Source organism: Felis catus, chromosome X (genome assembly GCF_018350175.1).
Source record: "Felis catus isolate Fca126 chromosome X, F.catus_Fca126_mat1.0, whole genome shotgun sequence".
Lineage (NCBI taxonomy): Eukaryota > Metazoa > Chordata > Mammalia > Carnivora > Felidae > Felis > Felis catus.
In genome coordinates, this window is record NC_058386.1 from 40,639,697 (window position 1) to 40,761,592 (window position 121,896).

At 46.2% G+C, this 121,896-nt stretch overlaps 1 protein-coding gene, 2 long non-coding RNA genes, 1 other non-coding gene and 2 pseudogenes across 11 annotated transcripts; 5 read left to right on the top strand and 1 right to left on the bottom strand.

Moving 5' to 3' along the window:
• The first annotated feature begins 32,955 nt into the window (after positions 1-32,955).
• Positions 32,956-33,028, top strand: TRNAK-CUU. The gene has a single exon. It is a non-coding gene; the product is annotated as a tRNA-Lys (tRNA).
• Positions 33,029-46,780: 13,752 nt separating this feature from the next.
• On the top strand, positions 46,781-54,266 carry LOC111558673. Of its 2 annotated transcripts, XR_006592901.1 has the most exons (4): positions 46,781-47,297; positions 47,998-48,339; positions 53,509-53,564; positions 54,033-54,266. It is a non-coding gene; the product is annotated as an uncharacterized LOC111558673 (long non-coding RNA). The 2 variants fall into 2 exon arrangements; XR_006592900.1 differs by having other exon boundaries at positions 46,781-48,339.
• Positions 54,267-66,467: 12,201 nt separating this feature from the next.
• Positions 66,468-101,672, bottom strand: ZNF674 (zinc finger protein 674). Of its 7 annotated transcripts, XM_045050517.1 has the most exons (7): positions 101,533-101,672; positions 100,922-101,024; positions 99,131-99,175; positions 96,057-96,182; positions 94,629-94,755; positions 94,223-94,318; positions 66,468-68,144 (listed from the first exon to the last, which is right to left on the bottom strand). In XM_045050517.1, exons 3-7 carry the CDS (start codon positions 99,143-99,145, stop codon positions 66,652-66,654), a joined length of 1,857 nt encoding a protein of 618 aa, XP_044906452.1. In that variant the 5' UTR covers positions 99,146-99,175; positions 100,922-101,024; positions 101,533-101,672; the 3' UTR covers positions 66,468-66,651. The 7 variants fall into 7 exon arrangements, with proteins under 7 accessions (XP_044906452.1, XP_019678934.2, XP_023104647.2 ...); XM_045050519.1 differs by lacking the exons at positions 99,131-99,175; positions 100,922-101,024; positions 101,533-101,672 and adding exons at positions 81,825-81,888; positions 95,725-95,869 and having other exon boundaries at positions 68,008-68,144; positions 96,057-96,185; XM_019823375.3 differs by lacking the exons at positions 96,057-96,182; positions 101,533-101,672 and having other exon boundaries at positions 100,922-101,523.
• On the top strand, positions 96,368-97,108 carry LOC123383319 (annotated as a pseudogene).
• A 193-nt stretch (positions 101,673-101,865) lies between the features above and the next one.
• LOC109496306 lies at positions 101,866-105,186 on the top strand. Its single transcript, XR_002152321.2, has 2 exons — positions 101,866-101,970; positions 103,706-105,186. It is a non-coding gene; the product is annotated as an uncharacterized LOC109496306 (long non-coding RNA).
• Positions 105,187-116,689: 11,503 nt separating this feature from the next.
• Positions 116,690-117,206, top strand: LOC101098360 (annotated as a pseudogene).
• Positions 117,207-121,896: the final 4,690 nt, after the last annotated feature.

A 121,896-nucleotide genomic window follows, 5' to 3' on the forward strand; every position in this document is an offset into this window, starting at 1 on the left:
AATTTACAATTGAGTGTGTATGCAAGCACCCAATTTTTAATGAATCTTTCATCTTTTTTTTAGTGTGTATTTTTGACAGAGAGAGAGAGAGACAGAGACAGAGCATCAGCGGGGGAGGAGCAGAGAGAGAGGGAGACCGAGAATCCAAAGCAGGCTCCAGGCTCCGAGCTGTCCTCCCGGAGCCCAACTCGGGGCTCAAACCCACAAACCGTGAGATCACGACCTGAGCCGAAGTCGGCGCTTAACCATCTGAGCCACCCAGGTACCCCTGTACATTTTTTTAAGTTGATTTCTTTTGAGAGAGACACACAGAAAGCATGAGTAGGGGAGGAGCAGAGAGGGAGGGAGAGAAGGAGAATCCCAAGTAGGCTCCCGGGAGTCAGTGCGAAGAGTGCGGTGTGGGGCTCGAACCCACGAACCGTGAGATCGTGACCTGAGCCGAAATCCAGGGTCAGACGCTCGGCCAACTCCACCAGCCTCTCAGCCCTGGTATGGAGAGCCTTGAGAGTTCAGTTATAAAAATGGTGGTCACAAAAGGCCACAGCGAAAGGGGGATATATGAGGAAAGACTTAAAGGAGAAATGGTAAAGCCAAATGGATCTCTGGAGGAAGAGTGTCCCAAAGGCACTAGCCAGTGCAAATACGCTGAGACACAGGCAAAATTGAGCCAAGGTAGGAGTTACTGTAGATGGGCAAGGGACACTGGGCTTTTTGCTATTTTGAAAGGCAAATGGCAAAAAGGACACTGAAAATAAATGAATTGCCCAAGACATGCCATGGCATTTCTAGGAAATTGTCAATAATAGGAAGAGCAGACACAATTAAATTCGAGTCAAAAAAACGTTAATATAAGAGCGTATGTCCATTCTACTGGAAATCTGTTTTAAACATAGATTGTCCAGATAAAAGAATGGTCTACAGAGAAGCTGTGTCGGTCTTGAATCTGTAGGCACAGATCAAAACACAATAATTTTAAAGGACTGAACTACACAAAGTAAAAACCGACTATTATAGGAAAACAAGTGATAAAAGCACAGGTCCAAAGCTTTACTATGACTTTACTTTGACCTTCAAGCCCTTGGACTACCACTCCCTGACCACGGTACCTACACTTCCTTTGGCTTCCTTGGCTCTCTCACAAGCACACTCTCCCCTCAGCCTTTGCACACTCTTTCTTCTGCTGAGAACATCCTTCCTCCAGAGAACCACAGGCCTTGCCCGCCACTCCCCTTCCTTCAAGTCTCTGCTCAAGTGCAGGACCACTGAGAACAGGTTCAAGGTTCTGCACAGATGAGTTAAGCACTTACATGGATTTTTTTTCTCTTTTTTTTTGAAGCTTATTTATTTATTGTTGAGAGAGAAAGAACACATGTGCACACGTATACACACACATGTGTGCAAGTGGGGGAGGGGCAGAGAGAGAGAGAGAGAGAGAGAGAAGGAGAGAGAGAGAGGATCCTAAGCAGGCTCTGCACTTTCAGATGCAGGGCTCGAACCCACGAACCACGAGATCAGGACCTGAGCCGAAGCTGGACGCTTAACCCACTGAGCCACCCAGGCGCCCCATTGATACACTGGATTCCCCATCCCTCTGTCCATTCTGCTCAACTGTTACCTTATCAGAGGCAGCCGTTCTTAACACTCTAGAAGAACGCCCATCCCCCACTTCCATAATCCTTTTCATTCTCTATCTCTTTATCTGCTCTCTTTGCCTTCTTCCCACTTCTTCCCACCTGAAACGTCATGGATATTTTTATCTACTTATTTATTGTCCCTCCTCCAACCAGAATCTAAGTCCCATGAAAGCACAGTCTTGGTTTCATTCACGGCTATATCCTCCGCACCTAAAACAGGGCCTGGCACCGTGGCACGTCCTTGATAAATATTTGTTGAACGAGTGAGTGAATCCTTGTGGGTAATTTACATGCTCGCTCATATTTTGACAGATTGAGTGCCTTAAGGTACATTTCAATATGGAGGAGCTGAACGCAATTAACATGTTTGGCTTAACAAACCTAAGTAGAACACAGAATCCAACAAAGAGCGGCTGCTTACTCTTTTCAACTAGTGAGGAAACTCCTAAAACAGACCACATATTAGGACTCAAAGAAAATCTCATAAATTCAAAAGATCAATGTCATATAGGCTTATTCTTTCACAACATGAAATAAAATTAGACATTAACAACCAAAGAACCACCCAAAAGGAGCTATGCACTAAGAAACTATAGATAACTTTAAAAAACCACTAAATGACTCAAGTTAAAAAGGAAATAAGAACTGAAATTATGAAATACTTATGAACAAAGACCAAAGAAACCATCATGTCAAAACCAGTAGGATGCACATCCCCACCCACTCCCCCTTCCCCCCCACCCCACCCCCCCCCCGCCGGAGGAAAAAATCATACTTGTGAATTTGGTAAAATTAATTCCAGCCTCTCAATTCTTTTTTTAAAAAAATGTTTCTTAATTTTCAAGAGAGAGAGAAACAGAGAGCATGTGCACACATGAGTGAGAGAGAGAAAGAGAGAGAATCCCAAGCAGGCTCTGTGCTGTTGGCACAGAGCCCAATGCAGGGCTCGATCTCATGAACTGTGAGATCATGACCTGAGCCGAAATCAAGAGTCAGATGCTTGGCAGATGCCCCTGGAATCATTCTTTATATATTCTGGCTACTAATCTTTTTTCTGTTATGTATGCTTACAAATATCCTCTCCCATTCCAATCACGAATATTGACTGAAGATGAGGCACAACACCAGAGTTTTCTAATGAACATAGGAAAACTTCATGTTATTCAAAGGGCTACACTCTCCAAAATAAAGACACCACACAAAGGTGATTTAAGGGAAAGTTCTATCAAAACTTCAAGGATAATTACTCAGAGGTTCCACTCTAAATCTAGAAAAGAACTGGGACGCCTGGGTGGCTCAGTCGGTTAAGCGTCCAACTTCGGCTCAGGTCATGATCTCACGGTCGTGGGTTCGAGCCCCACGTCGGGCTCTGTGCTGACAGCTCGGAGCCTGGAGCCTGCCTTGGATTCTGTGTCTCCTTCTCTCTGCCCCTCCCCCAGGAACACTCTGTATGTCTCTCAAAAATAAAAACATTAAAAAATTTTTTCAGAAAAAAAGTTAATCTAATGCTTCACAGAAATAGATTAAATGAGAAAAAAAATATACCTTAGCATTAAAAGTCACCAAAAAGCATGTAATAAAATCCAACATTCATTCCTGCTAACCTCGTAGCAAACAAATAATAAAAAGAAACTTCCTGAACTTAAAAAAAAAAAATTATACAAGAAAGCAACAGCAAGCACCCCGCTTATTGGTGAAATAAATGTTACAAGGATTCTTGTTAATGTCAGAATGTTTTAAAAGATGATTATAAAGACTATTATCATTCTATTTTGTTCTAGAGAATATCGTCAATGCAAAAAAAAAAAAGTGATATGATTGTTTGCCCCAAGGCAGACTTAATAAGTTGAGTGTCTTAGACAAGATATACAAGATACGAGATGAATATCAAAAAATTAATAGCTTTTCTATGCCAGCTATAATCAGATAGAAACCGTAATGACAAAATATTCCATTTACAATGGAAACAAACCTGTTTGAAAACCTGAGGATAATTTTAACAAGAAACGGGTAAGACCTATATTAAACAAAGTATGAAACTTCATCAAAGAAAATCTGATTGAACGAGATGTTGAGACTCAATATTGTAAGTTATGTGTCTCCTCCAACATAATTATGAACTATTCACGAGAACTTTTATAATTGTATGTTTTTCGTCTCAAATGTAACCCTTCCTCGAAGAGGTCGTCTCTCACCACTATGAAAAATTATCTTTGTCCTCTTGTTTTGTAACATTCTATCCCCTCAATTTGTTCTATTCTTTTTTTTATAAGACAATAAAACGTATTTCTTGGTGTTCTCTTTTGCTTGGTGGCGAGCTTTATTACAAGTAATCTTCGTAAGAATACATTCTTTTTCTTATTCACCACTATATCCCCACTGCTAGTGAGCGCTCCATAAATATTTGTTGGATGAATGAATAAACAAACACATGAAGGACAGAGCCTCATTTTCATGTAATTGAGCTATCTTAACAAAGTGTTAAGTAAGGAAAAATCTTTGAGGATGACATAATCTGTGTTTGTAATTTGCACATCCCTAATGACAAGCCGTTGAAAATATTTAATATCTTTTTGTCGCCTTAAGTATTTAACTCTTTATTTTATTTTTTAAGTGTATTCATTTAATTTTGAGACAGAGACAGAGAGCAAGCAAGCAGGGGAGGGGCAGCGGGGGGAGGAAAGAGAGAATCCCAAGCAGGTTCCTCACTGTCAGCGTGGCGCCCGATGCGGGGCTTGAACCCGTGAACCGTGAGATCATAACCTGAGCTGGAACCAAGAGTTGGACACTTAACCGACCGAGTGACCCAGGCGCCCCAAGTATTTAACCTTTCACTCTCATCATAAACATAAACATCATGAACATAAACATAAACATAAACATAAACATCATAAACATCTTCATTGGCGGTGTCCAATTGAATACCATTGTACTCTACATGGATGAAGCCAATAATTATTTACTTTCGGGCTTTTCCAGGATGAAGAAATCCATAGCTCCGCTCATGCTGCCAAATCTCTATGGCAGTTTCCTTAATTCAGTGAGTGGAAAATGACTGATTCATAACTCCTTAATTTCTCAAATCCCAGACCGTCCCTTAATCCTATATTGCCTGATGGTCAACGTCGCTATTCCGAACATGCCACAGACATTCTTCATCATGGTGCTCAGGGCAAGAGGAAAGTAAAACTTCATGCTCTCCTTTGACTTTCCTCTTGCCCTTAGCCTTTCCCATGATGAAATAGGAAACCTTGGACTCTCTTACCTAATGGTCTACATAACACACACACACAAAAATTCTTCAAATCATGGTGGAAAAAAAAAGAGGTAGAAAAAAGCATATACCATGAACGTTAAGTGTAATAGAGCCTGTCTTATAGGCAAAGCACCCAATGAGACACGTGGGCTGGCCATCCCTTGTTCTCCCCCACCTCCTGGGCTTAAATACTCTACCGTGTGCCTCAGGAGGCCACTACCCCAGGATCCTTCATAATTCACCCGTCTTCTTGGCAGGCTTTAATTGTTTCGAGAGTATACATTTCCGTCTGATGCTGAGTCCCCAATTTCACCCACACTTGTCCACACGCTCCTTTGAAACACACCCTCCACCTCCTCTCCTTAGCTAAATCTTACCTACCCTTCTCCTTTTTTTTTTTTTAGAGAGGGAAAGCACGTGGGAGTGGGGGAGAGGGGCAGAGGGAGAGAGAGAGAATCCCAAGCAGGCTACGTGGGGCTCCATCCCAAGACCCCGGGGATCACGACCTGGGGCCAAATCAAGAGTTGGACGCTCAATGGACTGACACACCCAGGCACCCCTTACCTACCCTTCTAAGTACAAACCAAATCTCACCTCCCTGAACCTTTCCTTGACCTTAGCCCAGGCATCACTGTCTTCTCGGAATTCTTAAATCACTTCCCGGGGGCAATGCACCGCAAGCCAGTCACTGTGAGGAACACATACGCCGAAACGTTGTCCCTTTCCCTCACTTCATGCTCATCTTGCCCAAGGGTTTTCCTATCTATTGAGGCAAATGAATCAGAACACATATACCAAGGTAGAAGAAACATTGCCAGTAATTTATGAACTGCATGAGAATTTAGACAAGGGAGAAGTCCCTGAGCCCTGAAGTCTTTTGGAAAGGATTTGCCAAGAAGACCCTTGACCTAGGTCTAAGGGGAATGGGTAGGATTTAGAGTGGTGGAGAAGAGGGCATCAGAGTGGACAGGACAGAAGTAACTGAAGAATCAAGATAGAAAAGAACAAGGTATGTTCAAGGGGCAGGAGACAGGAAACACTCGGGACTGTATTCTGTAATGTGCCCAGGCCTGTGCCTGGTCAATGCTTGGCACTCAGAAAGTATCATTGATTGATTGCGTGAACTGCGAAAGATACTAATACGTTTGCCACATAATAATCTGCCACTCGGTTGATAAACAAACAGAAGACAGCTTTGTGTTGAGGAAGTGGAAAAGCGTTCATTTCCCCTAAATATGAAATCTGAGCTTCTTATCGGGAGCAGTATTAGAGAAGCTAAAGAGACCTCGTCTTTAAAAACGTAGTTGACCTCAATCAGCAACACTGCCCATGACTCCTCTCCATTTCTATTCGGCGATCCAAGTGCCAAGATTTCAGTCAAGTATCTCCAAAAATATGTGCAGTTGATCTTACTTAGCACGGTTCCCTTTTATGACACGTGTCGGCCTTTTCCATTTTGGGGAACGTTTCTTTTGAGACACTGCCTCACGATGTCATCTACAAAGACGGACTTGTGTACTCCATTAACCATTGGAAAGATTGTTTCTGTGAGGACGATCAGTGAGTAGAAGAGGAGCCTGTCCCGGTTCCCAGAGCCACCCTTCCACAGCGTTCTTGACTGAAGACTTTTGTCCTGCGGAAATCTGCGACATGGCAGGAAGAGTCAGCTCGCTGCTGGGAACTCAGGGGACCCGTTCCTTCATGCCTGGCTCTGAGCAGCAGACTGATCCCATACCGGCCTTTATCTCCCCCTCAGTGTTAGACACCCTGACTCAACTTTGAAAAACCGACCAGTCTACTCTCTTTCTTTCATTAGCCCAGTAATCCGTGTGTTACGTATGCATGAGACGAGATGGCCATTTACAGACTAGAAGAACTCAAATTTTTTTTTATTTTTTTTTAACATGTATTTATTTTTGAGAGACAGAGAGAGAGACAGAGCAGGAGCGGGGGAGGGGCAGAGAGAGAGGGAGACATGGGATCCGAAGCGGTCTCCGGGCCCGGAGCCCAACGCAGGGCTCGAACTCATGAACCGTGAGATGGTGACCTGAGCCAAAGTCGGACGCTTAACCGACAGAGCCACCCAGGCGCCCTGAACTCAATTTTAAAAACTTTTTGTGGGGCGCCTGGGTGGCGCAGTCGGTTAAGCCTCCGACTTCAGCCAGGTCACGATCTCGCGGTCCGTGAGTTCGAGCCCCGCGTCAGGCTCTGGGCTGATGGCTCAGAGCCTGGAGCCTGTTTCCGATTCTGTGTCTCCCTCTCTCTCTGCCCCTCCCCCGTTCATGCTCTGTCTCTCTCTGTCCCAAAAATAAATAAATGTTCCAAAAAATAAATAAATAAATAAATAAATAAATAAATAAATAAATAAAATAAAAACCTTTTGTGGGTCATTAATGAGCCCCTCACATAATAACAAAGAAATTAATCAGAAAGTTTGATATTAAATCAAAGAGATGAGAAAAGAATTCTCTCTCGCCGAGAAAGAGAATAGCTATTTTCCAACGGTTAAACAAAGGGGCTGGAGTGTTTTGTTGAGTTAAACACAGGTTTAATTAATTCACACAAAGGTACCTGGGAAGAAAAAGAGCTTTTGGTAGAGATGTCACCCTCAAAGAATACTCATAAGGGAGAGGAAAAAAATGCAAATAAAATCAAACTGGAAGAGAAAATTAATACATACAATTGCTACAATAGACCCACTAATGCTGGTCTTAAAATTCAGTTATGAGAACTCTATAAAAGCTGAACACGCCTTAATTAATACAAGTGACAATGAACAGAATCACTCTCTGTCCCTAATTGTGCCGAGAACGCCTAATGAAGGGCAAGTTCAAAATAGTGCAGAAATAAGAGATGGGCGGGGAGGAAAGTTTACAATCATCCTCAGACACACTGTGCTTTGAATTCAAAGTGGTCACGAGACACGAAAACCCTGCTAGGTCTTGCTCTGGACACAGCTCTTCTCATCTTTTACTCCAACCGGCCAACGCGCCCCAGAATGCCAGAAGTTACCAGTCCCCCGGTTACGTGACGGGGAAAATACACGGGCAGCGACGTTGCTTTGACGCTCAAGTGCTCATGTCAATGATGTCTTCAGTGGTGGAAGGATGATCGATGTTACTATTTTTTTTTATTTAGTTTACTTTCTAAAATGTTTTGAAGTTTACTCCTGTTGAGAGAGGGAGAGAGAGAGAGTGCACGCACACACGAGTGGAGGAGGAGGGCCAGAGGGAGAGGGAGGGAGAGAAGCCCAAGCAGGCTCTGCGCTGTCAGCATGGAGGCCGATGCAGGGCTCGATTTCACGAACCTTGTGATCATGGCATGAACCAAGATCAAGAGTCGGATGCTTAACTGACTGAGCTACCCAGGCGCCCCAAGATGACCAATTTTAATTGAAGACTGAATTCCAGCATTCGACAGGCTTTTTTTTTTCTTCTTTTGATTTTCTGGCTTGGACCAGAGTTCTCTGGCTTTTAACGGGAGGAGTTTCGGGACCACAGCCCTTCATCTGCCCTCCCACACTGCCAAAAGTACACATTCCTGCCCATAGCAAATCGTCCCGGCATCTTTGCTCACACATTCCCAAAGCCCATGGAAAGCAGGCCAAAAGCACCCAAGAAACTAGAAGGCAGTGCATCTGGGGGCGGCTGGGCGGCTCAGTCGGTTGAGTGGCCGACTTTGGCTCAGGTCATGATTTCGTGGTTTGCGAGTTCAAGCCCCGCGTCAGGCTCTGTGCGGACAGCTCAGGGCCTGGAGCCTGCTTCGGATTCTGTGTCTCCCTCTCTCTCTCTGCCCCTCCCCCCACTCGTACACACACACACACACACACTCTCTCTCTCTCTCTCTCTCTCTCTCTTTCTCAAAATAAATAAACATTTAAAAAATAAAAAAAAACTAACAAAACAGGTACCTTTTCTCATGTATTTTACCTCCACTTTGCTTGTGCTGGTGAACTCTTCACCACTTAGTTCAAGGGAATCCCCCCTCACGCAACACACAACTGAAAGTGCAAAGTCCTTCAGGTGGTCAGTCAGTTGTGATGGTTCATGTGAGAAGTCAACCTGAGTGGGCTAAGGGAGGCCCAGATGGTTGGCAAAGCGTGGCTTGTGAGTGTTTCTAGAAGAGGTTAACATTTGATCACCGCCCCCTCCCCCCAGCACGAGGACATCATCCATCTACCGAGGGGGCCACGTGAGCCAGTTTCTAGAATAAGTCTCTTTTAGGGGCGCCTGGGTGGCTCAGTCGGTTGTGTGGCCAACTTCAACTCAGGTCATGATCTCACAGATCGTGGGTTCAAGCCCCGCCTCAGGCTCACAGCTGTCAGCACAGAACCTGCTTTGGATCTTCTGTCCCCACCCTCTCTCTGTCCCTCCCCTGCTCTCTCTCTCTCTCTCTCTCTCTCTGTCTAATAAACATTTAAAAATAAATAAATCTCTTATATCTATCTATCCATTGGTTCTATTTCTCTGGAGAATCCTGAATAATAACCCAATGTTCTCGTGCAAAGTAGAAAGCATGGCTTTTGTATGTGACCTGGTGATATAAACACTCTTAGAAGGCTAACTCCAAACTTCCAAGGTAGAAAGTAAGAATGGAAAGAGATGACCATATTCAAACTGTTTAAATATCCATAGGGAAGACATGTATATTCACCACCAACTTCCATAAAGCATCAGGCATTAGATATCTCATCCTGACACTAACCTCAAATTCACCTTCTGGAAACTTGAGCTTAAAGTAAGAATGACTAGCTATACTTGGAAACGTGGGACCAGAACCCCACTGGGAAGTAAAAACTCAAACTTTTTTTAAAATTTTTTTTAATGTTTATTCTTTCTTGAGAGAGAGAGAGAGTGGGGGGGGGAGGGGCAAAGAGAGAGAGGGAGACACAGACTCCGGAGCGGGCTCCAGGCCCTGAGCTGTCAGGACAGAGCCCGACACGGGGCTCGAACTCAGAAACTGTGAGATCATGACCTGAGCCGAAGTCGGCCACTTAAACGACTGAGCCACCAGGCGCCCCAAAACCCAAACTAGGGGTATAGAGGCTGACACAAGGAGCAAGTGACAAAACTCTGCCTCCCCGGGTTGGGGACTGACTGTTCACTCTCAGGACTTCCAAAGCCTCTTTCCCGGGCCTTCAAAGGACATTGGCATGATTAACTCATGGAAACGTCATTAGAAAAATCACGGAGCCTTTCTCTAGTCTAGAGACAGCCAAGCTCTCAGTATGAAAAGCAAAACTTACAGTCAATCCGACACTAATTTGCCGTGTCTTAAAGACTGAGTGCCATGTTATTTGTATTTGCTAATATATCCCATTTCCAAAAAGTGTCATATAGCTGGGGACTCCTGGGTGGCTCAGTCGGTTAAGCATCTGACTGTTGATTTCAGCTCAGGTCATGAGCTCACAGTTCGAGGGATCAAGCCCCGAGTCCGGCTCTTCCCTGACAGCACAGAACCTGTTTGGGATTCTCTCTCTCCCTTGCTCTCTGCCCCTCCCCTGCTTACACGCACTCTCTCTCTCTCTCTCTCAAAATAAATAAACTTTTTTTTAAAAAAAAGTATCGTATAGCTGATATTTTTGCTTTAAATCAGAACAGAAAAATATAGGTTTCAAAACTCTTAAAGATATCATGACAGTGCTTAGAATTATTTCTTCACCCCGGGAAGTCTCAAAACCAGAGCTAAGAATAGCTGGTTTGAATCATTTAAACACTACGTTTAGTGGACTTATCCAGAGGAAGCTCACATCTTGGCCCTGTAAAGTTCTGGATCGTGCTTTGGCAGTGGGAAGCAGCGACGTAATCTATTTTATTTTTGTAAAGGTTTATTTATTTATTTTTTTGAGGGAGAGAGACAGAGAGTGAGTGGGGGAGGAACAGAGAGGAGGGGGGAGAGAGAGAGAGAGACAGAGACAGAGAGAATCCCAAGCAGGCTCCACACTGTCAGCGCAGAGCCTGATGTGGGGCTCGAACCCACGAAGCACAAGATCGTGACCCGAGCCAAGATCAAGAGTCGGACGCTTAACCGACTGAGCCACCCAGGCGACCCGGGAAGTAACCTACTATAACCCACACCTCAACTTCCCCTTCCCTGCTTCTAGTCTTTTGAATAGCAGTAACTTCTCTCTCTAGCCTAAATCCTCAGAAACATCTCTTTTTCCAGACAAGATGGTTTCCCGATACCGCATCCCCAGGCATCCTCCTCTGTAGCCGCAGAAGCCCGTGCAACTGTTCCTTAAAACACCCGGCATTTTCCACCCAGAGCATTTTTTGCTTCAAAACATTTACCACTTGTAAGTTCTGTGCAGACCGAAACCTCGCCTGCTGCAGGTCAAGAGTTGTTAAACGCACGAGTGAGTGAATGGTGTTCTCCCTGTGTGGAATGTTCTCTCCTCCCATCCTTACCTGTCTGTGGACTCTCAGCGCCTTCCATGCGTCGTTTAAATCATTCCTCCTCCACGATCGCTCCCTGGTGATCCTCACAGAGTCTGTCCCTTGACTATGGCTGCTTTTCTCTTGTTTGGCTCTTTTCTGTTCTAATACTTCCATTGGCTGCCTCAGATTGCAAGGGCTCCTGTCTCTGGTTCCCCCTGCTCGAAAAGATCCTGAAGGGTAGAAGGAAACGGTGTGCTCCAAGCACGGGGCCTGGCACAGAGTTAGAAGCTCAACAACAACAAAAAATCATGTATCAAACTGACGTTTATTAACAATAGCCAGGCCACACAAATACAGTGTTTTTATCTGTGGGAGATTTTTTACCTTCAGGGACAAAACGTGGATTCTATATATTTATACACTATATATAATTAACTCAAAGATCAGTAATGTCTTCTGAAAAGAGCCAGGGAGTAAATGTTTTAGGCTCTGTGGACCATAAGATCTCTGTCACTCTCACGGCAGAAGCAGCCATAGGTGATGTATAAATAAACAGGCCCGGGTGTATTCCAATAAAACTTTATTTATAAAAACAGGCAGTGGGCCATGAAAGAGATCAGCACATCACCCCCAAAACATGCCACTTTGGCATCAGAATTATTTTGAGTCGAAGGCACTGGAGTTTTAGCTTCTATGCTAAAAGCAGAGCCTCTCAGGGACACCTGGGTGGCTCTGTCCGTTGAGCGCCCGACTTCGGCTCAGGTCACGGTCATGGCTGGTAGGTTCAAGCCCCACGTTGGGCTCTGTGTTGACAGCTCAGAGCCTGGAGCCTGCTTTGGATTCTGTGTCTCCCTCTCTCTCTGCCCCTCCCCAACTCGTGCATGCACTCTCTCTCTCTCTCTCTCAAAAACAAATAAACATTAAAAAAAATTTTTTTTAAGAAAAAAATAAATAAATAGAAGCAGAGCCTCCCCAAAGAGCCCAACTATCATAAACCCTCTTCCCGGGAGCAAGTCTAATCTCCTCTTCTCTAGGAGAGGAGAAGGTAACACCACATCCAAATAGGCATTCCCATGCTACCACACCTCCCATCTCTGCTCCTCCCCAGGCCCCAGGGAGATGATATGTAAACTCCAAATTCTAACCTCCTGCTGAGTCACACGTTTCTGTGAGCTACTGAGTACCTATGCACATCTATACTCCTCTGCCTTTTGTCAATTTAATTCGCAGGCCTCCAAGAACAGAGCCTAAGAGGGTAGAGAAAAAGGTGTGTGTTCCCGCCCTCCAAAAGTTGGGTTTGGCCCAAGAGGCACAGTTTTCCCATCCTGCACTGAATCACAACAACAAATCAGCAGGCCCAATGACTTGTGTGTTTCTTCAACCTCTCCTCTCACTGAGGCAGACAAAACTCTGTTTCTAATTAGGATCAAAACACACTCATTCATACACATCAGTAAAGGGTTTCTCAGTGCTGACGTCTACGTTCTCGCTGGAGGGGTGCAAAAATAAATATGTGAAAAGTCACTTGTGAGAGTCCAACACATAAATATTTGGCATTTTGTGGTATCATTTCCTTCCTCTCTAAATTTCCCAATTTGTATCCCATTGATGTTTAAACTTTGCTTGCTAATTTTTTGGGGCGTTGAAAATAGATTCTGTTTTCACAGTGATGTGTCATCCTATACATAGTGAACATTTTCGCCTTCTAAAGAATTCCTTTTCAGTCGAAGGGGGAAAAGCACATAAAAACTCAAACTACTCGACTGGAAATCCATTATGGTCTCAACGATGTAACAAATGTTCATAGAATGGATAAATGAATAATTCTCAATTACAGAGACAAATTTTGTCTCAGTGGAGATCTCTGTGCTGTTTCTAGCACACCCTTCCAGGCGGTCAGACCCTCATTCTGTTCGTTGTCAATGAACCATTTTGCGTCTCTTTGTAAATTGCAGGTAACTGATAGATAATCCAAACTCCATCTTGTCTGACAGAGATTTAGTTGACTTCTCCCTCTGGAAAAAAAAACAATGTTGGTTCCTACCTGCAAATTGGAATGGATCCTGTGACTTTGCTCAAATTAACCATTCTTGCTAAATTGTCGATTCTTCCTGTCTTCTCCAGTATCTGGCTACAACATTTTTTTTTAATTGTTTTAATGTCTTTATTTATTTTGGGGAGAGAGAGACAGAGCGTGAACAGGGGAGGAGCAGAGAGAGAGGGAGACATGGAATCCGAAGCAAGGCTCCAGGCTCCGAGCTGTCAGCATAGAGCCGGATGCGGGGCTCGAGCTCACCAACCTTGAGATCATGACCTGAGCCGAGGCCGGATGCTTACCCGACTGAGCCACCCAGGCGCCCCATCTGGCTAAACATTCTAAACTAACATATCCAGTTTCTCTCCCTCCTGCCTGACTCAGAATCACCAAGAACTAAAACCTGACTGCACAGAGATTCTGACTGTTGACACTCGGGGCTCCCTTTGCAACTAGCCTTTCCCCCTGGGACCTAAAGAAACCTTGCAAGCTGAATCCCAAAGACTTGATGTAAACCTTGAAAGACCAGGACCACCATCTGGACCACTAACGAAGTCCAGTCAGGGGCGCCTGGGTGTCTCAGTGGGTTAAGCCTCCAACTTCAGGTCATGATTTCGTGGTTCGTGAGTTCGAACCCCGCGTCGGGCTCTGTGCGGACAGCTCGGAGCCTGGCGCCTGCTTCGGATTCTGTGTCTCCCTCTCTCTCTCTCTCTGCCCCTCCCCTGCTCACGCTCTGTCTCTCTATCTCAAAAATAAATAAACATCGGGGCGCCTGGGTGGCGCAGTCGGTTAAGCATCCGACTTCAGCCAGGTCACGATCTCGTGGTCCGTGAGTTCGAGCCCCGCGTCAGGCTCTGGGCTGATGGCTCAGAGCCTGGAGCCTGTTTCCGATTCTGTGTCTCCCTCTCTCTCTGCCCCTCCCCCATTCATGCTCTGTCTCTCTCTGTCCCAAAAATAAAAAATAAAAACGTTGAAAAAATAAATAAATAAACATTAAGAAAAAAAAGGTCAGTGAGCTGTGCTGCCTGACTGATGCTCACATAATTCTGGCCTCCAGAGAGGGTTCATGTGCCAGTACTGGGAAGGAAGTGCTATACATTTGTTACCCAAAATTTCTCTGACATCTTTACCGTTGATGACCCTCACAGTTGATAAATCACATCCAAGGCCCCAACAAAGAAATATGTCCAACACCTACAGTTCTCCTGACCCCTGGGCTAAAGATTCTCCTCCACCCATTTGGGAGGATTTAGGTTGGTTTTGGGTTTTGTTTTTTTGTTTTTTGTTTTTTTTTTTGTTGTTGTTGTTTGTTTGTTTTTTATATTAGCGTTTCTCATTTTCACTTCAGGCAATCCTCTTTTGAAATGCCCAATCTCCAGGATCCTAAACCAACTTACTTTGGCCAGCACATCTCAGCTAATGGTTTAACTGGTTTTTCGGGAACAGTGCCAACAAGAGTGCTGGAAAGACTATTTCTTAGACCCTGCTTCCTCCGCTCGGGTTTATGATCACCTCTGAGTTGTTAAACGACTCGGTATTTGTCAACAAAAGCGGGGACTAGCCTGAATAAAATCATCTCCTTGGCTGTCCGATGCACTTTGTCTCTTTTGGTACGTTCAAAATTTTGGCGATCAGCGTTTATTATCATAGAGGAGGAAAAACTTAACTTTTTTCCTCTACCCTCTTAGATTCTCCCACTGGGGCTCTGCAGATCGGTCCGACAAAAGGCAGGTTAACAAGAGAGAAAAACGGACTTATGAACGTGCGCATTGGACACAAGCACAGGAATGCTCAGTGAGGAGTATGATTAAGGATCAACTCGAAGAGGTGTTTCGAATTTGGACTTACACGGCATCTTAACAAAAGAACAAGACATCTGAGAGAAGTGATGAAACAAAGGAGGAGGTCTTTTGAGTTTTGGGAGACCTCTCTCTCTCTCTCTCTGCCCCTCCCCTGCTCTCGCTCCCTCTCTCTCTCAAAAAATAAAGTAAAAAAAAAATTTTTTTAATCATAGAACATAAGTAGCACAAAAGTTCTCTTGTTTGACTTCCTTTCGAAAAGTGTTTTGGTTTTCTATAATCATACTCACAATTTTCCAGAAAAAGGACAGATGGTTTGGGAACTCTGGATCGACCGCTCTGCGTACATGTTTTTGTGATCACTGTCATTGTGAACATCGGGATCTCTGTCTTTACGGATGATGGCATACGCCCAAAGATCTAATGCCTTGTTGTGCCGGACACGGAGTGTGCTGGCACGCACCGTTTCTTTGCACCTCCTTCTATGCCTCTCTCGCTTTTTGGGGGTTACAAGTCTGGGAACCACTTTTCCCAGACTTCCTTGTCAGCAGCAATCCGGATGCATTTCGGGTTCTCCCAAGGAAACGGATATGCACAAAATTTGGGAGATGAAGACAAGGTCTGCCAGCAGGTAGACCTCTCTATGTCAACGGGTAAGGTTTTTTTCATGAGACTCTAGGGTTTCTCTGCTAATCACCCTCTCCGATGCTACCGGCAGCCGTGACCATCGGTGGCGACCTCCCGCGGTTCCTTTCCTGGACACCTGAAGCAACTTCCCGAGTCTCTGAAGCTAGCGGTGGATCTGAGAGCCGGCAGTGGTGTTCCCTGAGCTCTGTTCTTCCAGCCCTTCCAACAGGCATAATAAGCACCTAAGTTTCTGTGTTATCACCCTTTTTGATGGAGATACCAAGAGCAATTTCTGTTCTGTTGTCCTAACCCTGACTAATGCAAGGGTTCCTGATGTTACACACCTTGTAAGCACCGAGGTAAACTTTTGGCCCAACTCTGTTTGGTTCCACAGACCACGTTCCTCGTGTACTGTCTCCTTTGTCTCCCCACAATACCTGCCCTGCAAATTTGCCATCTTGGCATGACCATCTTCCCGGAGGCAGGTTGGATGGAGCTCTGAGAGAGGAAGAGGAGAAAAGGCATGAAGAGAATGAGCCCCCTGAGGGGATAAACCTCATTCTCTAAGCCGATGGACACATCAGAGGAATGTCAAGAGAACATCACATCGGGTAGGTATTTATTCTATACATTAAAAAGTCCCATCAGGGCGCCTGGGTGGCTCGGTCAGTTAAGCGTCTGATTCCCGATTTCAGCTCAGGTCATGATCTCACGGTGCCTGAGTTCGAGCCCTGCAGCAGGCTCTGTGCTGACAGCGTGGAGCCTGCTTGGGCTTCTCTCTCTCCCTCTCCCTCTCTGCCCCTCCTCTGCTCATGCACTTTCTCTCCCTCTCGCAAAATAAACATTTTTTTAAAAAAATGAAAATTTGGGGCGCCTGGGTGGCGCAGTCGGTTAAGCGTCCGACTTCAGCCAGGTCGCGATCTCGAGGTCCGGGAGTTCGAGCCCCGCGTCAGGCTCTGGGCTGATGGCTCGGAGCCTGGAGCCTGTTTCCGATTCTGTGTCTCCCTCTCTCTCTGCCCCTCCCCCATTCATGCTCTGTCTCTCTCTGTCCCAAAAATAAATAAACGTTGAAAAAAAATTTTTTTTAAAAATGAAAATTAAAAGTTCCATCAAGAGGACACGACAATTGAGCCAGATTCTGGTCTAAGTGATGGGAGTCCTACCCAAACTCTCCCCCACCATCATGTAGGCCCTGCTGCATCTGGGGTGAAGGAGAGGGCTCCAGACCCATGTCTGCCCTTTGACACCAGCCCTCCACGTCTGACATCACCTCTTTTTCTCCCTCCTGGGTTTCCACCTCACCAACTCTAGGTGTCAATCATTAACCCCTGTTAATTGATCAGAGTTGAAAGTGTGACAGGCTCCCAGGAGTTGGATTCCAATAAGGGATACCCACATAAAGCCTTCTCCAGCCCAGTTCCTTCTCCTTTAATTGTTCGCCTTTATTTCTTTTTAAGAGACAGAGCATGAGTGAGAGAGGGAGGAAGACACAGAATCCAAAGAAGACGCCAGGCTCCGGGCTGTCAGCACAGAGCCCCACGTGGGACTCGAACTCAGGAACCACGAGATCATGGCCCCGGCTGAAGTCTGACGCTTAACCGACTGAGCCACCCAGGCGCCCCGCCCTCTTCCTTCTCTTGAGAAAATGAGTGAAGGAGGATTTAGCAGACCACTTTAGATGTATCTGGAAACTCTGACAGAACCCACATCCACAAAGCATGACACAGACACTATTCGTGTTAGATAGGAGTCTACCCTCTCCTTAGAAATGTTCAGAAAAAGTCTCTGTGCTACCGGGTTCTCGTATCAACCAGTTCAAACATAAAACAGGGGTGACTACTAGATTCGTACCAAACCCAAGCACAGAAGGATGGCTTAAATATAATCTGGAAGGTTGTTGGTCTCTCCACCATTGGAAATGTAGATTTCATTTGACTGCTATCAGACTAGAGACAGGAATATCCTGCATACATGTGAACACACACACACACACACACACAACCTCTTTTCTACCTCTAGTCTTTCTCAGTTGTGTTATCTAAAATTAAATACATATTGACTCTCCCCATACACACACATTAGGCTCCAAAACCTTTAGGTTAAATTCCCAGCCGTTATCAGCCATGAAGGATACAGTGCAAGACAACCCCTAGGGTGAGCCTCACCAAACCCTCTCCCCTGATGGGTAAAATACCGGAGAGTTCCAATCATTTCCACTTCAAAAAGGTTTTAAGAGTTGCGTACTGGTCTCTTCGAACAAAAGTCTTTTGAGCCTTTAACGGAGTGTTTTATTTCTTCCAAGATCAAAGTCACACAGTTCTGTGAATAAGTGCATTCAAGATTAAGGCATTCAAGTTCAGTCTAAAAATCTAACCTCTTGGCCCAAGTTGGGCTCTCCATTTATCAAATATGTTTTACCTTAAATTTAACTTTTAAAAACTCATGCCTGCCTGCAATTCTCCATGCCTCATCTCTCCTCTGTGTCCTTCCATTTAGCACATCCCACAACTAGACTGGGGATTTCCTTTGTTTGCAACCCAGAAATGTCATCTTTGTTAACAATCGCAAAGGCTTTCAATTTTCCCTGTTCTAGCACATAGATGAGATCATTCAACACCCCGTGAAGCTTTGATTTCTGATGCTTAATAGGCAAGTAGGAAATTAAGGCTCAGTGACATCAATGGTTTCATTCAAGGTGTAGCCAAGTAGGATAAGAACTCCGGTCCTTCCAAGATGCAAATTGTGGGACCCGCCCCAGATGCCCAGAATCAAAAACTCTAGAGAGGGGACCCAAGAAACTGGATTAAGTTGACCAGGTCCTCCAGGTGATTGTGATGCTCAGTTAAGTTTGGGAACCACTGACCTACAAGAACCTGCACCGTCAGCCAAATTGCCAACATTTCCGACCTCATCTAATTAGACTCTTTCCCTAGTTCAGTCCACTCCAACCACTCTGGACTTTTCTTTCTGCCTATTGAGTACTCCGGGCTGACGTCTAATCGAGGGATTTTTCATTTACTAGTCCCTCTGACTGGAACGCATTTCCTGAGGTCTTTTTATGGTCTGTGCCTTTTTACCTTTCAGGTCTCAACTAAGATGTCACCTTCTCAGAGGAGTCTCCCCCAACTACCTTATCTAAAGTCACCTTCCTCAATCCCCTATCTCATTACTTTCTTTTATTTTCTTCAAAACCGTTATCGCCAATGTAGGGAAGAAGAAAGCTTTTCCTATACCCTCTTAGGTTCAGTACCCGAAGCCTGTGAATTAAACTGACAGAAGACAGGTGGCTCAGTCGGTTAAGCATCTGGCTTCGGCTCAGGTCATGATCTCACAGTTCACGAGTTCGAGGCCTGTGTTGGGCTCTGTGCTGACAGCTCAGAGCCTGGAGCCTGCTTCGGATTCTGGGTCTCCCTCTCTCTGTGCCCCTCCCCTGCTCATGCTCTCTCTCTCTCTCAAAAATAAACATTAAAAAAATTTAAAAATAACTTTAAATGACAAAAGACAGATGAACAGGAGGAACAAATACACATTTAATTGATTGTTTTAAATGTTTAATTTTGAGAGAGAGAGAGTAGGGGAGGGGCAGAGAGAGAGGGAGACACAGAATCCGAAGCAGGCTCCAGGCTCTGAGCTGTCAGCACAGAGCCCGATGGGGGGCTCACATCCACAAACCGCGAGATCGTGACCTGAACTGAAGTCAGATGCTTAACCGACTGAGCCACCCAGGCGCCCCTTAATTGGTACTTTTCATTTTATGTGTGTGTGTGGCAGAGGTGGGGAAGCTATGTGGAAAAGAAGTGAAATCTCCAAAGTGGTGATTATGACGGGGTTTTGGGGTGATGGTGAGGTCCAGAGCCGACGGCCAAGAAAGAATTCTTGAAGACGTCTGTGGTGCAAAAAGGTGACTTAATATTTTATTAAAGATTTTATTAAATCACCTTTCTTAAAGGGTGGTTTATTAAATAAAGAAATGATTAACTTACTATTAAATAAATAAATTAGTTAATTTATTATCAAATAAATAATAAATGCGTTTATTATTTATTCTGCCCAGGACCCGTGGGCAGTTCCTGGAGAAACGTTTTACTCCGCCCGCCTCAAGTATCTGCCAACGGGCTGCAGGTTATAAGGAAGTTTAATTTTATCTGCCATTTCTTCCTGCCTTTGTTCCCCACATCACCATGGAGGGGAGGTGATGTTGGGGCTCCAGGAAACGGAGTCTGTAGGTTTTTGGAGATTAGGCTATTGATAAGATTGCCTTTTTCTTGTAATTTGCTGAGATATTTGTAAACGGATGGAGACTCTTCTCAGTTGGATCATGTGTTTTCTGTCCTTTCGTTGGTCCTTGGGCAGCCAGGAGTGCCTGAGGAATGTCACACATACCCCCACCTTGGTGGGCGCGGTAATGTCGGCTTGTACTTGGCCCTCAGCTTGCCTTAGGGTCCCTCATCAATTAGACCCAGGTGCTTATGCACCGTTTGAGCCAAGGAGTGATAAACTGTGAAATAAACAACGGGACAAAGGAAAAGGAATTTGGGTTCCTAGGGTTAAGAAATGGTGGGAAGGTAAATATATGGGAGAAACTAATGGTAGATAAGGGTTGTTTTGCACAGTTTGGTGCACAGACTCAAGTCAGTGACGTCTCCAGGGATAAGAGTCAACTGTGGCGATTAAGGGTCATTCTCTTCTTCCTGGTAGGTGAGGAGGAGAGACCATTACAAATGGAAATGTTTGCCCTGCTTTTAGGTAGAAAGGGAGAAGGCAGAGAGTTCCTTCTGTGTCTATTGTTTCTCAGTTGGTCCGCAGCTCAAAATAATCCTCGTGCCAAAGTGGCATATTTTGGGGGTGGCATATTCTGACCCTCTTCCCCACTCTGAATTATCTTATTACGTTTCGCTTCTTGGGGCGCCTCGGTGGCTCGGTCGGTTGAGCGTCCGGCTCTTGATTGCGGCTCAGGTCTCCATCTCACGGTTCGTGAGTTCGAGCCCCGCGTCGGTCTCTGTGCGGACGGTGTGGATCCTGCTTGGGACTCTGTTTCTCCCTCTCTCTCTGCCCCTCCTGCTCTCCCTCTCTCTCTCTCTCTCTCTCTCTCTCAAAATAAATAAAGAAAACAAACCAAAAAAAAGTTTCGCTTCTTAAAAGTCTCTCTCCTTTCCATGAGACCGTAAGCTCCCTGAAGGCAGGGACGTTCTCTGTCCTGCTGGCTCAGTTGTTATTCGCTGCATGAACTGACCCGGATCTGTTCTGTCCCTGCTCAGGCGTTCCCTCCCGTGTGTCTCACCCCAAGCAACGGACAGAAGAGTATTGCTACGAATTGATTGGATGGGTTTTTCTTTCTATCTCTAACTTAAAGACGCAAAAATGCGTGAAAGTCATTCGCAAAATAAGTGACACTGATAAAGCCACTTCTAAAGAAAACTGGATTATGTGCCTACTGAAGAGATCAAAATATGCCTCTTTGGCATATGAATTGCTTTGAGCTAAAGGCCAAAGAGAACCAGCAGACACAGGAAAAGCTCTTTATCTCCCCCTCACTGCCCAAAAATAGAGTACAAATTTTCCCTTTTGTAAAGGACATTTCCATGTGTAAAGACGTCTCCTACCAGGAAGACACCACTCATCACCTGAGACACTTTTATCTGTATTTGTCATACATTTCCTCCCTTACCTTCCCATAACTCACCTCCCCTGCCCAGAAACCCAAAATGCCTTTTCCTTGGTTTGCCTTCTTGAACCACACATTTTCCTTTGTGAACGCCCGTGGGCACTGACATAATAAAACCGTCTTTTCTCTTGTTAATCGGTTCCTTTATCAGCTTGATTCACAGGCCTCAGCCACTGAACCCAGGAGGGTAGAGAAGCCAATTTTTCCTCCCCTACACCACCATGTAATATTTTTTGCAAGAAATACTTTATTTTTTTTTAATTTTTTTAAGTTTGTTTTTGAGGGAGAGAGAGAGAGAGAGAGAGCAAGCAGGGGAGGGGCAGAGAGAGAGGGAGACACAGAATCGGAAGCAGGCTCCAGGCCCTGAGCGGTCAGCACAGAGCCCGATGCGGGGCCCGAACTCATGAACCGTGAGATCGTGACCTGAGCTGAAGGCGGACCCTCAACCGACTGAGCCACCCAGGCGCCCCTGCCAAGACATATTGTAGGTGTGGGGCGCCTGGGTGGCTCAGTCGGTTGAGGGTCTGACTCTTGATTTCTACTCACGTCATGATCCCAGGGTTGCGAGATTGAACCCCGTGTTGGATTCCGCGCTGAGCGTGGAGTCTGCTTGAGATTCTACGTCGTTCTCCCTCTGCTCCTCTCCCCCACTCACGCACACACGCGCTCTCTCTCTAAAATAAATCAAATAAAAAAAGAAATGTTTTAGGTTTAATTAATAAAACTCATTTGCCCCCTTTATCTGTATCAAATGGGAGATAGCATTCTGTCTCAGCCCACACTAGAAGTTACCTTAAGGGGCGCCTGAGTGGCTCAGTCGATCAAGCGACCGACTTCGGCTCAGGTCATGATCTCGAGGTTTTCGAGTTCGAGCCCCGCGTCGGGCTCTGTGCTGACAGCTCAGAGCCTGGAGCCCGCTTCGGATTCTGTGTCTCCCTCTCTCTCTGCCCCTCTCCTGCTCACGCTCTGTGTCTCTGTGTCTCAATAATAAATAAATGTTTAAAAAATTATTTAAAAAATTTTTTTTAAAAAGAAGTTACCTTGGGTGCCTGGGTGGCTCAGTCGGTTGAGCGGCCGACTTCGGCTCAGGTCATGATCTCGAGGTTTTCGAGTTCGAGCCCCGCGTCGGGCTCTGTGCTGACAGCTCAGAGCCTGGAGCCCGCTTCGGATTCTGTGTCTCCCTCTCTCTCTGCCCCTCTCCTGCTCACGCTCTGTGTCTCTGTGTCTCAATAATAAATAAATGTTTAAAAAATTATTTAAAAAATTTTTTTTAAAAAGAAGTTACCTTGGGTGCCTGGGTGGCTCAGTCGGTTGAGCGGCCGACTTCGGCTCAGGTCATGATCTCGCGGTCCGTGAGTTCGAGCCCCGCATTGGGCTCTGTGCTGACAGCTCAGAGCCTGGAGCCTGTTTCAGATTCTGTGTCTCCCTCTCTCTGGCCCTCCGCCGTTCATGCTCTGTCTCTCTCTGTCTCAAAAACAAAATAAAACGTTAAAAAATAAAAATAAATAAGAAAAAGAAGTTACCTTAAATAAAACACACGCACACACACACACATTTTAAAATCAACACACATAGTACACATCCAGCAACTTCTGTCTCATCCAACCCTCTTCTAAAATCTGTCTCCTCCCCGGTTTCATCGGTGCTTTGTTGTGCTAACTCTCGTCTCGTTCACATATCTTGTTTTAGATACCTGGCCAGATCTCCTTTTTCTCAATGGGAAGTTATTGATTTTCACTGGTCACGTATTTCATGGTACAGTGGAGATAATCACTGCTTTTGCTTCAAAAGTGCTGTAGAAAGGAAAGCTATTATTATATTATTTTTCAAGGACATCTGCCTGGGAGAAGAGGCCGAGGCTTCTGTTTCCTCTACCGGTTCCCTACCCTGTAAGCCATTCCCCATCATCTGGACGCCCCGTGCCCAACACGCATTGATTTTACATACAATCCAGCAAGATCGATTACTCCTATAAAGACCCAACCTTAAGTCAACAAAGCTAGGAAGCATGGGATCCGAATCAGAACTCACCTTTAGGGAGAATCGGAAGGAAATGAACATTAAAAAACTAACTCCAGCTCAACCCAGGAGCCACAAAGGGGTGCAGGACGAGACGACCCAGAATGCGCCGCGTTGGCATAAAGTTCAGTTCAAGTTAAAGGTAATCAAAACCCAGCAGATGCAGGAAAAGCTCTCTCCCCGCCCCCTGACTGCCTAAATTTGCAAGGGAAAAGGGAGCCCACCCAGGAAGAGCGCTGTTAATAGAGACCTCCTCTTTACCTAAGAACTTGATCTGCCTCACAGGGCAACTTTTGTTTTTCCAAACGTCTCCTCCCAAGTTCCTACTAAGGGCCTTCCTCCCCTTTGGATCCCCAGACCCTACCCCTCTGCTTCGCTTATATAAGCTTCACGTTTTCTCATTGTCTTTGGAACGTCCATGTCTCTGTGGATTCCCAATAGGAACGCCTATTAAATCTCATCTTCTCTTATTTGTCTTAGGTCAATTTGATTCTAAGTCTGGCTAGAAGGACCGTAGAGCAAAAAAGAAGCTCTTCCTCCCTAACAGCCGCCTATCATTCATTAGCCTTATTCATTTGAGCACACTTCATGTCAACACCTACAAGTAAAGTAGGCCACAATCATGTCTCACTACATCAGAAATACTCTTTTGAAGGCGCCTGGGTGGCTCAGTCAGTTAAGCATCCGACTTGGGCTCAGGTCATGATCTTGTGGTACATGGGTTTGAGTCCCACATCCGGTTCTGTGCTGACCGCTCAGAGCCTGGAGCCTGCTTCGAATTCGGTCTCTCTCTCTCTCTCTCTCTCTGCCCCTCTCCCACTTGTGCAGACGCACGCACGCACCCTCTCTCGAAAATAAATAAAAATTTACAAAAGCTGCTGCTTTAAAAGAAAAACCGAGGGGCACCTGGGTGGCTCAGTCGGTTAAGCGGCCGACTTTCAGCTCAGGTCACGATCTCGCGGTCTGTGAGTTCGAGCCCCGCGTCGGGCTCTGGGCTGATGGCTCAGAACCTGGAGCCTGCTTCGCATTCTGTGTCTCCCTCTCTCTCTGCCCCTCCCCTGTTCATGTTCTGTCTCTCTCTCTGTCTCAAAAATAAATAAACGTTAAAAAAAATTTAAAAAAAAGAAAAACCAAGAACAAGAAATACTCTTTTGCGATACATTCGCGCCAGCGCTGTGCTACCCCTTTGCACCGATTGGAAATCTCTAGAAAGATTGCAATTTTTTTTTTTTTTTTTTTTTTTTTTGGCACTGGGCTTCTGTTGTGTGAGCTGCTTGCTTCTACGTAGCAAATAGGAGTCTGGAGTTGTATCCAAGGGCCCACATCCTCCAGAGCACCTGCCCAACCTGCAAAAAGAGAAAAACTATATTCCAAGAGAACAACCTGGAATCTGAAAGAACATGATGCGGCAATTCACGCGGTTCCTTTTTCCACGGCCGGGATTTGCGTCGGTGCTCACAAGGCCCACAGTGTGGCCTGCTTACTTGTAATGGCACACCACGTAAGAATCGGCACGGACCCCGTGACCACGATTATAATTCACAAGACAGTTGTGAAGTCGTAATCATATGAGTAACACCTGGTAATAACGTCACTCCTGCCCCCTTAGGAGTCTCCGGTGTCTCATAGATACTTCTCTGTGGTCAGCCCCTGCTCGGCAAACCAGCCCTGGGCCTTCTTCGCCTTACTTTAGCGGGGCCTCCGAAGTGTACGAGGTTTCTCATTAGGGGAGACATGACCACAAACGTAGCAGGTTAAAACAACACAAATTTAGTACCTCACAGTTCCGCGTGCCAGAAGTCAGGCATAGCATGGCTGGTTCTCCGACCTACGTTCTTTCCCCAGCTGCCCCCTTCGTCTTCAAGTCGGCAAGGGTGCACTGAATCCTTGTGCTTAAGTCTCAGCCTTCCTCTTCGGTCACCAGCCAGAGGACACCCTGCTTTTAAAGGGATCATCTGGGGGCACCTGGGTGGCCCAGTCAGTTAAGGGTCCGGTTTCAGCTCAGGTCAGGATTTCACGGTCAGTGAGTTCGAGCCCTGCGTCGGGCTCTGTGCTGACAGCTCAGAGTCTGCTTCGGATTCTGTGTCTCCCTCTCTCTCTGCCCCTTCCCCCTCGTGCTCAGTCTCTCTCTGTCTCTCAAAAAAAAATTTTTTTTTAATTTTTTTGAAGGATCATCTGATTAGGTCAGGCCCACTCGGGATAATCTCCATTTTGCTACATAACATAACATCAGCACAGTCTTCATGTTATATTCAAAGATTTCAAATACCCTTAAGAGTGAGAAGATTATCCAAGGGTGAGGCTCATTGGAAGCCATCTAAGAATTCTGCCTACTTTAACCCAAAGGGATAAAGTTGACAGAAACAGTGGATGCGACTGGGGCACAGATGACAAAATTGCTACAAATTTAACGATCGGCTCTTCGGGGTGGGTTCCCACCAGCTTCAGCACATCATTGCTTCAAACGGATCATTTCTTTTTTTTTCGTTTTAATTTTTTAAATGTTTATTTATTTTTGAGAGAGTGCGCGCATGAGCAGGGAAGGCACAACAAGAGAGGGAGATAGAGAATCCGAAGCAGGTTCCCGGCTGTCCACACTGAGCCCGCCGCGGGGCTCAAACTCACGAACCCTGAGATCGTGACCTGAGCCAAAGTCGGATGCTTGACCAACTAACTGAACCACCCGTGCACCCCTAAACATTTTTTTTTCTCCTGGCCCTCTTCTGTCGTGGACTGAATAGTGATCCCCCCCCCCACAAGACACGTCTACTCAGAATCTCAGAATGTGACGTTATTTGGAAATAGGGTCTCCGCAGATGTGATTAATGGAGGATCTCAAGAGGAAATCATGCCAGATTTAACGTGGGCCTTCAGTCCGATCATTGGTGTCCTTCTAAGAAGAGAAGACGCAGAGACAAACGCACAGAAAAGAAAGCCCGGTGAAGACAGGGGCAGAGATTGGGATACTGCTGCCACGTTCCAAAAGCTGGAAGAAGCAAGGAAGGATGCCCCCTAGAGCCTTCAGAGAGAGTCTGACCTGGCTGCACCTCGACTTCTGACTGGTAGCTGCCAGAACTGTAAGAGAATAACCTCCCGAAGCCACCCAGTTTGTGGTATTTTGTTATATGAGCCCTAACGAACTAATACAGCCCCCACATTTGATCTCGCATAATCCCTCTCTATCCTTCAAGGGTCAACTTCAATATCAATTCCACAGAGAAGCTGGTCCTAACTAAATCAGATCCCTCCACTTAAACATCTTCATTGTGCTTTTTCTTCAGAGCCTGTTTTATAATTTATAATGAGATGATAGGTGATAGATAGATAGATAGATAATAGTAGATAGATAGATAGATAGATAGATAGATAGACAGACAGATTGTGGTAGGGTCCCCTCCCTAAGGAGAAAAAAGAAACCTCAAGGCAACCTGGCTATACGCATACATGACAACATCCCTCATGACCTGGTAACATGAGACTGCTTAATCAGACGGCATGTTTGTGTGTTACCAGATATGGGAGACAAAGAAGTAAAAAATACATAAGAAACTACACCACGTGGCGTTCGGGGCTCAGTTCTTCGGGTACGAACCCAACTGAGTGGCGCCAGCAGGAATAAAGTTGCCTCCTGGAAAGAAAAGGCTCCGTGTCACGACTCCCTGTGTGAGAATCCTGACACAAGATCGATAGATAATAGGTAGATGGATAGATGATAGATAGATAATAAATAGATGATGATAGATAGATGATAGATGAGAGATAGACGATAGATAGATGATAGATAGATAATAAATGGATGATAGACAGATAGATAGATAGATAGATAGATAGATGAGAGATAGACAATAGATAGATGATAGATAATAGATGATAGATAGGTAGATGATAGATGAGAGATAGACGATAGATGATAGATAGACAATAAATAGATGATTGATAGATAGATAGATGATAGATGAGAGATAGACGATAGATAGATGATAGATAATAAATGGATGATAGACAGATAGATAGATAGATAGATGAGAGATAGATGAGAGATAGACGATACATAGATGATAGATAGATAACAAATAGACAGATAGATGATAGATAGATAGATAGATGATAGATTTTTTTACCTGTCTATATACCTCACTTGACATAAGCTCCTTGAGGGGGAAGACATGATCGATCTTGTTCACTGCTTTATTCCCAGTATGTAGCAGAATGCATGTACTTAGCAGATGCTCTCTCTTTCTTTTCACTCCGTCTTGATGTGTCCCACGTCACTGTCCGCTCCTTCTCGGTCTCTTCTGCTGCGTCCTCTTCGTGTCTCCAATCACTAAGTGTTAGACGATCCCACAGCTTGGTCCTCAAGTCTCTTCCTTAGCCACATCTACTTCCCAGGTGATTTCATCTCGTCTCGTGGCTTTAACTACCATCTACGTGCTGCCAAAGCTCAATTTTTTTTTTTTTTAAATCTCCTTGCACAAAAGACTTGTTATCCAAATACCAGCCCGAAGTCACTACTTCTGTGTCTGTGACAGTGTTTTATTCCTCGATCTGCATGCGGGTTTCAGGGGACGTCACTTTGTGAAAATTCAATGAGTATTTTTCTGCTAGGATATGATATTTCCAGGGGCGCCTGGGTGGCTCAGTCGGCCAAGAGTCCGACTCTTGGTTTCGGCTCAGGTCACGATCTCACGGTTCATGAGTTCAAGCCCCATGGCGGGCTCTGCACTGACAGCACGGAGCCTGCTGGGGATTCTCTCTGCCCCTCCCCCAACTCACGCTGTCTCTCTCTAAATTAATTAATTAATTAATTAATTTTTAAAAAGAACATATTTCAATTAAAAGTTATTTTTAAAGTAAAAAAATAGGGCGCCTGGGTGGCTCAGTCGGCTAAGCCGCCAACTTCGGCTCAGGTCATGATCTCGCGGTCCGTGAGTTCGAGCCCCGCCAGGCTCTGTGCTGACAGCTCAGAGCCTGGAGCCTGTTTCAGATTCTGTGTCTCCCTCTCTCTGACCTTCCCCCGTTCATGCTCTGTCTCTCTCTGTCTCAAAAATAAATAAACGTTGAAAAAAAAATCTAAAAAAAAAAAGTAAAAAAATAATTAACAATCCCCCAAACAAACAAAAACCCTCCTGATCTTGCCCCCTTCACCTCCTCCGTGCTCTCCCGTCTTGGTATTTGGCAATCCCATTTTTCCAGCTGTTCGGGGCAGAAACGTTGGAGTCATCCTTGGTTTCTGGCACTCGACGTCCAACCCGCCAATTTGCCATTCTGCGATACCTTCAAAATACATCCAGACTATGACCTCTTCTCACTACTTACTTCCCAGTACGAGCTGCCATTTTCTCCGCTTCCCCCCCCCCCACCCCCTGCCTGCCAACAGTCTCTTCCCAACACTGTACCCATCACTCCTCAGTCAACACCTTCCAGTGACTTCGCATTCCAGAGTCAAATTCCAAGTTCTTCTCGTAGTCCGGTCTTACCTCCTTCTGCTTTTCCCCATCATCATTTTCCTCGTTATTCCTCAAACACGCCAAGCATGATTCCACCTTAGGGGCTTTCTAAAACTTGTTTGTTTGTTTGTTTGTTTTAACATTTATTTATTGTTGAGAGACAGAGTGCGGGTGGGTTAGGGGCAGAGAGAGAGGGAGACACAGAATCCGAAGCAGGCTCCAGGCTCCCAGTTGTCAACACAGAGCCCGACGCGGGGCTCGAACTCACAAACTGTGAGATCATGACCTGAGCCAAAGTCAGACACTTAACCGACAGAGCCACCCAGGAGCCCCCCGGTTTCTTTCTTTTTTTTTTTTTTAATGTGTGTTTATTTTTGAGAAAGAGAGACAGAGACAGAGTACGAGCAGGGAAGGGGCAGAGAGAGAGGGAGACACAGAATCCGAAGCAGGCTCCAGGCTCCGAGCTGTCAGCACAGAGCCCGACACGGGGCTGGAACTAGCGAATGGCGAGATCGTGACCCGAGCCGAAGTCGAATGCTTGGGCGACTGAGCCACCCAGGCGCCCCTCGAGTAATTTATAATTTTTAATAAAATCTACTTAAGAGCAAAGAGTTCACCAACTTAACTGTCGTAAGATAGAAGACCGAATGACTCCAAAGTAGAATCCGTTTGATGGATGTATCACCTCTGAAGTTAACAGTGGCCAAAGGAAGTAAAAACCAAGGAAACTTGCTCTGAAGACACTGGGCTTCATTTGATCTATACTATTTCCAAAGTCAACTCCTGCTCCCATGTTTTATCTGCAGGAGGTAATGCATTTGGAATCAAGTCAAGCAGGCATCACAGAAGCTTAAATGTTTTGAAGTGCTGGTACAGAACATCGTACACTTTCCCAAGGTAATCCGAGCTTCAAGAGGAAGTTCTTTCAATTAGTACAGCTTCTCATTTTAACGTGCCTGTGGCTTACACCGTGGGTCATTGTTTCCCCTTCTAACTTCGTCCCACCATGAACCACGGAATGTTACCATCCATCATTCAAGTTTGAAACTCACCAGTTCACAAACCGGGGACGTCGGCTGTGCATCCGAGAAGCCCCATACGATCCACATACATGAAACGGTACCTACCTACACTCGGTGAAACCCCAGTAAAATTATGGGCGTTCTACTTTTCTTCTAGTCCATTCTCGTGGCAGGAAAGGAACGGGGAAAAAAAACCACACTTCTCCGTCTTACGCCCCTACAAATTCCTTACTAAGTGGTGCTGAATCGTGGATTGGGGTGTTACTCAAGTCGACACTGACGGCTGCTTTTTCCGTCTGCTTACAGGAAAGCACATGCAGGTACCCTGAAACCTGACCTCAGACGCTGGCCTCTACGTGACCTTGTGAACCTTGCCTGGGACAGTTTGGTTATACACATTCATGAATCATATGGCTATCACTTTCCCCTGTCATAGCTGGTTAACCTCACGGAATTACCACGGGAACCCTCGTGCCCCATCAAGCGCTAACAAGATCCGATGTAGGTACGGTGTCCCCGGCTGAATTGAGTTCCCCGGGAAGTCCTTTTCTGTTCTCCCCCAGCCTCTGTCTCCCCACAGTGAGAGAAGGACGTTGTGTGCCCCCCATAGGCCCCAAGAATTGTTACATCTGTGACAAATTGCAAACCCAGGACTCTTGCCTCCTAGCTTTCCTGATGTTTATCTTTGAACTGAGATCTTTTTAAAATAAGGATGCTGCGCTTTTTAATAAAAAAAATATTTCTTTTTGACAGAGAGAGAGAGTCCTTGTGCACACGTTGGGGAGGGGCAGAGAGAGAGAGAGAGAGAGAGAGAGACGGAGAGACAGAGGATCCGAAGTGCGCTCTGGGCTAACAGCCCAGAGCCCAACGCGGGCCTGGAACTCACGAACCGTGAGATCACGACCTGAGCCGGAGTGGGAGCTTCAACCGACTGAGCCACCCAGGCGCCCCCATAGGTGGAACTGGGATCTTTGGAACCTACAGTTTTCCTCATTTTTCTAGTAGCTCAGGCATTCCAAATATTTTACCCAAGGTGTCCTGCAAGGGTACCTTCAACATCGAGAAAAGGACTCTCCTGGATGCCAGTGAACCCAGGCTCATGCCAGTGGCTTCAACATACTGAGGGCTCATTTTGGAAATTCCAGTGGTGCTTCTGGAGGGCTCCTCAGTGCAAGAGAAAATCTACGGTTCACTGACAAATTGCCTGGGTCTGGAAATACTCAGCACGCTTGCAGCCTTTCGGTGTTTGCGTTAAGAATATGCTCAGAAAAATGCAGCATTCAGCCCTCAAACGGAGCGATGGAGGCTCTAAATAGCTCCCCTGACAGTCTGGCTCAGAAAAGAATGCCTTTCACAGACATATCCAGGGATCCCGTCTTAAAAGAGTTCTTGCAAGCTCAGAAGACCTGTGCACATAAAATATTAGAAAACAAAGCATGGGAAAATTTCCCGTAGAAGGCACTCCTGAGAAATGCAATTTGAGGTTCTTTAAAAAAAAAATCCACTGCTACCACTGCCAGCCAGAGATTTGGTGGAGAGGAGAAGGTCAGGCTTGCGGGGAACTTCGATTCACTTCAAGAACACAACACGAACATCAATATTAGTCGCACAGGTATTTGCTTAAGCTCACTGCCATCCGTTGGTGTCACCTGCACGGGGCATTAAATGTCCACAAGAGATATGCAACGGCAGCTTTCTCAGCAAGCTGGAACAAAGAGACGTAGCTACCGTCCTCACGCTCAAGACGACTCCGAAAGACCCAATACAAAATTAAAAACAAACCAGAGGTCAAGTCAGAAGGAGAGCCCTTGATCTACAAGGCACGTGCCCAACAACTGCCGGTCGCTGGAGAGGGACTGTGAACTTCTCTGTTCACGGAGGAGACAGCACACAAAACGATCTCGCCTTGCCCATGACGCAGACCTTGAGAACCATACGTGTCAGGTTTACGAACTCCAAAGCTCGGCCTGTGAGAATTCATTCAAAAGGAGAAAACAACCTATTCCCCGCCTGATCATAAATTGCAGGAAATGCCAGGCACTTGGAATATTATGGCCCATATGCCACGGATTCATTAAAACCCAGACCTGTTTAAGCTACAGGAAGCACAGATTGGTGGAATGAGCACCAGAATGTGTCCTGGCTGATTTAGGTCTTTTTCTGTTTTCTAGCTCTCTGTTAAGAAGGTTAAAGGAGAGAGAGGAGAGAGAGAGAGAGAGAGAGAGAGAGAGAGAGAGAGAGAGAGAGAGAAGGGCAGGAAGGAAAGAAATTCTCCATTGCTCATGCTTATCACTCAGAGATGCTGTGAAAATCAACGGAGAGCATCCTTGGAACACGGAGGGGCTTCTGGAAGCCCGACGCGGGGGCATCTCCCAGAGCTGCGTGCCAGGAGCTTGGCCCCTATCACCACTGACTCCACAGTGGCTGGGACGTTGAGAGCCTCACAGTGCAAATTTCCTCCTTCAGGAAGTCCCGCATGTAAATGACGATTCATTTGTATTCTCTGATGTTCCTTGTGTGGGAGGTAGGAGCTGACTGCCTCTTTCTAAAATAATTTCCTAAGCGGGACCTTTTTCTTAATATCAAGGCATTTTAACTGGGGAGGAGAAGGGAAGGAAATGAAACATCTCATTCAGCGGGGAGTGGATTGATTGACTTACTCATTCCGCAAACATGTATGGAGCCACTCCAACGTGCCAGAAATTCCGGTGGACCCTGCAAAGGCAACGCCAAATAAGGCAGGGCTCTGGCCTCAGGGAGCTGATGGTCTTCATAACGGAGGGAAATGAATGGGCCGGTGATCTAGCACAGCACTGTGCTGAGGGTAAGACTGAGCGACAAAAGAGTCCGTTGCGGCCGCATCGGTAGGGCGTGCCTTGAGCTAGCCAGGAAAGACTCAGGAGAATTAGATTGAGAAGAAGAAAAGGGCATCCCAGGCTGCAGCACCCACAAAAACAGGGGTGAACCAGCTTTCCTACAATGTAGAGAAATATGAAATGGGCTATGTGTGTAAGGAGCACCTAAGAAAACGTAGGCATCCAACGAACGGGTTTAAACAAACGGGGTGGAGGGGCGCCTGGCTGGCTCAGTCGGAAGAGCATGTGACTCTTGATCTCAGGGTCGTGGGTTCGAGCCCCACGTTGGGTGCAGAGATTACGTAAATAAACAAAAATTTTTTTAAATTAAAAAAAAAAAAAAGGCAAATGGGGTAGAGCCCGTGAAAGCTCAAAAGTGTTAACCTTAAAAAGAAAACAGCCAGTTATTTTAACAGAAAAAAAAAAAACTGGGATTATTCCAGAAGAGCAGAGAATTACAGTATGGGCTATGCAAGCTATGGGAAAACCACGGGTGAGTCCAACAAATGGAGGAGAGGAGCCCTATTTTATGGAGAAGGAGGAAGTTGGGAGAGGTGGTTTTGAATGCAAGCCTGTTTGAGAAAAGCAGGGGTTCAGCGTGATGATGGTTTCTCCTTGGTTGAGTTGCAGGGGTAGTCCATTTCTTTTTTTTTTTTAATGTTTATTTATTTTTGAGAGTGAGCGAGTGAAAGAGAGAGAGACACAGAGACAGAGAACGAATGAGGGAGGGGCAGAAAGAGAAGGACAGAGGATCCGAAGCGGGTTCCATGCAGACAACAGACAGCCAGACTTTGAGGCCCGAACCCGCGAACCGCGAGATCATGACCAGAGCCAAAGTCGGACGATTAACTGACTGAGCCACCCAGGCGCCCCTGGGTGGGGGGTGGGGGGTCAATTTCCTCTTGGGGGGGTCTGTAATTGATCATTCTTTCCTCTTGAAGAGTCTTCTGTTAGGAGTCTGTAATTGATGATTTGTTCCTGTAATTGACATTTCTGGTAGGCGCCTTCTACCACTCCCCACTTCCAGCCTCCGGAGTCCACGTTAATGAGGTTTCCTTGTATTAATTTTCACACAGTAAATAAGAAGTAACCATGTCAGAGATGCTTTCTCAGAATCACTGATTTTTTTTTTTAAGGTTCCTTGAGAAGCGGCGACCTGAATCGCATCTGATTCGTGACTGCCGACCTATAGAAAATGTGCAGATCTGCTCGACCGTGTGAATACCTTTAGCTGAGGTGATGCAGGTCCCTTGGGATGCGGTGGTCTGAAATCTTAGAGATTGTGCTTTGGCGAGCTGGAGCAGTTGCCTTCTAAAAACACTAATGACAACCAAAACTTACTGAGCTCTCATGAGATGGCGGGCACTATGATTGCCCCGAGGCTATCCAATGACTAAGAAACAGTTCCTTGCCCTCAGTGACCTCTGAAAACCTAGCCATTAGGAAAAAAAAAAAAAAAAAAAAAAAGCAAGCTCTTACCCAACCTCTAATTAAAACGTGAGGTCTCCGTTGTTAGTATTTTAAGGATAGTCCTTTCTCTCAGTTCGGCAGTCTGGAAAAGACATCTAAATTAAAGAGAGTAATGTGTACGTAGAACACTCCATTTATCACAGTTCCGGGAGAAAAAGCTAGAAAAGCCGAGCGTCTGCTGCCCCAGTGTGGCCACACTGCACCCTTTGCTTTCAGCAACCACATGAATGTACATTTCCCACATCAACACTGGACCTGTGAAATTAAGAATTTTGGAGAATAAGGCTACAATATTGGGTAAGCGGGGGGTGGGGGGGGTAAAGAGGTTCTCTTTTACCATGGCCCTAGGAAAGTCCTACGGTGAAAACTGAAAAAGAACAAAAGCAAAAAAACCACAACTGAATCTCTCCAAGATAGCTCAAGAGATCCCAGTAGTAAATTCTGGTTTATCCTTGGTGCCTGGGTGGCTCAATCAGTTAAGCATCAACTCTTGGTTTCTGCTCAGGTCATGATCTTGTGGTTCATGAGTTTAAGCCCCGAGTCAAGCTCCACATTAGTGCAGAGATTCGTTGCTTGGGATTCTCTCTCTCTCTCTCTCCCTCTCTCTCCACCCCTCCCCTGCTCATGCTCTCTCTCTCTCTCTCTCTCTCAAAATAAACTTAAAAAAATATGTTCTAGAATAAGGTTAAGTCAAGCAAATGTATTTGTTCTTCTTCATACATCCGTCAACAACTGGATTAAATTATTCTCCCATAATTTCCCTTTTCTGGAACATTTGCTTTACGCTTTTCACCACACCAATTCCTTTCACTACAGAAAATGTCTACCCATGAATTACTCTTTTCCTCAAAATGTTCCCAGACTCCACTCACAAAACTTGGTCAAACCAATAATTTCAGCATCTTCCACCTGGAGTGAAAAAAAAAGAGACAGAGATAAAAAGAGACAGAAAGAATGACGGGGAAACCTTTGCTATTTGCATACTTACATATAAACTACTCAAAAGCCGGGACCACCTCTACTCTTTCAATTTTGTCTACTCCTACACTATTTCAATGGTAGATAGATAATGAATAGATTGACAGATAGATGATGGGGGGAGAGAGAGAGAGAGAGAGAGAGAGAGATGGCAAGAGGGCTTAAATAATGAGAGATTTCAGAATACTATTATTTAAATCCACTTTTTGCAAGGAGAATTTTGTATTTTGAGATCAGGTGTGAAACATAATTGGAAAGAAAACCATTGCACATTGAATATGCTTCTATAAATGAAATTAGCTCAAAATATTACATTTGCAGATGTGTGTGTCTCTTCTGTTAAATGTCAGGCGCCCTGTAGCTTGTGGGTAAGAAGAACCGTGTCTGCTTTGACTTTAAAAAAAAAAAAACAGCTCTATCAATGAATAATTATATGCCACAAAATTCATCCATTTTGAATGCACGATTCGATGATTTTTTTTTTAATTTATAGAGTGCAGAAACCATCAACACAATCCAGTTTTTTGAGAGAGAGAGGGTGCAGGTGAGTTAGGAGCAGAGAGAGAAAGAGAGAATCCCAGGAGGGGTGGAGGAAGAAAGAGAGAGAGAGAGAAGCCGGGCTCACCCGAAGCAGGGCTCGAGTTCACCCAAAGCGGGGCTCAAGCTCACCCAAAGTGGGGTTCACCCAAAGTGGAGCTCGAGTTCACCCAAAGTGGGGCTCAAGCTCGCCCAAAGTGGGGCTCTCCCAAAGCGGGGCTCGAGTTCACCCAAAGCAGGGCTCCAGCTCACCCAAATTGGGGCTCGAGCTCACCTGAAGCAGAGCTCATGCTCAACAAAGCGGGGCTAGAGCTCACTCAATGTGGGACCTGAACTCATGACCTGTGAGACCACGACCTGAGCTGAAGTTAGATGCTTAGCTACTGAGCCACCCAGGCACCCAACACAATCCAGTTTAAGAACATTTCCATTCATCCCAAAGCAGGCTACATGATGTTGGCCATCCCCACTCCCACCACCCAGCCCCAGACAACTATTCAACCGCTTTCTATCCCTGTAGATTTGCCCTTCTGGACATTTCATACAAACGGAATCACATTTATATGACATTTTGCCTCTGGCTTCTTTCTAAGCATAACGTTTTTGAGACGCATCCATGTTACGACAGGTATCACTAGTTCGTTTCTTTTTCTTGTCCACTGAGTGGATAGAACACATTTTGTTTCTCCGTCTATCAATTGATGGACATTTGAATTCTTTTCGCTTTTTGGCTATTACGAATAATGTTGCTATGAGCATTGGGCATACAAGCCTTTGTGTGTTATGTTTTCATTTCTCTTGAGTTGATGCCTTAAGAATCGCTGGATTTTATGGTAATTTTGTTTATTTAAGAAATCGCCAAATGGTTTTCCCAAAGCGGTTGTCCTGCTTTAACATTCCCACCAGCAATACATGAAGGTTCTGACTTCTCAAAGCTTCACCAACATTCTTTTGGGTATGAAGGGGTGTCTCTTGTGGTTTTTATTTCCATTTTCCTGAAGATTAATGATCTAGTGATTTTTCCTGAACTTATTGGTCATTTGGGTATTCTCCTTGGTGAAATGTGTATTCTAAACTTTTGCCCATTTTTAAATTAAGGGTTTTTTTTTGTCTTATTAACAAGTTGATAGAGTTCTTTGTACATTCTGAACATAATAAACCTTTTGCCAAGAAATATGATTTACAAATATGTTTTCTGAACTGTGGATTGTCTATTTCCTTAACAGTGTATTTTTTTAAGTTTATTTATTTTGAGAGAGAGAGAGACAGAGTGTGAGTGAGGGAGGGGCAGAGAGAGAGAAACACACAGAATCTGAGGCAGGCTCCAGTCTCCCAGCTGTCAGCACAGAGCCTGACCCGGGGCTCGAACTCCCAGACTAGGAGATCATGACCTGAGCTGAAGTCCGACATGTAACCGACTGAGCCACGCAGGTGCCCCTTTAACAGTGTATTTTGAAACACAAAAGTTTTATAACTGTGATGACGTTCAGTTTATCAGTTTGTTCTTTCATGTATTGTGTCTGGTGTTACACCTACGACATTTTTGCCTAGTCCAACATAAGCCATAATTTTCTTCCATTTTTTTTTAAGCCTTATAGCTTTGGCACTTACATTTAGATCTGTGACCCATTGTGAGTGAATTTTTGTGTATGTTGCAAGATAAGGGTACAAATCTATTGCATGAGGATATCCAATTGTCTTAGTGCCATCTGTTGAAAAGACTTTCCTTTCTCCACTGAGTTTTTTTCGGCTCCTTTGCCAAAAATCATATGACCATAAATGTAAGGGTTTATTTCTGGACTTTCAATTCTGTACCATTGTCCGTCCTCGTGACAAGGCCACACTCTCTTGATTACTGTAACATTATAGTTTGTTTTGTTTTGTTTTTTTTTGTAATCAGGAAGTGAAAGTCCTTCAACTCTGTTCTTCTTTTTCAAAAATGTTTTTGCTATTCTGGGTCCTTTTAGAATCAGCTTGTACAGTTCTGGGAGAAAAAAAAAACCCAGTTGGGATTTTTATAAGGATTGAGTTGAACCTGTAGATCTATTTGCTACCTATACCGATCTATAGATCTAACAGTATTTGGTTTGCTAATCCATCAATGTGGAATGTCTCTCCATTTACTTTGATCTTTAATTTCCCAACAATTTTGTATTTTCCGTGTAGAAGTCTTACATTTCTTTTGTTACATCGACTCCTAAATATTTTATATCTTTGATGCTATTGTGTATAGAATACTTTTCTTAAATTTCATTTGCAGATTGCTCACTACTAGCCTATCGATCTTATATCCTGTAACCTTGTTCAACTTGTTTATTAGTTGTAGTAATTTGGGGGGATACCCTAGGAATTTTAAAATACGGGATCATATCATCTACAAATTAACATACTTTTACTTCCTCCTTTCCAACCTGGATGCCTTTATTTTTTTTCTTTGTCGCATGGGCTAGAACATCCAGTTCAATACCGAATAAAAGTAGTGTGGCAAGAGTAAACATTCTTGCTTTGTTCCCAATTCAGGAAAAGCATTTAATTGTCATCACTATGATTTTAGTTGTGGGTTGTTCATAGATGCCATTTACCTAATTGAGGAAGTTCCTGCCTATTATACTAGTTTGCTGAGAGGTTTTGTGTTTTGGCTTTTGAAATCATGATTGAGTGTTAGATTTTATCAAATGTTTTTTTCTGTACTTAGCGAGATGAAAGTGTGTTTTTTTATCCATTATCTCATTAATATGATTTATTATAGAAGTTGATTTTCAGATGATAAATCAATCTTGCATCTTTGAAATGAATTCCACCTGTCACAGTTTTTTATACGTTGCCAGATTTGCTTTGCTAATATCTTGTTGAAGATTATTATGTTCATGTTCATGAAGGACATCTGTCAGTATCTGTTCGTTTGTTTTTTCCTGTGCTGTCTTGGTCTGGCTTTGGTATCAGGGTGATACTGTTCTTATAGAATGAGTTGGGAGGTTGGGGGACCTGGGTGGCTCAGTTAGCTGGACGTCAGACTTTGGCTCAGGTCATGATCTCGCAGTTCGTGAGTTTGAGCCCTGTGTGAGGCTCTGTGTTGACAGCTCAGCGCCTGGAGCCTGCTTCAGATTCTGTGTCTCCCCGTCTCTCTCTGCCCCTCCCCTACTTTCACTCTTTCTCTCAATAATAAAAAAGCATTAAAAAATACTTTGGGAAGTGTTCCCTTCTCCTCTGTTTTCTGGAAAAATTTGTGAGAGTCAGTGTTAATTCTTCTTTATACATTACAGAGAATTCAACAGTGAAGCCATCCAAGCCTGGACTTTTCTTCAGGGGCAGAATTTTCATCAGTAATTCAGGGCCCTTAATTACTGGAAGTCTATTCAGATTCTCTATTTCTACTTGAGTCCACTTTGGTGATTTGTGTATTTCTAGCAATTTGTCTATTTCATGTACATTTTCTAATTTGTAGTGTTCCCTAACAGTTCTTTTAATTTGTTAGATCAATAATGATGATTCCTTTTTCATTTCAGATTTTGAGAATTTGTGCCTCCTCTCTTTTTCTTGGTGTAACTAAAGGTTGTTAAATGCATGGACCTTTTCCAGGAATCAACTTTTGGATTCACTGATTTTCTTTATAGTTTTGTAGTCGTAATTTTTCTGTTTCACTTACTTGTGCTCGAATCTCTGTTACCTTCCTCCTTCTGTTTGCTTTGGATTTAGTTTGATCTTCTTTTTCTAATTTCTTAAAGTAGAAGCTTAGGTTATTGATTTGGGTTTTTTTTTTTTCTCATATAGGCATATAAGCTATAAAACATTCCCCTAAGCACTGCCTTAGCTGCATCCCATAAATTTTGATATGTTGTGTTTTCATTTTCTTTCACTTCAACATATTATTAAATTCCTTTTGTAATTTTTTTCTTTCACTCATGAGTTATTGAGAAGTGTGTTCTTTAGGGGCGCCTGGCTGGCTCAGTTGGAATAGCATGCGACACTCGATCTCGTGGTAGTGAGTTCAGGCCTAACACTGGGCGTGGAGCTGGCTTTAAAAAAAAAAAAAAAAAAAAAAAAAGAAGTGTTGGGGCATCTGGGTGGCTCAGTTGGTTAAGTATCCAACTTCAGCTCGGGTCATGATCTCATGGTTCTTGAGTTCGAGCCCCGCGTCGGGCTCTGTGCTGACAGCTCCGAGCCTGGAGCCTGCTTCGGATTCTGGGTCTCCCTCTCTCTTCCCCTCCCCCACTTGTACTCTGTCTTTCTCAAAAATAAATACACATTAATTTTTTTTTTTTTTTTTACAAAAAGAAGTGTTAGTTTCCAAATACTTGGACATTTTCCAAATTTTGATCTTCGTGGTTTCTAATTCAGGTCTGCTGTGTTCAGAGAATATACTTTGCTGCTTTCAAATCTTTTAAATTTTCTGAGGCTTTTTATGGCCTAGCATATGGTCTGTCCCAGAGAATGATTCATTTGCGTGTGAAAAGGATGTGTGTTCTGCTCTTGTGGGATGGACTGTTTTATAGATGACAGTTGGTTCAAGTGTGTTGATAGCGTTCGAGTCTTTATCCTTCCCGATATTCTACTGGCTCTATTTGTTATTCAGAGATGGGGTGTTGACATCCCCAACTATTATCGTTAAATTGTCCGTTTCCCCTTTCTGTCAGCCCTTGCCTCATGTATTCTGGGGCTCTATTGTTACATGCACATAGGTTCAAAATTGTTATATGTTCCTGCTACATTTACACTTTTAGCATTATGAAATACCCCCTCTGACCCTGATATTTTTTGTCTTAGAGTCTATTTCGTCATGTATTAGTATGGCTACTCTGGTACTTTTATAGTTGCTGTTAGTATGGTGTATCTTTTCTCATCCTTGTTATTTTTAACCTCTGTCCTCCAAAATAATGTGTGTCTCAAGGCGCCTGGGTGGCTCAGTTAAGCATCGGACTTCAGCTTAGGTCATGATCTCGAGGCCTGTGGGTTCGAGCCCCATGTCGGGCTCTGTGTTGACAGCTCGGAGCCTGGAGCCTGCTTCGGATTCTGTGTCTCCCTCTCCCCCTCCCCCCTCTCTCTCTCTCAAAAATCAACATACATTAAAAAAAACTCTTCCATAAGGAAAACTCAAGGCTCATATGGCTTGCTTGATGCATTTTATCAGGGAGCTAAGGGAGAACTAACACTAACATTACACAAACTCTTCCAAAGAAAAGGAAGTCTTCCGGAGAAAAGAGGGAGGGAACCCTTTCCATCTTCTTCTATGAGATCAGCATTACTTTGATCCAAGAGCTGACAAGAAAGGAAAATGAAATTCAGTGTTTTTCAATATATTCTAAATGAAATGCTGGTAAATTAAATCCATAAATATATTAAAAGATAATAGGTTATTACTAACCTGGGTTTATTCTGGAAATGCAGTATTTGTAAATCAATGAATACAATATGTTACGCTGATAGAATAAAAGAAAAATCACATCTCACTAGGTAAAGGCATTTTTTTTTCAATGTTTTTTTATTATTTATTTTTGGGACAGAGAGAGACAGAGCATGAACGGGGGAGGGGCAGAGAGAGAGGGAGACACAGAATCGGAAACAGGCTCCAGGCTCCGAGCCATCAGCCCAGAGCCTGACGCGGGGCTCGAACTCACGGACCGCGAGATTGTGACCTGGCTGAAGTCGGACGCTTAACCGACTGCGCCACCCAGGCACCCCGGTAAAGGCATTTTTTAATGTTTTTTAAAATTTATTCTTCAGAGGGAGAGAGAGACAGAGACAGAGCATGAGCAAGGGAGGGGCAGAGAGAGAGGGAGAGAGAATCGGAAGCAGGCTCCAGGCTCCGAGCTGTCAGCACAGAGCCCGACGCGGGACTCAAACTCAGGAATAGCGAGATCATGACCTGAGCCAAAGCCGGACGCTTAACCAACTGAGCCGCCCAGGCGCCCCCTTTTTTTTCTTTTCAATGTTTATTTTTGAGAAAAACACAGTGTTAGCGGGGGAGGGGCAGAGCAAGGGAGACCGCAGTCTGAAACAGACGTCTGTCAATTCTTTTAAAAAAAATTTTTTTTTAATGTTTATTTATTTTTGAGACAGAGAGAGACAGAGCATGAATGGGGGAGGGTCAGAGAGAGAGGGAGACACAGAATCCGAAGCAGGCTCCAGGCTCCCAGCCATCAGCACAGAGCCCGACGCGGGGCTCGAACTCATGGACCGTGAGATCGTGACCTGAGCTGAAGTCAGACGCTTAACCGACTGAGCCACCCATGCGCCCCAGACGTCTGTCAATTCTTAACCTGTATGGAGCCAAGCTGAAGAGCAGAAAATGGTAATTCAGAGCTTTGAGAAGTCTCATGAAGTAGGGCAGGAAAATGGATTTACTGCTAGCTACTAAGGTAGCCAGGAACTCGAATGTCAAGATCCAATGAGAAAAGGAACCACAGAAAATAGAGCTCCAAACCGTGGGCGTGGTTCAGTTTCTAAACCACGAGAGACAAGATGCCATGAAGTCAAGCAGAAAGCAGCAAGTAAGAGGCTAAAAAGTTAAGCAGAGCTTTTAGAAACCTCATAGTGATTAGAGAGACAAAAGTTAGAGATCAAGGTCCATCAGGGTTTCAGGTAAAAATCCCAAATGGCTTTGTCCTAGGAAGGGCAAACCAGATATGGAGATAAAACAGAGCCTCAAATCATCTGATTCCTTGATGAGATGGGGGTTATCTGCTTCTATTATACAGGGCTGCCAGAAAAAAACAAGTAAATTATACCTGGAGGATTACATTTTTCAGAGAAATCTTTGAAAACTTTTCATATACAATTTCTGGTGTTCAAAAAAAAAAAAATCACAGGCTGCCATGAGTCAGATGAAGGAAACCAAGATGTAACAGACTATATAAATAAACCCATCGGCAAATCAAATATGTGAGTTATGAGACACAAACTTAAAAGAAATCAGGTGACAACATTGTATCGATTACAAGGAATCAAATGGAAATTTTAGAACTGAAAACAGAGCTTAAAGTAAGCACTAATAGACATTAGACGCAGCATAATAGAAGCTTAGTGAATGGGAAGAGAGTTAGTAGAGAACATCCAGGCTAAAGCACTGAAAAAAAAATTGAAAAAGAATGGAAAGAATGCAAGAGACATGGGGCACGGAAAGATCTGATACATGTTTAATTGGAAAGGATACAAATTGGAAGAGATGTCCAAATTCACAGAAGATATCACACCGTTGATTCAAAGAGCTCTCCTGGGGCACCTGGGTGGCTCAGTTGGTTGAGGGCTTGACTTCGGCTCGGGTCACAATCTCACAGTTCGTGGGTTCGAGCCCCGCATCGGGCTCCGTGCTGACAGCTCGGAGCCTGGAGCCTGCTTCCGATTCTGTGTCTCCCTCTCTCTCTCTCTGCCTCTCCCCTGCTGGTGCTCTGTCTCTCTCAAAAATGAATGAACATTACAAAAAACTCTCCTAATGTAAAGCAGAATGGATACAAAGGAAATCGTAACTAGGCAAATCATAATCAAACAGCTGAAAAACAAAAGAGAAAAAAGGAAAATCTAATTGCAGCCACAGGAGGAAAAGGCACATCACCTTCAAAGGAGAAACAATAAAACTGGCAGCTGACTTTTCGACAAATACAGTGAAAACCAAACACAAAGTGGTGTTTTAAATTTTTTTTTTTACATTTATTTATTTCTGAGAGAGCACAAGTGGGGGAGGGGCAGAGAGAGCATGAGACACAGAATCGGAAGCAGGCTCCAGGCTCTGAGCCGTCAGCCCAGAGCCCGACACAGGGTTCAAACTCACAACCATGAGATCATGACCTGAGCCGAAGTCAGATGCTCAACCGACGAAGCCACCCAGGCGCCCCAAGAAGTGGTGTTTTTAAAGTGACAAAATAAAATCACTCTTTACCTGGAATTTTACTGCCAGAGAAAACATCCTTTTTAAATGACGATGAAATAAATTTGGTTCCAGAAAAACCAAAAATGATAAAATCAATTGCCAGCATTCCTACACTAAAACAAATCCTCAAGATTTTTTTTTAAAGTTTAATGGGGCGCCTGGGTGGCGCAGTCGGTTAAGCGTCTGACTTCAGCCAGGTCACGATCTCGCGGTCCGTGAGTTCGAGCCCCGCGTCAGGCTCTGGGCTGATGGCTCGGAGCTTGGAGCCTGTTTCCGATTCTGTGTCTCCCTCTCTCTCTGCCCCTCCCCCGTTTATTTATTTTGAGAGAGAGAGAGAGAGAGAGAGAGAGAGGAGAGAGAGAGAGAGAGAGAGAGAGAGAGAGAGAGAAAGAATCCCAAGCAGGCTCCCTGCGGTCAGCACAGAGCTCAACGTGGGGCTTGAACTCATGAACCTCGAGATCCTGACCTGAGCTGAGTCAGCATCAAGAGTCAGATGCTTAACTGACTGAACCACCCAGGCGCCCCCTGAAGGTATTTGTGAAAGTTAGAAAATCTGGATCTTTAAAAAATAGAAGTGCAAAAAGGAGTGGAGAGTACTAGAAAGACCAAGTATGTGGGTAAATTTATAGGAACACCGTCTTAAACGATTACATCGCTTTGAGAGGCATTAAAATAGATGTGGACCTAAAATGCAGGTCAACAACAGGACAAAAGGGGAGATGGGCCAGAGCAAATATTTTACATTATTCAATTCTGGAGGAAGCAGTAAAAGGATTAATCTACAAGAGACTAATAACTCAGGAGTAGATGTCATCATCTCTAGGATAACCACAAAGTATAATTAGAAACTTCAAGAAAGCAAGCCCGCTCAGCTCCTGCCCCAGGCAGGCCCTCCGGCCAGCCCTCACTCCTCCGAGTGCCCTCAGGATGTTCCGGATCAGGTCTGCAACCGGGGGATTGCCAAGGGCACAGTCCAACTGGGTTCAGTAGGTCCACCTACTGGGATGCTTGAATCACACGGTAGAGCGTGTACCGATCTGAGCACCTGTAGCAACAGCGTGAGGCGGGTCTCTGAGACCCTCGTCAGGCTCGAAGATTCCCTGGGACTCAGGAGAGCTGTTCTACTTTTCAGAGTCCTGCGAGTCCTTCTGAGCTGCTTTATACGCGGTGATGACCTATTACAGTGAGAGCACGCACAGGACAACCAGCAAGGGGAAAAAGGCACACGGGGGACGTCCAGTAGAAACCCGTGGTGACAGATGAGTTGTTTTCTCCCAAAGGAGTCACGCGGGTCAATGCTTAATTCTCCCAGGAATGGTGCGTCACGAAACCTGCTAAGTGCTGCCGGCCAGGGGAGCTCAGCCAAGCCCTGGGGTGCAGGGACTCTACTGGAGGTCATGCAGGCATGCGGCAACCACGTGACTGACTTCAGCTACTCAGTCGACAGCCCCCAGGCGTCAAACGAACACAGCGTGGCCCAGGGCCTCACACATACAAACGCAGATGTTCACCGCAAGTCACAATCTTTGTAGAAACGATCTGGCCAAACTAGGACGGCGATGCCTGGATTCCAAAAACACTCTGATCGGGCAGAATATGACAGGGGCTTAGCGGCGGCCTCCCAGGAGCCGGACAAGACCAGTCCTCCTGAAACATGATTCTCCTCGGAGTATATGTGGCTTGAGCCATCCAGGCCTCCCAGGTTTACACTTTACCAATGATTTGTCACTTGATTAGAGGCCTAATTGCCGAACTGAAAAAAATGTTGTCAGTCGGATAGGAGAGTTGACCCTGGGTAAGGGTGGAACCAGGGACAGACACAATTGTGCAAGAAGGTGGCAAAGGGGAAGTCCACACCACGGGAAGGTACAGTAATGGCACCAGCACGTTGCGTAGTGTGTATGAGAAAACAATGTAAACCGCCACCATGTACCAGGTGCCTGCTGTGGGCTAAGTCCTAGGTTTGGGGCTCTAAGGTGTACCCTACATCAATCACAACAGCCATTCAGTCAGGGGACCTCCAGTTATGACTCAAGGGACCAGAGAGTAGTAAGGACAAACCTTCTCCCCTATGGACTGATATATCCCAACAGCCCGGGCTCGGGATAGACTGGAAGAAAAACTTGGCACGTTGCTCGGTTCCAAAATGACAAAGTCACACTAAAAGCGCTGGCACCGCATGAGTCACAAATGTGTGTCCTCCGCCAGGACCCATGCAAAACAAGAAGTCTTGTTTCTCGGTGAGACCCCTTGCTCCTGTGTTATCAGGGTATGGGGACACTCTGACCAGGGCCAAAGACAAGGTCCTTCTGCAGCTGGGGGTTTCTCTACTGTCCTTGGGACACTATCATATTAATTTTCTGGTCTCCTGATACCGATGTCTGAAAAGGTTAGCAGGTCGCCTCTCCTCTAGACACAAATACGATGCTCTTGAGGACTGGCCATCGCTTACAAATGCGCAAAGAACTGACACTGGTGGCAATGCCCACTCCCCTGAGGGCAAACAGGCTTCTCTCCTGGGACTCCTACACAAGGCTTGGGACACTCACTTCCCAGAACTCTGCGGTGGAAGTTTGGGCTCTGATGCATCCAAACCACCCGGGAATGTCAGTTACCTCGGAGGGGAAAGGGAAAGACAGGGACAGAGCAGTATGCTCCAATGGAGATGCCATACGCCTATGACGGCTCCACCAAGGTTTTGTCACGTGCTTCTCCCAACAGTGCCTGGCACCTACTGGCTCGGGCACAGAAGGAATGGGGTGGATCTGAGCTGGGACCTTGCGGTGCCCGGACCAAAGAGTTCTGCTTCGTGGCAGGCAGCTCCAGGGGCAGCACACGCTTGGGCCTCTTTCCCCAGACCCTGACGGGAACCAGAAAACTTTCCTCAAGGCACTTACAGGCCTTTGTAGCAGGCCATGCTGCCACCGGCTAGCACACCGGCCGGCACAGAGAACAACACGCTCGGCTACTTTACGCGGTGTTATCAAAAAGCAAACACCGGACTCTCCCTGGACGCCCTGGGTCGCAGACCCGGGAGTAACACGATTTATTTCAGGAGACCCGGGCATCGGGGTTTCTCCCACTGAGCGCATCGCCCGCCCTCCCCGCCCGCTCCCAAGCGCTCTTCCGGGCCACTCCCCCGACGGAGCCCGCCCTCTGCTCTCTGACCCCTGGGGCAGGCCCGGTTCCCAGGGACAGGCCCCGCCCCCAAGATGGCGGCGCCCATGTGCCGCTGAGAACGGCAGCAGGCCCCACTACCCTTTCTCATCCCGAGAAGCTGAAGGCAGCGGAGAGCGCGGCTTCGGGGGATGGAGGGTGCGCGGCAGACGGCGCGGGAGACGGCGCCTCGGCCTCGGAGGCGGCGGGACCGGGGCCTCTGCGACCGTCCGCCGGCCCCTCGCCGCCCCCCGGCCTCTCGTGCGACTCGTCCGGAAAACGGTCGCCCGCTCCGGTCCCTACATCATACCCCAGACGAACCCCGTCGGTATCACTGGCTGCGACTCGCGCCATCTTGGCCATTGGCCGTGGAGGCCCCGAAGCAGCTCCTGCGCGTGCGCCGCGCTCCGACCTCGGGCTGCGGGGCGCCGGGAGCGGAAGTGCTCCGCTGACCCGAGGGCGGCGCGAGGTCGCGCCGCTTGTTGTCCTCCGACCTGGCTGTCGGGTTCTGGTAGCCAAGTACCGGGAGGCGGAGCGGGCACGGGCCGGAGGGCAGGTGGGGGTGATGGGTTCGCGCCCCTGCGACCTCGGGGCCCTGGGCTGAGTGTGGGCGACGGGCCGGGGGCGACAGCCAGTGATACTGTCATTGAGTGAGTCGTGGGGTCAGGTTCAGCGGCCGTTTGCTGAGTGTCTAGTACGTGCGAGGCGCCCTTGGGTGCACGGTCATCCTCCCGAGGGCTGTGAGTAGGTACTACGATTGTCTTCATTATATCGCGAGAAAGCAAGAACAGAAAGGCTCGTAGCCTGTCCAGAGTCACACGGCTAGAAAACCCCGGGAGATCCTTCTAGCACCTATGCGTTTCTAACGAGCGTTCCCGAAATGTATCAACTTTGTGCTTGCTGTGTGCCTTCCCTGCTAGAACACAGCTCCGCAGGGTCGGGGAACTCTGATTACTTTGTTCACTGATGTACCTGCAACACGTTGGACAGGTCCACAGTAGGCACTCAACTTTTTCACTGAATGAATCAAAGCGACAGAGCGGGCAATCAGTTCGAGTCCACAGCTAGGACCTTACGGGATGACGCAGTGCTTAGCTCCTTGTCTGGTGACAATTAGGCTGCTACTAAGCGTTTACTCTTAACACTGAAACGAGGCCTTGTGGCTGCTTCCATAAAGTATTCCATCTGGGTTTTCCTCACTTTCACTGCCTCAGAGAGGTTGCTCACTGCATCTCCTGTGCTGTCGTTGTTTCCAGGGTCAGGGCGCATCAGTGAGACCACTGCTCACCTCCTGCGGGCTCCAGCTCAGCCGTCCCTGGGCTTCCTAGTCTACAGAAGAGCCAGTCGAGGCCTCAGAAGATGAGTTCCCTGGCTCAGGGACAGATGCGGTGCTGTAGCCATGGTCCCAACGGAGATGCGTTTGTCTCTGGATCGTTTGGTCCTGCGTCATTAGGAACAAGAGAGCTCATATCAGAGTCCTAGGAGGAGGAGCCTCAGCTCAGAGCCTAGGACAGAGGGAGGAGGCTCATAGGACAGACCCAAACCCTACAGCAGAGGGAAGAAGCTCACAGGACAAGTGGGAATATTGCACTTCCAGGGTAAGGTGTTCTAATAGCTCATCTGTTTCTTTAAAAAGGTTAAAATAATTTTAGTTACATAAACACCGTATACTGGACTGTCTCAAATAGTGTAGGGAGCAGCAAAGAACATTTGTGTAAACAGTAGCAATGCACAGAGCCTGACGCGGGGCTTGAACTCATGGACTGTGAGATCATGACCTGAGCTGAAGTGGGTCCCTTAACGGACTGAGCCACCCAGGTGCCCCTATCAGCCCCCTTTCTTTTTGTGATGTGTTTCCTGGTAAGTTTCAGAGACCAGTACATTTCACCCCTGAATACTTTCACAGGCATATCATTTAACTATGTTTGTGTTTAATGCTTAATAGGTATTTTAATAAAAAATAAATTCATACATAGCACCATCTGGTATTAGATTGTCATGTTTAATATAATCCCTATATATATTTTTCATGTGTTTTCATTATATATTTATGCTGATATGATGCTTTTTTAAGTGATATTTATTGAGATATAATTTATATATCAAAAGTTCACCTTTCTAGGGGCACCTGGGTGGCTCAGTCGGTTGAGGGTCTGATTTCGGCTCAGGTCATGATCTCGCTGTCTGTGAGTTCGAGCCCCACGTCAGGCTCTGTGCTGACAGCTCGGAGCCTGGAGCCTGCTTCGGATTCTGTGTCTTCCTCTCTCTCTGACCCTCCCCTGTTCATGCTCTGTCTCTCTCTGTCTCAAGAATAAATAAACTGTTAAAAAAAATTTTTTTTAAAAGAAAAAGTTCACCTTTCTTCACTGTACAGTCCCATGGATTTGATGGAGATTGAGTCATGGAACCACCACCATCACCACGATATTAGACTTTTTCATCACTCCCCATCAAAACCATTGTTCCCTTTATTCTTAAACTACTCTTTCCACTCCCAGACTTGATCTTTTTTTTTTTTTATTGTACTTTAATTCTTTCTAGAAAGTCCTAGAAATGAATCTTTTAGTATATGGCCAAATGCAGCTCCCTTCTTTCACTTAATGCTTTTTAATTTCATCCATGTTGTGGCACATTGTGTTATTTTGTCGCTTTCATAGCCAAGTAATGTTCCGGTTTGTGTATCTGTGGACCACCTAATGCCCACTGCAATTGTTCAAGGTTTCGCGTTATTCTTAAGGAAACCAGTGAACATCTTGTACAGATATTTATGTGGACATATGTTTTTCTGTTTCTTGGGTAAATATCTGGAGTGGGGTTGCCTGGTCATATGGTAAGCATATGTTTCACTTAGAAGACATTTCCAGAGGGCTCTGCCAACTAGCTCTACCATTTGGTTTTCCCACCAACAACACACCTTTTGTGTAGGTGTGTAAAGGTATCTCATCGTGACTTGAATTTGCATTTTTGTAACGAGTCTTGATGTTGAACATCTTGCCACGTGCTTGTCTCCGCCATCTGTTCATCTTTGGTGAGGTATCTGTTGTAATCTTTTGCCTTTTTTGTTTGTTATTAAGTTGTTATTTTTACAACCTTTTATATACACCTATATCTTTATATACATGCACACACATACAGTATCTGTTATCTTTATATATTGTAGTGGCAAGCTCTTTATCTTCTATGTGTTTTCCCAGTGTTTCCTCCCAAGTTGGGGCATGTTTTGTTCTTAACAGTGTCTTCTGAAGGAGACATCTTTATTTTTGATAAAGTGCAATTTAGCAAGTATTTCTCTTGTGGTTGATGCTTTTGTGTTCCATTTATCAAATTGCTTTCTACCCCAGGGTAAGAAAGATTTTTCTCATAATTTTTCTAACAGAAGATTACAGTTTGGTACTTGTTATTAAGCCTGTGGTAGATAATGAGTTAACTTTTATATCCGGTGTGAGGTAAGAGTCAACATTCTTTTATATTCTTATTTTTTGCATACTCCTTTCCATTCGATTCAGTAACATTTCTGAAAAGACTTCTTTCCCAGTTTCCCTAGCACCCTTCCTAAAAATGAGTTGAATACGTATGTTATCAGTCTACCTGCATATACCACATTGTGTTAATTGCTGCAGCCTTATATCAAGTGCTCAAATCAGGTAGTGTGAGTCCTCCAGATTTGTTGTTTGTTTTTACAGTTGTTTTGGCAACTCTAGGTCCTTGCTGTTTTCATATAAATTTTATTTTTTTAATGTTTATTTATTTATTTATTTATTTTTATTTTTTTCAATATATGAAATTTATCGTCAAATTGGTTTCCATACAACACCGAGTGCTCATCCCAAAAGGTGCCCTCCTCAATACCCATCCCCCACCCTCCCCTCCCTCCCACCCCCCATCAACCCTCAGTTCTCGGTTTTTTTTTTTTTTTTTTTTTAATTTTTTTTTTAACGTTTATTTATTTTTGAGACAGAGAGAGACAGAGCATGAACAGGGGAGGATCAGAGAGAGAGGGAGACACAGAATCGGAAACAGGCTCCAGGCTCTGAGCGGTCAGCACAGAGCCCGACGCAGGGCTCGAACTCACGGACCGTGAGATCATGACCTGAGCCAAAGTCGGACACTTAACCGACTGAGCCACCCAGGCGCCCCAGTTCTCGGTTTTTAAGAATCTCCTATGCTTTGGCTCTCTCCCACTCTAACCTCTTTTTTTTTTTTTTCCTTCCCCTCCCCCATGGGTTTCTGTTAAGTTTCTCAGGATCCACATAAGAGTGAAACCATATGGTATCTGTCTTTCTCTGTATGGCTTATTTCACTTAGCATAACACTCTCCAGTTCCATCCACGTTGCTACAAAGGGCCATATTTCATTCTTTCTCATTGCCACGTAGTACTCCATTGTGTATATAAACCACAATTTCTTTATCCATTCATCAGTTGATGGACATTTAGGCTCTTTCCATCATATAAATTTTAGAATCTGGTTGTCAATCTCTGAGGAAAAGCCTGCAGATTTGGAGATTGCCTTGAGTCTGTGGATTGTAGTTCTGCCAGCTGTATTGACTCTTCTGATTTATTAACATGGTAAAACTCTCCATTTACAGGTGTTCTTGAATTTATCTCAGTAATGTTTTGCAGTTTTGAATGGACAGGCCTTGCACATATTTTAAGTTATTCCTGTTGTATATTCCTACAGCATTAATGGTGGGAGTATGTGTTGTATGTATTCATTTTTTTGCATTTCAGTTTTCTATATCGACTTTGTATCCTAGGACCTTCCTAAGCATACATATTAGGGGCTAGTAGCTTTTTTTGTTGACAGTTTGGCATTTTCTACATAAACAATCCTATAGTTGTGAATAAAGACTATTTTATTTCTTCCTTTCTAATCTGGATGCCTTTATTCCTTTTTCTTGCCTTATTGTACTGGCTAAGATCTTTGGTACAATGTTGCCTATGTATAGGAAGAGTGACATCCTTGCCTTGCTCCTGACCTTGGGCCAAAATCATTCATTCTTTGACCGCTGGGTATAATTCAGCTTGTAGGGGTTTTCACAGATGCCAGGTAGCAGTTGAGAACATCTCCTTCTGATCCTGGTTTTGTGAGAGTTTTTATCATGACTGGGTGCTGAATGTCGCAAATGCTTTTAGGGATTAACTAATATCACTCTTCTTTCTTACTCTTACATTTTATGTAATTATGTATCTTGTCGGGTTTAGGCCTGTCATTTCATTATTTATTTTCTTTTTGTCCTCTCTTTTTTGGTTCTTATTGTCTTGCTTCCCCATTCCTCTCTGGAATATTTGTGTGTGTGTTTTTTTTTTAAAGTTAAACTTCTAGGGGTGCCGGGGTGGCTCAGTCAGTGGAGCGTCTGACTTCGGCTCAGGTCATGATCTCACGGTCCGTGAGTTCGAGCCCCGCGTCGGGCTCTGTGCGGACAGCTCAGAGCCTGGAGCCTGCTTCGGGTTCTGTGTCTCCCTCTCTCTCAATGCCCCTCCCCCACTTGTGCTCTGTCTCTCTCTGTCAAAAATAAATAAACATTAAAAAAATTTTTTTAAATAAAAACAATAAAGTTAAACTTCTATTTTGAGATAACTGTAGATTCTCATGCACTTATAGGAAATAATACAGGAAGATTTCCTGTACCCTTAGGCAGTAGCCCCCACTGGTGCCATCTTGCAAAACTATAGTACAAAATACAACCAGGATATTGACATTAATGCAGGCAAGATACACAACATTTCTGTCACCATAAGGAATTTTATAGCCATATCCCTTTCCTCCCACCCCTACCCTTACCCCCTCCTTAAGCCCTGGCAAGTACTAATTTGTTCCCCATTTTTGTAATTTTTTTCATTTCAAGAACATTAACAAATGGACTCATACAGTATGTAATCTTACAGGATCGATTCTTTTCACTCAGTATAATTCTCTGGAGATTTATCTGGTTTTTGTATTAGTAGTTTCTTCCTTTTTGTCACTGAGTTGTATTCCACTAAATGGATCAGTTTATCTAACTGTGTAACTGTTCTTTCCGTTAGCAATATGCATTGCAGGTTCCTCCATATCTTTTTTTTTTTTTTAACGTTTCTTCATTTTTTGAGAGACAGAGCATGAGTAGGGGAGGGGCAGAGAGTGAGGGAGACACAGAATCTGAAGCAGCCTCCAGGGTCCGAGCTGTCCGCACAGAGCCCGACGCGGGGCCCGAACTCACGAACTGTGAGATCATGACCTGAGCCGAAGTCGGACCCTACTGAAGGGCATCCAGGCTGCTTCCAGTTTTGGACCACTGTGAATAAAGCTGCTATAAAGCTGTCATTTACACATGTAGGTTTTTCTGTGGACAGAAGTTTCACCTCGTGGTTCCTTTCCTTTTGAGGTTTTTGTTTTGTTACGTTTATTTAGAGAGAGAGAGTACACACATGCGGAAGGGGCACAGAGAGAGGGAGAGAGAATCCCAAGCAGGCTCCGTGCTGCCAGTGCAGAGCCCAGTGCGGGGCTCAAACTCACGAACCATGAGATCGTGACCTGAGCCAAAACCAAGAGTCAGATGCTTAACCGGCTGAGCTACGTGGGTGCCCCTCCTTTTGAGGTTTTTAATTTTTTTTACTGTGAACTCATTTTCAGTGAGAGTTCTTTTCCATGGAAATTCTGTGTGCTCGTTATGACGGCATCCCTGCCGAACTGTTGGGCCCGTGCCACTGCTGGGGCCCAGCGGTTTCCCTAAGACAGGACCAGCTGTCGGGAATTTTTCAACCTCTGGGTTTTGTGCTCTGCTTCAGATGTCCGTGTGGAGTGCGTGCCTGCCTGTGGCACAGGACTTGGGTTCTCATTTCCTGTAAGTGACTCCTGATTCTTACTATTTTCATCAGCCAGGGGGTGACAGCTTTCTAGTTCCTGTTTTAAAAGCCGCAATGTCCTTTATGACTTCCGGCTTTAAGGCAGTATCTCAGTTCTAGTTCTTTGCCCGCCTGTGGCCTGGAATCCACTCCACTCATGAATTAGAGTCTTAATCCCCCAACTGCAAAGCCATACGGCATCCGTTTGTGTTCACCCCTCACTTTAAATCACATAATAATATTCTTCATTGATCTTCAGCCTGACTGTGTATTAAGTCTTTTAAATACTGGCCAGCATCTCATCGTATTTGCAGTCAGAGGAGGTGGGGGGGGGGGCACAGGGAGAGCCCATTTACATCAGCCCAAGTCCTGTTGATAGGAGTGCGCAGCAGGACATTTATGACTTAATTTTATCCCATAACATTATATAGAGTAGAAATGATAATTTATTGCATTTTTCCCCCTAGAACTCAGGCAAGTTGAAGACCAGCTAGACCGCCCCAGGGAAAGCCAAGACCAACCTGTGTGGCAGACTGCATTCGCAGACAGGGAAGCACAGAAAGGTCCAAGCGGCCAAGAATTCACAACATTCAGAAAAATCATTTATCCAAGCACAGACTTCGTTTCTATAAGACAAAGACTCTCTAAATATTACTCGTGGGGAAGGTGTTCAAAGTGTAATTTAAACTTTCTCTACATAAGTAAAGACTCTTTAGTTTTTTTTTAATGTTTATTTATTTTTGAGAGAGAGAGAGACAGAGTGCAAGTGGGGGAGGGACAGAGAGAGAGGGAGACAGAATCTGAAATAGGCTTCAGGCTCTGAGCTGTCAGCACAGAGCCTGATGTAGGGCTCGAACCCACAAACCATGAGATCATGACCTGAGCCGAAGTCAGACACTTAAGCAACTGAGCCACCCAGGCGCCCCAAGGCTCTTTAGTTTTATAAAAACATTACATTAATGGATTTTTCTGCTTTTTGGCAACAATTTTAAGGAGGATAATGACAGTCCCACATCCCGCAACCAAACAGCTAAACTGATGTTTTATAGCTGAAGAAACCATCATAAGGAGTGTGTTTATTTTCTTAAAGTTTTGATTTATTCATTTTGAGAGAGAGAGAATCCCAAGTAGGCTCTGTGCTGTCACTGCAGAGCCTGATGCGGGTCTCAAACCCACGAACTGCGAGATCGTGACTTGAGCTGAAACCAAGAGTCAGACGCTCAATCGACTGAGCCGTCCAGGTGCCCCAGGACTGTGTTTAGGACTCAGAGATAGTAAGTGACATAGCGAGCATTAGCCATCTCCTCTAACTGACATTCAGTGCCCTTCATCCCTCCAGACCTCACCCAGCGGAAGCAAGGTGAGGACATCCTGCGTGGTTATTTACTACTGTCTCCGTTTTGTGCTGGGTTGAAACGTTTAGGAGAAAGCAAAAAGCAGACTCGCATTCCCACGTATACTACAGTTGGTCTTGCCAGGCCAGCAGTCTTGCTGGAACGGCTAGGGGGGAGGGAGGGGAAACTGCAAAGAAAAATGCCTTTGGGCAATCGCAGAGCCGTGGAAACAACGAGGACTCGAGGAATGAAAATTCTAGAGAGTGAAGTGCCTTTTCCAGGTGAGCGGATGATCGCTGTCCGTTATCTGGAGGCATCTGCTGAATCTGGGGGCAAGCGGAGGATGGGGCTCGGCCCGGGCTGATGGACTTTCAGGGGGGCGGGTAGAGATCCAGAAGAGCTTGTAGAGGTTATATAGGGCCAACTGGGAAACGAAAAGAGCTCCAGGAGCATGACTGCCTTCGTCCAGGGGGTGCTTGCCGAGTTTGTGACGGCACAGGAGGTTAGCGGGCCCAGGCCAGAAACACAACGTGAGCCCTCTTGTGGTGTCGCGTGCTTTGCAAACAGTCTGGACAGAGCACGAGGTCCGCGCGATCGTGGAGGAGGAGGCTGAAGAGCTCAGCTCAGTACCTATGAAGGGGGAACTAAATCTCCAGAAGTCTCACGTCTGAGGAGACAGAGAGCCAACAGGCTCTCTCGGGCAGAAGTGCAGCAGGGACAGCCTGAGGAACGGTGCTGGGGAGAGCTAGGTTATCTTCACCCAGCAGTCTGACCCTGCTCGATCGGAGGTGATCGGTCCCAGGCCTCGTCTGCTGAATGAGGAAAGGCAAACCCAGGCACCTGTAACCTCCACGGTTTTTTAACATACGCTGTCCGATACAGAAGCTTACTAGACATGAGAAAAGGCAGAGAGATGCGGTTGTTGGGACAAAATGAACAATTGTGGTAGGCAGGCTTCTAAGGATGACGCCCACGGACCCTCTTTTATAATCCGTGCCCCCTCCCCAGCCCTTTGGGTGAAACCTGTGAATATAATGACAGCTGTGGTTACGCTATATTCTATGCCCAAAGGGGGATTATCTGAGTAGCCCTCATCTTTTTTTTTTTTGTATTTTTTTTAAGTTTATTTACTTTTGAGAGAGCAAGCGAGGGAGCCGGGGAGGAGCAGAGAGAGACAGAGAGAGGATACCAAGCAGGCTGTGTACTGTCCGTGCAGAGACCGACACGGGGCTCAAACTCACGAACCGTGAGGTCGTGACTTGAGCCGAAACCGAGAGCCAGGACTTAACCGACCGAGCCACCCAGGTGCCCCGCCTCATCTTTTCATAGGAGCTTTTTAAAGGCCGTTTTGTCCAGCTGGGTGGCAAAAGAGGAAGTCAGAGATTCGAAGGTGTGGAAGGGATCCAACACGAGAGGGATTCTCTGTTGCTGATGTGGGGAAGGATCCGTGAGCCTCATCCAGGATCTGAGAGCGGCAGCCAGCCAGAAAATGAGGACCTCAGTCCTCCGGCCACAGGAACTGAATTCGGCCAATAACATGAATGAACTTAGAAGCAGATGCTTCCCCACAGCCTCCAGCTAAGACCCAGCCCAGACTATAGCTTGGTTCCCGCTTTGTGAGACAGAGAGTAGCCAAGCCCGCCAGGATTTCTGACCTACAGAACTATGTAAACGGGTGGTGTTCTAAGCCACTGTTTGTGGGAATTTGTTTCAGCTGCAGTAGAGAACTAACACACACAAAAAAAACCCACACGAGTTTGATGCTGGAATCCACAAAAGGCACTTTTCAGTATCCATTAATATAACAGAAATAAAGGAAAAGACAAACGGGGTGAAAGTTGCTGGCATCTCTAAAAATGGGTAAAATATGTATGCTATAACTGAAAACAAATACAGTAACCAAGAACTCCTTGTGTATGGGTTTTAACAGTGGATTAGACATAGCAGAAGACGGGATTCGTGACTTTGAGGACAACAGGCTTGTCCCAAAGCGAGGGGGTGAAATGCAGAAAACCAGAAGCAAACTTCGAGAGGCATTTGGGAAACAGCCAAAAGGTAAATAAAGCACGTATGTTGAAAGAGATCTAAGCCAGGGAGCCAAGAAGCTCTGCGAATCCCAAGCAGGAGTGATCAACTCCTACCATTCCGTTTCCAGCCGTGATGGAGGAGCCAGGACTAAACTTCTCCCCCCCTACAGTAAACAGCTAGATGGCACCGATACGGTCCATGAGGTTAGCAGTGTTCATACAGCGGACAGAGGCCATGCGGGAGGATTGTGAAGCTGAGAGTGCAAAGGTAAATGAGGTGGGCCCCTCACTCTGGCTCTCTGCTGGGAGGCACTTAGCAAGATGTGATGTAGGGAGGGGGGGATCCCAAGAAGAGTTCAGCGGCTCTTGGGGTGGAGAAAGAGATCAGTGCTCAGGACAGCCGAGGCTACTAGAAATGTCAGGGCACAGTACTACAAAGGAAGGCGTTCTCGACAAGACAGAGCGACAGAAATGGGGAGGCCCCCCTCCCCGAGAAGAATTCACCCAAATCTGCAGGGGTTGCAGAAAAAGCCTGGCAAGGATTTGGTGCGTGTTTTGGCTCGGCTTCTGGCCTCAAGAGGCTATTAAAAGTTCAGTCTAGGGAATCCTTATGAAAAGTTCCAACAAAGCACATTTATTTTTTTCTTTTCTCTTTTCTTTCTTTTTTTTTTTTTTTAGAGCATGAGCAGAGGAGGGACAGAGAGAATCTTAAGCAGGTTCCACTCTCAGCGCAGAGCCCAACCTGGTGCCTGACCCAGGGCTCAACCCCGTGACCCTGGGACCATGAGCTGAGACGAAACCAAGAGTCGGACTCTCAACCAACTGAGCCACCCAGGTGCCCGCCAACAAAGCAGATTTAAAAGAACCTATATGGCCAGTCACTGTTCTTGCTGAGCTTATGTAAATAATTAGGCCAAGTTGTTAAAACTAGACTTAGTTTGGGGCACCTGGGTGGCTCAGTCATTTGAGTGTCCGACTCTTGATTTCGGCTCAGGTCACCATCTCATGGTTGGGGAGTTCAAGCCCTGCGTCGGGCTCTGTGCTGACCGTGTGGAGCCTGCTTGAGATTCTCTGTCTCCCTCATTCTCTCTCATAAAATAAATAAATAAACAAAAATAAAACTAGACTTATTTTACAAACAAATGGTAACTTGCCTATCTTTGGCAAAAATTAGGGCGCTTATAGAAGAGAAACATGTTTCAATGACCTACCTGAGTAACTGTTAGAGTCTAATACTGTTTATTATAAACTGGACTAGAGCCTGATTTCTTCTGGTGCCTGACTACAACTCTCCAAACTCATTTCTTTAATTTGGATTCACTTGAAGACTAAAGCCGCCCCTTTTTCCTGAAGCCCTGCAAACTAAGTACGAACGACATGATGTAAACTTCCAAGAAATCACCACCACAGCTCACGTGGAGGCAGTGTTCATGCCTGTTGCTGTGTGAGCCATTCAAAGATGTCGAGATATTTGAACTGCAAACCAGGAGAGCCCGTCAGACTGCCACCACTGCCCCTGCTGTATCTGAAGGAGCTTCGAGCCTGACATCTCGAAGTCTTCTCTACTGGCCATCCTCAGGACTCAGAGACTGATTTGTATTACGATCTAATCATCGCCCATGGGTGGTTCTTTGGTTTCCATAGAAGGGCCTCTTGTTTGGGGCGCCTGGGTGGCTCAGTCGGTTGACCGACCGACTTCAGCTCAGGTCACGATCTCGCGGTCCATGAGTTCGAGCCCCGCGTCGGGCTCTGGGCTGACGGCTCAGAGCCTGGAGCCTGCTTCTGATTCTGTGTCTCCCTCTCTCTCTGCCCCTCCCTCGTTCATGCTCTGTCTCTCTCTGTCTCAAAAATAAATAAATGTTAAAAAAAATTAAAAAAAAAAAAAAAGAAGTGCCCCTTGATTAATACCACGGGCCTAACTGTGAAAACACATCTGCGTCACCACCTCTTAAAATGACTTTAACTAAACTGACCTGTGGTCAGGACTAAGACGGTCTCAACGAGACCAGCTATTTTCCAGATGAACTTTTAACGTGAACTTTTAACATGAACGTCCGGGGAAGTTCCAGGTGGGGGAATTGAAGGGGTACAGGATCCCGAAATGTGCCACTTTGGCATAAAAGTTGTTTTGAATTAAAAGTAATTAAAAGCCTGGGTGGCTCCGTCGGTTAAGCATCCAACTTCGGCTCAGCTCATAATCTCACGGTTGGTGAGTTTGAGCCCCGCATCGGGCTTTCTGCTGTCAGCACTGAACCTGCTTCAGCTCCCCTGTCCCCCTCTCTCTCTGTCCCTACCCCGCTTGCACACGCTGTCTCTCAAAAATAAACATTTTTTAAAAGGTAATAAAAACCCAGCAGAGGAAGGAAAGGTACTCTGCCTCCCCCATAACTGCCTAAATTTACACTGGAAAGGGGCGCCTGGGTGGCTCACTCGGTTGAGTGTCCAACTCTTGATTTTAGCTGAGGTCATGATCTTGCGGTTCATGGGTTCGAGCCCCGCATCAGGTTCTGCACTGACAGTGCAAAGCCTGCTTGGGATTCTCTCTGCCCCTTCCCCACTCGTGTTCTCTCTCTCCCTTTCTCTCTCTCTCTCTCTCTCTCTCTCTCCAAATAAACTTAAAAAAAATTTACACTGGAGAGACTGCAATCGAAAGAAAAGTATTAACAGGCCCCCTTTACCATAGGAACTCATCTGCATATCAGAACAATGTTATTTTTCCAAACATCTCCTCTCACTTTCTTGCTAATGAATTTTCTCCCCATTGTTGTGTCCTCAGGCCCCTGCCTCTTCCCTTAGCTCATATAAGCTTTGTGTTGCCTCATTGTCTTTGGAATTTCCTGTCTGTGTGGATTCCCCACACGTAGGCCTATTAAATTGGATTTTCTCCTGTTTAAAAAAAGAAATAGGGAGTGGTCGTCTTCAGAGAGCCTGCTTGGGATTCTCTCTCTCCCTCTCTCTCTGCCCCTCCTCTGCTCACGTACTCTCTCTCAAACAAAAAAAAAGGAACAGGAAATCTGAATTGCCTTACATCTAGTAAAGAAATTGGCCTTTTTTTTTTTTTAATCTCCTAAGAAAACTTCAGGGCCCAGGTGACTTCACTGGCGAAGCTTAGCTAACATTTCAGGATGCCTGTACAGTAAAGAACTGAGTCTTGCCCAAAGAAAGGTCTGGCCTGTGCCCTTGGCTTCTGGGAGGTAATCTCTAGGCTCTCGGAATGTCCTGCGTGACAGGAGTGCTTTTATTTGTTGGGGTGCCTTGGGCCAGGCAGACAGTAAGGGCGTGATTTAGGCTGGCAGGCCTGAGCCACACCAACAGCATGATTTAGGGTGGGGCCTATGGGTCACGTAGTATCCACTCACCTTCCTGAGGGCCTGGTCACCGGGCATGTGGGCATGAGCTCGGGTGACAGGGCCCCAGTAAAGCCCTGGATGCCAAGGCCCAGGTGAGTTCCCCTGGATAGCAGTCCTCTGTGCCTCTCGTTACACATCAGTGCCGGGAAAGTAACGCCGTCCAGGATTCCCCGGGGAGAGAACAACTGGGAAGCTCCACGTTAGATATTTCTCGGGATCTTGCCCGATAGTCTCTCTCCCCTTGGCTGATTTTAGTCTTTATCCTTTAGCTATACTAACCCATAATCCGCAGTCTAACAACTTTTAGCAGATTCTGTGACTCCTTCTATATAACTATTGAGCGTTGGTATTCGCTGGCCTTGGGGTCCCCTGAACTTTCAACTGGTGTCAGAAGTGAGGGTGGTCTCATGGAGACTGTCCTCCAAGACCTTTACAAGGATCTGATGTCAATCCTATACAAACTCTTGAAGAAAATGAGGAATACCTAATTCCGAATGAACGTGTCAGACCAGCATTACCCTGACACCAGAATCAGACCAAGAAATTACAGGAAAAGAGAATCACGGACTAAATAACCCTCACGAATACCGACGTAAAAACCCTTAAAATATTCACAACTAGAATCCAGTAATATGTGAAAATGAACACAAGCTTAACATTAAGAGTTCAATTTAACTACATTAGCAATAAAGGAAAAGAACATCTCAACGGTTACAGAAAAATAACATGACAAAATTAATATAAAGTCATTATTAAAAAAAAAAAACTTCTCAGTAAAGTAGGAGTAGAAAGGATCTTCCTCAGTTTATCAGAAGACATCTACAGGGGCACCTGGCTGGCTCAGTCGGTGGAATAGGTCACTCTTGATTTCGGGGTTATGGGTTCAAGCCCCAAGCCTGGTATACAGATTATTTAAAAATTTTCCAAAAAATAAAAAGACACCTACAAAAACCCATCACACTAAATGGCAAAAGCCTAAACACGCCCTCGAGCTCATTAAATTTTCCTTGTCTATACGGACTCTGCTGATAAGCCTGGCATCTCCAGGAATAAAACTGATGGGCAGTCAGTAGGGCAGCTGTTCAACAGGATGATCCGAAAAGGGCAACATTCAAAGAGCAGGAGTCTGGGGGGAATTGCTTTATCAAAAAGTAAGGGTCCCAGGGCGCCTGAGTGGCTCAGTTGGTTGAGCGTCTGACTTCTGCTCAGGTCATGATCTCACGGTTTATGAGTTCGAGCCCCATGTTGGGCTCTGCGCTGACAGCTCAGAGCCTGGAGCCTGCTTCCGATTCTGTGTCTCCTTCTCTCTCTCTCGGCCCTTCCCCTGCTCTCTCTCTCTCTCTCAAAAATAAACATTAACAAAAAAAATTTAAAACAAAAGTAAGGGTCCCTTGCTCAGTTCCCAGATCTGAGCCAAATTTCAGATCTGGAACCAATGGTCTGGAGAGGTGCCCATGTCCCTCGAAGGATCCTACAGCATTGTAGCAGGGGTAGATTATAATGCTTATCCTAGCCCCCTGCCCCCATCCCTGAACCTATGGCCATTTATTGGGGCGACCGTGCACTGACCAGATGTTTTTAGGACTATTAGACATGGCTTTTTGAGTTCACTTTAATACCTGGACACTCCAAGCATCATCATGGCCCTCCGATTAGACCGGGGGGGGGGGGGCTGAGTCCCGGCTAAGTCTGACTCACAGTGGCCCACTGCATCTTGGTCATTGGATGAATGTCCCTGTTGGGTCCCTGGCCTGTGCGGTAAGATCCTGCACAGCAGGGAAAACAGAACGGAAAACTCTGACTTCCTTCCTCCCCCACCACCCAAGACGGTAAACTGAAAACAATACTGCACCCTAGGAGATGATGGAGACCAGTGCCACTATTGGTCCTCATCGTAGTTCTGTTTAACCTGTCATCCTGGCCCTTGCAGAAACCAGCTGGAACAGGCGGATGATGAGGTTAAACTGCCGCAAGCTCAACCACACAAAATTCCACTTCACAAAAGGAGGTCACGTAGTCCACACCTAGAGATGCTTCCCCGGCCCGTGCACCAGGTGACAGAAGGCTGCCAGCCTTGAGCGGGGCCCAGGGCAGGAAAGCGCAGGCTGTAGCGCAAGCGGCCTTGTCGCTTGGACCATATGAGGTGGCTGACCCTACGGTTGTCATGAGCGTCAGTGGTGGGAAAGGCTGCCCCGGGAGAATCAGGTCCCTGTGAGTTTGGTGCGAGGCCATGGGATCCGCAGTTGAGAATACCACTTTGGAGAAACCACTGCTGGGCCCTGGTAGGGACCAGAAACGCCATTTCATCACACTGCTCCAGACCACTTACTGAATGACACAAAACTGCCGAGTGCTAGTGTGGAGCAAGGGTATACTTGGAAATGGGTCTGGTCTACCATGGGCACGGTCCCTTGGGCTAGATGACCTAGCTTGTCGTACTGAGCTCGACAAGGTAAGAAATGGCTGCGGCAGATAAGAAACGATAGATGGAGCGTCTGGAAGGGCCCTGCATACGAGTCACAGTACCGTCCGTGAGGATTTGGGAGCAGAGCAATACCACCTTCTGCAGATAACTATTCTTTGGAGAAGTTTCTAGCCTGCTACTGGCACTCCTCCCTCTGCCCTGAGCCACCCCCCTCAAAGTACTTCCAAGGCACCTAAGGTGCTTTTAAGATGAATTCTAATACCAGAGGGGGGGAAAAAAAAGTCCATACATTAAATGGTACGTTTGTGACCCTGGAAAAACAGAAGGCAATTGGAAACTCCAGGAAAATAAAGTACCAGGCAAAAAAGCAAATGACTGTTGGAAACAATTTGCATTTTCTGATGAATTTCCTCATTTTATGTTTTCTTGTTCATATTATGCACTTAAAGACCATGACTTGTATCTCCTATGTCTGAATTGCCTGTGGGTCTGCTTCTACTGTTCACTTTTCTTAACTTGACTCAGGGTGCGCCTGGCAATTTTTAAGATCATGTATTTATTTTGAGAGACAGAGTGAGCGGGGGAGGGGCAGAGAGAGAGGGAGAGAGAGAATCCCAAGCAGGCTCTGTGCGGAGCCCAACACGGGACTCGAACCCACGAACGTGAGATCATGACGTGAGCTGAAACCCAGGGTTGGAAGCTTAACCGACTGAGCCACCCAGGCGCCCCAGCAATTTCTGACTGAATACCACGATGCGTGAGAAATTGTAGGAACTCTAGATGAGCTTTAGTTCCTGACAGGCTAATTATATAAATGACCTTAATTCAGTTAGGTGGTGAGCTAACTCAAGTTGGGGTATCAATCTTTTAAAGATCCGGTCTATAGCCACTTCCTCCTAATTCCTAAAGTCCTTCAGAGATTCCAGCGGAGAGTCTTGTGGTATTTTCCAGGGCCCTTCACCACTGCTGGGACCCGAACTCCAAGTGTGGTCACCTTGGCACAGAATTCTGCTGAAAGCTCTCCTTGGTACCTCAGGCACTTGGCTGTTCCCCATCTCTGAATCTGTCTCATGCCATTTACCAGTGACCCCCTTGTGGGGAAGAGCTCAGTTTCTCTCTTGTCACTTGCCTCCAAGATTTTGCCACTCAAGTCCTACTGTCTTAGCTCAGGGTGCCCTCAGGTCCTAGAAGCCAGCTGCAGTTTTTTGGCACATGAGCGTTTTCAACATGGCTGCTTACTTCATCAGACCAGCAAGGAAAGGCTCTGTCCAATCTACGAAGATGGCAGTCTTATAGGGCATACTCACAGGAGCGACATCACATCACTTTTGCCATAATCTAGTGTTCAGAAGCAAGTCTCAGTTCTGCCCACACTCGAGGGGGGGAAGGTTACATAGGGCACAATTCACTGGGGTCACCTGGCACGTGCCTGATACAACTGCTGATAAAAGGACCAGTTGAGGGAAGACGAGCATTCGAGCAGCATTCACGGATAGCACAGTGAAAAGAGCTTTATATTTGGTGTCGGATGTCAGTTTCGTCTCCTTACTTGTGGTATTTTTGACCATTCGCGACATCTCTTCACATCTGCAAATCTGTTAGCTGGTAACTTACGTCACAGGATTTGGTGAACTATGATGGTACTTTTATTTTTATTTAAAAAAAATTACATACAAGGGCGCCTGGGTGGCTCAGTCGGTTAAGCGTCCGACTTCAGCTCAGGTCACGATCTCACGGTTTTTGAGTTCGAGCCCTGCGTCGGGCTCTGTGCTGACAGCTCAGAGCCTGGAGCCTGCTTTGGATTCTAGGGCTCCCTCTCTCTCTGCCCCTCACCCACTAGTGCTCTCTCTCAAAAATAAATATACATTAAAAAAACAGAAAATAAAAAATCACACACAGATATTAAAAACAAGGGATACCCATTCTCAACACACAAAACATATTCTCAAAACCAGAGACAAAGCTGAATGGGAAAACGGATGTGAAGACAGAAGCAAGTATGCACAGAATTATTTTAATCAACTTATTTTATTGGTGGTTTCTGGAAACTATATTCAAAACATTTAAAAATCGATGATCTCAACACCCAAATGACAATTTGCTTGATAATTTGGTATATTTCGTTCCTAGATTTTTGTTCTACATGTCTACCTACCTACTTACAACTAAACAGCAATAAATATAATACAAATATACATGTACATATGTGCATATAATTTTACTTAGCATAAAATTGCTATAGTTCTACCACCCAGAGTCACTGATACAATAGTATTTGTACAATATGTTATTTGTTTGCAATGTAAATCATATGGTATAGTTTTATAATCTTTTTTTCACAATAGATTACCATGAACATTTCCCCAAATCCTCAAACATAAGATCCCTTAAAAAAAATTTTTTTTAACATTCATTTATTTTTGAGAGAGAGAGAAAGAGAAGAGGAGAGTGGGGAGGGGCAGAGCGAGAGGGGGACACAGAATCTGAAGCAGGCTCCAGGCTCTGAGCTGTCAGCCCAGAGCCCAACGCAGGGCTCGGACCCACAAACCGCGAGATCACGACCTCAGCGGAAGTCAGATGTTTAACCGACTGAGCCAGCCAGGCGCCCCAAGCAAAGATAATTCTTAATTGTCCACATTATCCCGCCTTAACGATATATCGAATTTTAATCACTTACCTATTATGGGATATCAATCACTGTTTTGTTTCACAATTTAAATAATATTGCTGTCACAGGAGATGCTCTGACAATTAAGAATCTTTTATTGCCTCACCATAAAGTGACTACTCTTTCTTACAAGGCAAAGAATGTTAAATTGTAAGCACTGTTTCCAAGCTAGGTGTGCCTTTTCTGTAAGGGATTTGCATTTTTGCACTGAAGATGATGGGTAACATGTGTAAGATCTCTTTGAGCCCCTTTGTGACAGGGACCCTGATGACTCATCTCCCATTCTACTTAAGGGAGCAATTTTTCTAGTTGTTTAAGAAATAATAGGGGGTGGGGTGCCTGGGTGGCTCAGTCAGTTAAGCGTCCAACTCTTGATTTCAGCTCAGGTCATGATCTCACCCCTGAGACCGAGCCCCGTGTTGGGCTCTGCGCTGACAGTGTGGAGCCTGCTTGGGATTCTGTTTCCCCCTCTGTCCCTCCCCCACGTGCCCGTATGCATGTGCCCTCTCTCTCAAAAATAAATAAACATTAAAAATAATAACAGGGCTGGGGCGCCTGGGTGCCTCAGTCAGTTAAGTGTCCGACTTCGGCCCAGGTCATGATCTCGCGGTTCGTGGGTTCGAGCCCCACAGCGGGCTCTGTGCTGACAGCTCGGAGCCTGGAACCAGCTTCCGATTCTGTCTCCTTCCCTCTACCCCTCCCCCACTCACTCGTGCTGTCTCTCAAAAAATCAACATTAAAAATAAAAAAATAATAATAATAACGGGGAGTTTGCCCCAGCTGGGATTAACAGTTTATGCTCTATACTGTTCTTTCAAAAGTGTGTTCTATTCCAGGGTGAACCTCTCTTTTTTCTATTTGACTCCTTGTTAGCAGCCTCTGCACCTTTCCCACAGAATGTTACAGAATATGGAACACATTTCTCTCATAATTGCTGACATAGTTTTCTAAACTCATTCGACTCTTAGTTTTTCCTCAGCATAAAGACTCTGTTAGGCGATAACATTTACATTCTTTCTCAAGGTTGTCTCACGTCAATACACTCATAATTCTGCCACCGTTGAATTCCCTGATATACAATTCGCTCGTAAGACCTTCTGGGTGAAAAACTGGTCACATTTATTACATGCTTCTGGAATTATATTTTTGAACCTTTTATTACATTAAAGGAACATTAATATCTGAAGAGTTTCTGACACTCTTGGCATTGCTAAGATTACTCCTCAGGATGAACTGATCTATAATGAGGTATAATAGGGAAATTCTCCCACGCTCAAGTATATTAATAGGTTTTATCTCCTGTGTGACTTCTCTGATGTTTAATCAGAGTTGACTTCCCACTGAAGGCTTTTCCACAGTCTCTGCATTCATAGGGTTTTTCTCCCGTGTGAGTTCTGTGATGTACAATGAGAGTTGATTTCACACTGAAAGCTTTCCCACATTCACTACATTCGTAGGGTTTTTCTCCTGTGTGAATTCTCTGATGTTTAATGAGAGTTGACTTCCTACTGAATGCTTTCCCACAGTTGCTGCATTCGTAGGGTCTCTCTCCTGTATGAATTCTCTCATGTTTTATCAGCGGTGACTTTTCGCTGAAGGCTTTCCCACATTCGCCGCATTTGTAGGGTTTCTCTCCTGTATGAGTTCTGTGATGTACAACAAGGGTTGACTTTTCACCAAAGGCTTTCCCGCATCTTCTGCACTCATAAGGCTTCTCTCCTGTATGAGTTCTTTGGTGGACAGAGAGGTGTGATTTTCCACTGAAAGTCTTCCCACATATGCCGCATTCGTAAGGCTTCTCTCCTGTGTGAGTTCTCTGATGGACAGAGAGGTGGGACTTCCCCCTGAAGCTTTTTCCACATTTACTGCACTCGTAAGCTTTCTCTTTCATAGGAGATCTCTGGTGTTTAATGGGGTTGGGTTTCTCATCAGAGGGTTTCCCATGTTTATTACAGTTAGGTTTCTCACCCGTATGAGTCCTCGGGTACGTAAGGCCGGATTTACCACAGTGGACTCCTTCATAAAATGCTTGTCTAATGTGTGTTTTTTCATGTCTAGTAAGGTGATAGGAACTCTTAAAGGCTTTTGCACATTCACCACATACAAATGGTTTCTCTGCTGTATGAGTTCGCGTATGTTTCATCAGCGTTGACTTCTGGATAAAGGTTTTCCCACATTCGCTGCACTCATAGGGCTTCTCCCCTGTGTGAGTTCTCTGGTGTGCAATGAGGGTTGACTTCTGGCTGAAGGCTCTTGTACATTCGCTGCACTCATAGGGCTTCTCTCCCGTGTGAGTTCTCTGGTGCACGACAAGGTTGGCTTTCTGGATAAACACTTTCCCGCATTCAGAACACTCAAAGAGTTTCTCCCTGGTGTGACTTCTTGGAGGTTTATCGAAGGCTTGCTTATGGTGGAGGGTTTTTCCACGTTGATTAGGCTCAAAGAATTTCTCTCCAGGCTGTGCTGGATAAAGATTAGGGTGGAAGCACGACTTCCAATGTGCCTTACGCTCATCACTTTTCTTTCTTACAGAACTTCTGCTTTGACAGAGAAAGTTTAAGCTATGTTTTGAACACCTTCCCCATGAATAATATCTAGGGAGTCTTTGTCTTATAGAAACAAAGTCTGTGCCCGGATAAATGATTGTCCTGAATGTTGTCAATTCCTGGCCACTTTGGTCCTTCTGTGTTTCCTGGTCTACGAACGCAGTCGGCCACAGACGTTGGTCTTGGCTTTCCTTGTGGTTGTCCATCTGGTCATGCACTTGCCAGAATTCTGGGAAAAAAAGGCAAGGAACTCATTGGACTTGTAATGGGGTAAATCTGGAGCTGAGGTGGATGGGCTGTGTCCATGCCCCACGAGCACCGCCTCCCCTCTCACTGTGAACATGAAGAACTATGCTGGCCCGTGTTGAACAAAAATAACTGAATCCACAGTCAGGCTCAGAACCAAGAAACTGGGTGTCAAAAGTGAAGTGGAAATTTAAAGTGACGGGGTGACCAGAAACGGAAGCTTCGGGATTTGCAGTGGTAATCCAGACCACAGGGCAAAAATCTTGAGGAAACTGGTATAGGTAATTCCGGCTTACAGCTAGAATCGCCAAGGGCCTTCCATGTTTGTCAAAGAGGAGCCAGGAAAACTCCCCACTGGACGAGGAAATTGGAAAGAAAGATGTTATATATAAGAAAGCAAAGCCTAGTTGTGCGACTCAATCCAAAACGATGAGTACAGAGTCCACAAGCTGACACATTAACATGAAAAACTGGTCCTGCTATTACTAGGTTCCTAGATGTGGCAAACCCCAAAAGATATATCTTATGTTTTTATAGCTTAGGACTCACACAACTTCTGTGGAAAGCCAAGTCTCACTGAAGAATTCACAGTAAAATAATTTAAACCTCCCAAGGAAATGAGCCATCTTGATACTCCCGGTGTCAGCAGATAATCCCATTTCCTAGAACTGTAGCTAACAGAACACTCTAGACTTTAAAATAAATATATTTCAAATATTCAAAGAAATAAGGTAAGAGCTATACTATCGGGAGGGGAAAGGAACATTTGAGAAAAGGAACAAATATAAATATAAAAGATTATATAGGCATTATTAAAGCTCTAAATAGAGAAGTTGAACAGACTAGTCACAGATAAAAACCAACTTAATGAATCAGATGACATCTTAGGAAATCACCCTGATTGCAGCGTGAAGAGCTAACAAAATGGAAATATGGTAAGACAAATAGAAAAATGGTGCGTTCCAACACAGGTTTAATAGAAAATCCAAATGGAAACGGTAGAAAGGGACAGGAGCAGGGCACCCGGGTGGCTCAGTCGGTTAAGCGTCCGACTTTGGCTCAGGTCATGATCTCATGTTTCATGAGTTGGAGCCCCGCATCAGGCTCTGTGCTGACGGCTGGGAGCCTGGAGCCTGCTTCGGATCCTGTGTCTCCCTCTTTCTTTGCCCCACCCCCACATGCGCTCTGTCTCTCAAAAATGAATATACGTTAAAAAATTTTTTTAAAAAGACAGGGACAGGGGCAATGCGCCAGGAAAAGGGAAAACAGAGCAGCCCTGAGGCTGCTAGGCTTAGAAAGGCTGGCTTGCAAGGTTCGGCCCTGCAGTCTGGGAAACTGGGAGTTCAGCAATGTCTCCACCATTCCCTAACTGATAAGGCTGCTTGTACAAACAATGTGATTTATGCTGAACATTTCCCTTCCTTCTGTGTGCCTGAAATTCTGGTATGTGCAAGGCAGGGCAACTGAGGGTGCTGAGTTTCTACTGGGCCTCCCCGGGCACATGTTGCTGCATTTTTTCCGCTGGGACAAGTGTGCCCCGGGTGACCCTAGATGGGAGGGAGAGAGCATAAGGCATCCTGTACATGGATTCATCCAGACCCTGCTAGTGTCTTCCCCCCTTATGACCTAGTGGTGTATGTTTACTACATCGCTGTAATAGATCGGAGCTGTAGATACAACTATATGCTGAGTCCCACGGATCCTTCTCGAAAATCACTAAATATGGTACTGGTCTTGGGGACCCCTGATCTAGGCAAGATCTGAAGAGACGATGACTGGTAGTTTTCTAGAAGGGAAGAAAGGCATGCATCCTACCACTGAATGTCCAGAGTCCTGAGTGTGGTAAATAAAAGCAGATCGGTACCCGGACACAGTTTAGTGCCACCGCAAGACTTGAGAGTCAGAAAGTAGTGAAAGCTACCATGGAGAAATTTTTAAAGTCACCTATAAAGAAACAATCAGAGGGGCGCCTGGGGGGCTCAGTCGGTTAAGCGTCCGACTTCAGCTTAGGTCACGATCTCACGGCTTGTGGGTTCGGGCCTCGCATCGGGCTCTACGCTGACAGCTCGGCGCCTGGAGCCTGCTCGAGATTCTGTGTCTCCCTCTCTCTCTGCCCCTCCCCTGCTGTGTCTCAAAATAAGTAAATAAACTTTAAGAAGAAAAAAGAAACAATTAGAGCAACCCCAGACTTGATCAGCAATAAAAGAAGCCAAAAGATTAAAGAATATACTCAAAGTCCTGAGAGAAGCCTGACGTCATCTTAGAACTCTATCCCCAGATAAATTATCACAAAGAAAAATGACAAAATGAAGATGTTTTTAGACAAGAAAAGGCACGGAATTTGCCACACACAAAGCCTGGCTGAGAATAATGCTTGGTGCTTGAATTTTTCAGGAGGAAAATACCAAAGGGGGTGGAGGTAAAAAAAAAAAAAAATGTAGTAAAGGCAGGAAAAAAAAGGTAAAGAAAAAGCAGGATATATACAAAGTACAATAAAAGCAGAAATACTATCATAGTAATAGCACAATAAATTTATATTAACCCCATTTGTTAAAGGTCAACCATATTAAATTTTATTTTTAAAAATCAGCTTTATGGGGGCGCCTGGGTGGCTCAGTCAGTTAAGCATCTGACTCCAGATTTCCACTCAGGTCACGATCCCATGGTTCATGAGTTTGAGCCCTGGGTCGGGCTGGGAGCTGACAGTGCAAAGCCTGCTGGGGATTCTCCCTCTGCCCCTCCCCCACTCAACTCTCTCTCAAAATAAAAATGAAAATCACCTTTATATTTTCAAAAGACAATTAGAGCAAAATGAGAGAGGAACTTTGAAAATAAAATTATGGAAAGACATGTACCTGGTACTGAGTAACCAAAAAAATAGCTGGTAAAACAATGATTATGTCTTATAAAACATAAAATAACCTTGATGCCAAAAGAAAATAAGGACAGAATATGAGAATATTCTAAAGCACTTTCATTTAAACAGATTCAAGACTCGGGGCGCCTGGGTGACTCAGTCGGTTAAGCACCGGACTTCGGCTCGGGTCGTGATCTTGTGGTTCGTGAGATCGAGCCCTGTGTCGGGCTCTGTGCTGACAGCTCAGAGCCTGGATGGAGCCTGCTTTATGAATCTGTGTCTCCCTCTCTTTCTGCCCTGCTCCCCCTTCTCACTCTCAAAAATAAATTAAAAAAAAACATTAAATTTTTTTAAATTAAAAAACAATAGACGCAAGACTCTTTTTTTTTTTTTAGAAAGATTTTATTTGTAAGTAATCTCTAAACCCAACATGGGGCTCAAATCTACAACCCTGAGATTAAAGGTCAAATGCTCCACCAACTGGGCCAGACGGGTGTTCCAAATAGACGAAAAACTCTTTTTTTCAAGTTTATTTATTCTGAGAGAGAGAGAGAGAGCGAGGGAACACTACAGCAAGAGAGAGAGAGAGAGAGAGAGAGAGAGAGAGAGAGAGAGAGAGAGAGAATCCTAAGCAGGCTCTGTGCCGTCAGCACAGAGCCCAATGTGGGGCCGGACCTCATGAACTGTGAGATCATGACCTGAGCCAAAGTGAGACACTTAACTCACTGAGCCACCCAGGCGCCCCTACATGCAAAACTCTTAAATATACAAAGGAAACTGATTCTATTTATGGGAGAAAAAAGGTAAATAATATCCAATAATGTTGACAATGTACGTACCCTACTGTGTATTCCATTTGTGGCTATAACACAGAGAAAATCCTACAAGTGTGAGCCAGGATACATGTACAAGAATGACAACAAATACAGGAAATAAATTCCCAGTAACAGAGGTATGGGTTGATGGACTGCAATACTCCAACGCTGGAATGCTATACCAGCATTGAAAATGAATGAACTAAATGTAATGCACCAGCTCAAAGGGCAACGCTGAATACAGAAAGAAAGTTTTGGAAAGAACCCTAAAGTTCAAGTGCACTAAACTGGTAGATTTACAAAAGGAACACCATACAGATTACAGATGCAAATAGATGTAGTCCAAGTATAAAAACATGGATGAGAAGGGTACTCACCAAATTCATGGTACTGTTTGCCCGGGGAGTGAACGAGAGGAGCGGGACTCGGGACAGGAAAAGGACACCTTTATTTGTAAAGCTCTATTTCTTTTATTAAAAAAAAAAACCCACCACCACCAAGTATCAAAATACTGACATTTGCTAATTCTGGGAGGTAAGCACAAAGGTATGTTACAATGATGATTTTCTGTACTTCTCTTCAGTTTTAAGAGAAATGCACTAAGGCAAGACTTCTGGAAAGGGGGAGTGAGGATCTCAGTAAATCTTTTCCCCCCATGAAAGCAACGAAAATACTGGCAAAATTATCAAAATCTATCCTTTGAGGAGTTAGGAAATTAACCAAAGGCATACAACAAATTAAGAAGCGTTTATTCAGGGCCACTGGGTGGCGCAGTCGGGTGAGCGTCTGACTCTTGATTTCGCTCAGATCACGATCTCACAGTTGGTGAGTTCGGGGCCCGCGTCAGGCTCCATGCTGACAGTGTGGAGCCTGCTTGGGGTTCTCTCTCTCTCTCTCTCTCTCTCTCTTAAATAAACATTTTTTAAAAATTTAAAAAGAAGCATTTATTCAAGAAGAACCGGTGAACCTCAGTGAGAACAGCCCAATCTGTGGGGTTTCAGTTGGTGCCACTCACCTCTTCTCCCTGTACCCCAAACCACTGGCTCCCCAACTCTGCCCCGTAAGCAGTGAAAACTGGCAGCCTCACAGCAGCCTGGGGGGCTGACCTGTTTTGGATCTCCACCGAAAGCTCCATCTGTACATCTGCTGTCACTGTGTGACCTACCTTGGAGCTCAGCTCTAAGAAAGAAAGTTTACAATATGGTAACTCAAATCCACATGAAGAAATAAAGAGCATCAGTAAAGAGAGCGTGCCGGGAAATGCTAACACAGCAAGCCTGGCTCCTGGCTGAAGTCTGGAAAGTCAGTTTCTAGAATGTTCCCTACACTGATAAGACTATGTTGCCTGCTTGGGGCCCTGAACACCTGTTGTTCTTCTGGGAGTCCAGATGTCCGACCATTAGGGGCTGATGATTTTGTGGCCTGAGGTGCCTATTGTTCTAGGGTCAACTTGGAATCTTCGACAAAGTGAAAAGGGCTTTTTTAAAAAAACAAAAAAACGAAAAACAACTTGCTTGCCACTTGGACTTGAAATGTGGCTGTCAGTCTCTGCAGCACCTTGGCTCTGTACGAGAAAGGAGCAACTATCCCTGTGGGGATTGATCTCCTACCCAAGTGCCCAGGAATACTGGTGAAAATGATCCCATATCAAGGCACATGGAGAAACGTCACCGAACATGAGATAAACGGGCAGGGGTGGATCTTATAAGCTTACAGACAGAAAAAAAAATTGATACCAGGTATCAATAATAGGGGCGCCTGGGTGGCTCAGTCAGTTAAGCATCTGACCTCAGCTCAGGTCACGATCTCAGGGTCCGTGAGTTCAAGCCCCACGTCGGGCTCTGTGCTGACAGCTTGGAGCCTGAAGCCTGCTTTGGATTGTGTCTCCCTCTCTCTCTGCCCCTCCTCCGCTCACACTCTGTCTCTCTCAAATAAGTAAATGTTAAAAAACAATAATAATAATAATCAGAATAGATTCAGAGTTCTCAAAAGAACATTGAAAATCAGAAGACAATGGTGCAATGCCTTCAGAAGTCTAAGGGAAAGAAACGTCCATCCTAGAACTCTACCCCAAGCTCAACTCTCCATCTAGGACGAGGATAACCAACACTTCTAGATATTCAACAACCTCAACAAATGTACCTCCCATGGACCTACGTTCTTTCTGAGTCGAGTCCTGGAAGACGGTGCTCCAATGAACCGTGGAAGAGGGCGTGGCATAAAGCGAATGGGGACTCCAACAAAGCAGAAAGTGGAGGGAGCCCCCAGAATGATGGTGAAGGATGTGAGGGCAGCCACGCGAGCAGCGATGAGGATAATCCACCCAGGAGGGAGAGGGTCAGATGGCTCCAGACAAGCTCAGGGGTTATGACATTGATTGGAACACCTGATAGCTCTGGAAAGCATCCGGAGCCACTCTAGATGGCTGGTTATGGAGTGTTCAAGTTGAGCTGGCGGGAAGTACGTAGAGAAAGAAGCAAAGCAAAGAAATAAAGCAAATATTAACCAAAGGAAGCAAAGAGTTACGCGGGAGAGCTAAACTAATCACAGATTACCGCACGGCTCAGCTGCCTATTATGTATATACAGCCATAACGTTGTAGACAGAAGTACTGTCGGGAACCACATCTGTGGTAGAATCATCCTGGGAACACCGGGGAACAAAACGTCTTGGTGTGAGGATGTGTGTGAGAGGCAGGAGAAATGAAGTGAGCTAAATCTCAATCTTCCGTAGCAGAAAATTCTACATAATTATCGTGAGATACATATAAATTATAAGGAAGAGTGATACAAAAGACACCTGCTATCCACCACTCACTAAAAACCAAATTATCGTGGGGTGCCTGGCTGGCTCAGTGAAAAGAGCATGTGACTCTTGATCTCAGGGTCATGAGTTCAAGCCCCACGTTGGGTGCGGAGCCTACTTAAAAAAAAAAAGAAAAGAAAAGAAAAAGAAAAACAGGGGCACCCAGGTAGTTCAGTCAGTTAGGTATCGGATTCTTGATTTTGGCTCAGGTCATGATCTCATGGTCGTGGGACTGAGCCTCACATAGAGCTCCGAGCTGGGCCTGGAGCCTACTTAAGAGTCTTTCTCTCCCTCTGCCCCTCTCCCACTTGAGTGCACGTACACGTACTCACTGAAAAAAAAACACCCAAAAAACAAATTATCATTACCTTTGAAGTTCATGTGCCCGTTTCGTTTTCTTTCTTCTCAGATAATCACTATCCTGCATTTTATGTTTATAATGACTTTGACTTTCTTTATAGCTTTACCACACTTCTCTCATTCTTTAAACCTCAGCCATGATCTACTTGGGTAAAAATGAAACCTATTTTTCTTTTAATCGAAAGAGAATACTGCCTTAGGTCAGTAAATCTGAAATCTCAGATGAAACACAACTGTCTAGAAAAATGACCAGAATTGACAGAGGATATAGGAAACAGGAATAAATCAGTAATGATTTTGAAAATCATAAAATTCATCCTGTAATCAAAAGTCTTGCCCTAAAAAAGGGCATCCTACCCAGAAGTTTTTTTTTTTAACATTTATTTATTTTTGAGACAGAGAGAGAGCATGAACAGGGGAGGGTCAGAGAAAGAGGGAGACACAGAATCCGAAACAGGCTCCAGGCTCTGAGCTGTCAGCACAGAGCCCGGTGCAGGGCTTGAACCCACGGACCATGAGATCATGATCTGAGCCGAAGTCGGATGCTTAACCGACTGAGACACCCAGGCGCCCCTGGAAGTTTTCATAGATGATTGCCATCAACTCACAAGAACAGATATACTGCAGTCAATTAGTTTCAGAAACTAGAAAAAGAAGGAAAAGTGCCCAGTCTGTTTTATGCAGCCACTATAACCTCGTATACCAGAAGACGGCACAAGAAAAGAAAATCGAAGCTCTTTCTCACTTCTGAACATTAATGCAAGACTCTTAAACATGAGCAGACTTCAATTTATTAAAAGAAATGTGTCATGGGGCGCCTGGGTGGCTCAGTCAGTTAAGCGGCCGACTTCGGCTCAGGTCATGATCTCGCGGTCCGTGAGTTCGAGCCCCGCGTCGGGCTCTGTGCTGACCGCTCAGAGCCTGGAGCCTGTTTCGGATTCTGTGTCTCCCTCTCTCTGACCCTCCCCTGTTCATGCTCTGTCTCTCCCTGTCTCAAAAATAAATAAAACGTTAACAAAATTAAAAAAAAAAGAAAGAAATGTGTCACAACCAAGTAGAGTTGAGCAGAAGAGTGGAGGAACAGTTCAATATCAGAAAACCTATTAACGTAATCCACCACATGAATAGATCAAAGGAGAAAAATTACCTTGTCAACAGAGGCAGAAAATAAGCATTCGAGAAAATAGTAACATTCATGATGTTTAAGAAAGTCTCATTAGCAAACGAGGAATACAGAAGAAGCTTCGGATGGAAGGGATCTTTCAAGATAGCACAGCAAATGCATGTAATGGTGGGTTTTAGGAGTTCTGTCACCTCTCTGGGCCTCAGTTTTCTCATCGATAAAATGAAGCTAACAGCCAACCGACTTGACAGGGTTGTCCAAGGATTAAGTGTGCGAAAAGCATCCAGAACATAGCAAGCACTCACATACTTCCTATTATTATTTTCCTATCACTGTCCTCATTATTTTCATTAAAATCAGAAACAAACAAAGAATTCACTATCACTGCATCTATTAAACACTGTACTACAGGCCCTGATAGAAGACAAGAAAAAGAAAGAAAATGTACGATTGGGAAGGAAAAGACAAGATTGTTTTTATGAAGAGAACTCTTTACATAGAAGACTCAAGAGAATCTAAGAACTATTAGTATTTTTTTGTTGAGAGATAGCATGATCGGGGAGGGCCGGAGAGATAGGGAGACACAGGATCGGAAGCAGGCTTGAGGCTCTGAGCTGTCAACACAGACCCCAACGTGGGGCTCAAACTCACGAATTGTGAGATCATGACCTGAGCCGAAGTCAGTGCTTAACCAACTGAGCCACCCAGGTGCCCCTAAGAACTATTAGTATTAACAAAAGCCATCTAGAATGGTTTCTGTTCACAGGTTGATTATATCAACATCATTAGCATTCTCATGCACTGATATTAGCCAGTTAGAAAATGTTATAGGAGGGGCGCCTGGGTGGCTCAGTCGGTTAAGTGTCTTTCTCTCTCTTTTTTTTTAATGTTTATTTATTTTGAGAGCGATATAGAGGGCGAGCAGAGGAGGGGCAGAGAGAGGGAGACAGAGATTCCCAAGCAGGCTCTGTGCTGTTAGCTCAGAGCCTGACCCGGGGCTCGAACGCACAAACCGTGAGATCATGACCTGAGTCGAAACCAAGAGTCAGATACTTAACTGACTGAGCCATCCAGGCGCCCCAAGTGTGTGACTCTTGATTTGGCTCAAGTCATGATCTCACAGTCATGGGATCGAGCCCTGTGTCAGGCTCTGCACTGAGCACGGAGCCTGCCTGGGATTCTCTCTCTCCCTCTCTCTCTGCCCCTCCCCGGCTTGTGCATGCTCGCTCGCTCGCTCTCTCTCAAAATAAATAAAACCTTAAAAAAAAAAAAAAGAAAACATTACGGGAAAAAAAGATCCCATTCACAATTGCCGCAATAACTAAGAAGTATCTGTGAATAAATGTAACAAGAGATGTGCGAGCACTTTCTGAAGACAAACAACAGAAAAGAGAAGCTAAGGGTTCACAGATGAGAAAATTCAACAGCGTAAAGATGCCAATCCTGAGCCTGCGCCCAGCTTGTCTTTAAACGCGGTGCAGGGGCGCCTGGGTGGCTCAGTCGGTTGAGCATCTGACTTCGGCTCAGGTCATGATCTCACGGTGTGTGAGTTCGAGCCCCGCGTCAGGCTCTGTGCTGACAGCTCGGAGCCTGGAGCCTGTTTCAGATTCTGCGTCTCCCTCTCTCTCTGACCCTCCCCCGTTCATGCTCTGTCTCTGTCTCAAAAATAAATAAACGTTAAAAAAAAATTGTTTTAAATAAAAAAATAAACGCAGTGCAATTGTATTCAGGAAGCCTCAACAGGGTTTTCCACAGACGTCAAGAAACTAACCCTACGATTCCTATACGGATGACCAAAGAGTCAAAGAAGATAAGGGGGGGTCCACGTGGCTATGAACAACATCAATAAGGATGATAAGAATGGCATAGCAGGGGACATTTATGTGTCCGGCACTGTTTTAAGGGCTTTACATTTTTTTTTTTTTTGAGAGAGAGAGAGAGGGAGAGAGACAGAGTATGAGCAGGGGAGGGGCAGAGAGAGAGGGAGACACAGAATTCGAAGCAGGCTCCGGGCTCTGAGCGGTCAGCACAGAGCCCGATGCGGGGCTCAAACCCACAGACTGTGAGATCATGACCTGAGCCGAAGTTGGATGCTTAACCGACTGAGCCACCCAGGTGCCCCTAAATTTGTTTTTAATGTGTATTTATTTTTGAGAGAAAGAGAGAGAGAGAGAGACAGATCATGGAGGGGGGGGAAGAGCAGAGAGAGGGGAAGACACAGAATCCGAAGCAGGCTCCGGGCTCTGAGCTGTCAGCACAGAACCCAATATGGGGCTCGAACCCGTGGACCACAAGATCATGACCTGAGCCGAAGTCGGATGCTTAACCCACTGAGCCACCCAGGTACCCCCGCTAAGACAGTAAACCTTAAAAGTTCTCATCAGGAGGGAAAAAAAAAAAGCCCACTCTTTCTCTTTCGGAGGCTGCTAATACAATACTACTAAGTGCTTCTCTAGTCCAGCGATCTTAGCAGGACTTAAAAGGAGCAGGTCCGAACCACTTAATGTCCCTCAGTAGTAACACAGGCCTTAAAAGTCTGAGAGGTTAAGGTGGAAGGAGCAGGGGAGGGAGACCTCTTCCAGGAGAGCTGTGGGAAAACTGTGGCATTTTGTCTCCCCAACAACACAGGAGGGAGGAGCGTATTCACCTGACCCCTCGTCTAGTAAGGACTCCAGGAGACAACTTGCTTGATGTATGTCTGCTAGAGTTTGGGGGACACACAGGGCGTGTCACCCCAGCTGCACCCAAAAAAACAACGGGCGCCAAAGAGGCCACATAGGGGTGTGAAGAGATCAAGGAGCCAAGCACGGGTACACACACGCACACGGTCCACAAGCCAGATGTGGCCCCTCTGGGGGTGAACAGGGCGGGGTTACTTTGGGAAGAAGGCTTCCTGCTAGCATCGAGATGACAGCAGCAAAGAGAGACTGGGCATGCTTCTTTTGCCCCCAAAAACTTCCAGCCTGCAGCACCGAAGCCGGCGTTAGTTGGCGGAGAGGTTTCCCTTTAAATGAGGTTCACAGTTTTCACTGTTATCTGTGATTAAACTTTTTTTTTTCTTAAGTTTATTTATTTTGAGAGAGAGAGGGAGTGCGTGAGAGCACGGGAGGGGCAGAGAGAGAGGGAGACAGAGAAATCTCAAGCAGGCTCTGCTCGGTCAGCACAGAGCCCGATGCAGGGCTCGATCCCACAAGCTGTGAGATTATGTCCCAGCCAAAATCAAGAGTCAGACGCTTAACCGACTGAGCCACCCAGGCGCCTCTGATTACACTTTTAAAACTAGAACAAGGCTACCAGGGGCTCTCAGAAATTAAAAAGATAATACAGGAGTATTATCAACAACTTTTGTTAGGATGTCCCTGGAACCACAGTGGAGGGGACAGCCATCTTGCCAGCGCAACCCAACAGAAAGCCCCAGAATGAATTGAAGGTCAACCAATCACCGAGCGACAGCACGACCTGGCGCAAAAAAGGCCCACCCGGACCTAAACCCGGAACCGCTGCAGCTTAAAAACCCTACCCCACCACACCCGGGCGCCAACTTCCCTGACTCCTCTCTCTCTCTCTCTCCCTGAGTCACAGAACCTCGCCCGAGACCTTAATTCCCAATAAAGCCTTTGACTGCTAAAATCTTTTAGCTTCTGACTCTTATCTTTACCCTGCCCTACGCCTGACCTTAACATTTGGTGTCGAAACCCGGGGTGGGGGGGGGGGGGAGGCAGTAGTTCGCCTCCCTTGGCTGAGCTCCCTCCTCGCCAAGCCAGACGCCAACCACCCTACTCACAAGCGCCTACAGGAGCCGGTAAGTAGGACAGACCCCTCCCTCCCTCCCTCCTCCAGCTACGGCTGACACCCAGGAGAGATGTCTCGCAAGTCAGTCTCCTTTCCTCCACACGCCGTAAGGCCCGCACGCCAACAGACCCCTTATTGCAGCGCAAGGGATGCCTCGCCCTGCCACGCCAATGGGGAGTAACGAGTCTAAACCGCCTCGATCTCTTACCCCACCCCCCCAATGTCTGTTAAAAAACTTCCTCGGCTTACAAGGCGAACTTCGTCGTAACCGACTCATCCACCTTTACACTGTAGTCTGGCCTCAGTACAAATTAGATAATGATCCTCAATGGCCACCCGAGGGGTCTTTACAATACCAAATCTTAACCGATCTGGACAATTACTGCCATCGGCTGGGAAAATGGGGAGAAATACCCTACGTCATGGCCTTTTGGGACCTCAGGTCTCGCCCCTACCTATGTTCCTCCTGCCCCTCTGCACGCATGCTCCTTGCCCACCCACAACCCCCGATGACCCCACCTCACCAACTTCCCCGATGTCCGACCCGTTAGAGAATCTAGCCACGCCGCCCATCGGCCCTGGCCCACTGGCCCTCGCCCCCCTCCATACTCACTACCTCCAGCCGTCCCACCTTCACCTCCCATATCATCCCGAACTTGTGCTCAGGCCCCTCCCATCGAACAGGCCCCAGCGGCCATCTTGCCTCTCCTAGAGGTGGCAGAACCTGAAGGCCTGGTTCCCATTCATGTCCCCTTCTCCAAGACTTATCCGCCATTGAAAAGCAGCTAGGGTCATTCTCGGCTGACCCCACCCAATACATTAAGGAATTCCAATACCTTGCTCAAGCCTACAGTCTCACATGGCATGACATCCATGTAATCCTCACCTCTACCCTCACCCCTGAGGAAAGGGAGCGCATCCAGGCCGCAGCCAGAGAACATGCAGACCAAACCCACATGACCGACCCCACTATGCCCGTAGGGGCCGATGCTGTCCCGGTGGCCGACCCCTATTGGAACCACCAACATGCGGGCAATGGTCACCGGCACCGGGACCAAATGATCCAGTGCCTACTAGCAGAAATGAGGGCAACCTCAAACAAATCAGTAAATTTTAACAAACTTCAAGAAGTAATACAGGACCCCAATGAAAACCCCACAGCCTTCCTTAGCCGGTTCACAGAGACACTTACCCAGTATACCAGACTGGACCCTACCACCCCCGCCGGGGCCACAGCATTGGCCACCTATTTTATTTCCCAACCAGCCCCTGATATTCAAAAAAACTAAAAAAGGCCGAAGATGGTCCTCAAACCCCTATGGCCGACCTGGTAAAGATGGCTTTTAAAGTTTTTAATGGCCGAGAGGAAGCTCAAGAACAACGGCGACAGGCCCGTCTCCAACAAAAGGTACAATTACAGACCCAAGCCTTGGTAGCTGCCCTAAGGCCAGCCACAATAAAGCCCTCTGGACCACAGCCCCCTCCGGGGCCAAGCTTTAAATGTGGCCAAGAAGGCCACTGGTCTCGTCAGTGTCCCCATCCCAAAAAGCCTACCAGTCCATGCGCATTGTGCTAGCAAATGGGCCATTGGAAATTCGATTGTCCTAACCCAAGGGACGACAGACTCGCAACGCCTCCACGTGGCGAGGCTTCACCCGGATTGGACTCTGCCTTCCAACTGCTGGAGATGGAGGATGACGACTGACGAGGCCCAGACTCAGTAACTCTGGTGACCCACGCTGAGCCCAGGGTAAAACTCCAGGTGGCGGGTAAGTCCATCTCCTTTCTGTTGGACACGGGGGCTACCTATTCCGTCCTGCCGAGCTATTCTGGCCCCACCACGCCATCCTCCATTTCGGTCATGGGCATAAGTGGCACCCCCTCCATTCCCCCATGCACACCGGTACTCACCCGCTGCCTGGATGGCTTCCACTTCTCCCACTCCTTCCTAGTCATCACCTCCTGCCCCATCCCCCTGTTGGGCCGAGACATCTTCAATAAATTAGGAGCCTCTATACACCTACCAGCTATCTGCCCCTCTCCCTCCCCCACTCATCTCCTACTGGCTGTTATCACAGACAACACAGACCACAGCTTCAACCCACACCCAGACCTCCCAGTAGACCCAATCGTATGGGATACATCCACCCCAACAATCGCCACCCACCACCAACCTGTCCTCATTAAACTCAAAAATCCATCATAATTCCCATCTAGATCCCAATACCCAATCTCCCACACCCACCGACTAGGCCTAAAGCCCATCATAGATGGCCTACTCAAGGAAGGCCTCCTAATCCCATGTCACTCCCCCTGCAACACCCCGATCTTGCCTGTAAAAAAGCCTAATGGCTCATATAGACTAGCACAAGACCTCCGAACAATCAATGAAGCTGTAATCCCCATCCACCCAGTAGTGCCCAACCCATACACCCTCCTCTCCCAAATTCCCCCATCCACAACCCATTTTACAGTGCTTGATCTCAAAGATGCCTTTTTCACCATTCCCCTACATCCTGAATCCCAATTCCTCTTTGCCTTCATATGGCAAGATCCAGTCACCTCTCTGGCCTGCCAACTCACATGGATGGTACTTCCCCAGGGGTTCCGTGATAGTCCCCATCTCTTTGGGCAGGCCTTGGCCAGGGATCTCCTCAAAGCCCCACTCTCTAGTCACTGTACTCTACTACAATACATAGATGACCTCCTACTATGTGGAACCTCTTTCGACCACACCAAATAAGATACAATCCATATCCTAAACTTCTTGGCTAACCTGGGGTATCGAGTCTCCCCACGCAAAGCCCAAATCTGTACTAGCACAGTCACATTCCTGGGAGTCTCACTCACACCTACTACCAAGGCCCTAACCCAAGACCATCTCCAAGCCCTCCAGACCCTGTCCCCACCTACTAATGCAGACGAAATCCTCTCCTTCCTGGGTTTAGTGGGCTTCTTCAGGCACTGGATCCCTAGCTTTGCTGTACACGCAGCCCCCCTATACAAAGCAGCTAAAGAAACCCCTCAAGGCCCACTCTCCAGCCGGGGATCGGTAGCAAGGGCCTTCCAACAGCTGGTCACATCTCTAGTCACTCAACCAGTCCTTTCCCTCCCCAATGTTTCAAAGCCTTTCGTCTTATACACAGATGAAAGGGCTGGAATTGCAACAGGGCTCCTAGCCCAACCATGTGGCCCCAAGTTATAAGCTGTCGCCTACCTCTCTAAACAACTGGACCTTACTATCAAGGGGTGGCAACCCTGCCTCAGAGCACTTGCATCGGCTGCCACCCTAACCAAAGAGGCACTCAAACTTACCCTACACTGCCCCCTAACGGTACTCTCATTGCACCGTCTATCTGATCTCCTTACACATAAGGCCCTGGCACACCTCTCCCCATCACGCATACAATTGTTCCATCTGCTCTTTGTTGAAAATCCTGAAATATCTCTCCAACTCTCCCCCAGACTCAATACTGCCACACTACTTCCACAAATCAACACCCTCCAAGCCGCTGCACACATACAGCCCGCTATTTGCTTTTTATATGGCCAAACCAACAGTATATGCTCCCAAACCTCCCCCACCCAATATGGAGAATGGCCCTATAGCTATTGTAACATGCACTGGCTCAACTGAAACTGTTTCACAGGGAAAAAGACCGGCCGCTTCTGCTTACAAGGTAGCAACTTTACCCTTACTATCCCTGATCCGTGGGATATCCACTGGCAAACGGGGACAAGGGGCAAACTGTATCAGAACGGCCATCACTCTAACCCGTCTCCTCTTTAACCATCTATCAAACCTATGAACCCTCAATGGCTCCTTCCCTCTCCAACCTTAAAGATCTTACCCAAACAATCACGGACCAAGAAAACCAGCTCAAAACCCAACTGCAGACACCCCCCACACAACATCCCTTCTCATGGCTTACACTAATCAGACAAGGAACAGTCCTGCTTAACCACTCCGGCTTAACTAACCTGTCACACTGCTTTCTTTGCGCATCCCTCCAGCGGGATCCAGTAATAGCCGTCCCATTCGCCACCCCCTTTCCCAACGTCACTAACTCCACCAACCACCCCAGAAGTCAAATCTCCCTACAGGTTCCCATCCTCACTGAGACCCCCTCAATACAACACATCTCACCCAACATGCTACTCTTCTTATGCCTCCCCAACTTGCCCCTCCCCCTTGCCTATGCCTAGCCACAATCCCCCCCAGGGGGATTCTATTGGTGCAATGGCACAGCTTATAAACAAATACCCAAAAACACTTCTATCTGTCTCCCAGTCACCATCATCCCCCAACTCACCCTATACGGACAGGAAGAACTCCATCAACTCCTCGAATTCCATCTCCAAAAACAAGCCGTTTTCCTCCCACTAAATGGTCGGACTATCCCTGGCCACCTCCCTACTGGCCGCCGGGGTTGGGACCAGCTCCCTAATACACTCCATTAGCTCCTCCGGGGATCTGTCAGACAGGCTCCAAATCGCAATAGAAGCCTCAGGAACCTCCCTATCTGCCTCACAAAGGCAGATCAACTCCCTAGCACAGGTCACTCTACAAAACCGACGAGCCCTAGATCTCCTGACAGCAGAAAAAGGGGGAACATGCCTGTTCCTGAGGGAAGAATGTTTCTACTACCTCAATGAATCAGGCTTAGTTGAAACCAATATAGAACACCTAAAGGAAATCCAAAAAACTCTATCTGCCCACCCAGGATCCTCAGACCCCCTAACCTCCTGGTGGCAATCACCCCTCCTAACTTGGCTCCTCACCATAGTCACCCCACTAGTTGCTATCTGTATAATACTTATGCTCTTACCCTGTTTTCTCCGTTTCGTACAGAAACGAATTCATGAAGTTTCCCAGGTTGCATTTCACCAGATGGTGGTCCGGCCATTATCCCGCATTCCAACCTCAGACCCCACATACCATGATGTCGCCCTTATACCCGCAGGAAGCAGCCAGATCAGATCCGTCGCCCATTATCACCAATAAGAGGCTGGAATGTTAGGATGTCCCTGGAACCACAGTGGAGGGGACGGCCATCTCGCCAGCGCAACCCAATGGAAAGCCCCAAGCAGCCCGTCAGAATGAATTGAAGGTCAACCAATCACCGAGCGACAGCACGACCTGGTGCAAAAAAGGCCCACCCGGACCTAAACCTGGAACCACTGCAGCTTAAAAACCCTACCCCACCACACCCAGGCGTGACTTCCCGGACTCCTTTCTCTCTCTGTCCCCAAGCCACGGAACCTCGACCGAGACCTTAATTCCCAATAAAGACTTTTGACTGCTAAAATTTTTTAGCTTCTCTTATCTTTACCCTGACCTATGCCTGACCTTAACAACTTTATCCCAATAAATTTGACAACTTAAGTGAAACAGACAAACTCCTTGAAAGACACAAATTACCAAAGCTCGTTCAAGAACAAATAACATGAGGGGGACCTGAGTGGCTCAGTCTATTGAACGTGCAACTTCGGCTCAGGTCATGATCTTGCGGTTCGTGGGTTCCAGCCCCACGCCAGGCTCTGTGCTGACAGCTCAGAGCCTGGATGGAGCCTGCTTCAGAATCTGTGTCTCCCTCTCTCTCTCTCTCTCTGCCCCTCCCCTGCTCGTGCTCTGTCTCTCTCTCTCTCTCTCAAAAACAAACATCAAAAAAAGAAGAAATAATATGAATAAACCAGTAAGTATTTAAAGGAATTGAAATGGTAGCTTAAAACCTTTCCACAAAGAAAACTCCGGGTGCAGTTGACTTCATTGGGGAATTCTACCGGACGTTTAAGAAATAATACCGGCTTCTTGGGGCGCCTGGGTGGCGCAATCGGTTAAGCGTCCGACTTCAGCCAGGTCACGATCTCACAGTCCGTGAGTTCGAGCCCCGCGTCAGGCTCTGGGCTGATGGCTCAGAGCCTGGAGCCTGTTTCCGATTCTGTGTCTCCCTCTCTCTCTGCCCCTCGCCCATTCATGCTCTGTCTCTCTCTGTCCCAAAAATAAATAAACGTTGAAAAAAAAAATTAAAAAAAAAAAAAAAGAAATAATACCGGTTTCTATACAAATTCTTCGGAAGAGCTGAAGAGGGAGGAAATACTTCCCAACTCACTCTATGACTTCATTATCTTAGTTGTGGTGATGGATTCATGGGTGTGCATGTCAACACTTAGCAGATTGTGCATTACAAAGACATGCAATTTCTTCTCTGCCAATTACACCACAATAAAGGGGTGAAAACAGAGAAATCAGTACTCAGAGACTGTGGTAACTTTCCCAATGCTTACATTAGAAAAGGAAACTATCGGGGCGCCTGGGTGGCGCAGTCGGTTTAGCGTCCGACTTCAGCCAGGTCACGATCTCGCGGTCCGTGAGTTCGAGCCCCGCGTCGGGCTCTGGGCTGATGGCTCGGAGCCTGGAGCCTGTTTCCGATTCTGTGTCTCCCTCTCTCTCTGCCCCTCCCCCGTTCATGCTCTGTCTCTCTCTGTCCCAAAAATAAATTAAAAAAAAAAAACAAAAAAAAACGTTGAAAAAAAAAAAAGAAAAGGAAACTATCAAAGCAACGACCTAAGCTTCTACCTTATGAAACTAGAAAAGGAAAGAAATTTAGTTGAAATGAGCAGGGGCACGGAAATAATAGAGATAAAAGCAAGAATGAATAAAATCAAGGTTTCCATTACTGGCCCCCGTGGAAGATGTCTACTATAGCCTGTCTCTCCTGCTGATTCTTGCAACTAAAATTTACTCTGGACAAAATTATGTAAAGCCGACTACTTGAGGACTCTGAAAAATAAACAAAAGCAGGCGGACTCTGAGGGGAGAGTCAAAAGGTAGAGAAGCAGCTCATATAGTGAGTTTCCTCTTATTTTTTCTAGCGAATTTCCTTTTTGTCCCTCCCTCATTTTTTGCGAGATTCTGTCCCCGTGGTATATGAACTTCCCCAGTCCTGTGGCTTGTGTGCAAGGGCAAGAAAAGCCTCGCCAAGGCTTTAAGAACTGAACTAAACTAAGATTTAAACCACAGCTCAAGCAAGTCTAGCATCTGAGTGACAAATGCATGAGACAGACCTGAAGCAGGACGGCAAGGTCTCTGATAACTGCACAAAGACTTACATCACCACTCAAGTCTCAGACCAAGACTTGAAAGGTGCATACGTAGGGAAGATCGAAAGAAGCACACAAAAGTCAGTGAAAACCTAACTGATGAATTAACATCCATAGAAGATGAGACAAAACTGGTGATCCGAATCTAACAGGGTTTATTACATGATAAACAAAGATTAAAAACAACAAAACCATCGCCATTATCTAAGATAGAATCCAAAATTATTCAATATAACAAACAACCAGCAAAATGTGACCAATTCTTCCTAAGGGAAGAGATATTCAACCGATGCCAATCCTGAGATCACTCAGATACTGGAATTATCAAAGACATTTAAGCAACTATTATAACTAAGCTCTATGAGATAAAGGCAAACACACCTGAAATAAATGGCTAAATTTAAAAAATGGATAAATAGAAGTTCTCAAGAGATACAGAAACCGTAAAAAAGAAACTGAAATTTAGAACTAAAAAACACAATTATTTGAAATTAGAACACCAACTCATGGGATGGACTTAGAAGAATGGCAACGACAGAGACAAGAGTCAATGAACTTGGGTGTTAAACTGACAGAGATGATCCAACCTGCCAACCTGCAGAACAGACAATATCCCAAGGCCCAACATTCATGTCATTAGAGTCCTCAAAGGAAGAGAAATTCGTGCAAAAAAAAAGATCTCAATAAAGGTCAAAAAATTTTCCAAATTTGGAGAGAGACATAACAGATTCAAGAAGCCTAGCACACCAGAAACAAGATGAACTCAAACACCCAGAAACATTACAATCAAATGGCTGGTAAGCAAAGTCAAAAAAGAAAAAAAAAAAAAAAAGCTTTGGGGCACCTGGGGCTCAGGCGGTTGAGCGTCTGACTTCGGCTCAGGTCATGATCTCATGGTTCGTGGGTTTGAGCCCCGTGTCAGGCTCTGTGCTGACAGCTCAGGGCCTGGAGCCTGCTTCAGATTCTGGGTCTCCCTCTCTCTCTGCTCCTCCCCTGCTTACACTCTGTCTCTCTCTCAAAAATAAGTAAATATTTTTAAAAATTTAAAAAAAATCTTGAATAACAAGCACACCGTGTATAAGGAAACAGTGATTCAAATGACTGTAAAGTTGTCATCAGAAACAATGGAGGCCAGAATATAATGGAACATCTTAAAAATACCAAAGATGAAGGACTGTCAACCCAGAATTTTAAATACAGCAAAAATTTCTTTTAGGAATGAAAATGAGGGGTGCATGGGTGGTCCAGTCGGTGAAGCTTCTGACTCTTGGTTTCAGCTGAGGTCATGATCTCACGGTTTGTGGGATCGAGACCCACGTCAGGCTGTGTGCTGACAGCACGGAGCCTGCTTGGAATTCACCCCCTCCCTCTCTCGCTGCCTCTCCCCTGCTTTTGCGCACGCGCTCTCTCTCTCAAAATAAATAAATAAACTTAAAAAAAGAATGAAGATGAAATTTAAAAACTCACAGAAGGAAAACTAAGAGATATTGTCACCAGTAGACTCGTTCTAAGAAAAATGATACAGAATCTTCAGAGTGAAGGGAAATAGTATCAGAGGGAAGCACAGAACTTCAGGAATAAAGAGCAGCAGAAATGGTAAAATATCTGGGTAAATATAACAGATTATTTTTCTCCTTTTGAATTAAGATATGAATGGTAGTTGACAGCAAAAATTATAACACTGTCTGGGGGGAGTTAAAACGTATGTAGATATAATACATTTGAAAATTATAACATAGGGGCGCCTGGGTGGCTCAGTCAGTTGAGAGTCTGACTTCAGCTCAGGTCATGATCTCACGGTTCGTGGGTTCAAGCCCCGCTTCGGGCTCTGTGCTGACAGCTCAGAGCCTGAAGCCTGCTTCACATTCTGTGTCTCCCTCTCTCTGCCCCTCCCCTGCTTGCAGTCTGCCTCTCTTTCTTTCTCAAAAATAAAGAAACATTAAAAAACAGTTTTAAATAAAAAAATAAAACAAGAAGATAGTGACAAAGACTAAATGTTTTAAAATAGAATGTTTAAATTGCAATCGCACTTCCTACGCAAGACCTGTGCATTCAAAACTACAACATTGCTGAGATAGATGTTAAAAGACCCAAATAAATTGAGAGATACATCATGTTCATGAATTGTAAGAGTCAATGTTGTTAAGTATTTCAATGATCCACAGACTCAAGGCAGTCCCAGACAAAATCCCCGCAGGCTATTATGTGGAAACTGGTAAGTTGATTCTAAAATTTATATGAAAATATCAAGGACCCAGAACAGCCAAAACATTATGAAAAGGAAGAACACAGTTGGAAGATTCATACTACCTGATGTGAACACTTAATATCAGGCTACAGGAATTAAGACAATGTAGTATAGGCATATAGGCCAACGCATATGTGTTCACCTGTTCTCAATAAGGGGGACAAAGTAAATCGATGGAGAAAATATAGTCTTTTCAAAAATGCTGCTGGAACTGAATATGCATATGCAAAGAAAAGAACATTGATCCTTACCTCACACCAGATAAAAAGAATGCTTATCTCATTATGCCCATTGGCCTAAATGTAAGAGCTAAAATTATAAATCTTCCAAAGGAGGAATCATATGAGAAAAATCTGTGCTACCGTGGGTTAGACAGAGAATTGTGTGATGGGGCACAAAGGGCATGAACCATAAAAGAACCATAAACTGGACTTTATCAAAATTAAGAATGTCTTCTTTTGAAAGACACTAGTAAGATAAAAACAAGCCACAGCCTGGGAGTAAATACACAGAGAACACATAGCTGATAAAGGACTTGCATCTAGAAAATGTAAAGAGCTCTTACCATTTAATAGCAACAAAAATGGCAGAACATTACCACAGACAGTTCGCCCAAGATGTCCGGATGGCAAGTAAACACATGAAAAGACACTAACCACTAGTTATTGGAGAAATGCAAATTCAAATCACAGTAAGGTGCTCCCTACACATCTACTAAAAAGAAAAACTAACAACACTCAGAATACCAAGTAATGACGAGGATACAAAACACCCAGAATTCTTATGTTGGGGGTGGTCAACGAAAATGGTACGGCCATGCTGAGAAGCAGTGGGGTAATATCTTGTGAAGTTAAATATACATTTACCACATGACCAAGCAATACCACTCCAGGTATTTATCCAAGAATATGAAAACATGCCCATGCAAACACCTGGATGTGTATGCTCATACCAACTTCTTTCATAATGACCAAAAATTCCAGAAGAATCCAATGTGCATAAACTGCTTAATGAATAAGCAAATATAACATCATTCACCTTCAAAAAGGAACAAGATGCTGATACATGTCAAACGCGGATGAAGCTAAGAAGCATTAAGTGAAAGAAGCAAGACCCATAAGGCAGGCCACTATAAGATGCATTTATAGGACATTCTAGAAAGAATAAAACTATCAGACTAGAAATGAGAAGAATCCATTTCCAAATCCCAGATTTGGGAGTGAGGAAGACCTTTAATTATATAAAGGCACAAGGATATGCTTTAGGGGAATGAAAAGGTCCAGTATCTTGGTTCCATGACTAAATCTCTGTCAAATCTACAGGACTGTACGCCTAAGAAAGGTAGCTTACGGCATATAAATTATACCTCCATAAATATCACTTAAGAACAGTCATCTCAGCATAAATATATAATGAAAATACATGAAACATATACATGGGGATTATGATAAATGTCATCACATACAATCAAATACCATACGGTGCTACTTATGAATTTTTTTATTAAAATACCTCCTAAGCATTATGGACAAACACTACTAACAAATCATGAACTCTAGTTAATGATATGCCTGCAGAAGTATTCAGGGGTAAGTGTCCAGATCTCAGAAACTTAGCAGGAAACACATCACAAAAAGCATTCAACACAAACATAGTTAATGACATGCCTGTGAAAGTATTCAGGGGTGAAATGTACTGGTCTCTGAAACTTACCAGGAAACACATCACAAAAAGAAAGGGGGCTGATAGGGGTACCTCGGTGGCTCAGTCAGTTAAGCGACCCACTTCAGCTCAGGTCATGATCTCACAGTCCGTGAGTTGGAGCCCCGCCGTCAGGCTCTGTGCTGACAGGTCACAGCCTGGAGCCTGCTTCGGATTCTGCATCTCCCTCTCTCTCTGCCCCTCCCCTGCTCACGCTCTGTCTCTCTCTGTCTCAACAATAAGTAAAAACATTAAAAAAAAAGAAAGGGGGCTGATGGCAGGACAGAGGAATTAGGACACATAGAGATATGAGAAAAAGCAAACAGAGCAAAATGTTCGCTGTAGAACCTAGGTGGAATTCTATGGGTATTCAAACTATGATTCTTTCACTTGTTCAGTGTGTGCATTTTCATGATAAAATATCAGGAAGAAAGCTAGAAAAGAACAGCAAAATAAACCCAAAGTAAATAAAGTTAGAAGGAGAAGGAAAAAGAAAACAAAAGACAGGGAAAACGAAGAAAGGCAAAGACTTTCCTGGGAAAAGCTCAACCACCATCAATGAAGCTCAGACTTCACGCCACTACCTGGGACTGGACAACCCTGATGACCACCGTGAGGCCACTCTGCAGACTAACGGTTCCTAGAAGATTTCTGTATCTCGGCACAAGCAGAGAAGTTATGGGACCTGCCAGAAATTTCCTCCAAGGCCCAGGGAATGTGCAGTCCCGGAGCGGCCTGAGGTCTGGGGGAATGAGGGAAGAGGGGCAAAATGCCCAGCAGTGAGTCCACACGACCCACCTTCCGTCCCAACGGATCCCAGGCTCCTGGGGGAGGCCTGGCCGTGTGTCCCCGTGCCCCTGGACCCCTCTCGGGGGATGGTTAAACTGCGGATCTTAACTAGACACAGAGTCAGATCTACCTGGAGTGTCGCTCAAAACGCACAGAACCAGGCCCACCCCAGGCTTTCTGAAAACATTTCCACCGGGAGGAACCACCTCGTGGGGTACCCTGAGGGGTCCACAGGCCATTAGGTGACACACGTCTGGTTAACCTTGACTGTAATAAAAACTATTTTCCATGCACAACAGTGACAACAGTGATGACATTTACCGAGGGCTTCCCAGGGGCCAGGCTTACGTTCACCTGCTCCTTCAATTCAGACTGTCCCGGAAGTTCTAGCATCAGCCGCCTCCACAAACAGGCAAAGAGACTCTGGGGCCAGCGTGCGGAGGGAGGGACGGCCAGTGAGCGAAGAAGCCAGAATCTGAACCCCGCCTGTGAGCTCCAAAGCCTAGGTTCTTGACTACTGGGCTGTGGATGAGCCCCGAACCCCCTTCCTCTGCCCTCGTCCCAAACGAAACGATCTGCCGAACGTGCCCCCAGCCTCACAGCTGGACAGATAAGATGTAGGCGCTCTCCCAGGGGTCTGTGCTCTCGCAGAGGATAAGCCACCCCCACGGAGCGAGGTTTGAAGAAGTTACCTGCTGGAGTGCAAACACAGCAGCTGAGACTACCACCTCCCCTTCCGCACCGAACCCGCACAGCAGGTCTGAACCCAGCTTCGTATAGAGCTGGGACCCGCAGGCCGAGGTGTAACGAGCTCCATCCTGAGTGTTCCGAGGGGAGGGGGTGGGGGTGGGGGGCAAAATAGAAACCGCCAGAAATGCAGGTGTGGAGGTATGCCCGGGCCCAGGAGGTGCCACCAGCAGAATTACAGACACGAACCTGAGAAGAGGCAGCCCTTGGAGGTGAGGGGGGGAACGCGCCGGAGGACCCCGTGTCCCGCACTGCGCCGCACCTACACTGCACGAGCGGACGGTTACCCTAACATAATACAGTTCCGAACCCGAGGGAGCGGGGACCCCAAGAGGGGGCCGCGCCTCTGAGTGTGGGCCTCCTCCTTCCAGGGCACCGCTGCGCAGACAACTAGACATTTCGATTCCCAGAAACGCGGCAGGTGGGAAAAAGCACGCCGCCAGCACAGCAGGAATCCTCACGGATCTCCGCAAGGCCGCGGACGTAGGGTAGACTGAGCGAGAAAGCGGAAGGTGCACCCCCAAACGGCCGTGGGAGGAGGGAGGGGGTGCAGGCCCCGAGAGAGACAGCGCACAGCCCGGCTGGCGCAGGCCACGGGGAAGGCTTCAAGGGACACGAGGGCGCGGCCGGGCCCACGTCCAGCGCAGCCGGGGCTCTGCCGCCGGTGTCTGAACAGCCGCTGCAGAGCGGATTCACATCTGTGACCCTGAGGTGGACCCCAGCGCGTGACCTTCTGCTTAGGGCCCCGGCTGCTGGTCCACGGAGCACGCGGGGCAGTCCCAGAATCCACGCGCACGCCCTGCGGTCGGGCCCACGGACCGGCCGCCGTGTGTGGGCAACAAACGGAGGAAGATCTGCATCTGAAGAGTGTGGGGGTCCCACGAGGGGCCCAGAGCAAAACCAACCAAACCAGCCCCCCACCGGACAAGGGCAAGGGCAGCTGTGCCCAGGCCTGAGGCGGCGCTCACTGGAGCGAGCCGCCTGGGGAAATGTCCTCTCAGGTTGACCTGTTTTCAGTGAATACAGAGACGGCACAAAAGACAGGGGAGTGGGAGGGAAGCATTGATGCCAGCAGGATCCTGACAACAGGCAGGGTCGAGTCAGGTCTGGAAGGGACTGAGGAGCTGAGACGAGAGGACACGGTCGTGGGAAGGTTGACACCGTCCGCACAACCTGAGCATAGACAAGGCCATGGTGGCTGCCCGGCCTGGCCTGGCCTAGCTGAAGGTCACTAGCAAAGCTTTTGGTCCACACCAGCTGCAAGGAACCAGGCGGATCGTTTCCCTGGGGCTGAAGAAGACTACAGGTGTCAATGGAAGGACCCCCAGGGTGTAAATAAAGAGGAATCCTCATGCCTGCACCCACGTCTTGAGGAAAATGCAAACGCCCAAGAGAGAGGAAATGCCCTGCGAGCTTCCAGAAAGCAGGGGGAGCACACAGGGGGAAGACTCAGTACTTCCCCAGCCACCGAGGATACTGGGAGCTAGAGAGGGGACCTGAACAAACGGGGTGCACTGCCTGAACCCCAGCAAGAACAAGGGGGCTGCGGGAGGGCGGTCGGTAGGGGCACCGCGTGGATGTGACAGCAGCTCGCTTCATTGAACCCAAGTTGTGTCCCCGAGTCTAGGGGCGTGGAGAAGAGCTCCCAGGCGGGCCCCCCACGCCAGGCTCTCACTGACCTACCAGGTCCCCTGGCCTGACTGGCCCGGCACCTGCTCACCCGGAGGGTTCCGCGTCGGGGTCTCTCCCTCTGCCGTCCTGGCCTCTTCTCCTTGTCCCAATCTGATGACCACATCAGGTTTGGGAACTAGCCGTCCTGAGGAGGGGAAATGACACAGACTTTGTTATTAACACCACATGGGTTCCAGAACTGACACCAAACCCTGCCGACCAAAGGTGGTCCGGCCTGGGTGCCCGCCCAGGAGGACAGCTATGCCCCTCAGTGCACCACACCACAGAGCAGGCGACGGCACAGCGTCCCATGTGGGGTGCAAACAGGGTTACGACTTCCCAACAGTGAGCCTTAGGCCCGAACTCGTCCGGGGCTCCAGACGCCCCTGAGCAGGTACCAGCTAGGTGACACGTGTATGTGTGTGTTCCAGTCACACTGTGGCACGGTCCCTCACCCACGGAAACCAGGTGGCTGTAGTTCTCCAGCATGACATCCCTGTACAGGTTCTTCTGAGCCGAGTCCAGACATCGCCACTCCTCCAGGGTGAAGTCCACAAACACGTCCCGGAAGGTCAAGGACTCCTGCAATGGCATATTCCTCATTAGCCCGGAGGGCTCAGCTGGGGGACAGACGGGACAGTGTGTCCCATCCTAGGTCTTTCTCTCGTGGTAGAGGTTCAGTATCGCCACCATCCCGGGACAGCCCTGACCGATGAGGACAGTAACGCGCACAGAGTGTAAAGTCACTTGTGCAGGGTCACACAGCTAGGACACGGGGATGAAAAGACATGCCTTCTGCTTTCCAAACCCACGTGTTAGGGGTTTTTGTAATTAGAAAGAGAGAGAAAGTGTACATGGAAGCAAGCGGGGTCAGGAGCAGGGGGGGAGAGAGAAAGAGAATCCCAAGCGGACTCTACACCCAGTGTGGCGCCGACACTCGGCTCGATCTCACGACCCTGAGATCGTGACCACAGCTGAAACCTAGAGAGCGACACTCAACCAACTGAGCCACCCCAGCACCCCATCCACATCCATGTTTTTATCTTATTCTTTTTTTAACGTTTTTATTTAGTTTTGAAAACAGAGAGCACGAGTGGTGGAGGGGCAGAGAGGGAGGGAGACACAGAATCTGAAGCAGGTTCCAGGCTCTGAGCTGTCAGCACAGAGCCCGACACGGGGCTCGAACCCATGAGCCGTGAGCGCATGACCTGAGCCAAAGTCAGATGCTTAACGGACTGAACCACCCACGTGCCCTGACATCCACATTTTTCAACATGACACTGCATTGCTCGTCTACACAAATGTTCTTTGCTGCTCCCTACGCTATTTGAGACAGTCCAGTATACAGTGTTTATGTAACTAAAGTTACTTTAACCTTTATAAAGAAACAGATGAGCCATTAAAACATCTTACCCTGGGAATGCAATATTCCAACTTGTTTACCAAACAGAGACGAGCAGGTAAGTCCCGAGGATGTAAAGATTAATAAAGACAAAAACACACTTTCTGAACAGAAGGAGCTGAGCCTGCCAGGGGGAGAAAGACACTTACACACTCACGTATGAAAGGGAGGGCGGGCAGCAGGGTGGGCTCCTGTCCTCTGAGGGCAACGGTGGGGGGAGCAGAGGGAACAGAGAACAGAAAGAAGCCAGGTCTGCGTGGGGCTGGCGGAGAAGGCTTCGCAGGGGACGCTGAGCTAGAACAGTTCCAAACACAGCTACTCAGGACTATGAAGCAACAGGAAACATATTCTGGTCTCTCCTCTAGGTGCCCAGTGTGGAGTTCCTAAAACCCTTGTAAATCCCCAAGTGAGAAGAACAGAGGGAGCATCTCTCGTTCCTGTTTTTTTTTAATTGATGAGTTTTGTTCTATGCCAATTATACCTTGAGAAAATCCCAGCGGCACGGGGGTTGGGAGCTTCCTGGTGGGTGAACATCCACATTCCAGAAGAACGATGCTTGCCAGATCCACAGATCCATATTCGGTGACTCGCGAGTCTCATTTATCTTCTGTAGTATCGTTATCACATTTTTTTAATTTTTTAAATTTTTTTTTTAATGGTTATTTTGGAGAGAGAGAGAGAGCGCACAAGCGGGGAAGGGCAGACAGGGAGACACCGAATCCGAAGCAGGCTCCAGGCTCTGAGCTGTGCGCACAGAGCCCGATGCGGGGCTCGAACCCGTGAACTGTGAGATCATGACCTGAGTCGAAGTCGGACACTCAACCGACTGAGCCACCCAGGCACCCCAGTATCATTATCACATTTAAGGTTAAGTGGCTTCGGTCCCCTTTTTTGTGGAATCTGAGTGAGCCCTGGCAGAATTCGCTTCCCCTCTCTAGAACCGGGTCACCATGGCAACTGGACTGAAATTGATGAGAGCAATTGGAGTTGTTGAATTTGGTGGACCAGAGTGCTGAAACTCCAGTCGGGATGTGGCAGTACCAACTCCAAAAGACCATCAGGTTGTAATCAAGGTCCATGCATGTGGTGTAAACCCAGTGGAAACATAGATTCGTTCTGCTACTCACAGGATAAAACCACTCTTACCCTATACTCCTGGTTCAGACGTGGCTGGGGTAACAGAAGCTGTTGGACGTAACGTATCTACTTTCAAGAAAGGTGACGGAGTTTTCACTCCCAGCACCATCTCTGGGGGCTATGCTGAGTATGCTCTTGCGGCAGACCACACTGTGTACCCACCGTCAGAAAAACTGGACTTTAAACAAGGAGCTGCCATCGGTATCCCATATTTTACTGCTTATCGAGCTCTGCTCCACAGCGCCCGTGTGAAAGCTGGAGGAAGTGTTCGGGTTCATGGGGCTAGTGGAGGAGTTGGATTGGCCGTATGCCAGACTGCCAGAGCTTATGGTTTAAAGGTTCTGGGCACAGCCGGCTGAAACCTGTAATAGGTTCTCAGTATTCATTGGAGAAGGTGGCCCAGGCTCATGAAAATATCATCCACGGCAGTGGGGCTACTGGAAAGATGATTCTTCTCTTAGAATGATTCAGTCTTTCATGTATTTCCTGTGCGATTAGAAGTTTCCTGGCCCCGTTTTACTTATACTACTTTTGCTCCAAGTAGCATTCATTTGATTTAGTGAGTTTCTTATATTGAAAAACAAGATTTATCTTTAGAGATCTGGGCATTGGAGTACAATTTACTTTACAGTTCACAATATGTTTCATGCCTCCCACCGACCTCTAATCAAGGAGTCATCATAGTAGGAAACAGAATGTTAGTAGCCATTTGGCATTGGGTACATTACAGAAATTCCTGGTACTTGATCGTTAATTCCCTACCTGGGACTAAAGCAAGCTGATTCAAAATAAGACTGCGTGATTTCCGAGCCTACCTGTCCTTGTAAAGGATCTTCAGTTATCTGTTTAGCCCAGAACTATATTGGACTCTGAAGGTTTTCTAGATTAAACAAGACCCCTTTTCCAAACTAATCTCATCGGCAAGGTAAACAATGTCCACAGAACTTTGTTGTTTAAAAAATAGTTTCCCAGTATTTCCCCAAATATTAGAACATTCGCTATGTTAATGGTTGATTACTAATTATCCATATATTCTGTGAAGATAGCAGCCTTATCTTTGTTACAGTGTGACAGTAGGTCCGTAGTCTCTCCAGATAGAGATTTCTTGATGATTTGATTTTCAAAGCAGATTTAGAATTATCTGTGTGATGGGAGTCATATATTTTTCTTTAAATGACTAAACAAATTTGACATATTAAGAGTGGGCGGCTTTTGTTTTCATAGCATGGTAACTTGCAGTAAATTCTGTAGGAAAATAAATACTGTTGATCTATTTCATCTTTATATATATATATATACACGTACTTAATACACATATATACTTTATATATAATACTTGCCTTACATCACATCTCTTTTACATAGTTCCTAAGGATTAATTCCTAACAGTGTTCTGTGTTGGAAGTCTTTATCTAAACTAAATAAATGCCATCAATGTTAGGGGCAAGGAAAAAAAAAGGTTAAGTGGCTTCAAAACATGAATTGGATCCCTTTTCTTCTTGCAACAGCCTGGAAAAGCTGAACACAGAAATTATATGGTCTTCAACATTTTGTGAAAGTAGTAACTAGTCCAGGATCTGGGACTGCCAGTTTAACGTGTGAGTACCTTTGACCCACAAACCCAACTTCCGGGTGAATGCCCCATCAACACCTGCGCTAATGAGCACACACATACAGAGTCAGCCGAGAGGCACGGTATAGAACAGGAAAAGAGGGGTAAAAACCCGAATATCCACAGAGAAACAGTTCAAACGATGCGTCCGTCCCCCTGCCCAGGAGCTGAAATCATCTGTACGAGTGGATGAGGACCACCACCCGGGATACAAGCAGGTGGGGAGAGCAAGACGGGAGTGAGGCAGGGTGGTGTTCGTGCAACCTCACGCCCAACACCGCACGTGTTCCTGCTTTCAGTGGAGGAAACGCACGTAGACGCGTCTACCCCTCGCCATCACCCAACTGTTACCAGCGGGCATCTCTGAGGAGAAACGGGACACCAGGGGGAGAAATAGGGATGTTTCAGCTACCCTCTAATGCACGGTAAAACGCCAAGCATGGATTTCCTTTCAACGTTCTGAACATAACGAAAAAGCCAACAGTGAAGTGGCCATGGAACCGGGGAAAAAGGAGACTCTGTGCTTCAACAAGTATCTCTGAGAAGGAAAAGAAAAAAGCGGGGGGGGGGGGGGTGCATGTCGCAGAGAAAGAAGGAGATGAGAGCGTTCCTTTCTTGCTCTCTTGTTTTTTAATTTTTTTTGTTGTGGCCAGGGGAAGGATCGGAGAACCCCGAGGTGGATGACAGCGTGGACAGAAAAGAGCCGCAGCGGAGGGCAGTAACGCAATTGTCAAGGGTACAATACGGGTGCCCCAAAGCTGCCTCAAGGTCACTGGACACAAAGTAGGGGGAAATTAGGAACTCACCTGGAACATGGCCATCCTGTTCTGCTCGAGACAAAGGGCAGAGATCTAGGAAGACAGAATTGGGGCATCCAGATCAGTGCATTCAGCCAGGAGAGCATCCCCACCAGCCTGATAATAATCACCCTTGCACCCTGGGGAGGATGGTGTGCAACCATGCCCGGGAGCCCCAGGCCATTCCCTTGGGCTTTGGATAAGCTCGTGTGGGCTTTGCAGGTGACCCGTGTTTGTGGGCCTCCAAAATACATTGGAATATTATTTCATTTCTTAACCTATTTAAGAGCAGGTTCCAAAAAAGGAAGTGCAACGCAATCTCACTCCTTCGGCAATAAGTACGTCCTGAGGAACAGCGGTGATTAAAATGTTGATACTGGTTTTCGCTGATGATTGCGGTCCTCTTGTTTTGTTTACTTGCATTTAAAAAAACTTTCTTTTAGTATTTCTTTTTTGGAGTGAGAGACAGAGCGCGAGCAGGGGAGGAGTAGAGAGAGAGGGAGACACAGAATCCGAGCTGTCAGCAGGGAGCCCGACGCGGGGCTCGAACCTACACACCGTGAGATCATGACCTGAGCCAAAGCCGGACGCTTAACCAACTGAGCCACCCTCACATCCCTTGTTAACTTGCATTTTTGACTGTGACTATTATTACTAATAAAATGGAGATGAACAGTGATTACGCTGAGCCCTGAAAGTGACAGACCCTTAGCAGAGTCTGGAGGACAGGGATACCTGGCTGCGGTTTGCAGGAAGGAGACAAACTAGGGTTGAAGAAGGGGCAGAGGGGCAGCCGGGGGCAGGGAGGCAGGTGAGGAGCCCAGCACCGGTCGTTCCACAAGGAGCTGGAAACCACTGCCCCTGCTGCCCTGTGCACCCCGCCCTCCACTGGCCGCCCCCACCCAGTTCCTGGCCTGTCACTTTCTCCTTTCCCATGATGCCCATTCAACTGCCTGCTCTTCCCGCCTTGGCGGTTTTCTAAAGAAAGTGTCAGCAAGGAGCTTTTGCACAGAGTAGCTGCTGTCACTGCAGCAACCCCCGCGGCGGCCTCGGGACAAGAGGGCGCGGCCCCGTGCAGGTGAACGACTCGGGCTCTCAGGTCCAGGGACAGTGGCACCAAAATGAGGCAGCAGAAACAGCTGACAACATACCTCTGGACCGCTTGCAAATGTTCTCAAGTGAAAAACAAAACCATACGAGAGCATTCTGTACTTGAGTCAGACTGGAGGGAGAGTCCACATTTCTGCTAGCGGCAGGTGGGAGGTTCTCACTCCGGGGCTCACTCAAATCCAGAAACACCCAATGGCAAAAGCTGTGTGCACAGAAGTGTCAGGAGAGAGTCCTGTGCAGCTGGCAGTGATCCCTGTTAGCCTGATCCGACCCTCACAGGCACCACAGCAGGCCGCCCTCCTCACGGCAGCATTACTCCACCTGTCTGTGCATTTCGTCTCTCTCCCCCAATGGGGTCCAACTTCCCACAGTGGGCATGGTCTTTCTCCGCTGGAGGGACAAAGGCCACTCCAAGTCCAGCTCTTCTTCGACCTGCTGTCCTCTAAGCCTCCACCCTCGGCGCTGGGGTCAGTCTGTCCTGAGAGCCTCCTCCCTTGGCCCTGGGCTCTGGGTCTGTCCTATGAGCCTCCTCCCTCTGTCCTAGGCTCTGGGCTGAGGCTCCTGCTCCTAGGACTCTGATATGAGCTCTCTTGTTCCTAACGACACAGGACCAAAGGATCCAGAGACAAACGCATCTCCGTTGGGACCATGGCCACAGCACCGCATCTGTCCCTGAGCCAGGGAACTCACCTTCTGAGGCCTCGACTGGCTCTTCTGTAGACTAGGAAGCCCAGGGGCGGCTGAGCCGGAGCCCACAGGAGGTGAGCAGTGGTCTCACTGATGCGCCCTGACCCTGGAAACAACGACCGCACAGGAGATGCAGTGAGCAACCTCTCTGAGGCAGTGAAAGTGAGGAAAACCCAGATGGAATACTTTATGGAAGCAGCCACAAGGCCTCGTTTCAGTGTTAAGAGTAAACGCTTAGTAGCAGCCTAATTGTCACCAGACAAGGAGCTAAGCACTGCGTCATCCCATAAGGTCCTAGCTGTGGACTCGAACTGATTGCCCGCTCTGTCGCTTTGATTCATTCAGTGAAAAAGTTGAGTGCCTACTGTGGACCTGTCCAACGTGTTGCAGGTACATCAGTGAACAAAGTAATCAGAGTTCCCCGACCCTGCGGAGCTGTGTTCTAGCAGGGAAGGCACACAGCAAGCACAAAGTTGATACATTTCGGGAACGCTCGTTAGAAACGCATAGGTGCTAGAAGGATCTCCCGGGGTTTTCTAGCCGTGTGACTCTGGACAGGCTACGAGCCTTTCTGTTCTTGCTTTCTCGCGATATAATGAAGACAACCGTAGTACCTACTCACAGCCCTCGGGAGGATGACCGTGCACCCAAGGGCGCCTCGCACGTACTAGACACTCAGCAAACGGCCGCTGAACCTGACCCCACGACTCACTCAATGACAGTATCACTGGCTGTCGCCCCCGGCCCGTCGCCCACACTCAGCCCAGGGCCCCGAGGTCGCAGGGGCGCGAACCCATCACCCCCACCTGCCCTCCGGCCCGTGCCCGCTCCGCCTCCCGGTACTTGGCTACCAGAACCCGACAGCCAGGTCGGAGGACAACAAGCGGCGCGACCTCGCGCCGCCCTCGGGTCAGCGGAGCACTTCCGCTCCCGGCGCCCCGCAGCCCGAGGTCGGAGCGCGGCGCACGCGCAGGAGCTGCTTCGGGGCCTCCACGGCCAATGGCCAAGATGGCGCGAGTCGCAGCCAGTGATACCGACGGGGTTCGTCTGGGGTATGATGTAGGGACCGGAGCGGGCGACCGTTTTCCGGACGAGTCGCACGAGAGGCCGGGGGGCGGCGAGGGGCCGGCGGACGGTCGCAGAGGCCCCGGTCCCGCCGCCTCCGAGGCCGAGGCGCCGTCTCCCGCGCCGTCTGCCGCGCACCCTCCATCCCCCGAAGCCGCGCTCTCCGCTGCCTTCAGCTTCTCGGGATGAGAAAGGGTAGTGGGGCCTGCTGCCGTTCTCAGCGGCACATGGGCGCCGCCATCTTGGGGGCGGGGCCTGTCCCTGGGAACCGGGCCTGCCCCAGGGGTCAGAGAGCAGAGGGCGGGCTCCGTCGGGGGAGTGGCCCGGAAGAGCGCTTGGGAGCGGGCGGGGAGGGCGGGCGATGCGCTCAGTGGGAGAAACCCCGATGCCCGGGTCTCCTGAAATAAATCGTGTTACTCCCGGGTCTGCGACCCAGGGCGTCCAGGGAGAGTCTGGTGTCTGCTTTTTGATAACACCGCGTAAAGTAGCCGAGCGTGTTGTTCTCTGTGCCGGCCGGTGGGCCAGCCGGTGGCAGCATGGCCTGCTACAAAGGCCTGTAAGTGCCTTGAGGAAAGTTTTCTGGTTCCCGTCAGGGTCTGGGGAAAGAGGCCCAAGCGTGTGCTGCCCCTGGAGCTGCCTGCCACGAAGCAGAACTCTTTGGTCCGGGCACCGCAAGGCCCCAGCTCAGATCCACCCCATTCCTTCTGTGCCCGAGCCAGTAGGTGCCAGGCACTGTTGCGAGAAGCACGTGACAAAACCTTGGTGGAGCCGTCATAGGCGTATGGGATCTCCATTGGAGCATACTGTTCTGTCCCTGTCTTTCCCTTTTCCCTCCGAGGTAACTGACATTCCCGGGTGGTTTGGATGCATCAGAGCCCAAACTTCCACCGCAGAGTTCTGGGAAGTGAGTGTCCCAAGCCTTGTGTAGGAATCCCAGGAGAGAAGCCTGTTTGCCCTCAGGGGAGTGGGCATTGCCACCAGTGTCAGTTCTTTGCGCATTTGTAAGCGATGGCCAGTCCTCGAGAGACCATCGTATTTGTGTCTAGAGGAGAGGCGACCTGCTAACCTTTTAAGACATGGGTATCAGGAGACCAGAAAATTAATATGATAGTGTCCCAAGGACAGTAGAGAAACCCCCAGCTGCAGAAGGACCTCGTGTTTGGCCCTGGTCAGACTGTCCCCATACCCTGATAACACAGGAGCAAGTTGATGGGCATGTAGTTGGTTATTGCTCACGCAGTGCCAGTTTTTCCTAGCAGTGAGTCAGGCGACTAGCAAGTAAGAAACACGCCAAGCTGGGGCGGCTAGGTGGCTCAGTCGGTTTCATGTCTGACTTCGTCTCAGGTCATGATCTCACGGTTCGTGAGTTCCAGCCCGGCGTAGGGCTCCATGCTGGCAGCTCAGAGGCTGGAGCCTGCTTCTGATTCTGTGTCTCCCTCTCTCTCTGCCCCTCCCCTGCTCACGCTCTGTCTCTTTGTCTCTCTCAAAAAGAAGTAAACATTCAATAAAATTAAATTAAAAAAAGAAACGCCAAGGTGCCCCTCCAGCCCATACTATGCCCCATACTCAGCTCAGGCTTTGAGGTTCTTCCTGAGGATTACCTGGGCAAACAGCGATTGATGGTTCAATCAATCAAATCAGTTGATTGTATCTCTTAGAGCCCGGGACTTGACCCATGTCAGCCACCTGGCAAATGGTGGGTTTTTTGGTTCTCTCCCACAGACTGGAGAACATGCTGTTGGCCTTGCTGCACTTTCCTGCACCGTGGGCTCCCCTTTTGGTACCTTTTCCACAACTGGCCCTGTTGGTAAGGACCCATCTTCCCACCCTGCCTAGAATCACCACTCACCTCCGACTGAAAACTTTTTTAATGGTAATTAGGCTGTTAATTAAGTTCAAATTCATTGTGAAGGGGTAACTCAATGCAGCTTGGTTACTCAAGCTTTTGAAAGAAAAGCCTGTCTCCGGAGCATTGGCCCTTTTCCAGCTCCTGGGAGGCCGCCGCTAAGCCCCTGTCATATTCTGCCCGATCAGAGTGTTTTTGGAATCCAGGCATCGCCGTCCTAGTTTGGCCAGATCGTTTCTACAAAGATTGTGACTTGCGGTGAACATCTGCGTTTGTATGTGTGAGGCCCTGGGCCACGCTGTGTTCGTTTGCCGCCTGGGGGCTGTCGACTGAGTAGCTGAAGTCAGTCACGTGGTTGCCGCATGCCTGCATGACCTCCAGTAGAGTCCCTGCACCCCAAGGCTTGGCTGAGCTCCCCTGGCCGGCAGCACTTAGCAGGTTTCGTGACGCACCATTCCTGGGAGAATTAAGCATTGACCCGCGTGACTCCTTTGGGAGAAAACAACTGATCTGTCACCACGGGTTTCTACTGGACGTCCCCCGTGTGCCTTTTTCCCCTTGCTGGTTGTCCTGTGCGTGCTCTCACTGTAATAGGTCATCACCGCGTATAAAGCAGTTCAGAAGGACTCGCAGGACTCTGAAAAGTAGAACAGCTCTCCTGAGTCCCAGGGAATCTTCGAGCCTGACGAGGGTCTCGGAGACCCGCCTCACGCTGTTGCTACAGGTGCTCAGATCGGTACACGCTCTACCGTGTGATTCAAGCATCCCAGTAGGTGGACCTACTGAACCCAGTTGGACTGTGCCCTTGGCAATCCCCCGGTTGCAGACCTGATCCGGAACATCCTGAGGGCACTCGGAGGAGCGAGCGCGTGCCCCGGGGCAGGAGCTGAGCGGGCTTGCTTTCTTGCCACGTTCTGCTGAGGGTCCCTGGCACCTGCCAGAACACCTTCCTGGAGTTCTTCCCCGCGATGGCCGAGGTGACAGGCCCATGGCGCAATGCCTTGATGGGATTCTGCTCTTTGAACTGCATGAGTTGCCCTAAAGAATGGAAGGCCAGTTGCAGGCGTTCGTCTCCGGGCTTGACTGCATGGCCCTTCCTGCAGCTGGCCCTGCGGATTTCCGCAGGCAGGAGGGCACCAAGAGTGAGTGGCTGCTATAGTGAGAAATGAAGGTCTTTTCTCTTGTGGCAGTTCCTGCAGTCATTTGCGCTTTAAAGTCCCTTTCTATGGTGAAGTCACCATCTCCTCTGAACGTAACAGATGTTTTTGCCAAATATCTTTTCAATGGGTAGCTTTTGCTGTAACACTGGTTCGTGTAATAAAATTACTGCCTACAATCAAATATATTTTTACACTTCCGTCAGCTCTCTCTGTATGGATTTCCTACTGGTTAATAATGTTGAAGCACAAAACCAAATTCTTTTCTAAAAAATTTTACTTATTTAGAGAGAGCAAGCAAGGGAGGGGCAGAGAGAGAGGGAGAGAAAGAACCCCAAGCGGGCTCTGTGCTGCTAGCACAGAGCCTGATGCGGGGCTTGAACCCACCAACCATGAGATGGTGACCAGAACCAAAACCAAGAGTAGGACACTCAATCTACTGAGCCACCCAGCTGCCACCAAAACAAAATTATTCACGTCTATCTGCAGTGTGAATTTCACATGCTAAGCCAGAGATGACCCATGGGTGACAATGACTGAAATTTCATTTTGTTGTCTGTAATTATGATGAACAAAGTATGAGCTGTGGGTGAAATAACATACCCTAGATTCATACCCTCTCTGTTTTATATGAATTATCTGATGCTTGAGTAGGAGAGGAACACATTCCTTCCAATCTACATTCATTACATTCATAGGGGTTTCTCCAACATGAATTCTCTCATGCTTGGCAACAGTTCGGCCATGTTTATATTTGGGATTTCCCAAATTTGGCACATTTGTAGGATTCTCCCCAGCAAGAATGGTCTCCTTTGGCATGGGTGAAGTCGTGTCTAAAGGTCTTTTCTCGGGACGCCTGGGTGGCGCAGTCGGTTAAGCGTCCGACTTCAGCCAGGTCACGATCTCGCGGTCCGTGAGTTCGAGCCCCGCGTCGGGCTCTGGGCTGACGGCTCAGAGCCTGGAGCCTGTTTCCGATTCTGTGTCTCCCTCTCTCTCTGCCCCTCCCCCGTTCATGTTCTGTCTCTCTCTGTTCCAAAAATAAATAAACGTTGAAAATAAATAAATAAATAAATAAATAAATAAATAAATAAATAAATAAAGGTCTTTTCTCATTCACCTCATGTATAGTTTCTGAGATGTGAGGATTGGCTAACTTAACACATTTGCAGGGTTTCCCTCCAATGTGAATTCTCTAACATTAAGTAAGGTGTGAGTATTGGCAAAAAGCTTCCCATGTTCCTTACTTTATTTTTTTTAACATTTTTATTGTTTATTTTTGAAAGAGACAGAGCATGAGTAGGGAGGGACAGAGAGAGAGAGGGAGACACAGGATCCGAAGCAGGCTCCAGGCTCCGAGCTGTCAGCACAGAGCCCGACGCAGGGCTCGAACTCTAGAACCTGGAGATCATGACCTGAGCTGAAGTCGGATGCTTAACTGACTGAGCCACCCAGGCACCCCGTATGTGCCTTACTTTAACAAGGTTTCTACCCAATAGGAATTTTCTAGTGCTGAATAAATTGTAATCCAGAACTCAATGCATTTGCAAATTGATTTACACCCTAGGTTTTCTCTGTATCGTGTGTTCCCTGATGTTGAGTGAAGTCTAAGCATTATATGCAAGTCTTTGCCATGTCTTGAGTTAGGAGCGTTTTCATTTTTTTCTAATTTTTGAAGTTTATTTATTCATTTTGAGAGAGAGAACGAGCGGGGGGAGGGGCAGAGAGAGAGAAGGAGGGAGAGGATCCCCAGCAAACTCCGTGCTGTCAGCACAGAGCCCAATGTGGGGCTTGAACTCACAAACTGCGAGATCATTACCTGAGCTGGAACCAAGAGGTGGACGCTTAACTGACCGAGCCACCCAGGCGCCCCAGGAGGATTTTCTTCAAAAGACAATCTCTGTCCTTGAGCAGACAAGTAGAATTCTTTTCATGTCCGTTTTATTTCAGGGGTTTTTCGTCTGCATAAGCAGCTTGCTTTATTGTGACTAAATGTATTTGGGAATTTTTGATCCTACGTATAATATTGTGGTTCTCTAATTCCTCTTGTGAAAATGTTCTTGTTTAACAACCACTGACTGCAAATGGAAACCTTCCCCAGGTTTGTTACATTTGCCTCTTCTTTTTTCAGTGTTTTTTCTTTAGTATGGATAACTCTCTTTTACCTGAAATGCTTCCCTTTTCCCCTCTGCATCTCAAATCAACCTTTGCATTGTCAGTTGTTTTTTTTCTGCAGTGAAAATTGTATCATTGTCCATATGCATGGACATCCTGGGTAGATAGCAACTAGGGACTTGGTGGAATCTAGACTAGCTGTCATGTGCCCGTCAATGATAGTAAACTACATATGCTAGGAAGAATGTTGCCCATCAAAAAGCAAGAATACAAACATTAAAAAAAATTTTTTTAAAGGGGGGGCGCACCTGGGTGGCTCAGTCAGTTAAGCATCCGACTTACGCTTGGGTCATGATCTCGCAGTTCATGAGTTCGAGCCCCGCATCAGGCTCTGTGCTGACAGCTCAGAACCTGGAGCCTGCTTCCCATTCTGTGTCTCCCTCTCTCTCTGCCCCTCCCCTGCTCATGCTCTCGCTCGCTCTCTCTCTCAAAAATAAAACATTAAAAAAATGTTTAAAGCAAGAATACAACTGTAAATACACCTAAAAAGATTGCACATCATCTATATAAAAGAAAATAAACTGTGTTCCTGAATGTAAACTCAATACTGTAAAAGACCCATTGTCCATAAACCTAGGCCATGAATTTCAGGCAATTTGAATCAATATCGTAAATAGGATCGAGGGCCTATAGTACAATCCTTTTCTCTTTTAGTTTAGTTTTAGAGGAGCGGGGAGAGGGGCAGAGGGAAAGGGAGAGAGAGAGAATCTCAGGCTCTGCACCCAGCACACAGCCCGATGTGGGGTTCCATCTCAACGACCGCGAGATCATGATCGTGTGGTCATGACCTGAGCCGAAACCAAGAGTTGGGCCCTTAGCCAACTGAGCCACCTAGGCGCTGATACAATTCTTTATTTTAACTGGCAGGAAATAACAGATATGAAAACCACTAAGAATATTCTGAGGTTAGTTGTAATAAAGGAAGACTTACAAGATATTATACCCCATTATGAGCTACAATAAGTAAACTATGTGACATAGGATGGAATTAAAGAGATCACTGAGGGGCGCCTGGGTGGCTTAGTTAAGCATCTGACTTCAGCTCAGGTCATGATCTCATGGTCCATGAGTTCGAGCCCCGAGTCGGGCTCTGTGCTGACAGCTCGGAGCCTGGAGCTTGCTTCGGATTATCTCTCTCTCTCTCTCAAAAATAAATAAACATTAGGGCACCTGGGTGGCTCAGTCGGTTAAGCATCCAACTTCGGCTCAGGTCATGATCTCACAGTCTGTGAGTTCGAGCCCTGCATCAGGCTCTGTGCTGACAGCTCAGGGCCTGGACCTGCTTCAGATTCTGTGTCTCCCTCTCTCTCTGCTCCTCCCCCGTTCATGCTCTGTCTCTCTCTGTCTCAAAAATAAATAAACATTAAAAAAATTTTTTTAAATCACTGAAACAAAAAATCAGAATCAAGTGTATGAAACACTAAATGTATAAAGCTTAGCTAACAACAGTATGAAAAAATGAACTGAAAGGGAATTTGACTTTATATAAAGTTTTATAAATTTACTTAATGCTAAGTTGTAATGGTTGACAAGTCCGTAAAAGAGGTCCAGTGTATTTCATGCATATATGGGAAATAATATGTGATAAAAATGTTGGGTAAGCAAAAACAACCCGAAGCCATAAAGTAAATCCTAGACTTCATTAAAATATCTTTAAAATCCAAAAGAAGGGGCACCTGGCTGACTCAGTCAGTAGAGCAGCTAGCTATCTGATCGTTGATCTCGGGATTGTAAGTTCAAGCCCCACATTGGGTGTAGAGATTACTTAAAAAACATTTTTTAAGACATGGTTATTTCTGATAGCCAAGTAGAATTAGAATAAACATTATCAAATCCAAAAGCGAACACGTGCCACAAAAAAAAAAATCAAAAGACCAACTGTACCTTGGGGAAAATATTTGCAACGTTTATGGCAAAGAGTTCATATCCCCAATAAACAATGTCCCCACAAACTGTTATGTAAAAGAGAATATGCAAATGGTGAAGAATATGAAGTTTTGTTTTTCTTTTGAACAATACACCATGTGGTTATAGCTTCCAAGGTGGAAGAAAGGAATTTCATATCTGAGGAGGAAGCATGATGAATCTCATATCCACATCTGACTCTGACTTTTTTCTAAGCTCTAACTCTACATTTCCCCTTGCCTGATGCACTTAATGCATGGAAATCGAATTCACAAATCTATGAAGACCCATACAAACTCATCATATTTTTAATCACACAGTAACATATGATCATTGCATTAAAATTACTGAGAAGAGGGGCACCTGGGTAGCTCAGTGGATTAAGTGTCCAACTTCGGCTCAGGTCACAATCTCGCGATCCGTGAGTTCGAGCCCCCCGTCGGGCTCTGTGCTGACAGCTCGGAGCCTGGAGCCTGTTTCGGATTCTGTGTCTCCCTCTCTCTCCACCCCTCCCTCACTCACACTCAGTCTCCCTGTGTCTCAAAAAATGAATAACCATTAAAAAAATTTTTTTTAATTACTGAGAAGAAACTGGAATCTTCTACTTTGCTGGCAGGAATGTAAAAAGGGACAGCCACTTTGGAACACAATTTAGCAGTTCCTCAAAAATTTAAACATAGAGTTACCATATGACCCAGCAATTTCACTCCTAGGTGTACACCCAAGAGAATTGAAAACGTGTTCACACACACATACGCACACACGCACACACACACACACACACACACACACACACACTTGTACACAAATGTCCATAGCTGTGTTATTCCTAGAAACCAAAAGTGGAAACAAAACAAATGTCAATCAAGCGACGAATAGATAAACAAATTGTGGTATATCCATGCAATAAAATATCACTTAGCCATGAAAAGGAATGACACTGATACGATATCCAGTGTGGATGAACCTTGAAAACATTGTAAGTGGAAAAAGCCACACACAAAAAACCCACATAGTATATTATTCCATTTATAAGAAATAGCCAGCAGAGGGGCATCTGGGTGGCTCAGTCGGTTGACTGCCCCACTTTGGCTTATGTCATGGTCTCATGAGTTCAAGCCCCACATTGGGCCTACTGCTGTCAGCGCAAAGCATGCTGGGAATCGTCTGTCCCCCTCCCTCTCTGTCTCTTCCCCACTTGTGATCTCTCTCTGTCTCTCAAAAATAAAAATAAACAGAGCATAACACCACAACAACGTGCCACAACTGGAAATTTATTGTCTCACAATTCTGGAGACCAAAAATCTGAGATTGAGCCGTCGTCAGGGCCCATGCTCCCTCTAAAGGTCCTAGGGAAGGATTTGCTCCAGACTTCTCTCCTAGCTTATGATAGTTCTTTGGCTTGTGGCAGCATGAATCTAAACGAATCTTCACGAGTGTTCTCTCTGTGTGTGTGTGTTTGGCATGATATTGTGAATATACTAAATGCCACTGAACTGAACACTTTCGGGTTTTTTTTTTTAATAGTCATTTATTTTAAGGGCGAGAGTGAACACGAGACAGGGAGGGGCAGAGAGAGAGAGGGAGCAAGAGAACTCCAAGCAGACTCTGTGCTGTCAGCACAGAGCCCGAGGCAGGGCCCGAAGTCACGAAAACCGTGAGATCATGACCTGAGCCAAAACCAAGAGTTGGTCGCTTAAGTGACTGAGCCACCCAGGCGCCCCAGAACTGAACACTTTGCAATAGTGAAGCTTATGTTACGCGAGTAAAATTTAACGATGAGAAAAACACCTTAAATCTTCCAGTAAGGTTGTCTTTTTCAAGCATGGGTATGTTGTTATTCCCCACCACTTCTTTATGAGTTCCCGATAGGACAGGGATTTTTGTATAGATTGTACCTCACTTCCTAGAATACTGTTGGGAACATAATAGATGCTCCATAAACATTTGTTGAATGAATAGATAAATGGGAGGTTTCATACCTTGTCTTAAATTTGTGCATTTCAGAAGTATCTTAAAAATATGTAACCCTTAAAACGAATCTGCTTTTATTTATTTTTTAATGTTTATTTATTTTTGAGAGAGAGACAGAGTGTGGCTAGGGGAGGGGCAGAGAGAGAGGGAGACCCAGAATCCGAGGCAGGCTCCAGGCTCCGAGCTGTCCGCACGGAGCCCGACGCGGGGCTCGAACCCACGATCCATGAGATCATGATCTGAGCTGAAGTCAAATGCTTAACTGACTGAGCCACCCAGGTCCCCCTAATCTGCTTTTAAATACAGTCAAACCAGTGCTTTGTCTTCCCACTGCAGAAATCCTCTCATGACCTTAGTAGAGAGGGATGACAAGGTCTAATTCAGGCTCAGAACTGTACACAGAGCTTTTTAATGAAATACAAGAGGAAAGTAGCAGAACTCATCATCCCTAAGATATTTCTCTCAGATGGACTTTCTGACCATCTGCCCACGTTCCTACTGTGTCAGTACTTGCTTTTGGGTTCCCATTTTCCCAACGGCTCTCCTGCCTTTCATGTAACCTCTCTGAATGGTTCCCCCTTTGGCTGAATCCAACCGGAAACCAGAAGGCAAGGGAGCCTGGTCGATGTGGAAGCCAGCCTCCTAAGACACACAGGCAAGGTAGAGAAGGGTGATGAGTGGATCTGTAGAAGCACACAGAGATATCCAGCTCAGATACGAGGAGATAAAATTTTCCGAGTAGAGTTGTCAAGAGGTGGAACCCTATGTTCATTGCTGAATTGTTATCCCTAGTGGAGGCAAAGGTCACCTTTGGGCCTTGAATCCCATGTCTACCAGTTGTTGGATGGGGATTGCCCTTGGAGATGGGGCATAACTTTGGTTAAGTAACTTTTTTTCATCCGAGGACAATGCCTGGACGGAGACTCAGATGAGACTTACTGGCTACCAAATCTCTAAGCAGCTGAAAGAATGAGGACCTTAGTTCTAAAGGGGGAGACATCTGAGAGGCACGCCACTGCAGGAAGTATTGGCATGGGAGCTGGAGTGAGGGCCCAGGGAATGACGGGAAAGGAAGGCAAGAAGAATTAAAGACTAAAGAACTAGTGATGGGTTCTTTAGATTTTCAGTGATCGATGAGAACTTTCCCTTACAGTAACTGCCTATGAGTGAAAATGGTGTGCCTTCATATCCTCCACTGGAGTGCAGGGGCTCTGTCATGAGTCCGGACAGACAGACAAAAGCCTCACAAGGAAGAAAAGCCTGGGAGAAGACGCTGGAGGAGAAAATGTCTTCTTTTTTAACACTTTTATTTTTAATTTTTAAAATATTTTTATATTTTATTATTGTTGAGAAAGAGAGAGAGAGAGAGAGAACGTGGGGGAGGGGCAGAGAGAGGAAGACAGAGGATCTGAAGTGGGATCCACACTGACAGCAGCGAGCCTGACGCGGGGCTGGATCCCATGAACCATGAGGCCATGACCTGAGCCGAAGTCGGACGATTAACCAATTGAACCACCCAGGAGCCCCTCTTATTCTTCTTTTCAGTTTATTTATTATTATTATTATTATTATTATTATTAGAGGGAGAGAGAGAGAGAGCATGCACGAGCAAGGAAGGGGCAGAGAGAGAGGGAGACAGAGAATCCCAAGTGGGCTCCACGATATCAGCACAGAACCCAACATGGCGTGATCCCATGAACTGTGAGATCATGACCTGAACTGAAATTAAGAGTCGGACGCCCAACCAACTGAGCCATCAGGCACCCCAGGAGAAAAGTTCTTCTAAGGCAAGTTTTGTTTTGTTTTGTTTTGTTTTGCTGTGTTTTGCTCTCATCACTTCCTATCATATCCTGGTCAAACGTCTTCTTCATCTAACACCAGTCAAGCCCGGTCAAAAGGATGAATTCCTAGTTGGCTAAGGATTTTTATCACACGTGGATATTGAATTTTTTCAGATTTATTTTGCATCAGTTGATCTTATCAAGACTTTTACTAGAACGTTAATATGGTCCGTTACATCGATAGGTTTTTTTTTTCATATGTCAAACCTTCCTTGCATTCCTGGAATAAAATATATTTTTTCTTTTTTTTTTTATTTTTTTTTCAACGTTTATTTATTTTTGGGACAGAGAGAGACAGAGCATGAACGGGGGAGGGGCAGAGAGAGAGGGAGACACAGAATCTGAAACAGGCTCCAGGCTCTGAGCCGTCAGCCCAGAGCCTGACGCGGGGCTCGAACTCACGGACCGCGAGATCGTGACCTGGCTGAAGTCGGACGCTTAACCGACTGCACCACCCAGGCGCCCCTAAAATATATTTTTTCTATATTACCGGATTTGGTTTGTTAATATATTGTTGTGGATTTCTGCATCCCTTGTTCATGAGGAATACTGGTCTGTACTTTTCATTCTTTCTTTCTTTCTTTTTTTAAAAGATGTTATTTTGGGGGAGCCTGGGTGGCCCAGTCGGTTAAGCATCCGACTTTGGCTCAGGTCACGATCTCGCGGTCCGTGAGTTCGAGCCCCGCGTCGGGCTCTGTGCTGACAGCTCAGAGCCTGGAGCCTGTTTCGGATTCTGTGTCTCCCTCTCTCTCTGCCCCTCCCCTATTCATGCTCTGTCTCTCTCTGTCTCAAAAATAAATAAACATTAAAAAAAATTTAAAAAAAAGATGTTATTTTTAAGTCATCTCCACACCCCATGTGGGGCTCGAACTTAACAACCCTGAGATCAAAAGTCTCACGCTCTACTGACTGGGCCAGCCGGACACGCTTATACTTTTCTTTATTTATAATCAATTCAGTTGCCTGGGTTAAAGTGCTCACATCTTACATTTCTTTCTGGGAGGTCCCGACATCTTACATGTCCCTTGCCCAGTTCCAAAACTGTTAGACCAACACAATGTACCTATCTCTAGATTTACATGACAATTAGCCTCTTGATAAGGGAAGGTTAATTTAGTGCTTCACTCAAAATGAATTTTGTCAGAACCAATACATAAAAAGTAGAAACCATGGGGGCGCCTGGGTGGCTCAGTCGATTGAGCGCCCGGCTTCAGCTCGGGTTGCGATCTCACAGTTCGTGAGTCCCGCACTGGGCTCTGTGCCGACAGCTCAAAACCTGGAGCCTGCTTCGGATTCTGGGTCTCCCTCTCTCTCTGCCCCTCCCCTGCTCACGCTCTCTCTCTCTCTCTCTCAAAATAAAAATAAACGTTAAAAAAAATAAAACAAAAAAAATCTATCTGACGTACACTCTCTTTTCTCCCTAACGTATGTGTATAATCAGTAAATGAAGCATTTACAAGGAACATATGAACACTGCTTACTCATGACCCTGACAACGTCTGGTCCAACTATCAACCTCAGTGCTATGCAGGCAATGCTTTCATTCCTTTTCTTCTCCTTGGCGTCAGTCTCTGTATTTCTCAGACCATCTTGGTGACCTGGTCCTGTCTTGGTCAGACTACAGTGAGTTTCCTTGTCTTCCTGAAAGACACCGTGGTCCGGTGCTTAAAAGCACGTGCTCAGGAGCCCAAGTGCCTGAGTCTGAAGCCTGGCTCTGCCACTTACGAGCTGTGTGGTCTTAGGCAAGTTCATGAAAGTATTTGTGCCTCAGCTTTCCCATCTTATGGAGTTGCCATGTAGAAGAATAAGAAGTATACCTGCTTCTTTTTCTTCTCATTTTTTTAATGTTTATTTGTTGTTGAGAGACAGAGACAGAGACAGAGACAGAGCATGAGTGGGGGAGAGGGAGGAAAAGAGGAAGACACAGAATCCGAGGCAGGCTCCAGGCTCTGAGCTGTCAGCACAGAGCCCACGTGGGGCTCGAACTCACGAGCCATGAGATCATGACCTGAGCCGAAGTCGGACGCTCAACTGACTGAGCCACCCAAGCGCCCTATCAGTATTTACGTATTTATCTAAATAAATCAGTGCCTATTTGTATATAGATACGGAGTAAGCATCATGTAAGTGTTAGCTATTATTGTCATTATTTCAAAGTGACTGAGATCCTCTTGAATGCAGTGTCGACGGCCTTTGCCAGCTTCCCCATTTGTCTATGATGCTCGCTGACATTCTCCAGTCTTGGTTTCTCTCCAGAGTCAACCTCTCTTCCGCCTTCCCAGTCCCCTGCCAAAAACAAAACCTTTGGGACAGGCAGTATCGTCATTCAGTCTTTTGGGTTTTTTTTTTTTTTTTTTTGGTTTTCATTTGTTTACGTGTTTATTTTGAGAGACGGAGAGTATGCACGTGCATGTAGTGGGGGGAGGGGCAGAGAGAGAGGGAGAGAGAGAATTCCGAGCTGACTCCATACTGCCAGCACAGAGCCCGATGTGGGGCTCAATCTCACAAACTGTGAGATCGTGACCTGAGCGGAAATCAAGAGACAGACACTTAAGCAACTAAGCCACCCAGGTACCCCATCATTCACAGGCAAATTGCCCTGTGTCAGTTCTGGGGAGAGACCCGCCGGCTGTGGGGGACCAACGCCCACGAGTGAAGCTAATTCTGCTGTCTTTTATCTATGTAAGTAACACACTGTTCCATCCAGTGTTCGACTAAATTGTATTTCCCTTGGCGACTCCAATCCCAAGATGCAGTGGGCAGAAGTGTTTGGAATCCTCCCCTGGGACTGGCAACTGGTGCACGGGGTTCTCCTCTGCAAAAGCAAAGCAAAACAAAACCAAAAAATCCCACTCAGGAAGTTCATTTGCAAGAATGACAGGTAGACCTGGGAGGCGCTGGTGACACGAACTCCTGGCTTTAGTTCCAGCCCAACGGAAGCTAAGTCACCCCGACCGGGTCACCGACTCTCCTTGAGGTTTCTCTCTGGCGTGAGAAAACCAAAAAAAAAAAAAAAAAAAAAAAAAAAAAAGCAAGGATAGCAATGCATGTCTCAGGGCCTGAATAAATGCAGCACAAGCAAAGATTCACGCACCTTTGGCGATGAGGATTTTCTGTAGAGTTGTTGAGAGTTTCCTGGCTGCTACCTTGAATCCAGCCAGAGTCATTGTGGGATTGACACTCACAACTGCAGTGGGAGAAGGGGGATTTTGTTATGTTTTCTTGGTGGGTCACTCAGGGGTGATGAATTAAGACTTATGGAGTGAGCATACATCTAACCTACACTACTGTGCCGGGTACCGTGACAAGTATAAAACAGACAACGGGCTACTGGGCAGAAGACACTGCTCTTGGCATAGAGAGAGGTTACCAGTATCGCAGAGGGGCCGGACCCTGTCTAAGCTTAACAACGCAACATGAGCGGGAGGCTAATAAACGCACTTCAGGGACTCGCGAGGAACAAGAGAGAATTTCCGACTGAAATTGGAGAAGGCTTCACAGAGGAAGTGGCAGTTTTGAGCAGGCAGAGACGGAAATGAGGGTAAGAGGAGGGAAGGACGCTGCAGGCAAAGGAAATAAAGTCCAGAGATGGAAAAGGAATGAAGGGCAGGGTAGGAAACACAGAATTGGTATCCAGGGAAATGGGGGGGGAGATAGGGTGGAAAGATGGCCTAACTTGGATTTTGGTCTTCAGACATTGGCCACAACTGAAGGATTAAGAGAGGGGGCAGGTCAGGCTGAGCGAGGCACTTTAAAAAGTTAACCAGCTGAGGCCCTCTCCGCTGCCCGTGTCGCCCTCACCGGCCCCACCATGCCGTCTCTAGATTTTGTGGACCCTGTGCGGTAAATGCATAAGCAGCTGCTATATTATCAAGTCCTAAATTTTGGAATGATTGTCTCCTCGGCGCTAATGATCTGGAAGGGGTTGACGGTCATCTGGAAGGGGTTAACAGCGTGGAACCTGCATTTCACAGAGGAGATACTCTCTTTTTAACAAATCGAGTTGAAGATCCCACCCGAGAGGGAGAAATTACCGTTTTCAAGGATAGAAGGAAGAGAGATTCGTATAGTTCACCAAGTCTTGAAGATTCATGAAAAGCAAAATAGACCCGTCAAGTTTTTGACCAAAGGAGATGATAATGCGGTCAATGACCGAGGCCTCTATTTAACAAGGACAACACTGGCTGGAGAAAAGGGATGTCGTCGGGGGAGCAAGGGGATTTGTCCCTTGTATTGGGATTGTAACGATCCTCATGAGTAACTAGCCTCGGTTTAAGTATGCAGTACTCTTTTTGCTGGGTTTGTCTGTGCTGGTCCATCGTGAGTAAGAAGTCTACCTTGCTGTTCCTGGAAGGTGCGGTACTTTTCATTACTGAATGTTTGGAGTAGGGTATTGGCCTCCGATTTGGTGGAGTGGCGAATACACAGGTTGGCACTTCTTGCTAGCAATGGTTTGCATTAGTTTCTGTTTCCACACCAGGGTGTGCGTGGGTGGGTGCATGGGCGGCATGGTGGGCACTGGAGGGGACTCTCGATCACGGGATTTCATATGTTGCCATTGTCACACTTCCACATTTTTGTACGTTGGTGAATTTTTTATATTAGGAGGTTGAGCCGAAACATAGTTAACCAGCTGACATGCAGACCAATGGAACATAATAACGAATCCAGAGATAAACTTTCACATTTATGGCCAGTTGATTACCGACAAGGGTGCCAAGACAAGCCAAGGGGAAAGGAAAGTATTCCCAACAAATGGTGCTGGGAAAATTGCATATCCATATGCAAAAGGATGAAGAAAACATAGGAGGAAAGCTTCCTGACATTGATTTGGGGATACGACATAAAAAGCATAGGCAACAAAAGAAAAATTAATTAGACTACATCAAATTTTTAAAAGGTTTTTGTGCACCAAGGGACACTATTAACAGAGTAAAAGGGCACCCCACAGAATGGAAGGAAACCTTTGCGGATCATATACGTGATACAAAATAATATCTAGAATGTATAAAAACTCCGGCAGCTCAATGACCTCAAACACACGTGGGTTCGAGCCCGGCATCGGGCTCTGTGCTGACAGCTCTGTGCTCTCTGGCCCCTCCCCTGCTCTCTCTCTCTCTCTCTCTCTCTCTCTCAATAAATAAACTTGAAATTTTTACCAAAAAACAGGTACAGAGTTTCAGTTTAGGAAGATGAAAATTTCCAGAAATGGACGGTGGTGATGGCCACCGAACAACATACTTAAAAATGGTTAAAATGGTAAATTTCATGTTATGTGTATTTGAACACCATTTTTTTTTAAAAAGTGAAGCCGGCAATAGTCCGGGTGAGGAGAGGAACCTGAGACAAGTGATTCTGCCGGAAGGAAGTGGCCACGTTCCCGATTTGACACAATGAAGTCTGGACCCCAACCATCTGAATGCAGACAGGAGCCCTCTGGGCCTGATGGATTCAGGCTCAGAAGTTCTATGTTGACAGATTTTCACTCCCTTTCCCAATGTGAAAACTTTTGGAGGCTGACGTTTGGAGGTAATATTCGTTCACTGCTGTCTGGTGAAGAAATAGTCTGAAGTCAACCCACACGATTACTTGTGCTTCCTGGACTGTATCTACTTTTTTTTTTAATTTTTTTTTAATGTTTATTTATTTATTTTTGAGAGAGAGAGAGAGAGAGAGAGAGAGAGAGAGACTGACCTGAGGAGGGGCAGAGAGAGAGAGAGGGAGACACAGAATCCGAAGCAGGCTCCAGGCTCCGAGCTGTCAGCACAGAGCCCAACGTGGGGTTTGAACTCACAGACCGCGAGATCATGACCTGAGCCACCGACTGAGCCACCCAGGCGCCCCTGACTGCAACAACCTTGACTCAAAGCTCCAAGTGTTATCACTGCAGTAGCAGCAACTTGCTAAACAGTTTCCTTGAGGTGTAATATACATGCTATAAAATGCACCTGTGTTAAGTGTACCTCCTCCTTCCCAGTTTGCCATTTATTTCTTTTTCTTGCCTAATTGCCCTGGCTACAACATCCAATACAATGTGACATGGAAGTGGCAAGAGTGAACATCCTTGTCTTGTTCCCATTTAGGGAGAAAACGTTCAGTCTTTCACCATTGATCTGATGTTAGTTATGGGTTTTTTCATAGATACCTTTTCTCAGGTTGGGGAAGATGCCTTCCGTTCCTAGTGTGTCGAGTGGTTTTATCATGAAAGGGTGTTAGCTGTTGTCAATTTTTATCTATTTCAATGGAGATGATCAGGTGGCTGTTGGCCTTTATTCTGTTAATACGGTGTATTCCATTGGTTGATTATTGGATGTTAAATCACAACCTTACATTTCTGGGCTAAATTCCACTTGGTCATGACATGTAATCCTCTTTACATATTGCTTGGTTTGCTAGTATACTGTTCCATGTTTTCGTGTGTGTCTGTGTTTATAAAGGATATTGGTTTTTAGTTTTGTTATGATGCCTTTCCTTTTGGTATCAGGGCATAATACGAACCCCATAAAATAAGCTGGGAAGTACACCCTACTTTTCTATTTTTTTTTGGAAGAGTTTGTGAGCTGTTCATTGTATAAGTGGTAGAATTCGCCAGAGAAGTCATTTGGTCCTGAGGTTTTCCTTGTGAGAAGTTTTTTTGTTTGTTTTTTTTAGGTTTTTTTTTTTTTAATGTTTATTTATTTTTGAGAGAGACAGAGCACGAACAGGATAGTGGCAGAGAGAGAGGGAGACACGGAATCGGAAGCAGACTCCAGGCTCTGAGCTGTCAGCATAGAGCCCGATGCGGGGCTCGAACCCACGAATGGTGAGATCATGACCTGAACCGAAGTCGGACGCTTAAACGACTGAGCCACCCAGTTGCCCCATAAGAAGGTTTTTATATTCCTATTACTAATTCAACCTCCTGGCTCTTTATAGGTCCATTTACATTTTCTATTTCTTCTCAAGAAAGTTTCAGAAGTTTGTGTCTAAGAATTTATCCATTTCATAGCAGTTCCGTAAGTTGTCGGCATATAATTGTTCATAGTATTCCTTTAAAAATATCTCTTTCTGTAAGATCAGTAGTAAAGTTCTCTCTTTCATTCCTGATTTAATAATTTGAGTTGTTTTTAAATTTTTTTTTTTTTTTGCTTTTTTAACTGATTTAAGTGATTGCTACACCCCACATAGGGCTCAAACTCAGGACCCCGAGATCAAGAGTCGCATGCCTTCCCAACTGAGCCAGTCAGGCACCCCTAATTTGAGTTTTCTTTCTTCTTTTCTATCTAAAGTTTTGACAATTTATTGATCATTTCAATAAGGTGACTCTTGGTTTTGTTGATTTTCAATGATGTTTTTCTGATCTCTATTTTATTTATTCCTCTATTAATTTTTATTATTTCCTTCCGCTTGCTTTGGGTTTCATGTGCTCCTTTTTTTTCTAGTTTCTTTTTTTAAAATGTTTATTTATTTATTTTTGAGAGAGAGAGAGAGAGAGAGAGAGAGAGAGAGAGAAAGCGGGGGAAGGACAGAGAGAGAGGAAGACAGAGAATCCCAAGCAGGCTCCGTGCCATCAGTGCGGAGTCTGACACGGGGCTCGATCTCACAAACCGTCGGATCCTGACATGAGCCAAAATCAAGAGTCGCACGCTTCTGAGCCACCCAGAAGCCCCTTTTTTCTAGTTTCTTTTTTTTCTTTTTTCTTTTTTGTTAAACATTTATTTTTTTTTAATTTTTTTTTCAACGTTTATTTATTTTTGGGACAGAGAGAGACAGAGCATGAACGGAGGAGGGTCAGAGAGAGAGGGAGACACAGAATCGGAAACAGGCTTCAGGCTCTGAGCCATCAGCCCAGAGCCCGACGCGGGGCTCGAACTCACGGACCGCGAGATCGTGACCTGGCTGAAGTCGGGCGCTTACCGACTGCGCCACCCAGGCGCCCCAACATTTATTTATTTTTGAGGAGAGATAGAGCACGAGTCGGGGAGGGACAGAGAGAGGGAGACACAGAATCCGAAGCAATCCCCAGGCTCTGAGTTGTCAGCTCAGAGCCCAACGTGGGGCTCGAACTCACAGACCGTGAGATCATGACCTGAGCTGAAGTCAGATGCTTAACCGACTGAACCACCTGGGCGCCCCTCTTTTTTTCTAGTTTCTTAATGTGACATTTCTCTGGAGATTTCTTCTCTGGCTCATGTGTTATTTAAAAATGTGTAGTTTAATATTCAAATGTTTTTGGATATTCCAGCCTTCTCTGTTATTGGTTTCTAGTTTAATTTCACTATAATCAAAGAACGTACTTTGCATGATTCCTATCCTTTCAAATATAAATATTTTAAAGCAGGTCAGTAGCCCCGTATGTAGCCTATCTCAGTGAACGCTCCATGTAAACTTGAGAAGAATGTGTATCCTGCTGTTGTTGGATAAATGTCAATTAGAGTCAGTTGATTGATGACACCATTCATTTCTACCATATCCTTACTGATTTTATGATGACCAGACTCGTCAAGTATCCATAGAGGAGTGTTATGATCTTCAACTATAATAGTGTATTTCTCTACTCCTCACTGTTCTATCACTCTTTGCCTCAGGTGTTTGATGCTATGTTGTTTGGTGCACACACATTAAAGATTCTTATTTCTTCTCCTTGTTCTGAAGTCCACTGTGTATGAAATTTACATAGCTACCCCAGCTTTCTTTAAATTACTGTTAGCATGGGATATATTTATTCATTCCTTTATTTTTTAGAAATATTTTTCTTGTGGCAAAATACACATGACATGTGACATTTTAACCATTTAAAAAAGTGTACAAGGAGGCCCCTGGGTGGCTCAGTTGGTTGAGCGTCTGACTCTTGATTTTGGCTCAGGTCAGGATCTCATGGTTCGTTGAGTTCGAGCCCCGAGTCAGGCTGTACGCTGAGCATAGAGCCTGCTTGGGCTTCTCTCTCCCGCTCCCTCTGCCCCTTTCTCCCACTCATATTCTCTCTCTCTAAAATAAAAATTAAAAAAAAGTACAAGTGGGGCGCCTGGGTGGCTCAGT

Bases quoted from the DNA above. Each gene is read 5' to 3' on its own strand.
- ZNF674 (XM_023248879.2), bottom strand. From the start codon at position 96,175: ATGAGACTCGCGAGTCACCGAATATGGATCTGTGGATCTGGCAAGCAT. The intron at 95,870-96,056 runs GTATAATTGGCA...GAACTGTTCTAG, and splicing joins GCCGCTGGGATTTTCTCAAG to CTCAGCGTCCCCTGCGAAGC. The intron at 94,756-95,724 runs GTAAGTGTCTTT...ATGCCATTGCAG, and splicing joins TCCCTTTCATACGTGAGTGT to GAGTCCTTGACCTTCCGGGA.